Below are 124,600 nucleotides of genomic sequence, written 5' to 3' on the forward strand. Positions count from 1 at the left end.
TCTTCCAGATTTTCTTTGAGAAGTTTTATAGTTTTAGGCTGTTTATTTAGATTTATGATCCATTTTATTTAATTTTTAGGTATGGATCCAAGTTCATTTTTTCCCTATGTGGACAACCAATTAATGTATATAGCATTTGTTGAAAAGATTATCTTCACTGATTTGCCTTTGCACCTTTGTCAAAAAACAGTTGTTTACTGCCCTTCCCTCTACGTGGGTGTGCTGGTTTGGATGTATTATGTCCCCCAAAACTCCATGTTCTTTAATGAAACCTTGTGGGGGCAGATATATTAGTGTTGATTAGGTTGGAATCTTTGGATTAGGTTGTTCCCATGGAAATGTGACCCACCCAACTGTGGGTAATACCTTTGATTAGATTATTCACATGGAGGTGTGACACCACTCACTTAGCATGAGTCTTGATTTAATCACTGGAGTCCTATAAAAGAGTTCACAAACAGAAGGAACATGGTGCTACAACTTAGAGAGATAGTTTGGAGACAGCCATTGAAAGCAGACTTCTGCTGATGCTTTGGAGATAGTAGCCCAGCGTTTGCCCCCAAAAAGCTAAGCCTAGAGACATTTTGGAGAATGCCAGTTTTGAAACACAACCTAGGAGCAAGCAGACGCCTGCCACATGCCTTCAGAACTAACAGAGGTTTTCCAGACACCAATGGCCTTTCTCCAGTGAAGGTATACTCATGTTTATGCCTTGGTTTGGACTCTTTTATGACTATAGAACTGTAAATTGTGACCAAATAAAACCCCTTTTAAAAAGCCAATCCATTTCTGGTATTTTGCATAACAGCAGCATTGGCAAACTGTAACAGTAGTACATGACTCCCAGGGGTGTAAATCTCCCTGGCAATGTGGGACACGACTCCCAGAGATGAGCCTGGACTTTGCATTGTGTGATTGAGAAAGCTTTTGGGACCAAAAGTGAGGAGAGAAATTAAACAAAATAAAGTTTCAGTGGCTGGGAGATTTCAAATGGAATTGAGAGGTCATTCTGGAGGTACCTCTTAAGCATTATATAGATACCCCTTTTCAGTTTTAGTTTATTATAATAGAAGGAAATATCTAAAACTATTGAGCTGCAATCCAGTATCCTTGATTCTTCAAGACAAGCACCTAACTATGTAGCGTATATGGTGTGTCTGTGTGATTGTGAAAACCTTATGGCTCACACTCCCTTTACCCAGTGTAGGGACAAATGGGTAGAAAAATGGGAACAAAAAGTAAATGAATAATAGGGAGGAGAAGGGGTACAGGAAGTTTTGGGTGTTCTTTTACTTTTATTTTTATTCTTATTTTATTTTTTGGAATAATAAAAATGTTCAAAAATTGATTGTGGTGATGAATGCACAACTATATGATGATACTATGAACAATTGTTTTACACGTTGGATGATTTTATGGTATGTGAATATATTTCAATAAAATTTAAGAAAATAAAAAATCAGTTGTTTATGTATAACATAAACATATATGTGCATCTTTTTTCTAGATTTTCTTTACTATTCCATTGATCTTCATACTACCACAATGTCTTGATTGCCATAGCTTCATACAAGTCTTGAAATTAGATAGTATTAACCCTCCAATTCTGCCTTTCTTTTTCAAAGTCGTTTTGCTATTCTTGGTCCATTGCATTTCCGTATGAATTCTTAAATTGTTTTGTCAGTTTTATCCCTACCCCCCCAAAAAAAAACTCTGCTGGAATTTTTAGTATGATTATATCAAATTTATAAATCAGTTTTGGGAAAACTGGCAACTTAATGATAGTGAATTTTCCAACTCATGTCCACAGTATACAGGTCTAAATGAATATGTTACAGTTTTCAGTGTAGAGATCTTTTACATTTTTTGTCAGATATATCCCTAAGTATTTCAAATTTTTGATGCTATTGTAAATAGTATTTTTTCTTTCAAAGTCTGATTATAAATCTCTAGTATAGAGAAATACCATTGATTTTTTTTAATTTTTTAACTTTATCAAAAAATTTAAAAAAACAAACAGCAAAAAAAAAAAAAACCACAACATTTCAAACAAAACAAAGCAAAGGATTAAGAAAAACAAATAACCTAAAATAACTACTTCACTTCCAACATGTTCCCACTATACCGCAAGAAAATTAACAAACTATATCCAAATGGAGGAATAGGAAAAACAAATAATCTAAAATAACTACATTGCTTCCAACATGTTCCTACCATGCCACAAGAAAATTAACAAAATACAATCAAGCAAAGGCATAAGAAAAACCAAATAACCTAAAATAACTATGTTGAAGCTAATTTTTTAATGCAATAGCTTTTTTTCACTTTATCAAAAAATTTAAGAAAACAATTCAAACAAAACTGATTTTTGTATATTGAGCTTGTATTATGCAAGCTTGCTAAGCTTTCTTACTAGTTCAAATAGGTTTTTGTAGATTCCATCAGCTATTTCTACCTAGATGAGCATGTCATCTGTGAATAAAGACAGTTATACTTCTCTGCTTCTAGTCTGGATACCTTTTATTTCGTTCTGAACTGAATTGAGGCTTGGTGGTTCTGGAAGTACAGAGATCTCAGCTGTAATGACAACTCCACCATAACTCACTGCGTAACCTTTGACAAGTCACTTTCTCTCTCTGAACCTCACTTCTCTCAAAAATGATCTGCATGTTCTATAAGATGTCCTGTATGTTCCCTCCCAATTCTAACATTCAAGGATATAAGAATGTTCTCTGAAAGATCTGAGCAGTCTCATAATCCACAGCTTCCTGCCTCCAGGCTACCGAGTCCTACCCTATTCCTGTTAATATCCTGACTCATGTGCTCGTGACAGTCTGGCTGAACTGGAGGGTGTCACCTTCTCTCTTCCCAACTTCTGGTGAAAGAGGGAAGTGGCTGCGTCCACTCCTGCTTTCACCATTTGTTGCACTGCCTCCTGTGGGCAAGGGCCCCTTCTGCAGGGTGGGGCAGGTTATCTGTTCTCTAGCAAAAGTCAAAAGCCCTTGTTATAAAATTGGCCAAGGACAATATATAAATTAAAAGCAATTTCATTTAGTTTATTTTTCTTTAATTTTCATTTAGGCACATCTTTTCTCTTGTTTTTGAATTCAGTTCTAATCAACAATGTAATGCTGTACTGTGCTGAGAAGGGTTGGGATGGAGTGAGGCTGGCTATGAGGCTGGAAAGAAAAATATAACCCTGTCCTCCAGGAACTTAAGAGTACAACAGGAAGTAATCTTCAGGCAGGGGATACGTAGGCAAAGTTGTACTGGCTTACGTTGGAGAAGGCCTGAACCCTTGAAAATAGGAAATCTGGACATCCCTAAACCATGGTGGAAATGAGGAATAGTGAACATTTTTTTATTTTTTGGGTCACCCAACATCTGGACCTCATTCCTCTTCTTCTGGGGGGTCCCTCTTCTTCTGAGAAGGCTCCCACCTCCCATCAAAGAGACGGCTAGGCCCACCTTCCTGGCCTCCAGGGCATGAGGCACCACCTAGGCCTGCCCAATCAGCTGTGCTCCCCTTATACTCTGAATCCAAAGCTGGTGACATAGGAACTGCGCAGACTCCTTTCTGGCAATAGAAAGCAGCAGCAACAGCAGCTACATCCAGTCCCCAGAGACAGACAGTGGTAGCACATTCAGTTTCTAGAATCCAGAATCATCTATTCTAACCCTTTCAATTTACAGATGCAGAAATTGAAGCCCAAAAAGGGGAAGTGACTTATCCAAGCTGTAACATCTAATAGTACCCAGAACTGATAGGTCAACTTGAGATTGATTTATCTTGCCATCTCCACTTGTGGGAGATACAAGGGTTAGACCCATGGAAAACAGAATTAAGCACAGATGTCATAAAGACAAGTTGCACCAGGAAATTAATGGTTAGTGTTAAAACTTGGCAGGAAGGCTTGTCAATTTCCTGTACAGGCAGAACTTCTGCTATAGTCTGAGTCTCTATTTATTGAGTGCTTCTTTGTGCTGGGCATTCCATCTAGCCAGTGAGGTGATTAAGAGCATGGTTTTCCAGTCTGCTTACCCACATTCAAATTTTACCTCCACCATTTTTAGCTGCATGAACTTGAGCAAAATACTTTCCTTTTCTGGTATTTAGAGGAAATTTCTCCCCCATCTTTAGAGGGAATGATGATGGCGCCTATCTAATCATGCTGTTGTGAGAATTAAATGAGCAGACACTTGCAACACACATATGTACCTGGTACATAGTAAGTGCTTGTTCATATTAGCTATTATAACCTAATTTAGTCTTTACACCAACCCAGTATCATAAGAAGTGCAATCCCCACTTTACAGATGAAGAAACTGAGGACAGTTATGTCACTTATCTTAGGCAGTAAGGTAATAAGTGCCTGTAAACACAAGAGGCCATTGTGTACAGTGGGAAAGTACGTAGGGCTATGGTATCAGGCTGCCCATGTTCAAATCTTAGTTTTGCCCTCTATTCACTGTAAAACATTGGAAATTACTTATTCCCCCTGAGATCAAAACCATTTGTAGACTGGTAATACTACTACCTGTCTCACAGAGTTGCTCTGAGGTTGAAATAATGTCATGTATGTGAAATGCGTACTACAATGCTAGCACATGTAACTACTTAATAAATGACAACAATTATTTTGATGATTGTAATTGGAAGTGACAACAGCAAATTACTCTTTAGAGTCTGAAGTTTTCTCTGAACCCCCTACCTGGTTTGGCCTCTCCACTGCTGAATTCCCCATTATTAGTACTATATAGTAGGTCAGGTGAAGAAGGGACAAAGAAATAACTTGGAGGAGGAGATGGGTGCAGGCGGGGAGAGGAGCAGGCAGGTAGAAATGGGTAACAAGGTAGTGGAAGCATGTGATGTGGAGGCCCCAAAAGACCAAGACTTCCTTGTGGTCCAAACTTCAGAAGAGTCCAAAGATGCTACCCAGGAAACACACGGAGAGGCTTATCCTCAGTTGTGATAACCTCGGACGATCCCATCTGGAAAGCCCACACCCTTGGCAGGTAAAATCAGCATCTTCCGTGTCATTTAATGGTTCCTGGAGGTGGAGGTTCTAATTTTAGCACTGAGTTCAGTGAGGTTGGCTTCTCAGCCATATTCCTTAAGAGTTGGAGCCAAGCTGTTTGTCAGAGCCAGTCATAAAACAATAGGAGACATATGACTAGAAAATTTGATAGTAGGGAGAGGATATGAGGTGAAATCTAATAGAAATGGGTGATAATGGAGAGAACAAAGGAGAATTGCCTTGTTTTCAAAGGAACATTATAGAGCATCACCCTGAAAAGTAGTAACTATCATCCTGGATTACAGAGGAAGAAGGTAAATAGCAACATGGTTATGTTTTATGCCTCAAACCACATAGGTAATAAAGAATGAGTCTTGATTTGAGCCCAAAACAAAAGATCTGGAAAAAATGCACCTAAACATTTAAAAGTGGTTATCAGTGAGTAGCAGGATTATGGATGATGTTAACTTTCTTCGTTAATATATTTTTCTGTATTTTCCAAATTTTCTCACTAGGTAGTTGTTAATTGCATACTGAAGAAAAGAAAAAAAAAAACAAATAGTGCCATTTTAACCATATCAGGTCCCAGGCTGAGGCTGGAGAACAGAAACTAGAGGCAATAAGGAAAGCAATCTGTAGGAGCTAGGAAATTGGCATTTAGTCTGCTGTTCGTGAATTTGGCAAAACTAAAGCACTAAACTGAGGGTACAGTTCAGACTGAGGTGAGGAAGAAGGGAGCCATCCAGTCACAAGCTCTGGCTCCTCAGAGGCCAGAGACGCTCAACCTGGCAGGGATCTAGACAACTGCCTTGATGGTTGGTCTGAAACACAAGGACTTGATCCAGAAACAACCTAAACTCCAGGCTGGACAGGATCCAAAATGGCAATGCCTCTAAAGAAGGCCATACACTTCCCTGGGCAAGAATCTGTAACTACACTTTGCACCTGGGTGCTCTTCACTCTTAAAAGAGAGCCTCGTACCCATTGTAATCTGTGTTACAATCGAGGCCCCTCAGACCAGGGTATGGAAACCTGGTATGAGAAAGAAAACAGGGATTCAGAGGGGACAGTGACCTAAGGCAATGAGGTGGAAGCAGGGGTGGCTGAAGCCCTTCATTTCGTCACAGCCCCTATATGTGGAGGGCAGACTCAGAGATCCCTGTCATGGGATCAGGGAAGTCTACGTGAATTAAGAGTTAGCACTGGGAATGAATGCAGGAGGGAGACTGCCCAGGTTCCCACTTGCATCTTTCTTCCCAGAGGAGCAAGAGGGCCCTCGTGAAAAGAGATTCAAGCTCAAAGCATTTTCAAACTCTAAGCAGATATTATTCAAAGAAAACTTTATTTGTAATGACATATTTTGGCCATGCAGGATTCTATAGCTGGAAGATATACAAGTTTAGGGTGGGGTGGTCAGGTAAGTGTTAAGACACGTCTGTAGTTTCACGTCAGAGCTTCTTTTCCCATGTCCCATGCCAAGCAGCCATTGGCTCAGTTTCAAATATCTCACAGAGCATTGGCATTTAATAAATAAAAAGGAATAAACCTCCTAGCCACTCTTCTGGAATTTAGAGGGTTTGTTTACCACGTCAAAATACATCACCTCTTCTAGTCAGGTTATAAATATAATCTGTGATTTTTTTTATAAAACTTTCATCATTCAAGTACAAAAATAAATTAGTTAAATAGCAAAAATAAATAGATGGAACTAATAAAGATATTCAACAATAGAAAAGATATTACAAAAATATAATAACCCCACGGTCTAAATTAAGATTGGGAACACATGGAGACAACCACAATAAGGAAGTAAATAATAAATAAATAACATCCACTGTGACTAGCACCACGTTAAATGTCAGAGAGATGGTGGTTTTCTATGGAGCCTCCACTGGTTCTGAGGAGTGGGACTCTAGGCCAGGAGCACTCTCAGCAGCGCTGTCACTTTCCTCCTAGTCTGTCTCCTCCATCCATCGCAGGAGAATGTCTAGCTCACTCAAGGCCTTCACCGCTGCAGCCTGAGGCTCAAGCTGAAAGAGACACAAGTTACATGGTTAGCAACTCACAACGAGACATTTACTCTGGAGTTTCTCTCTTGGAGGGGAAGGGGTTCTGATCAGAGCACAGCATGCTGAAGAGCTTGAAAGAAGTTACAGAAGTCCAAGATTTCACATAAGGAAGGAGGGTCATTGAGTCTGTCATTGTGGTCTTTCACAGGGAAACTGAGGCCTTGGGTGGGGGAGTGTAGCAGAATTGGGAGTATAGCCCAAGCCTCTTAAATCACAAAGAACAAAATATAAAGGCTGTATCTTTAAAAAAAAAAAAGGTATCTGGGTATAGAGGGTGCCTACTCTGCAGAATTCAGTCAGACAAATATTTTTATACCAATCATTGGACTGGTGGCTGGGGATTCAGGGATGAAGGCAGCACCCATAAGGGACTCACAGTCCAGTGAGAGAGACAGGCTGAGGCAGGCAGTTAAAATGCAGAGTGGTGAATGAATGATGGAGCCCCCATAGGACGACAGGGGAGGCACCTAACTCCGAGAGAGGCAGCCAGCACCTTCCTGGAGGTGAAGCCTGGGCTGACTCTTAGAGGATGGGTAGGAGTTAGTCAGCTAAGGGTGGGCTCCAGGCTTTCCTGGAAGATACAGAAAGATGTTGAGGTGGGAGACAGCAATTCACATGTGTGAATTCATGAGTGTTTTGGAGGATATGGGAAGCATGTGAACCTTGGAAAACTATTGTCTCTAGTTTGTGCAACTGGAAGATTCAGATGTCTCTGGAGTGACTTGAGGGAAGCATGGCCACTCTCTTTCAATTCCCAGAGCGTAATCCAGAGTAAGGACCCTTCCAGAGCCTGGATGGGTGCCTCCTGGGTTAGAAGCAGAGGGTGGTCCTCATGACCTCAGAGGGCTGTTGACCTGAGGGCTCTGGGATCTCTACCAGCGTGGATAGCCATGTATGAGCTCAGTTATAAAACACACCCATCCCAACCAATGCCAAAACTGCATGTACCTCTTCGAAGTAACTCAGAATCTGGCTGTATTTCTCCGTGGCTTCCTCCCCACAATGGCATGTCATGTGGGCATGCTGAAAAGGACCCAAAGAATTGTAGATTTTATTACAGATTCTGATTTTCTTCTCTTTCCATTGACATGAAATAGGTGGGAATTCTACTCTTTTGCCCATATCCCTATAAAAACTCCATTCCTATAGAAAAGTCCTTTCAGACCTCATCATTTGGTATCATTAAACTAATCATCAGCTTGAAGAGGAAACCAACATTTTAGGCTCAAGTATGTAACTCATTACTTCTTTTTAGAAACAGGCAGTGCTGAAGTTGTTTGGGGTCAACCACCCTCACGTGCCCCATCTGGCCTCCCCCAGCTGTGCTCTAAGAGCTCCCTCCCAGAGCTTTTCTGAGCCCCCATGGAAAGAGAGAATTGGATTTCTTGGTCCCATTCAAACCCCGTGAGTCCAATGGCCTGCTTCTTGGCTGCTCTGGACACAGGATGCACTAGTACACAGTGGGATATTTCAGTTACAGAAAAAGTGTAACTTCATAAGTAATAAATAATTAATAAATAATAAATAATATAAAATTACCAGCATTTGATAGTTCTTTCAGACTTTACAAAGTACTTTTTGCATAGGACATACACCCAAAAGTCAATAAAAATGACTAGTCACCTGGCTAGAGACAGATTATTATAACTTTCAGACTGACTCAGTTTTTCTATCCATTGAATGGGGGTAAGAAAGAAGGCATGGTTCCTAAGCCATTATAGCTATGTGTTGAGGTGGATGCTGTTACCCACAACCCTTACTCACACAGAGCCGGAGTTCCTTCTTGATGGTAAGAAAGGAGTTAGCAAGACTGCTGATCTTCCGGAGGGTGTGGTGGTCAGGGGTCTGGTAGTTTTTGAATACTCGGTCCAGGTAGAGTCTCAGTAAATGGCGCAGGAGGCAGCACCGATCTGCAGGCTGTAAAGAGGACAAGCGTGTTGCAGGTGGTGGAGGTCGGAGACGAGATCCAGGGCGGTAGAGAAGCCCCCACTTCATACTCCCTCCCAAAGCTCATCTGAGCAAAACACATACCTTTGTGTCTTGCAAAGAGTGGGTCTTCCTCAAGATTCTGATGTCAATGTTTTCATCTTTGGCTTGCTAAACAGAAGAAGGCAAGGCAAAAAGGAAGGGTCGGTAACTGCTGCCACGGTTGTAAACATCAAGTATTGGGTCCTCCCCTTCTCTCCCTGCAGACCCAGTGGGAAGTGTCCTCTTCCCCAAACACTCCTAAATTATGAACTACAGATATTTCTAGGGAATGTGTCCAGCCTTCCTCTTTCTGTAGTCCCATGGCCAGGGCTGCCAAGGGAAGAGAGACAGACAAGCGGGGAAGGGGAGAAGCTGCCGCAAAGTAAAATAGGTGCCTCCCTTACATACCACGCTGTCGTGTATCTCAGAAAATCCATTTTGTATCTCCTGAAGATTTGCAGTGATCACACATCTTCCCAGATGGAGTGTCTTCAGGCCAGCCGAAGATGTCCAACAGAGATAAAACACAGCAGCGAGAAGGCAGAGGGGAAGACCAGAGCCTTTCATCTTGTGCCTGGAATCTGGAGACCCCTGGGGCTAGGGAGTCAATGGAAAAGGCATTACTTACTGATTTTCCCCTCTCGTGCCCTAAGAAGCCAACTGAGTCACCGGGTGTCCACTGCCTGAAACTCAGCCTGATCTGGCTCCAAACTGCACGACCCCATTCATACCTGCCCTTACCAGGTGAACATACTAAGGAAACTTGCTGCACCTCCTGTGGAGAGAAGATTTCAGGTGCTGCTCAGGGCCCGAGTGTGAGTTGGTGCCACAAGGTCCTGCCTCCTTCGTACTGCCCCTTCCCAGCCCCCCGCCACTGCCCAGCAGGTAAGGCCTGGAGCAGACACGCAGTGAGTAGATAGAGGATGACATTACAGGGGAAGTGTCAAAACTTGTTTTAGGGAATTGATGTATATAGCCTTCCCTTCCGGAATGCCAATGTTGCTCACCCTCATGGGCCCCTATAATCCACGGGGAACTTGGGAAAAACAGGATCTCGCCAGAAGCTGTGGTTGCACCACCACCACCATTTGGGGAGAATTCTCTGGATTTATGGCCACCCCCAGGGCAGGGAGCTTAGTTCTAATTGGCATTTGTCTGAGATCAGATAGCTTATTCGGGGATAATGGATTCATTTCAGTCCTGAAGGCAAACAGAAATTCAGTGATTTCATAACCACCCTACCGCCAGGGAAAGAAAAGACCTGATGGGCAACTAGCCTGATCCCAGCTAACTCTTCTCCTTCCTCCTGGGGCGTCTGGGACTCCACAGCGCCCTCTGAAGGAGAGCTGGAGCCAGGCATTTCTGGGGGAATCCAAGAGGGTGCGCTTTCCTAGCCCTGCAACTCAGGCCAGGGACAGAGTGAATGACGCCCCAGAGAAAGAGAAGAAGGCAGTGAGGGAACTCATTTCTTCTTGGGGAAAGGATGCTCACTAAGAGAGCAGCTTAGAATGTCTGCTGCATTTTCAGATATAATGATAATTGGCCAGGATTAGGGTGAGGTGAGTGAGGCCCTCACCTGGGGCTCTAAATGATATTTCAATGTAATATAAAAATTAATGAAAAAAAAATCCACAATGAACAAAATACAAAAATTCTAAAGACAGAATCTGACAGTGCCATCACAAGCCATATTGGAACCTGAGGCAAAAGGAAAAATGGGCATTGCTATATAACATACTTTTATGTATTTTTAATGTATTTTTAATGGTTAATTTTTTTCCAGAGATAAATTCTAAAAATAGTATTGATGAGTTTGCTTCCCTCAAAGCCAGGAAAGTAGAATCATAATAAATTCTGTTGGAGAATAAGGAAAATATTTAAACTGAAAATAATGTGAATTTCAATACACCTACTTTGCGATTTTTCAATATTTTTTCAACTATTTAATAGTCTGAAAAAAATTAACATGCATAAAATACACAAAAACATATATATATATAGGGGCACACATCTTTCGTTTCATCTCAGACTCCAGTATGGCTTGGCACAGCGCTGATAATCATTGCCACTTACTGAATCCTCCCTATATGCCAGGCAATATGCTAGACATGTTTTACGTACATGTGCACCTGAGATACTGCCAAATGGTAGGAGAGGGTAATAAATAAAGCAAGCCCAAAAGTATCAGAGAGAACTCTGGGTTTGGAGATGAGAAATGGGTCCAAATCCCTGCTCTACCAGTTCCCATCTAGGTAGGGTGGCAGACCGGCCCAGTTTGCTTACGTCTGAGGGAGGTTCTAGAACATGGGGCTTTCAGTTTTAAAACTGAAACACTCCCAGGCAAACCAAGAGAAATTGGTCACCTTACACCTATGCAAACTTGGACAAGTCAACACACCTCTCTGAGTTTTGCTTCCTTAGCCCAAACATCCTGACAATTAGACCAACCCCAGAAGCTTATTTTGACATTTGAATAAAATGATGTATGCTTTATACACCTAGTGCATAGTGAGTGCTCAATGAATTTTAAATAGATTGATATTAGTTGCCTTGAATATCATGGGTGTATGGTAAATACATGTTCAATTCAACCAGCATTTATTGAGCACCCATCGTTCCGAATATCGTGCTACATACTAGAGCACCAGGATAAACATGACAATTCCTTGCCCTCTAAAAGGCTTCATCCTAATGGATAGGGCTCCTCTGGGCATGGTCCTGACCACCTGGGTGAGTCGATTGGGAGGACTGGGCTGATCTCCAGAACATGTAGGGAGAGAGGAAGTTTTCTTACCTGAGCTTAGGAGGTGCTGCTGCTTCTGGTCTCCTAGGAGGCTGTCTGGAGCTGCAAAACTTCCAGTTATTTATATACATGTAACATGAAGGAAGTCAGTCCCAGCAGGTGAGGACTGGAACTCCCTTGGAATTTCTCTGGTGGCATTGCACTTCCTCATGTCCTAAGGAAGCTTATTTGCAGGCTGGATTACCCCATCACCTTCCTCCCCCAAGAAGCATTTGCCTGAAGGGGATTACTGGTTGTAACTGTGGGTAAAGGATGCTCCTTCTTCTGGCTCTACCTTCCTCCTTGGTAAAATGATAGTTAGGACAGATGAGATCACTGAATTACAGGACTAGACGAGAATCCCAGGAGGTGCCTTTGCCCTCTCCTTCAAATCCTGCTTGCCTTAGCCAATTTCTCCCCAACCCCAGACACTGGGGCTCCCTCTTACTGTTTTCTCCTTTGCTTTGCTATTTCCACCAAATGGAATCAGTGCTCCAGTGGCCACCCTTCTTTCTCTATATCTGTCACTCAAGAGTCAACCCAAATCTCTTATTCCTTAACTATTCTGCACCACACCAATCTCTCCCTTCTCCAACTTGCAATGAGAATGTCTATGGCACATGAGAATCTCTAAAGATGCCCTCTGCTTCAAGGTCTATTTTTCTTCCTAATGACACTGGAAGATTTTCTTGACAGAGACTAACCCAACCTGTAGGATCACACTTTCAGGCAAGATTAAATTCAAAGCACCAGAGATGAATTACAGAGCAACCCTTTGAAAACTATCAAGATAGTAGCGAGTCCTACATATTCCTTTTCTTACCCAATGTCTAAAACCCTGAAGTTCTATATTTGAGACCAGGGATTCTACAGTTTGCAGGATGACTTCAGCATTTTATTTAATCTTTCTGGCCCTCAGTTTATGAATCCATAAAATTGAAAGCAATAGAGTAGATAATGTACAAGGTCCTTTCTGGTTCTGAAATTCAATGTCACTATGATTCTTTGTTCTTAAATCTTTCAGATCTTTTTTAATGTTCTTTTTAAATGTCTTTCAGGATCTTCCTAAAGTTCCCTTCATTCCCCAAATGAAGACCATGACTTTTCGTTGTAATGTGCAACACGTTGAAAATATAAGTAAACATCTTATCTAATTAAGCTCATGCTGATTTTTCCATCACTGGTGCTAAATGAAAGTTATTTCATGATCATCCATAAGTGTGATTACAGTAAAATTTGGAAATGGGTCTGACAAAATACTTGAAATCAAGGCTTTCAGAAATTTGGGACTGTATTGGCTGTACCCATGCCAGTCCATTCCCTTCCATTGACGAAGTGTCCAATTGCTCTGTTCTAACTTACCTGCAATGATTAAACTTATTACCAGCAAACCAATTTTAGTTTAAAAATTGTCTCCCCTTCTCCTTTACCCAAATACTTTATTCTTTTAAAATACTCATGATAGATCCCGTATTATACTCTGTACAAGCACCAGCTCAAGTCATCACTATAAAACTTTCCCTGCCGGTATTGGCCTGTCCCACTGCGATGGTTGTTAACATGCCCACAGACATAGGGGACTGAAGGTTTGATGGGCTGAGCCCTCTACCACAGGATTTGCCCTTGGGAAGACTGTTGCTGCAAAGGAGAAGCTAGGCCTCCCTATAATTGTGCCTAAGAGCCTCCTCCCGAATACCTCTCTGTTGCTCAGATGTGGCCCTCTCTCTCTAGCTAAGCCAATTTGGCAGGTGAAATCACTGCCCTCCCCCCTACATGGGATCAGACACCCAGGGGAGTGAATCTTCCTGGCAACGTGGAATATGACTCCTGGGGAGGAATGTAGACCCAGCATCGTGGGATGGAGAACATCTTCTTGACCAAAAGGGGGATGTGAATGGAAATGAAATAAACTCTAGTGGCAGAGAGATTCCAAAAGGAGCCGTAAGGTCACTCTGGTGGGCACTCTCACGCACAATTTAGACAACCCTTTTTAGGTTCTAATGAATTGGGGTAGCTGGTGGTAGATACCTGAAACTATCAAACTACAACCCAGAACCCATGAATCTTGAAGACAATTGTATAAAAATATAGCTTATGAGGGGTGACAATGGGATTGGGAAAGCCATAAGGACCTCACTCCCCTTTGTCTAGTTTATGGATGGATGAGTAGAAAAATAGGGGAAGGAAACAAACAAACAAACAAACAGACAAGGCACCCAGTGTTCTTTTTTTACTTTAATTGCTCTTTTTCACTTTAATTATTATTCTTGTTATTTTTGTGTGTGTGGTAATGAAGGTGTCAGGGATTGATTTTGGTGATGAATGTACAACTATGTAATGGTACTGTGAACAATCGAATGTATGTTTTGTATGACTGCGTGGTATGTGAATATATCTCAATAAGATGAATTAAAAAAAAAAAAAACTTTCCCTGCCTCACCGTGGCCTCCCTCTGCACTGCTGTTTTCCAAGACAAAATTGGTCCCTCCCACCTTTGGGCCTCTGCTTCACCTTGCATATACCTCTTTTGTACTTATCCCTCTCAGCTGTAATTTTTTTTGTTACCTTTCTGTACCTCCCATTAGCCTGAGAGCTCCTTGTTCATCTTTGCAGCCCCAACACTCTATGGTTGGCTCCAGGTGGGTGCTCAGTTAATACTGGATGAGTTGAATGAACATATTGATTTACAGTTGTTTTCTCTTTGTGCTATTTCCTAAATCCACAGGTCTCAGGCATGGCTGAACCTGAAAAGGGAGACAGACAGATCAATCAGTAATTACCAAATGGCCTAAAATAATAGTGGGACAGGAAGATGGGGAGTTGGAGTAGAAAGTTAAGCTGATTTGAGGTTAGAAGCAATGTTGGTCATGTCTAGGAGTTTGGGTTTTATCCAAAAGCAAGGCATTATAAAGGATTTCCACAAGAAGCAACATGATTATATGTGCACAATTGAAAGTGTGTTAAGATCGGGGTCAGGGAAACCAGCTATTTTCATAGTCCAGGAGAGAGATAGAATTGTGGTCTGAACTAGTAGCAGCAGGGATAGAAAGAAGTAGACAGACTTGAGAGTAAGTACATAATATAATACTTGAAGACTGATTAAATGTGTAGGTTAGGAAGAGGAGGAATCAAGGATAATATCGTTACTATGAACCATATGCAATTTCCATCTGTGTGAGTCAAAACTGTTCTAATTTTGGCAATGCCATATGTTTCAACCTAATAATTATTATTGTAATGTCAGCGTGTACAGCATCCTACGTAAAGTACCTGGCATATATTAAATGTTAATAAAGAGCTAGGGCAGCAAAGCCCACAATGTATTTGAGGACTGGCAATTGGACTAGTTTGGTTGGAGCTGAGGTTTGTGTAAATGAGCAATGATAGATCAAGTTGGAAATATGGTTTTATCATTAAGGACCAAGAATATTATGCCAAGGAATATGACGTTGGACTGGGAGCCTAGAAACCTAAATTCTACCTCTAGCCTTAGCACTTCATTGTGTGGTCTTGCGGAAATCACTTCCCTTCTCTGGGCTGCAGTTTCCTTACCCGCAAATTGTGGGATAATACATTAAAGGATTTCTTAAATCCTTTTAGTCAACCTTCTTGATTGGTACTTTGATGTTTTTCCCGGAAGCAATTGGGAGCCATTGACGAGAGGAGGAGAGATGTTGTAAGAGTTGCACACTTACTGTGGGATCCCCAAGGGCAGCACAGTGCTTGGCACTTTGTTAGTGCTCAAAAAAGGTTTGCTGAGCCTCTTCCTGTTGGTGACCATATTGAAAGAATTTGGAATGGATGGGGGATGAAGCTGGGGTGGAGAAGCTGGGAGCACATATGAGCACATCAAGCCAACTTTAGAAAGTGGGGTTTCAAAACTGAGGATCAGCATAGAATCAGTGCCATGGTAATTATAAAGATAAGCTGGGCAGGGGGGTGAGAAGAGTACCTTCTTATAAAACAAACTTAGCTTCCTAACCAAGCTATTTAGGGGCAGGAAACAACTTTCTAGAAACCAAGAAGAAAATCCAGCCACTCCTCTTTTCCCACGGCAAGTCCTGAGTTAGCAGCTCAGGGATTTCCCTGTCTGCGACGTCACAGTTGCTGACATCTGGGCTTCCAGCCCAGTTGCATCATTGAAGGAAACATGTAAGGCTTTGTGTTCTGCTGGAGAAAGAACCCCAGCTCACTGGGTGGGCAGGTAAAGACCTTTCCCACTCCCAGTCTGGCAGTGCTGGGAGCTTTGCCCCACCTGCCGCCCCAGCTACCTTCCCAGGAGAAGGGCAGGGTGGAAATGGGCAGAGCAGCTGACTATCTGAAGTGCACATTTTCAGTTCCCTGTCCTGAAAGCTGATAGACAGCATGAGTGACATCATTTCTCTTTCCTGCGTTTTTCTATCATGCTCTGCTTAACTTGCCAAACTTGCTGCCACCTTTTTCTCCTGAGGTTTCCTCTGACATAGCCGGGTCCCCAAAACGGCAAACTCCTCCAGCTCCTTACCTGCAAAGGGGAGAGACGCTGGAAAAACCCTCCCCTGAACGTGGACTTCGGAACAAAATCCCAGACAAGGCCTTGGCTTAACAATTTCCACATCTAGGAGATTGGGAATATATTTGATTCTTTTCAGTTTCATTCCACAAACGATGGAGAATCTCCCATGCTTGATGACACAAGGGTACCAAGATAAGAAAGATATGGTCTCACAGAACCTCAGGGCACTGTGAGAGGGAAAGACACTCTTGTGTAGAAGTTCTTAACCTGGTACAGGAAGAATAAAGAGAAAAACTACATATTTTTTCCCACTAATATCTAACCAAAATTTAGCATTTTCTTGATAGGCAACAATGGCAAACCACAATAGAATTGAGCAGTACCTGTGACTTTGCCACTGAAAGAAATCAAAGATACTTTGGATTACATTACCATGGTTTCAGGTATCTTAAAATATCATTTACGCCCATCACTACTTAACAATGTCAATCACGTGCAGGCCCACTGCTAGATATTGTTAATTAATGCATTAATAAAGAAACACATTTATTATATATCACTTATTTGCCATTTTCATATTTTGATAGGTATATTTAAATATAATTGGTTTCCTTTGTAATCCTATGTCTTACACATTTTTTGCATATAGAAATATTCTGAGTAGTTTCCATAGGTTTCACCAGCCCATGGCACACAAACGGTTAAGAACCCTTCTTCTAATGGCCCTTGGGTATGGGGACCATACCTTCCTAACTGTGATGCATGATCTGAAAAGAATGAGGACATTTATTGGGATTATGGGAGATTGTTAATAGGACATTCCCAGAAATATTCAGAGTCCATGTTCCTCCTGTGTATTTGGGGAAAGGGATGGGGTGGGGGTTGAGATTTGTTCTAGTTTGCTAATGCTGCCGGAAAGCAAAACACCAGAAATGGATTGGCTTTATAAAAGGAAGTTTATTTGGCTACACAGTTACAGTCTTAAGGCCATAAAGTGTCCAAGGTAACACATCAGCAATTGAGTATCTTCACTGGAGGATGGCCAATGGCGTCTGGAATACCTCTGTTAGCTGGGAAGGCACGTGGCTGGCGTGTGCTCCAAAATTCTGGTTTCAAAATGGCTTTCTCCAAGGACATTCCTCTCTAGGCTGCAGTTCCTCAAAAATGTCACTCTTAGTTGTACTTGGGATATTTGTCCTTTCTCAGCTTCTCTGGAGCAAGAGTCTCCTTTCAACGGCCATCTTCAAACTGTCTCTCATCTGCAGCACCTGTGCTTTCTTCAAAGTGTCCCTCTTGGCTGTAGCTCCTCTTCAAAAGTTCACTCTCAGCTGCACTGAGTTCCTTCTGTTTGTCAGCCCATTTATATGGCTCCACTGATCAAGGCCCACCCTGAATGGGTGGGGCCACACCTCCATGGAAATTATCTCATCAGTGTTATCACCTACAGTTGGGTGGGGTACATCTCTATGGAAATACTCGAAGAATTCCAATCTAATCAGCACTAAAATGTCTGCCCCACAAGATTGCATCAAAGAATATGGCTTTTCCTGGGGGACATAATACATTCAAACCGGCACAAGATTCCTTCTGAGAGACTAGTAGGGTATCTGGGAAGATGTCTTGGAGAAAATTTGGTTTGAGCAAGGCCTTGGAGGACCAATGTTCTGTGAGCTTTGGGGATGGAAAGAACTGTGGCAGAGTAAAAGGGCCGGTGCTCCTTATAACAGTAAAAGCTTGAACAAAATCCTGAGGCCCCAGTGCACTTCTGTCATCTGTACCTGAGAGACGGTGCCCTGTGGGAGTTGGGTAGGCTAAGGAGGGCAGCTAATAAAGAAGGTTGAAAAGGGGTCAGACTGCAATGAGCTGTGAGTGTGAATCTGGGGAAGCTGAACTCTAAGACTTCTCATTTCTAAGAATCAATGACTGGTGTCCTTTGGTGACCTGCTCAGAATCTAGATCAACATCACACACATCAGAGGAGCCTAACAGACTTGCTTATCGATGTGCTTCTGTGACTCAATTCAAAGCACATTTTCATTGGCTGCTTCACTGCACAGACTGGGCTCCCTGATAACCAACAACTTTCACAGGAGACCCCATTTCTGGCCACCAGGACATAACCATTGCCATAGTGCAACCGCCCCAGGGGATACACTGTAGGGGTGTTGGGACTCTGCCTTAGGGGTATCTCGTCTAAAGTTGCACCATGGTCTCTTTGGGCTAAGTGTGTGGGATGTTTTGGAGGTGTTGCGAAGTGAGAAAGAAGAGATGAAATTGGCATTTCTTGAGGTCTTTCTCCCCACCCATAAGGCTGCTGGTCTGCAAAAGTGGGGAATCCCCTGCCCAAGTGGGAAGGTGCTGTGGCTGGTGGCCTTGGCAAAACAGACCATGTCCCCATAGACTGCTCATTGGACCACATCCAGGGTGTCTCCCTCCCAAGGGAGCAGTGGCACATGCTAGCAAGAAGCCACAGTTGAGTGGGAGGCACTGATCTTCAGGCTTCAGGATGTGGAGTTAAGGACCATTAGGCAACAAACAAGGGCAAAATTGAAACCAAAGCCAAGCAGGCCACACAAAGGGGAAAGCTCAGTCCTTGCCATGGGCTAGACACCAGAGACACCAAATAAAGGTAAAAGTTTCAAGCAAAGGATAAGGGTAAGCCTGAAAAATTCTCAGAGTCAAAAGCAAAGCTTCACTCACACCTTTATTCAACAAACATTTATTTACTGAGTGCAGCCATTCATGGGGTAGCTATGCCTTCAGAGTCTGAAAAGAGGGGATGGACACTGAGATATCTTTGATTTGCCAAGAACTGGAAAACCACACTGGGTCCCAAGGAACAGACATGGGGGTGGGAGGATGGAAAGGACTTCTTTCTGCCCTGGGCATGGGGCGATGGTTCTGGAGAAGTTAAGCCGAGGCTGGGGGTAGAGATAGGAAGACACTACAATGTGAGCACAGGCCCTTCTGTTGTTCATGGCACTTACTGTATGCCAGCACTAAGAATTCATGAAATACTGACTCATTTAATCCTCACACAACCCTGTATGATTGGAACTGTTATCCTCATTTTCCAAATAAATAAACAGAGGCACAATGTCTTCTAGAGTGTCTCAGAAAGTAACCATGCAGAGGCATCCATAGAGAGGAGTCCCGAGTCAAAGGTACTCCCGTGATTGACGTCTTGTCCTGACCGCTCTCGCAGGCCCCGTGAGTGCCCATCCAGGGCCCCAGGGCCAGGACCCAACCCCATGTCTGCACAGAAGAGGCCTCCTTTGCAATACTCAAATCGTTACCGATGGTTCCATGGCACAGGTGTGAGTCTGGGCCAACTGAGTGTCTTCCAAGTATCCCTTCTCTCCAGAATATTAGCACTCACGACAACTTGAAAAGAATTTGTCCTCTCCCAATCCTTGGCCAAATGTGATATGCTGTCCCCTGCTGTGAATCTACGTCTAGGATTCGTGCTGGATAGCAAAGAGCACGTGTGCCAGTGACGGTGCTGGGCGTGAGGACACAGGGCTGAATGAGGCAAGGTCAGGACAGGCAACGAAGGAGTCCCTCAGTGTGATGAGTGTGCAGTAGAGGAAGGATGAGCCTGCAGGAAGGGACCAAGCAGCAGGGGGAGCAGAGAAGGCTGGCTGGACCCTGGCTGTCCATGCAGAGAGAGCAAGCACCCACGTCAGGGACTCACCGGGAGCTGCCGGGAGATGCAGCCTGAGAGGAAAGCACAGCCAGCCTTCCTGGCCGGGACTAGCACCCTTTGCCTTGTCTCACTCACTGGTTAAAAAATAAGCATAAGAGGAAGTCTCTCCCAAATCACAGAGTTTTATAGGAAATCAGATTTGAAAAGTTTGAGAATCGCTAAAGTAGATAGTAACATTTAGCAAGCATCCCGATAACCCCATGAGGCAGATTGTACAGATGAGGAAATGAGAGTTAGGTTAAGTAAAAGGTGGCAGGGCCAGGATTTCTGCCAACAGCCTACCCTTTTATCCACTGGGCCAAACTTCTGAACAAGTCCACGGTTCTAATAGACAGCGGCCCTGAGCATGTGTGGCCGTTGGCGATGCACTCAGGGTTATGGAGAGAGGATACTGTATCCCCCAGGAGAACCCTCAGCTGGGGACAGTCGGGCTCAGGATCAGCATGTGGCACATTCAGAAGTCAGCCTCTGCTCTTTGACCTGTATTGATCCAAAAATTTGTGGTTGGTAAACTCCACTGGCTAATTGCTAGTAAGTCCAGATCTCTTCAGGGGCATCTGGGTTTAATTATCTGCATTGCTAGCACCGTGGGTAATAAACTGGGCCCCAGTTTGTAAAAGTTTGGCCAGAACAAAGTGTACTCCCCCAGCAGCAAAGGGAAAGAGCACTGGAGCCAGGAAGATCTGGCCAGTGTTGTGTTCTGGATCTGTCACCCTCTAGCTGTGTGGCCTTGGGTAAGTTCCCCCAGCTCTCTGAGCCTCAGGCACCTTCACCAATCACTGAGATGAGAAGCCCAGTGGTCCTGGCATGTGGTAGGGGTTCCTCTCCTTATGCCTTTGCAGCAGGAGGTGCATTCTAGATTTCTCAGTGGCACCTCCTAGAGGAAGAAAGAGGACCCTAAGAGATGGCTTTGGAGAGAGTTTTATACTTGTTTCCCTAGCAGATATTTATTAACCCCAGCTCTGTGATAAAGCAAAAACAAAAACAAAATTACACCCCTGTGCCAGGGCCTCTGTGGACTACAAAACAGACTGGACACATTGCTCAAAGCTGAAAGGAGAGCAAGGACATGTAGACAAATAAAGTGAACTGGCAAGTAGGTTAGTTATCTAGGAGTTTTAGACAAAATGATGCCTGAGTTCAGAGCAGGGGAAGCTCTTCTGCTCAGTATTTCTTCCTCCTCCTCCTGTCTGGCTGCTGCTATTGTTAATAATAATGCTCCTTTCATGCAGGTAGGGCTCATTATAGAGTAAAGCACCTTCTCTTTGGGGCCTCCCAACACTCGTGTAAGATGTGCAAAGCCATGTACCATCATGGTTAGGGGCCCAGGCTTTGGGGTAGGACACCCTGAGTCTGAATCCCAATTCAACAGCTAGCTGTGTGAGTATAGGTATCTTGTTTAACTTCTCTATGCCTCAGATTTCTGCATCTGTGTAGCTGAGATGCTCAATCATCTCCCTTATAGGATTATCATGAGGAGTAAGAGAATATGTAAGGTGAGTTCTCTCCTGCATGGCTGGCACATAGTGAGTGTTCCACCCGTGCACATTGCTGTTGACATTACTACTTATTCTAGAACCAGGCTGCCTGGATTGGAAGCCTGGCTCTTCTGTCTACAAGCTGTGCAATCTCAGATAATTTACTTAACCTCTCTGTGCCCCAGTTTCTTCCTTAGTATATTATCTGAACTGCTAACATTCAATGAGATAGTCATTTTCATTTTATTTAATTCTTAAAACTTCTATAGGATTGTTGTGAGGTTTAAATAGCATATTGCATTATATATTATGTATTATATATCATACATATCACATTATGTATGAGTTAGAATATTGCCTAGCATATAGAAAACACTATGTAAGTGTTTGTTATTTTTAAAAAATTCATCCAGATCATTTATTCAAGAAATGTAAATTTAACACCTAAGTGCCAGGTAGTGAAGAAACCAGGCAAAAATCCCCACCCTCACAGAGCTTTAATTCTAGTGGGAAAACAGATAACTAAGTAAAACAGGGTGCTAAGAAAGTAGGAATAGATATAAGGTATGCTGAAGGTGGAAATGAGAGCTCTGTGCCTAAATTGGATAACTTTTTTTGTATGTGTTAGTATGTCCTTTTTAAAAATTTTTAACAGTTTTATTCATACACCATATAATCCATCCTAAGTGTATAATCGTTGGCTCTTTGTATAATCACATATTCATGCATTCACCACTATAGTCAGTATGAGAACATTCTCATTTCTTCTGAAGAATAAAATCCCATACCTCTTTATCCTCATTATTGATATTTAGCTTTGGTATACTGTCTTGGTTACAATTAATGAAAGACGATTACAATGTCACTATTCACTATAGACCTTAGTTTACATTAATTGTATTTTTCCCTTATTATTAACACCTTGTACTAGTGATGTATGTTTGTTCCAGTTCATGTAAGAACTCTCTTACATTTATACAATTAACTGCCATCATTGTCCACTCTTGCTTTCGCTAAGTTATACAGTCCCAGTTTCTATCCTCTAGCTTTCCTTCTGGTGACATTCAGGACTCTAACCTTTCTCTTTCAACCATACTCACACTCCACTTTGTTAATTACACTTACAGTATTGTGCTACATCACACAGTATTGTGCTATTCATTTCCAGACCTTTACAATCAACCTAACGGAACATTGTGTACTCCTTAATCATCGATCACCCATAAATTTGATAACTTTTGAATAAAGATCTGAAGGAGGTGAGGGTGCAAGCCATGCAGGTATCTGGGGAAAGATCCTCCCAAGGCAGTCATAAAATATCGGAAACAGTCTAATGAATCTGGTTGCACCATCATCAAGTCAGCTTAGGATGGATGGCCATATTAAGGTTACTTTGAAAAGTTTGGATCTCCACAAACAATATTGTTTTAATATCTATTAATCCAATTAAAATATGATCTGGAGGAGTTAGTTCTACCTCATTTTATGTGCATGTGTATGTGTGTACGCGTGTGCATGTACAAAGTGCAAAGGCCCTAAGGTGAGAATGTGTTTGGTGTGTCTGAAGATCACAAAGTGGGCTAGTAGGACTGGGTCAGAGTGAGCCTGGGTGAGGAGAGAAGAGAGGACATCCTTAGGGGAAACAGAGCTGAGGTCCAGGAGAGATGTTACAGCCCATAGGCCATCATGATGGCTCTGGCTTTTACATTGTCATATATAGTAGTTAGGATGGGGTCAGTAGCCACATTACAGACGAGCAAGTACCAAGGAAATTTAGTGAGCTGTCCTGGGCAGTTCATGGTAGGAGAAGCCTGGGAAGCAAAACTGGCTCCTGGGTTGGCACCCTTTATACCCACGGGGGCTACTGAAGACCCTTTTCCTCACTTGATGCTCACAGCGACACTTCAAGTCAGGTGTCAATATCTCCATTTCACAGAAGAGGACACTGAGTCTCAGAGTCGTTATGTAATTTGTTCAGAGTCACACAGGGCTAGAACTCAGGTCTGTCTAACTTCTCTAAAACATGCTCTGTGAAATCTCTTCCTCAGTTAGGAATAAAGAAAGGTTGCTTCAGCCGGCCAGTCACAATATAGAAATTGACCTAGAATAATGCATACAAAGGGCTTATCCCAGCACCCAGCACATGGTAGATGCTCAGTAAATGTCAGCTGCTGCGATCACTATTAAAGGTATGTATTTGTGTTCTGAACCGTCTAAGGAGAGGCCCTCTAGAAATTGGTGCTGATTTTGACCTCCTTCCACTGATACCCATGGAAGATAGATTAGGGTCAGGGAAGAGGCATCTCAGCCAGGAACAATAAGAAAGAAATGACAGAGAGAGACAAAGACAGAGAGAAAACAAGAGTGACAGAGAAAGAAGACAGACACAGGGAGAGGCGATCAGAAATGGAGAGGTCTGGAGAAAAAGCTGGTTTGTGGTCAGAGGCCCTAAAAGTTCTGTCTTCTTGATCATTATGGGCAGGAAAGGGTGCTGGGTGGAGAATTTAGAGACCCAGTTAAGAACCTTTTTCTGTTCTTACTTGCTTTGGAACCCTGGGTACATTCTTATCCATCTCAAGACCTTGTTTTCCCCATCTATTTATGTTCTTGAAGTCTCCTTTATTTCTAACAGTATCCCTTTATGATTCTTTGACTGACCCTCCTAAATTAGAAGACACTTCCACTAATTGGCAAAGAATAGAGTTTATTCAGAAAAATCTGTCAGTACAATATGTACAACAGGATACCTCTCAGCTCACATCACAGACATGGGATAAACAACTTCACAATAAATTAAGGGCGCCAACCCTTTCATTCCAGGACAGCCAACAGGACCTTTCAACAGACCTGTTCCCTTATGAGTGTAACAATCTACTATTGGACTACTTTCGGGTGGGATCAGATAGCCTGAGACCAGTCTGGGGAATTTTCAGCTACAGAGGAAGATTCGTTCAAATCCAGATATTTCCATATAATGCCCTAGCCCCAGGGCAGAGGTTTCTTCAGAAAGGCTCCCAATTTCCATCAAAATGGGAGTCTTCCTTCAAAGTCAGCATGTCTCCCACAAGAAACCTCACAAGGATGTTCTTCCCTGGATAATTAGACAGATTTCTTGTCATCAGTAGCAGAAGTTTCTTGATGATGATTCCTGTCAATCCAGGCTAGAAAGACATCAAGCTCTCCCAGAGACTTAATGGCAGCAGATCGGGCCTCCAGCTGAAACCAGGAAATCATCATAAGAACCTATTTTCTAGACCGTGTAATTGTTTTCAAATCATTTGACCCGTGTTCTGGTCTCCACAAAGTGTCCTTTTCATTCGTTAAATATATTTCCATCACATGCAGACTCAAAATTATCCCCCTAACAGGCAACCAGAATTTTTTTCCACAAACAAGCAGTTAAATCATGTCAACTCCTTACAAACAAAAGTTTTAATGCTTCATTCTTTTCTCCCCTGGTCCCACCCCCTCACCCCACTCCCACTTTAGTATTTCTGCTCTCCCAGAGTCTTAATCCGGTTGTACTATGCAGTGCATAGGGAGAGAACGCTGTCCCCATTTGACATATTAAAGCACTGAAACCCCAAAGAATAAGTGTCCTATCCAATGTCATGCAATTGGTTAGTGGTTGAGCTGGAGCTAGAACCCAAGTCTCCTGAGTGTCATTCCATCTCCCTCCACAGCAGAGAGAGGGAAGTGGTAAAGTCCAAAAGCTTGGTCTGCGGAGTCAGACTGTGTGGGGTCAAATCCTAGCCCACCCCTTAGTGGATGGTGTGAACTTAGTCAAGTTTCTTAACTTGTGTGTGCATCACTTCGTAATTTATAAAATGCACATAATGGCACCTACCTCGTAGCACTGCTGTGAGGATTAAATGTGTTAATACTTGCCCTGTGCTTAGAACAAAACTTGGCTCACAGTAAAGACTCCTGGTTGCTTAGCAATTAGCAATGTTATTCTATGGAGCATCTCCACAAAGAAGCAGAGCTTCCAACAGACTCCCTACCTCCTTGACATTCAAAGCATCTGCATCATTTCACAGTGTGGAAGAAATGCAAAATCTCAGGGCTCACTCCAGACCTACTGAATCAGAATCTGCATTTTAACATGATCTTCAAGGGATTCACATGCACATTAACGTTTGGAAGCACTGCTCTCCAACACCACCTTGAGCGCTGATGGCGGTTATAGACTGCAGCGACAGACCCCAGCAAAGCCTCACAGGTAACGCGATCCATGAACACCAGTTACAATTCACTGGGGACTTTCGCGCATTCTGCATGTTATGTGCTTCCTACCAAATCCTGACACACTCTTTAGGCTTGACATGTTAGAGAATAACAAAATGGAGGAGGGGTGGTAGGAAAAGGGAGCCCAGAGAATGTAGCAAATGAAGTTAGACCCACACACTCTGCAGAAAGAAAATTGGGAAAGCCTGCCATAAATATCTGGTGCGTGAATGAATGAATTTGAGTGGAGAGGTGGCTACAGGCTACAGCGTTTGGCACGCTTCATCAGGCTCCTCCTCTCATCTTTCCTGTCCTCTTCCCAGCCCCTTACCTGATCATAGATATCGTGGATGACTCTGGTTTTATTGGTGGCCTCCTCCCTGCAGCGACACAGCCTCTTGTCCTGCTGTGAGGAAGTGGAGACAGCATCAAAGGACATTTCCACCCTCACCCACCATGACCACTACTTCCCCGCTGGAGGCGTAGCGTTCTCCCTCCCACAGTGAGAGTCAGGTGAGTAAACGCAAGCTGGAGCAGCCAAGGGGGAGTAGGGTCTGTTTGTAGAGCCACCCTGAGTTTGGCCAGGGCTTTTCCTTTTTCCAGACCGTAAGTCCAGGAGAGCCAGCTCCAGAGCCACCTTGAACCCAACACTCAGCATGGTAGGCAATCAAAAAGTATTTGTTGGGTTAGCTACTTAAGTAATTGGTTAAGCAATCCATTAGTTGCCTTCATCTTATTAACCTGATTAGTGTAATAAGGAATCATTATTAATTGTTACTGTAATAAGGGATCCCTTCTAACAATTTTAGAATCGGAGGCACAGAGAGGTGAAGTAACTTGCCACAAAGTCACACAGCAGACCATTGGTAGGGATGGGGTTAGAGCCTAGGTTTCTCCCGGTCTAAGTTGCTCTTGGTTTTTGTTTGTTTGTTTGTTTTTGTTTCTGATGTTTGTTCTTAAGAGATCACAATGAATTTATATGCAACCCTTAGGGACAGGCTATACCAGAGATTAACCAGTATGGAAACCCCAAAGGGTAGAAACAGCCAAAGAAACTAGGGGTACGCTTATGGCAAGATTGGAATGCTTGGCATGCCTCTCTTGCACCTCGGCCCAGCCTTCACTTAAGGAATACTTTGACTTAAGTCAGTCACCCACACACCCCAGAGGAGTATCTATGAGGAAACCTGGGTCCCATGAGGTGTTGGCAGGCAAGAAGCTCTGGGGAAGGAGCGACCACTGGAGAGGTTCTCGAGAGTTCTTCCAGTGGAAAACCAGGTAGGGAATTTCCTCTGACTCTAGGAATATTTCAGAAGGCTGCTCGGGACCAGGATATCCTCGGCTCCCCCAGGGCAGATGGGGAACAGATGCTTAGAATCCCAACGCGGTGACTCACACATCCCTGCAGAGTCTTCTGCATGTAGAGGAAAGAATTGGCAATGCTGCTGAGGTTTCTCAAGATTTGGGGATTCGACTCCTCATGGTCTTTGAACACCCTGTCCACGTAGAATGCCAGAAGGTTCTTGGTCACGCAGCATATGTCTAAGGGCTACAGACATGAGTTAGAGAAACCCCCAAAGGCCCGCTTCACTTAGTACCATAGTGGACCAAAGCAGCGTGTTTGGGGAGAGGCAGCAAGAAGCAAGAAAGCAGAAAACTTTTTGTAAAAAATTTTGAAATTCATAATGGCCTTAGAATGTCCACACCCTCTTACCACATCAAAGCCACTTATGACAAAGGAATTGAGGATGATTCCAGGTTACCCCCTCTTTTTGTAGGGCCAAGAGAGATCTTAACAAGAGATGGGGGCCTAATATCCAATCATAGAATAGAATTCTCTCCACAGCACCCCCAACATGTCATCGCTAACGTCTGCTTAAACCTTTCCAAAAACTTCTTTTGGAAGGAGCAATGGCTGAGCAGCTTTCTTGAAAAGCGCTTCCTTCTGTTGTGCTGCAGGCTGCCTCTCTGCAAGGTCTCCCATCCATCATCATGTATTCACTCAATGGCTTTGCATGCCAGGCACTGAACTAGGCACCAATTCCCTCAAGTGTTATGACACCGTGTTCAGGTGGCTTGCAGCCCTGGCCTTCCTGCTTGGGCCATCCTGTTTGGGTCTCCTCCAGTTCATCCTTTTTATACTGTGGTGATCATTTGGATAGTATGGAGATTTGCAAGAATGGAGACTGAAATCAGATCAGCTGTGTAGGTCCCCAGTCTGCTGAGAGGGTCCCTCAATTTCCAGTGCATAGCGAATTGGCTAGGCTGAGTTTTTGGTCCTAAGCAGCTTGCACCCAGCCCTGGGACCCAGTGAGTTAACGGTGGCTGCAGATGATTTACAGCTCCTGCCAGAGCCCAGCCTCGGGAGGAGGGCTATAGCCCTGTGGCTACAGTTCCGCAGGGCATTCATCTTCATTAGCAGTAAAGAAGCAAAGCGTTTCCTAGATGGCAAACTACCTACAGCATAAAAATGCTTTCTCTTTCCTCCAGTCTTGCTGGTTCCCTTAACCAAAGGGGCAAAAATTACCCACCTCTGCTTCTTCAAAGTTTGTGGTACCAGAGAAAGGAATGCAGTAGAAGAAAACTAGGAAAGAACAAAGGAGGGCGTGCAAACAGACAGTGTGATGAAGACCTGAATCCTCATTGGCTGGCTTCCTTACTCATCAGCTAGCTATTTCTAGACTTTGAGAGGTGGCAGGAGACTTGGGGGTCTTTTCCCGGCTCAGCCACTAACTAGTCATTTTCCTTCCCAGGGTCTCAATTTCCTCAATTGAAAATGATGGTTTTGGAATAGGTGGTCCCTTCAGCTGTGGAGAGCCTATGAATCTATAAAATGGTTGGCTGGGATATTATTTAGTAAGTGGCTACATCTGTTTATCAAAAATAAATCAGGCCTAATACTCCCCCAGGAGAATCAAGGAGGTTTCCCTCATGCTGGCAGAGAGGCCTAAGGAAAAAGTAACTCATTGCAGTTAGACCTTTCACTCTGTCACAGAAACACCTGAAAACGCTGGACTTTTCTAGAACTTTTATAAGAACTGGAGGAGCTTGCTTTGAAGGGCAACTCTTGGTGACTCCTTTTGTAAAGCGATCACCTCATCAGGCAACCATTTTGTAACGCACTTACTCTCGTCACCCCACATCTGGACAATTGGACTGATGACTCCACTGGCTTTCCTACCTCGAGTTGTCCATTACAAAAACCATTGCCCAACTGTCTTTCTAAAACATTTTGTAGCCATGTACCTTCTTAGCTCAAAAATCTTCAGTGACTCCCCATTGCCTCTCTTATAAGGTCACGGCTCAGCCTATTTTCCAAGGTCCCTGGTTTAATCCTTCCTCTTCACCCTGCACCACTCTCCCACACGCCCCTCACACCACAAGCCTGCCACCTCCCTGGCCCCTGACACAGTCACTGATTTTACACCCATTCTCCCACACTTCCAAAACCCCTTCCTGCCTTTTTCCCACCAACCCACAACCTACTCTGCTTGGAAGTCACTGTTCATTTTCTCACCTCCCCCATGAAACCTAGAATTACCCCAAGCTATAGAAATCCTGTGCCATTTGAGCACCCAGAACTTCCCATCCCTCTTTAGGTAAGTGGTACTCTTTATCCCCTCCCAGGGGGTTTGAAAGCCCCTGGGACACTAGTGTGCCCTAACACATCAGTTGACAAATGAGAAGCCAGAGCATCTAGAGTACACTGGAGATTCAGAAAGAAAAGGTGACAGGGTGGGGATTTCTCAGCCCAGGAAAGAGCAGGCCCCAGGCTAGTGTACCTTAATGCCGTGCAGGGTCTCCGATGTGGACAGGATCGTGACATTTTGGAAGGTGTCCTTAGCTTGCTGTGGAGGGAAACATAAGAACAGACAAAAGCAATGAGTATTCGATGTTCTCCTGGCACAAAAAGTAAGGAGAAGGAACTTGCTTTTCATGCTAAGATGCAAGCCGAGCCACACCCCCTTGCCTACACCTTCACCCTGGAACCCATACTCACTATGGCTCTTTTGATTCCTCGAAAAGTCTCTTTTATATGGTGCGTGTCCATGGAAATCAGACATCTCCTGAGACTTCGGGCACAAACTGAGCCCAGGAGGAGCATCGTGCCCAGAAGGCAGAGGGAAACGCACTGCACCTTCATGTCCTGCAGGAAGGGGTGAATGTCAGCCGCCAGCCAAGAGGGGATGGCGATGAAAGAGAAGACCCTGGCTGCCTTCCCCTCTGAACCACACAGTGCAGGAGAGACTGCAACCAAGAGAAAAGGCTTGTGGAGTTTCAGGGGGTTGTGCCTCCTCATCTCGGTCCCTTGAATCAATTGAATTTGAGCCTCCCCCGCCCCATCCCCACTCTATGCCCCATCTCCACCTCCAGAAAGCACAATTCAATACTTTCTCAAGTCCCAGGGAGCATATTTGTGTGTACATCACCCTTCAGTGACTCAACACAGTACACTTTGTCAACAAGGGTGAAAAGCATCATTTTCGATAAATTAAATAGGAAAAAAGGGTTAGTATACACCCTAGGAATTAGTCAACAAGTCTGAAATATCCATAAAAGTGCATTTGTTTTGGCATATTTGTTCCTGAAATAGGCGACACCCTTTTATTATAAACCCCCAATGTGTATCTGCTTAATATCATTTGTCTGAAGCCAACTATGCAGATTTCACCTTCTGGAGAAGATGGGAAAAGGAGACGCAAGATGTCTCCTAATAACTACTAAGCACAGTACGAAGATGGTGGAGGTTGCTCCTGCAGAGGCCAAATTGGCGGCTTTCCATCTGTCATGCACTGAGCCAGGAGATACGGACATGTTTGCAGCTAGCTCCTCAGGTCTTGAGGTGGGGCCAGACCCTGAGATGTTTGCTGTCTCTTTTAGCTCTCTCACCTTCCCTCCCTCCCTCTTTCTTTCTGCCTCTTTTCATTCAACCATTTGAAATCATGTCATATAATACATATACAGAAAAATGCATAGAACGTAATCTCTGACTTTTCCCAGTATTAGCACAAGTTTCACCAACAGAACTTAGCCTTACAAGGTAAATTTTATAACATGTGGGAATAGAGTGGCTCTCTGTCCAGTGCCCACAGAGCTCCCTCATCTCTGGTTGTGTGTGCGTGTGTTGGGGGTGTATGTGCCGTGAGTGCAATTGTGGCAGAGAGGAGGCCAGACAAGGGGGCTATGGACATAACTATAAAAAGCACACGTGTGAGAGGGTGAACCCCAAATCTCCCTACCCCCACCCACATCTTCGGGATTCCCAGGCTCTTTCTCCAGGAAGCCAAGAAATAGCCAATCTTATATTTTAAGAACACCATTTGCCTTCTCCCTCCTTGATCCTCATTTGTTCCCAGCTAATGCACAGGCATTGGGCTAAAGAGTTTGATTTCTCTTTTTCAACCCATTTCCAGCAAAACAAGGAAATACACCCCATTGGCAGGAAATTCTGTACAGCGTCCCCAGAGCTCTATCCCCTCCAAAGGCAACTGCATTGGTTCCAGAAAACTGAGTGTCTAGGAAGAGAGCAGAGTTTCTCTTGGTAGCAGTGGGAAATTGTTGCTCTCATCCCCAATTTTTTGTCACACAGAGCAGAGCTCATTGCTTGTACAGCCCTCAGCTCTCACTCACCCTGTGCCAGGAGCCTCTCAGGCACTTTGTGGAGGATAGGCAAGTTCCCTTGGCTTGGTGAGGTGACTCCAGACATCTTGGCCATTTCATATAATAAAAGTAGCTGACATGTTTCACACACGGCAAGTGCACCAGGCACCATGCCAGCATTTTACATTGATTGTCCTATGTAATTCTCACAACCGCCCTGCTTAGTAGTGAGGGAACTGAGACTTAAAGAAATTAAATCACCTGCCCAAGGTAGGTAGCCAGCAGGTGGCCGAGTCCAGGATTTGAAGGAAGGTGGGCTGACGCTGGAGCCCACCCTCCCGGCCACTATCCCGTCCCACCTGCCCGCGGGATCTGTTCTCTCCAGCACTGCAGCTGGATGTCCCAGCCGTTCCCTTTACACCAGCCAGACGGGAAAGCATTTCAGATCTGGTCCCACTGAGCCAGTGGTTCACCTTACCTTTAAAAAGATATATAACACTGCAAAGGATTGCAAGGCTGAAAAAAGATAATACATTGTAAAGTGCTCAGCATAGTTTCTGTGACAGAAGAGCAATAGTAAATTTGGATTCTTCCCCTATTCCTTCCTTCCTTCCTTCATTCCTTCCTCCCTCCTTCCCTGTCCACTCTCCATCTATTCTTCTTGAAAATAAGGTAGTAGAAATTCCATCCCCTATTTGGAGAATCTCTCCCCATTCTACAAAATACCCAGCACCTGGGACAACCTAGGTCACACACAATGACTGCAGGCCACCTCCCTGCAGCTGTGAAGGGTGAGGGTTAGGAGGGTAATGTGTGAAAGACCGTCCGAAGGACGGCATGAACTCACCTCCCCTCGGATGCTTGCTGAGCTGCTCCTCGAGTCTTCTCTCTTGGGGCTCGTTGTCATTTGGAAAGGGCTGGTCACTTTTATACAGGTGGATAAGAGGAAATGTTGTCAGGTTTACGGGGTGGGTCCGCCTTTGGATGATCATTTTTTTCCCCTTAATTCTAGCATTTCATTTCCTTGGTTTTCTTTCTTCTTTGAGATGTTGCTGATTAATCATTATTAAGAAATGCCTCTTTCTTCTGGGTCTTGACATGCAGCTTCTAGGAAAAATATTCTCCCCATTTCTATGCAAATGAGAGTTTCTTGCAATTCTGTGTCCATGCAGAAAAATCCAAGTTAGGTCACTTTCCTGAGAGCTGTGGCATGCCGCCAACTGTATCCTGCAGGCAAACTCAGCCAAGCATGCTCCTGACAGCCGTGCCCTCCCAGCAGCCAGCCCCATGAGGCTCTGCAGGTGCCTCTGGCTCCTGCACACGCCATCTTCCTTGATGCCTCATCCAGCCACTGGGTGTCTTCCATGCGCCAGGCACCAGCTAAGTGCTTGACGAGCATTATTTTGTTTAATTTCACAGGAACATTCGTTTCCCCTCAGGAATGCCAGGATTTCTTTGGATGTCAGCATTTCTCTCTTCCTCTTGTATCCTGGAGGGTCCTTCCATGTTCAATCAATGCAGACACAGAAAATGAGACTGGGAAGTAAAGGGGCTTTAGAGCCGCCAGTGGCAGAGCCAGAAATAGAGCCTGGAATCTTTGCTCTTGGGCCAGAAGAGCCTCTATCTAAATTACTTCTTCCCACAAACTCCACACCGTGATGTCCTCCAATGATCAGGGTTCTGGGGAATGGAAGGAGAGGGTTAAACAGTTTCCTTCCCAAACATGAGCCCCCAGAAGCAACTGAGCTTGCTTTTACCAAATGAAGCAACTCTGGGATGGGGACAATGACAAGAGACCACACCGTCCCTGTGGAAGCAGACCCTGGGACCTCACAGCCAGACTGGGGAAACAGAGGTGGCTAGGAGACTAGAAGAGAAAGAAGAGGGACAGGGAGGATTGGGGCATTTTTATGAGGGTAGGAGCAAAAGAAAGGAGCTACTGCGTCTGAAAGCCTTGTTGTCCAGCTTCTTGGATATCGTGAGATAACACATGTTGAGGGAAGCAGTAGATTGCAGTGATTCACAATTGAGCTTTGGATGCAAACCCTGTCTCTAAAGCTCATCCGTGAGGCACTGGGCAAGTACTTCAAGAGCTTTCTGGAGCCTGGTAAGATAGGTAAAATAAATTGTGAGGATTTGAGTGAGTTAATGAACCTGGCCCATAGTAAGTACGCAATAAATAAATATTATTTATCATGATGCTGTGTGCCAGGCCCCTGGACCTGGGAAAGGAGACAACGCCTCAGTCAGGAGTTGGTGTGGTCTCTCTGCTCCTTCTGAAGAGGAGGGTGCACTCTGCTCTTGACTCTGGAGATGACCCACACCCCTCCTCCTCCCCTGCCTCCCCAGCCCGGCCTTGAGCTTGCCTGGCTCATGGCTCATGGATGGTGGCCCAGCCCCACATGGGAGAAGATTGCAACACCATCTGTGCTGATCCCACCCCACATTCATCCCCTTGTGCTCAGACTATATGTTCTGACCTAGCTTTCATTTCAGGACAAAGATGTCATATCCAGAGGCTTGCTGCAGAAGATGTGTGATATGTTTAGAGCTCTTCTCTGGCCTGTCATGCATTGTAGTGACCAGGACTGCAGCTCTGGAGTCAGGCCAGCCTGGGGTGACTGGTTCTGTGCCCTTTGGCTATTTGACTGAAGTCAGGTCACTTCATGTCCGCGCCTGTTTCTTCATCTGTAAAATGGTACTAATTGTGCCTATTGAATACTCATCATGCAGGTGTGAAGATGAAATGATTAAATGTAAGCCTGGGACATAAAAGTGATTAGAAAAAGATTACCTTAGTTATTAATTTTCTACTCCTTGCTTTTGAACCCCAAAATTGGGGGAAGGAGGAACAACAAGAAATTATTTCTCTCCATCTTAAGTCTTCCTGCCTAACAGTCAATATAAAAAATAAGAATACAGATTGAGATAGAATTTCATCTCTCCCAGGATTACAATTAAACTATGGATTTGATCAAACTAGGATTGCAATCAAACTAGGATTATGTCTGGCCTTGGATTTAGGACTTCCAGAACCAGTGGATCCACCATTGGGGTATCAGAGCTCAATTTTCCCATTGTTAAATGGAGAAGTGGCAGAATGTGAAGGAAAACTAAAGAGCCAGATGGTGAATGCTCTGAGTTTGACGTGTGCTGGATGCAGCGCTCTCGTGCCTTCCAATCCCCTATCCCCACCCCACAATCCACTCCAACTTCATGGATTGCTCATGATGGTGCAGGGTAATTTCCTCTCCATAAGAGTGGAGTCTGCCCACACCCATGTGCTAAGTCCAGGACCTCAGACAAAAGTGAACCACGGTATAGCACAACTCCAGAAGGCACCATTCCCATTGCATTCTAAGGCAACAGGGCTCTATGGAATTGAGCGATGTATGGCCCTACTGAGTGGTCTGGATGAAATGGATTGGGTCCAATATGAATAATTTTGGTTAGATTCAAGGAAGAATATCATGGTGAGGACTGTAAGACACTAGAAAGTATGACAGAAAAAGGATTTATAAAATATTGTTGATACTGATAGACAGATATTTCATTTGGGAACTAAATAGGGGCTTAGAAACAGACAGAATATAAATGTTTAAATGTCTTGATTGTAATGATATGTTTGGAATTGTATATAGCTTTGAAAATAAAGCAATTAAAAGATAAAATTTCCGTTTCAGGAGGACTTTAAACCTAAAAAGTTCCTCCTCTGTTTGGGATTGAGAAATGAGAATCACAAAAGACAGCAGCGAGAACCCAGTTCAAATTCCTCATCATAGTAAAGAACAAATGTAGGCTCTGGGAACCAGCCCTTGCTCACACAGCAAGGATGTGGCACGGCTGTTCTCAAACCTCCATCTCCCGACTTCTAGCCAAGTGCCCTTTCTAATGCCATCCTACCTTCTCACCTTAGAATCAGGTAGAGTAGAACCAAACCTAAAGCTATGAGGAAACTAAAGCCTACTGAGCAGGGGAGATGATGTAACTCTCCTAAGCCAAGCTGTTCTGACTTGCTTTTACCCAGGAAGTTGATGACCTCAGGAAATCCAAACTGGCCACTCCTGTGCTGGGGTGGAGGGAAGGAAAAATCCACCTAAGGAACCTATGCCAAATTAACCTGGACTTTCCTTTCCTACCCTGTGTTTGCCCACAGGGCTCTCAGTCAAGGTCTGCTACTCTAGAGCCTCAGACCCTGTCTGACATCTTATGTCAATGGGTTCTATGGCTCAAAGGCCATGAAACAGCCCTCATGGGGTAGGGAGGGTGGGACAGGAGGCAGGCAATGGAAAGAGTCCAGCAATGCCTCTCCATCCCTTGCCTGGACCACTGACCCAATCTCATTCCCAAAAATTCACCCTTCTCACAGCAGCCAGACTTTCTAAACTGTAAGCCCAAATTTGGGGCTCCCCTGCTTAAAACTCCAGCATGGTTCCCCAGGACCTCCTTGATAAAAGGTTACTCCTTCCCCATGGCATTCCAGGCCCATAAAATCCAGTCCTTACCCTCATCCATCTCCAACCTCATCTCTCTTGAAGAGCACTCACACCTCACTGCCCTCCCTCACCTAGAAAATTCTCCTCTTGCTTCTTTGCTTTGCGCTCTGTCTGCCTACTCAACTTTCAAGACTTAGCTCCAGTATGACTTCCTCTGTGAAGCTTTACTTCTCCCCTCTTCTTCCCCACCCCTAACCTGGATGAATGAATGGCTGCTTCCTTCTATCTCACTGAATGCAAGTGTTTATCTACTGGAAATTCAAAGTTAACCAGGTGTCCTGTGTGTCTGTTTTCTCTTTAGTAGAGAAGTTGTGGGTTTATAGCACAATCATGCATAAAATATAAAATACAGGATTCTTATACACCAGCCTACTACCAACACCTTGCAGTGTTGTGGAACATTTTTTTACAATTGATGATAGCACATTTTTATAATTGTACTATTAGTTAAAGTCCATGATTTAACTTAGGGTTCATTGTTTGTATAGTGTATGTTCCAGTTTGCTAATGCTGCCTTTTTGCAAAACACCAGAAATGGATTGACTTTTATAAAGGAGGTTTATTTGGTTACAAAGTTAGTCTTAAGGCCATAAAGTGTCCAAGGTGACAATCAGACACCTTCACTGGAGGATGGCCCATGGTGTCCTGAAAACCTCTGTTAGCTGGGAAGGCACGTGACTGACGTCTGCTCTAAATTCCGGTTTCAAAAGGGCTTTCTCCCAGCACATTCCTCTCTAGGCTGCAGCTCCTCTTCACATTGTCACTCTCAGTTGGTCTTGGGGTGTTTGTCCTCTCTTAGCTTCTCTGGAGCAAGAGTCTGCTTTCAATGGCCATCTTCAAACTGTCTCTAATCTGCAGCTCCTCTCTCAGCTCCTGTGCATTCTTCAAAGTGTCCCTCTTGGCTGTAGCAAGCTTGCTCCTCCTGTCTGAGCTTTTATAGGGCAGAATGGGCCAGTCCACACCTCCATGGAAATTATCCAATGAAAGATCTCACCCACAGTTGAGTGATCACATCTCCACAGAAACATCCAATCAAAAGTCTCCAACCCAATCAACACCAATACATTTCCTGCCCACACAAGACTGCATCAAAGATAATGGTGTTTTGGGAGACACAATACATCCAAACCAGCACAGTGTAGTTCCATGGATTTTCTTTAATTTTTATTCTGTACCATGTATACAATCTGACATTTCCCCCTTTAATCATTTTCAAATATTTATTTCAGTGCTGTTAATTGTGTTCACAATGTTGTACTACCATCACCACCATCCATTACAAAACATTTCCATCATTCCAAACAGGAATTCTGGACATTTTAAGCCCCAACTTCCCATTCTGTATCCCCAACCCCACCCTCTGGTAACCTTTATTCTAGATGCTGACCTATGGGTTTACTTAGTTTGCTTGTTCTAATTGTCTCAAATCAGTAAGATCATATAATATTTGTCCTTTTTGTGTCTGCCTTATTTTACTCAGCAGGATGTCTTCGAGGTTCATCCATGTTGTTGCATGCATCAGGACTTCTTTCCTGTTTATGCTGAATAAGATTCCACTGTTTATATATACCACATTTTGTTTATCTGTTCATTAGTTGATGGGCACTGGGCTGTTTCCGTCTTTTGGCATTTATGAATAATGCCGTCATGAACACTGGTGTGCAGGTACTTGTTTGAGTCCCTGTCTTCAGTTCTCTTGGGTTTATATGTAAGTAGTGGTATTGCCAGGTCATATGGTAATTCTGTACTTAGCTTTCTGTGGAACTGCCAAACTGTCTTCCACAGTGGCTGCACCATTTTACATTGCCACCAGCAACGGATGAGTTGCTCTCTCCAAATCCTCTATAACACTTGTAATTTTGTTTTTCTTTTAATAGCAGCTATTCTAATGGGTGTGAAATGTATCTCATTGTGGTTTTATTTGCATTTCCTGATGACTAATGATGTTGGTCATCTTTGCCTGTGCTTTCTGGCTATTTGTATATCTGCTCTGGAGAGATGTCTGTTCAAGTCTTTTTGCCCATTTTTAAGTTGGGTTGTTTGCCTTTTTTGTTGTTAAGTTCAAGGATTTCTTTACATATTGTGAATATCAATCTTTTATCAGTTAAATGGTTTCCAAATATGTTCTCCCATTGTGCAGGTTGTCATTTTAGTTTCATGATAAAGTCCTTTGAGGAACAAAAGTATTAATTTTGATGAGGTTCCACTTTTCTACTTTTTCTTCTGTTGCTTGTGCTTTGGGTGTAAGGTCTAAGAAACCATTGCTTAAATACAAGGTCCTGAAAATGCTTCCCTATACTTTCTTGGAGGAGTTTTATAGCTCCAGCTCTTCTATTAAGGTCTTTGATCCATTGTGAGTTGATTTTTTGTATATGGTGTGAGGTAGGGGTCCTGTGTTTTTATTTGCCAAATCTGGCAACCCTCACTGGACCCTCTACTCACCTCCACCTCAGCCAGGGCTAGATCCAGGTTGTTTGGGGACTGCAGCTCATACAATTAGGGGGTGGAGGGAGGGGGGTTATTTTGAAGAAAAATATTCAAATGGAAGTACAAAATAAGATATAAACATGAATATTTATTTAGAAGACAAAACACAACAAATATTTAAAAGCTCACAAATACTATAAACACCATAAAATCCAGAAAAAAAATAACTGAATCCTTTTTTCATTAGCTGCCTGACACCTTGTTTGCTTCTTTCATGACAATGACTTTTTTTTTTAATTCAGTTTTATTGAAATATATTCACATACCATACAATCATCAACTGTTCACAGTACGATCATATAGTTATGCATTCATCACCAAAATCTATTTCTGAACATTTTCCTTACATCAGAAAGAATCAGAATAAGAATAAAAAATAAAAGGAAAAAAAGAACACCCAAACCATCCCCCCACCATCCCACCCTATTTGTCATTTAGTTTTTGTCCCCATTTTTCTACTCATCCATCCATACACTAGATAAAGGGAGTGTGATCCACAAGCTTTCCACAATCACACTGTCACCCCTTGTAATCTACATTATTATACAATCATCTTCAGGAGTCCAGACTACTGGGTTGGAGTTTGGTAGTTTCAGGTATTTACTTCTAGCTATTCCAATACATTAAAACCTAAGAGGTGTTATCTATATAGTGCATAAGTATGTCCACCAGAGTGACCTCTCGACTCCATTTGAAATCTCTCAGCCGCTAAAATTATTTCATCTCATTTTGCATCCCCCTTTTGGTCAAGAAGATATTCTCAATCCCATGATGCTGGGTCCAGATTAATTCCCGGGAGTCATATCCTGTGTTGCCAGGGAGATTTACACCCCTGGGAGTTGGGTCCCATGTAGGGGGGGAGGGCAGTGAGTTCACCTGCCGAGGTGTCTCTGTTAGAGAGAGAGGGGGCCACATCTGAGCAACAAAGAGGTACTCAGGGGGAGACTCTTAGGCACAATTATATGTAAGTTTAGCCTCTCCTTTGCCATAACGAGCTTTATAAGGGCAAGTCCCACAATAGAGGGCTCGGCACATCAAACCACCAGTCCCAATGTCTGTGACAACACCAACACCAGTACAGATGAGGAAGTCCAACACTTCTGCACCTTCTCCCAGCTCCTTGGAGGGTTGGTCTGTAAATATATTTTTTATTTTCTGCCCAAATTACTTTGGGATGTGTCAGTATTTCACTCTAACCTATACTAACCTACCGTATCTCACTTCCTATTCAAAGTTCCATGTAATTGTGGTGTTTGAACAAACTGACTGTAGAATTATACTGTTTAAAAAATATAGATCCTGCACCAAATAGACATCTCCTCCCTTAGTTTCACATGGAAGTTGAAGTTTTAAAAAACAGTTTTGACCTTTACCCTTTGGCCTGGTTTGCCCTAGTCTTAACCAGATCTGCTTCATTCATATCACTAATTGAAGTCATGACAATGATTTTTAAAAATTATTTTCTTTAAAAAGAATGAAAAGGTAAGTCAGTTTCCTTTTCTGGTATGGTTGATCAAAATTGGTTTTTTTTGTTATCGATAGTAGGAATGCATAAAATATGCTATGCATTTGTGCCCTATGAACACAGGAATTCTGATAAATTCTTCTTCACCAGATTCCCAGCAGAAAGGAAAAAAGCATATGATTCATTTACAACTGAATGTATTTCGTTATTTAGTGTATTTTTCCATTTTATCTAGATTTTATTAATGAAAATCAAACCTTTGGCTTACAATTTTACAGGTCTCATGGCTGAAAAATTTTCATCAGACTTGCTTCTGGCTCCATACATCTCAAACCTTGCTTCTTTTCCACTCCCCATGTATTTTCAATGACAAGGGTCAGTACAGTGGGTAGAAGAAGTATCTGTGGATGCTGTTTTTACACCAGGATGGCATCAATATCTTAACCACACACAAATGTGGTTACAAACCATGGAAAGTTAGCTCTCTAAAGCCCAAATGCATCCGCAAGTCAACCACTCCTTAGTCAGATCCCCCAAACACTGTGTCTTCTCTAATTCCGCCTGATATGAGGAAAAGCGTGATTGGAAGAAGTGGAAAAACACAGGTATTATAACTGATTGAGGTTAAAATGCCTGACTTTGTGAATTTTATAAGAGCATATGACATCTGAATACATTGCTAAGCTCCTCTGGGGTCTTGAAAGGAGCTAAGCATCTCTGGCCATAGCCTCTTGGACAATATATTGCATTTATTTGTATTTTAATGTAATTTTTATTTTTAATCAAAGATTTCCATGTGCATAATTTTAAAAGTCACATAGTTGTATGAGACAGATGATGAAAAACAGCAGTCAGTTGCCCCAGTCCACCCTACCCCCAATTCCTATGCCCCTTAGGCAGCAACTTTCAACTTTCAGCAGTCTCTTTTGCTGTCTACCTTCATATTTCTAAAGAACATGTGTATACTGCTATTTCTTAACTCTTCATTTTAGAAACTACCTTTAATCTTATGAAAATGGAAAATAAAGATATAATTCTTTTATAACACTCCATACAACATGCTCACTTCCTTCCCCCATCCTGCCAATACCAACTTATCACAACAGCACCTCTTATGAGGCAAATTGTCATTCAAGTCAGCCCAGGTGGGTATGAGCATTGGAAGAATGTCAAGTTCTTCCCTCCTGCAGCCCTTGTGCCTCAACTCTCTCCTGGGACAGCCAGAAGAATGGTTCTTTTCATTGCAATATCTTATATTTCTCATGGTCAGAAACTCAAAAATCATAGATAGAAAGAGCCAGAATAATAACAGCAATAGCTAACAAGTGTTGAACACATTCCCTAGCCCCCTTCCCAGATTAAGAACCTATATACATTATCTCTTTTAATCTTCACAACTACACTATGAGGTGGAAACTATTTGTTTAGATGAGAAAACTGAAACCAAGGACATAAGTGGCAGAGCTGAAAGCCATCATAAGCAGCCAGTCTCCAGCACCTATATGCTGAGACATTTCATTGTACCAGAGAGCATCTAGTTCAGCCTTCTCATCTGCAGATGTACGAAAGAGCATCTGGTCCAGACTTCTCATTTACAGATAAAGCATCAGATGAGGCCCAGAGACAAGAAGCGTCCTGCTCAAAGCCACACAGCTGAACAGCAGCGAAGCTGGGACCAGAACCCACACCCCTAAATTCTCCATCTGGTGCACTTTCTATTCACATAACCTCACGTTGTCACTTCTTCTAACCTCAAGCCTTCCTCCTACAGAGGTAAGACACCTCCTTCATCCTGGCAAAGGGAAAACAGAGCAGCAAATATGTACAGTATGGCTTGAGATCACCCTCCCAGCCAACAAATCCAGGCATGTCAGGAGAAGCTGTGATTCCATGGAAATCAGATGTGGTTTTTCCCTTATTGATAAAATAAACAATGTCAGTGTGAAAGAGTTGCTCCCACAGGCACTGGGAGCCAGCGAGTTCCTGGACAGGGCTTCACCAGGGAGACCTCCTGGGAGGAGGAGAAGATTGGGCTGGAGGCTGTTGGCTTGCTACATAGAGTAAGCAGGTGGACGAGCCAGGGTTGATCAGTATGAAACACCTGAGGTGTAGAGAGCAAACCAGGCAGAACTATATCTCAAATCCACATTGTTTCCTGGAGGAAACCCCAACCAGCAACACTCTCCTGATACCATCCTAGCTCTTGGGATCCTCTCCAATCAGAGGCTTAGCTTAGACTTCCTTTCCTAGAGGATTTTCACCCATGGGTTGGCTAAATCTCCACCACATTATTCCATATATGGATGAATTCAGTGTGGCATAATGAGTGCGAGGCAGCTTCAGCATCTGCTGGGATTTCCAGCTTAAGATTCAAATGTAAAGAAAGAAGCAATTTTTCCAGGAATCCTTCTTCATCATCCTCACTGCATTTTCCCCACTTTGATCCCCTCTCAGCACTTCTGCGCTAATTTTGTGCTCCATTCATTTTCACTTTAGGTTCTTTGAGCTGTTCTGAAATCTTTTCTCCCATCAGGCCTGAAGCTCTGGAAGGGTTCTAGAAGGGCTGAGACTATCTCTCCCTATCAGAGAGTATATCCCAGTTAGTGAGCAGTTGGCTCCATTATTAAATCATCTTTGTAGTTTGAGAATCTACAGTTAATTCCCTAGTTGGATATGAACTGCATGATGGCAAGGATTTGGTCTGTCTTTGTTCTTTATTTTATCTGCAACATATATGATGTAGAAGGCACTCCAGAAATGTTGTTGAGTGAGTGAGTGAGTAAGTGAATGAATGAATGAATGAGTGGAAGGGAATGGGATCTTCCAAAGGCACTGACAATTTCATAAGTCTTTGGTGTTTCCCCACAGCCACCTTTGCAGGGTTTTGCTGAGTTCAACATGAATGGCTTGTTAAGCTGGGTGCCTGGCTGGGGAGGAGGGGCCCCTGGAGAAGTTTCATCGAAACACTGTTCTGTGCCCCTTCAGTGAAGCCCTTCCAGAGAAGAAACAGAGAGACCAAGTGCAAAGGGTTTACATGTTTATCTCCCCATGTATGAAACAATCCATCCCCCAAGGGGCTGGAGTCAGGAAACCCTGAGTCTTGAGGAGCTGAATTATATGGGCCATTTTCTTTCAGAGCGTGCACCAATGTTGAGGATTAAAGAAAATGTATCAGAAGAAAAAATTTCAACCTTGACATTCTATAAATATTGAAGAATTATGAAGCAGGGATAGAAAATATTCAATTTGGACAGTTATATCAAAGTAAAATTAATCATTTTGCCTAATGACCTTGAAGAAAAATAAAAATTAAGCACATTTTTATGAGCCAGAATAACTTACCTTTACTAAAGATTTTCTTGTAGTATAATTAATGTTTAAACACAGAAATAAAGTTAATCATAACTAGAATACAGATCCGAGCTGCCTGGTTGTTTCCTTTGAGAAACTGATGAAATATATGGAATATTCCCTTCCCCCCAAAAAGTCCACATACACACAAACTTTGCCTCTGACATCTATCTACAAACCCCTCAAAAGTCTATAAACTCTAAATTAAGACCCTTAAAAGACTTGGATTTGGGTCTAATTTTGGCACTTGCTGGCTGTATAAATTTGCACAAGTCAATTAACCTCTCTGTAACTCAGTTTCTTCATATGGAGAAATGGAGGTGATAATTGCTGCCCTGCCCTACGGAATTGCAAGTCATATGCTGTACACATGGGTAAGGGATTATTATTACACAGGGAGGGGCCCACATCTGGAAAGGAAGAGTTTTCTCCCTACCTATTTTACCTAAGAGCAGGTTATAACATGCTTAGCAATTCCTGCTCCAATGACGAAAGATAGAGAAACAGGGAAACTGATGTGATGCTGGAAGGAAATTGCCCACCTGCTCTTCCAGGAGGGTTTGTTCATGCTAGTCCTTCCTGTAGAAGTGTCTTCCCAAGCTCAGCAGTTTTAATCATTTATCCCTTAGGAAAAAAGTGGTAGTGAATCATTTCTGGCTTCCCTAGATCTTACACCCCCCATCGTGATTGGCAGAACCAAATGATGCCAAGTTATGGAATGAGCACTGGTCTAAGGCGACCAGTCTTCTTGGTTTTCCAGGACCAAGGGACACAGAACTTTCAGCCCTAAAACCCAGAAAGCCCTGGAAAAACCGTACAAGTTCATCTCCCTAACTGGACTGAGCACAGAAGAGCTGGGTTTGAGTTCTGGCAAGTCACACAAGCTATCTTCCATTAACCTCAGTTTTCTCATCTGTAACAGGGTGCAAAGGAGGACCAGACAATATCATGTATATGCAGCTCCTGGTACAACTCAATTAATGTTCTTGAATCTGAAAATGCAAGTAACCTAAACATAACTCTCAGGGGAGTCTGTGCTTTCCTCTACTTCACCAATACTCCTACCTTCCGCAAGTAATATCTGTCTATCACTTCTTGCTCTCCAAACATTTTCACACATGGTATTGTTTATACTCAAAACTCCACATAAGGAGGGAAGATTTTCTTATCCCCCTTTTCTAGATGAAAAAATCTAAGGCTCAGGGATTGGGAGGGTCATGCAGTGGCAGAGCTAGAACTAGAACCTCAGCTTCTTGGCATTTAGTCCAGGCCTTTTTTCCTCAAGAACCCATGGGGCAGCTACAAGTGCTGCCCCCAAACCAGGGGTCCCAAGCTTCTAGAGACAAATATTCCATGGATATCAAGTGGCAGTGCCAGGGCAGGCACCAGGGGAGGAAGTGTTACCTCCTCACCATGCATACTCATGATCATCTCTTACCGCCACAAGGTTCAAAGTTGATAACTCTCCTTCTCTCTGAAGACAGCGGAGATCCTGTCAGAACTCAAATTTGCTAGGCCAGATCCATCTTATGATAAAAAGAAGCAGTAGCATCATCCCCATGGCTTTGTGTTTTGAGACTTCTCTTGGCAGGAACCAGGCCATGTGACCTCCAGGGGACCTTGGAAGGTGAGAAGACGGTGGAAAGTCAGGCAGAAGCATTACCAACTGTCTCAGTTTGCCAGGGCTGCTATAACAAATACTACAGGCTGTTTGGCTTAAGCAACAGGGATTAATTGTCCCAATATTTGGAAAGCTAGAAGTCCAAAATCAAGGTTTCAACAGGCCATGCTTTCTCCAAAGTCTAGAATTCTTGCAAGCAATCCATAACTCAGTCTCTGCCTCTGTCACGTGGCCATTTGTCTCCTCCTGTCTCCTACTCCTCCTACTACCCTGTGCCCTAAATTTCTCCTGCTAATAAGGACTCGAGTGATATTGGATTAAGGCTCACCCTGATTCACTTTGGACTCATCTTAATAGACTCTTTGAAGATCCTATTTACATCTGAGTTCACCTCCACAGGACTGGGGGTAAGGACCTGAGCCTGTCTCTGTCAGAGACATGATTCAATCCATAACACCTATCCGTCCTTATCCCTCAGTGGCATCTTCTCCATTCCAGACAATGCAGAGTAGTATGCTTGTTTAGCAACATTTTATTTTTCAGCCAGTGGAAAAGTAATCCTTGTTTCAGTATAGAAAAATACAGAAAATACAGAAAAATAGAAATAAAGAAAAATAATCAGCCATAGTCATGCCATCCGGGAATAACCTTGGTGTCCTTTTAATTTGGACACCAAAGTGTTCAGAGGGTCCATGCAGTGATATAAAACCCCCAAGAGGGCCCATATCCAAGCCCAACTCAGTCACTTATACTTTCATCCAACAAATATTTCACTGTGCCCCCATGATGTGCCAGGCACTAGGCCAGGTTCTGGGAATTCAGTAGTCAACAAGACAAACGGTCCTGGCCCTCACAGACCCTCCCAGGGAAGGGAAGACAGGCCACTAAATAGTCATCATCATCATTACCACCCTTACCATTCCAGAGCCGGCCTCTGTGCTAAGCACTTCAGAGGTATTGTTTGATTAAATCCATACGACACTGTGGGGAGGTACTGTTTTTAGCCACATTACAAAAGAGTGTCTGGAAAAGTTATATTGAAATTATTATGTATAATTAGGTATAATATTTATATAACAGACTATACACAATTGTATTAAATATGTAAGTATACCATTTATTAAAATTTATTTTAAAATGTTAAAAATACTTGGACAAGGTCATAGAGCTAGTAAGTGAGGAGCTGGCAGGTGGAGTGGAATGAGGGTTAGGATGGTGCTGCCCTGTGGGACCATGCATGGGAGGGTCTAGCCTAGTGCACGGGCCAGGGGAGGCCTCCCTAAGCAAGTGCAATTTAAGCTGAAACATGAAACAGGGGTTCATGTGAAATACCTGAATTCCATTCTTTCTTCCAGATCATCCTCTAGACTCCATTATCCTCCCCCAGGATTCTGGCCCCAACTTTGCCCATAGCTGTGGTTCTTCCTGGACTCCCCACTTTTTCATTCCCACTTGTCTTGCATTTCTGCATTTCTATTCCGGGGTGTTTCCTCATTAACCCTTCTCAGTTTACCCACTGCACCCAGAACTCTGCCCTGCCTCATTCTCTCAGGGGCATCCTGGAAATTCCCTTTCCCCTCCTCACCCTAAAAAAATTTCAGGCTTAGCCCAAAACTCTGGTTTTCCCATCACCAAATGTTAATCACTGTTCAGGCTAAAACTGCCACACACAAGTTCCCCCAAATTCCTGGGCGGGCAGGGCAGGGACATGATAAAGGAAAATCTGGGACTTTTCAGCTCTTGGCCACCTCTTCTAGGCAGGGCAAGAGCAGGGACTAGGGGAACCTGAAGAATCTGGGCACTTCCTTCAAATAAAGGTGCAGACGAAACCTTCTCCCAAAGTATAATTTCCTTTCATTTCAGTGGGTGGGCTTTCCTCAAGCCTTCCCCCAAAAGACTCCTGGGTCAAAGGGCAAAGGGGAGGATGGTTTGCAGGGTGGCAGGTGATACCAGAGCAGCCTGGCATGGAACTCGTTTCTGCCTCTCCTTAACTCTGCCAGACTTTGGGAAGCTCAGAAACACCCAGGAGGTGTCAATACCTGCATCCACCTGCTGCAATGGAAGCAAAGCCAAGGCAAGGTGATGGGGCCGGAGCAGGGAATAAGACTTTGCCAAGAGAAAGACACACCCAGACTCTGTTAGCCTTGAAGACACTTCCTCTTCCAGGATTCCTCTTTCGGGAATTGTAACCCCAGAGCCCAAGAAGGAAGAAGAGCCTTCTGGGAGGGTGCCAAAGTTGTTCAAGGTCCCATTCAAGGGAAAGCTCAAATAGGAAAGGATAAAAGAACCACTGGCAAAGATAATTCTACCTCTGAAAGCTGCAGAAATAGCAATATGGGAATAATAGCAGGAAATGCTCAGTAACACTTGTGCTTACTGTATGCAAAGCACAACTCATTTAATCTTGGGTCCAGAAGAAACTGCTTCAGTGAACTTATCAGGGGCTGGGTCTTGTTGAAAATATGGTATTTTAATAACACCATTTTTTACTTAGAGAATCTATTTTATCATCACATTATTCATTCATGATTCATTAGACTGACCACCCACTATATGCCACCACTTATGCAAAACACTCAGAATGCAGAATACACCAGTTCCTTCCCTCAAAAAACTGTAAGTCATTTGAATTGTGGGAAGATAGCAGAGTAGAAAGCTCCAGGAATCAGCCCCTCCACCAGAAAAACTATTGAATAGGCAGGAATGGTCTGAATCAACTATTTCAAAACTCTAGAGTCCAGTAGAATACTGTACAGCATCCAAGGAAAAGCAGAAGAGAAGAGGCTGGTAAAGTATTGTAAATACCAGATAATTGCTCTCTCTGCACAGTGGTTACTGGCACTAAAAAGTTCCCACTCTCATGGCAGACAGCATTAGGGTCTGGCCCTTGGGGTAACTTGCTGATGCCAGAAGGGGATATAAAAATCCAATTCCTCAAAATCTGGGGTGGGCACAGGCTGACCCTAACTTTTGATTAGCAACTTGGGATCACTGGGGGCCTGGCTCTGAGGGTGGCCATTGTTTCAACCTGGACAAAGGCCATGGAGGAGACTTGGAGCACGTCCTCAGAGCTGTGGAAGACAGCTGAAGGGCAGGTCAAGAAAGAGCAGCTTTGGGGAGCCATGGAAGAAGCTCCTGGCACCCTTCCTGGCCCCTCCTCATCCCCTCTCCAGGGCAGTTTGGAGCTGGTTAGTGCTCTTTTTTGTGGGTCCCTGGTCTGGTTCCAGCTGGGAAAAACTGACTTTGGAAACTCTGTTCCTGTGCATCCCCCCTCCACTCCCTGCCAGACACACTGAATTTCCCTATAGGCAAAAGCAGCTTGAGACAACGAAAGCAGTGTAAGAAAAAAAAGAGGTGGACAGCCTGGGCAAAGGCTTACCTGCTGTAAGTTCAGCACTGGAACACCTGGGAGAAAGGAGAGGGGGAATTAAAATTCCTGTAAACAGGGGAGCTCCTAAGCCACTAGCAAGCAAAAATGCAGGACAAGACACAGGTCCATAAAAATAGGGAGGGCCATGCATTTTGCATTTGCCTTGAGTGGACTTACATGATAGGAAGGCTGACACTCAAGAAAATCTCCATCATATCACCAGTTGTTCACAAACCCAAGAACAGACATTTCAGGGAATAATTCCCAGAGTTAGCATTTTAAAATATTAAAATCTATAGTATGTAACAAAAGATTGAAAGATAAAGAAACAGGAAATGATGGCCCCATCCAAAGAAAGAGGATAAAAATGCAGAAAATACCAATGAAGAACAGACTGTAGACACACCAAACACTTTTTTAAAAAAATGATCATGAACAATATAAGAATCTCAATAAACAGATTGAAATTTTAAAAAGGAACCAAACAGGACTACTGGAGTTGAAGACCACAATAACTGAAATGAAAAATTCCTAGGAGTTTCAAGAACAGATAGGAGCTGGCAGAAGAAAGAATCAGCTAACTCAAAGGCAAGACAATTGAAATATGTCAGGCTGAGAAACAGAAAGATAAAAGAATTATAAAAAGTGAAAATAGTCTAAGAGACCTCTGGGAGATGATCAACCATACCAATATATGCATTATGGGAATCTCAGAAGGAGAAGAAAGGCAGGACAGGGCAGAAGGAATATTCAAAGAAATAATGACAGAGAATTCCCAAACTTTGCAAAAGATATGAATGTGCACATCCAGGAAGCACAGAGAACAACAAACAGGACAAACATGAAGAAAAATATACCCATCTTATTTTGATCCCACTATCAAATGCAAAGGACAAGGAGAGAGTTGTGAAAGCTGAAGGAGCAAAGCAACATGTTATGTGCAAGGCAGTCACAATTAGATTGAGTGTCTATTTCTCATCAAAAACTATGGAGGCAAGAAGGTAGTGGGTCGAAATACTTAAAGTGCTAAAAGAAAACAACCACCAACCAAGAATTTTACATCTGGTGAGACTTTCCTTCAAAAATGAGAAGAGATGAAGACATTCCCAGATAAATAAAATCTGAAGGTGTTAATCACCACTAGACCTATCCTACAAGCAATGCTAAAGGGAGTTCTTCATACTGAAAGGAAAGGACATTAGACAATAGTTCAAAGCAGCAGAAAGGAATGAAGACCTCCAATAAAGGTAATCATTTGGGTAATTATAAATGCCAATAAAATTGTATTGCATATTTTGGTCTGTAACTCCACTTCTTACTTCCTACAGATGCTAAAATGTAAATTCATAAAAGATAATGATAAATCTATGGTTTTAGACATGCATGTACAAAGATACAGTTGCTAACAAATACCAAAAAAGGTGTGGGGATGAAGGGGACTTAGGAACAGTGTTTGTGTAAGTTATTGAAGTCAAGATGGAATCAAATCAAATATGATTATTATAAGTTTAGGATGTTACATTTTAACGCCATGGTAACCAGAAGGAAAATATATGAAAAACATATCAGATAGAAATGAGAAAGGGACTCAATATGGTACAACACAAAAAATCAAATACATATGAAAGTAGTCATTAATGAAAGAATTTAGGAACAATAAAGGTAAAAGATTTACAAAGGCTAAATAGCAAAATGGCAAAAGAAAGTCCTGCATTATCAGTAGTGACTTTAAATGTAAATGGATTAAACTCTCCGGTCAAAAGGCAGAGATTGGCAGAATGGATAAAAAGCATGACCCAACTATATGCTGTCTATATGAGACTCCCCTTAAATTCAAATACATAAGTAGGTTGAAAACAAAAAGACAGGAAAAATATATAACATGCAAGTAGTAACCAAAAGAGAGCTGAGATAGCTATACTAATATCAGATAAAATAGACTTTAAGTCAAAAATAGTTACAAGGGACAAAAACGGTCCTTATATACTGTTAAAGGGGTCAATTCAACAGGAAGCTGTTACAATTATAAATATATATGCATCTACAGCAGAGCCCAAAATAATGTGAAACAAATACTGACAGATTTGAGGGGAGAAATTGATGGTTCTGCATTTAATAGCAGGAGACTTTAATATACCATTTTCAGTAATGTATAGAAGATCAATAGGGAAATAGAAGACTTGAACAATACTCTTAACCAACCAAACCTAACAAACAAATATAGAACATTTCATCCAACAACAACAGAATACACATTCTTTTCAAGTGCATATGGATCATTCTCCTGGACAGACCATATCTTAGGTCACAAAACAAGTCTCTATAAATTAAAAAATATTTAAGTCATTCAAAGTATCCTTTCTGACCACAATGGAATGAAGCAAGGACTCAATAACAGAGGGAGAAATGGAAAAGTCACAAATATGTGGAAATTAAACAACATGTCCTTAAACAACCAATGAGAAAAGAGGAAATTAAAGGGAAAATTAGAAAACATCCTGTGGTGAATGAAAATGAAAATACAACGCACCAAAACTTATGGAATGCTGCAAAGACAGTGCTGAAGGGAAAGTTACAGCTCTAAATACTTACATTTAGAAAAGAAGAAAGATTAAAAATCAGAGACCTAACCTCAAAACTGGAAGAAATGGAAAAAAGATGAGCAAGCTAAACCCAAAGCAAGCAGAAGGAAGGAAAAAAACAAATATTAGGGCTGAGATAAATGAAATAGAGTATAAAGAAAACAAGAGAGCGAGAATCAACAAAACCAAAACTTAGTTCTTTAAAAGATCAATAAATTTGACAAATCTTTAGCTAGACTGACAAAGAAAAGAAGGAGGACACTAATAACTAAAAACAAATGAAAATCAGGACATTACTACCAAACTCACTGAAATAAAAGGACTGTGAGAGGATACTATGAACAACTGTACACCAAAAAATTAGATAATGTAGATGAAATGGACAAATTCTTAGAAACACACAAACTACTTGCACTGACTCAAGAAGTAATGGAAGATCTCAGTAAACCAATAACTGGTAAAGAGATTGAATCGGTAGTCAAAAACTTCCTAAAAAAGAAAAGCTCAGGACCAGATGGCTTCACGGGAGAATTTTACCAAATATTCCCAAGAAGAATTAACACCAATTCTGCTCATACTCTTCCAAAACATTGAAGAGGAGGAAACACTCCCTAATCCATTCTATGAGGCCAACATCAAAGACAGATAAAGATACTACCAGAAAAGAAAACTACAAACCAATTTCTCTTATAAATGCAGATGGAATAATCCTCAACAAAATACTAGCAAACTGAACCAAACAGCACAATAAAAGAATTGTACACCATGATTAAGTCGGTTTTATCCCAGGTATGCAAGCGTGGTTCAACATAAGAAAATCAATAAATGTAATACACCACATTAACAGAATGAAGGATAAAAAAACATATGATCATCTCAATTGATGCAGAAATGGCATTTGAAAAAAAACTTGATAAAAACACTTAAGAACACTAGTAATAGAAGGAAACTTCCTCAACATCATAAAGGGCCTATATGAAAATCCCACAGCTAACATCATAGTTAATGGTGAGAGGCTAAAAGCTTTTGCTCTAAGATCAGTAACAAGACAAGGGTGCCCACTGTCACCACTGTTATTCAACATTGTACTGGAAGTTCAGCTGGAGGAATTAGTCAAGAAAACGAAATAAAAGGCATCCAAATTGGAAAGGAAGAAGTAAAACATTCCCTATTTGCAGATGACATGAATCTTACATACAGAAAATCCTGAAAAATCCACAACAAAACTCCTAGAGCTAATACATGAATTCAGCAAAGTACAAGATCAACACTGAAAAATCAGTAGTGTTTCTATATACTAGCAATGAACAGCCCAAAGAAGACATGAAGAAAAAAAATTCCATTTACAATAGCAACTAAAAGGAAATCAATATCTCAGAATAAATCTAACCAAGGATATAAAGGACTTGTACATAGAAAACTATAAAACATTGCTAAAAGAAATCAAAGACCTAAATAAATGGAAGGACATTCTGTGTTCATAGATTAGAAGACCAAATATTGTTAAGATGTCAATTCTACCCAAAGTGATTTACAGATTCAATGTAACCTCAACCAAAATTCCAACAAACTTCTTTGCAGAAATGGAAAAACCAATCAAATTTATATGAAAGTGTAAGGGGCTGTGAACAGCCAAAGCCATCTTGAAAAAGGGGAAAAAGTTGGAGGATTCATACTTCCTGATCTTAAATCTTATTACAAAGCCATAATAATCAAAACAGCATGGTACGGGCACCAGGACAGACATACAGATCAATGAAAATCAAAACCCCCACATTTTTGACCAAGTGATGATGAAAGAAGTGTGACTTGGCAACAGAATACCTGAGAAATACCTAAGAGCTCAGGCTTTGGAGTCAGACAGATGTAGATTTACATTTCAGCTCCACCACTTAGTAACTTGGAAAATTATTTAAATTTTTCTGAGCCTTTGTCTGATTTTGTAAGAATTCACAATCTTGATTGAGGTTATGATTTTATGGACATATATATATACCAAAGCTTATCAAATTGTACATGCTAAATATGTGCACTTATTCTGTCAATTAACATTCAATAAAGTTATTAAAATGATAGAACACAAAATTATAATAAAAAATCAACCAATTCAGAAATTTACAAAGAAAACAAATGAAAATTTCCACTCTTCTCCCAGGCAGGAGAATTTGAAGTAAGAATTTGACCTCCCAGATATTAGCAAAACAATGTATGCTTCTAACTAAACACAGAGCCCAGGAAGATCAAGACATCAGTATCTAGCATTGATGTTTGTTATTTTCTACTTAGCCCCCCTCCTCCTCCTCTGCTGCCCCATCTTTAAAGTGATCAATTTGATTAGCCATTGATGCAAAACAAATCATCGCAAAACAGTGGTGTGTTGGTTTGAATCTGTTAAGTATCCCATAAAAGACTATGTTCTTTAAATCCACTCTTGTGGGGGCAGAGCAAATTGTGGGTGGGACCTTTTGATTAGGTTGTTTCCATGGAGGCATGACCCCGCCCATCCAAGGCAGGTCTTAATTAGTTTACTGGCATCCTTAAGAGAGCTCACCGAGCAAGAGCTCAGAGCCGACACAGACCCACATGCTTGGAGATGTAGACAGAAAGACATTTGAAGCCCAGAGTTAGCCCAGAAAAGCTAAGAGAGAAGTTGAGAGAGACATTTTGGAGAGAAGCTAAGATATGTAATCCAGAATTTGTCCCCGGGAGAAGCAAGGAGGACCCACAAGAGAAGCTAAGAGAGACAGAAGCCCAGAGACATGTTGGAGAAAGCCATTTTGAAACCAGAGCCTGGGAGAGAAGGACAGCAGACTTTGCCATGTGCCTTCCCATGTGACATAGGAACCCTGGATGCCATCGGCCTTTCTTCTGTGAAGGTATCCTCTTGCTGATGCCTTAGTTTGGACACTTTTATGGTCTTACAGCTGTAAATTGTGAACTAATAAACCCCCATTGCAAAAGCCAATCCATTTCTGGTATATTGCATTTTGGCAGCTTTAGCAAACCAGAAAAAGTGGCCCCAAACAATAACAATTATCCCAGTCTTCTGGGATTTTGATTATACCAATCTATAGATCAATTTGGGGAGACCTGACATCTTACTGATATTGAGTCCTCTGACCCTTAAACGAGGTATAACTCTCCACTTATTTAGTTTTCCATTACTTTCTCTCAGCAATGTTTTGTAGTTTTCAGGATACAGATCTTTCTTATCCTTTGCCTTTTTTCCCTACTGGGATAGCTCTGTCTTAGCAGGGCTCTTACTGCTATTTGTAGAAAGTGCTTGTTCTTCAAATCTACTAATGTCCAAAGGGTATTCTAATTACACCTTTTTAAGCTGGTGTTTTCTGAGGCCTTAATTCCTTCTGTTGTGCTCTGCAGAATGCTGCATACCTGCTCTATGTGTTAACTGTTCTCTCTTGCAAGTCTTCTAACCTGAACGCTGCTTTGATATCTGTTTTCTCTGCCTGAGTAATGTTCTATTTGCAAGCTGCAATCTGTCAAAGTAATAAACTCTGACCAAAGATCACATTTGGATAGGAGTCTTTATTAAGAAGCTTCTAATTGTGCAGTGTTGTATGAGTCAGGGTTCAGTCAGGAAATCAAAACCACACCGGTTATGTAAATAGAGTTTAATATATGTTAACAAATACAGAATTCTTACCTAGGCAACTTCAAAGGTTAAAAGACATCTCTAATGTATCATGAAAGCAGCAACTGCTCTGAGAGCAGAGAATACAAAGGTAAGAGAGGAAATTATTAAAATTTAGAAACTTAGTAGAGAAGCCCCGAGGAACTGAAACTTAGACCTCTGAGCAGGAGGCACTGCTCAGCCAGTGCTGGCCCTCTGAGTTCAGAGGAGGGACCCATGGGACCGGGACCCAAATATCTGAGGAAGGGGCACTGGCTGGCTGGTGCCCTGAGGGTTATGTGATGAAGCTGATTCTGCAAGTGTTAGAATAAGCCTGCAAACTGGATTCAGCTACTGCTGAAAACACGTTTCTGCCAGGATAAAGAAGCTTTGCTAGGGAACTGCAACCTGCCAGAGAACTCTCAGGAAGCCTACAGAAGGATGTTCCTCCTCCAGTCTTGCAGCCTCCCTATTGACAGAGCCAAATGGCAAAGCAAAATCGTGATTTTCTTAGTCCCAGCTTCAAGATCACAAAGCAGAATATAGAAGGGTGGGTTGGAAGCTGACAGGCAATAACTCAATAACTGCTACAGCCCACCCTTTTAGCTCCTCAGCATCCACACACACCCTTCTACACAAATTTGAACTTTGAGATAACCCCATAAAAACTGATTTCCCCCTAACAAAATGCAACAATCCTTCAAATAAGCAAAGACAGTGTTACTCTTTTCCAAATTTGGAGTTGAAATGCCCCAATCATCATTGCATCCATCTCTGGGCAATATTATTTCTTAAATTCAGTTACATTCCCATCTGAATATTGTTTCCTAAAAACAAATGATAAGTTAACCTCTACAAAAATTATACCAAATAATAAAGGGAAGGAAGACAAGTGACAAGCAAATAGCTAAATAACTGATCATGATTGATATTTCTAATGTCCATCTTCCATTAACAATTTCATATTTCATTTGCTTTCATCCAGTACCCCAATAGATTGGGATTTTTACATGGTGACTTACCATCCTGAAAGGTCTTCTATTAACTTTTACTGTTGGGCATGCAAACACTAAAAGGCAGCCCAGAGAATACCCTGGTTTCCAAAAATAGTCTTCCCTACTCCCACTGAGTAGCAGCAACTCAATTTCCCCATGGTAATCAAGATCAATCGCCCTAGCTGCTAGAGAAACTCTCTCCTTTCCTTGTTGATTCAGCAGTATCAGGAGCCCCAGATGGCCAGATGGCAGTCTCACCTTCCAAATCAATGGAGCTTTAGTGTGTTCCCTTGAGAATCAAGACTTCCAAATCAGCAAAGCTCAAAGTTGCAGGGATGGGAAACAAATATGCTGCAAATAGGTTATTTATTAGATTTAATAGTGAGAGGAGCCAATCTCATTTCCATCCCTTGATTCCCAGACTCATGTATCCTGGCTATGACAGGTGCAGAACCATATGTTTGTCTCTGATTCAGAGCAGAGTCTATATCCTTTGAGATAGAAAGCCATCCTTTCAAGGTGTATCCTCTCACTGGGTACCATAACTGTAGGTCATTAGATCTTTCTATTAGGACAGCAGCTTCTGGGTTATAGGGAATACAATAGGATCAGTTAATTCCCTAGGCATAAACCCATTACCCAATTCTTTTGAAATGACTTCTTGACTCAGAAGCAATGTTGTATGGAATACTCCATATTCTGTAGTCACGGATGGCAGGCCTGGCAGAAGACTTTGGAGCAGGGAAGGCAAATCTCTACCCAGAATACACGTCTCCTCCAGTGAAGAAAAAAAATTTGCTTCCCTCCACCATGGGAAGGGCCCAATGTAATCAGCCTGCCTCTGGTTGTTGGCAGGACCATCTAGGGAATGGTGGAATATGAGGGCCTCAGCTTGGTTTCTGCTCAAGTTGGTTGGCATGATAAGCACCCAGCAAATCATTGATTGGGGTAAGTTCATGTTGTTGAGTGCATGTATAGTCTCCTTCCCTGCCACTATACCCGCTTTATACACAGTTCCATTAAGCAAGCTCTGGAGTGGCCTGGAAAGACACTAATTGAAATCCACAGAAGGGGTCATTTTGTCTCTCTTCAGTCAAGGGACTCTGAGTCTGGAACTGGCTTTGGTATGGTTATTGGATGAGAGGCAATTCAAGTCAGATTTTTGGCCATCAGACTTTCTATATATATCAAACAACACTTTTAGTAGGCTGTTAGTATTTTTCATTGCTAGGGACGCCATGGTCAGTTAGTCCTGTTAAAGATCCCTAGCTTTCCAAACAGTTTGACTACCACTATGTCCCTGCTGCTTTTATGGTAAATGTGTTCCCCTTGTCTCTGGCAGTGAAGTGCTGCCATTTGGCCTCGGCTATTTGGGAATGACATCATTCCCACTGAAACCAGACAGCCCAACCCAAAGGAGGTATCTTTCATCATCATACCTGGCTTATAGAAGAGAGCCACTACAGAGTTTTTCATAGATGTAAGTGCTACATTCAGCAATGTGTTTCTCAATGTCTAAATGAAGACAGTGTCCTCTGTATTCTCTGGGTGGATGTATTTGGAGAGTTTGTGGGCAGACCTAATGTTAAAAAGCCACTCCATCACTTCTTTCTTCCCAAGTCTTGAATGCCTTCCATATCATGCCATGGAATTTCTAGTATCCCAACATCATTAAGCATATGCCACCACTGAGTCCATGTTTCAGTCAGCCAACCAAGAAATGTTTAGAGCCACTTTCAGTTACATGAGCTAACATATAAAATCCAGAATATCTAATAAATGCACCCGATAAATTCAATACAATCAGGTGCTACATACCAGCCTCCTTGGCCTAATATCCTCAGAATCCACTCTGACATATTTCCCAGGTTTCTGCCAATAAATAGTAGCAAAATCTGGCAATTCTTTTCGTGTATAAGCTCCTGAGTCAGACCTTGCACTTCATCCCCTGGAGAAAGCTAAGATCTGACCCTGGTCATGAGTCTAGGGGCGACAAGAGCGGTTGGGGTGGGTCTCGAGAAGAGTGGGTATGCCCTTCAAGGCAACAGCCCAGCAGAAGTTGTCTTTATTAGGTTTTCAGGAATCTGGATGGGAAGGTTGTTTCCATACTGGATCGACATTCCATTCACTAATTATTCTTGGAAAATGCCTACAAATCTCATTAGAAACAAAGTAAAGTATCTTGCTATTAATTCAATGGAAATACATCTTTCTCGCCACCCCTAGTCCACCTCGGCAGCTACTATATATGTCTTCCTCTGAAGCCCGTCTCCTCTGATATATCCAGGCTGCTATGCTGCCATCTAGTGGCAACTCTACATCACACTTTATTTTCTCACACTTTCCTTTTAATAGGGGAAAAGGTCACAGATTCTCCTCTTCTGGAGATTGTCCTAAGCATTGCAGACTTTCTTAGAGAGAGGGTTCTACCACAACTGAGAGAGGGGCAGAGGAATATTCTCAGCTTGTCAACAGCCTTGAGGCTAAGCTAGACGGAGGACCCAGCAGGAAACGCCAGGGGAGGTCCTACTGACAGAATTTCTGGAAGCTCATTCCCACCCCCACCCCCAGGCTATCTCTCATCCCTAAGGCCCTGGAAAAGGTGAGTTGTGCTGCAGACGCCAGGACCAACTATAGCTAACAGTACAGATTACAAAGCCTATCGTGTATGGAGAAGTGTACATAGGGATTATTATCCCCTCCATTCAGTTGAGAGCACAGTCTTAAGAAAACCAGCTTGAGTTTGCACAGCGACTAAATGGCAGAGACGGGTGTTCCAACCGAGGTCTTACCCCTGAGAATGTGACATCTGCCTCTTCACTGCTCCTCAAGATGCCCCAATCTGCAGGCAGCAACACTCATGGGGGCCACCTGGAGGGACCTCATTATCACCATGAAGAAGGATTGTTTTCTAGAATGGAGAGCAGCTTTACTCACTTCCCCTAAACAAGGCCTACCTTGGGCTCATGGCAAGTAGTGCAAGTTTGTTTCCAAAGTGTCCTGCCCTCCTTTTCTATCATACAGGGTCCCCTTGCACTCTCCTCCCCTGCAGTGCCCTAATCGGGCCTTCCTTTCTTGGCAACACCTCTCACTATATCCATCCTTGCTACGTCTGTCTCTTCCCTGCCTCATTGTGCTACAAGGTGTCCTTGTTGTCCACAAAACCCAAATGTCCTAGAGCTGGGAACCTTTTCTTGGGACTTGTCCTGAGACTAGCTTCAGCTGCACACATACAACAGAGACCTCCAAGGAGAAAGCTCTGTCCTAGTGACAGCAGTTTCTGGGTTCTCTCTTTAGGTTCCTCTGATAAATGGAAGCCTTGTTCTCTTCACCCTCCCATCTTACTCCCTTTACAGTATCTCAACTCCAGACCTCTGCTCACATAGTCTTTTCCTACCTTGCCCCTACACACGTGCACACATGCATGCACACACACAAGAAATATCCTAAATACCCCTCCCTGACTCGCTGAATCCTACCTTGCCTTCATAGCCACAATCACTGTACATGTACAGCTAACTCTGCTCTCATAGTTTCCTCATCAGTCTGCATCAACTTTTATGGCACTAAATCAGGACTAGAAAGCACCGTGTCTGGATTTGTTGATTTACTCCAGAATTTAAAAATCTGTCCTGTATTCCATTTTTTAGTATCATACCTTATTTCTTTAACAAAAAAAAAAAGTTTGTCATCACTTTAGAAATTAGTTAAATCAATTATTTAGAATTATTTCCCTATATATGTATGTCTATATATTTGTCTCATTTCAATGTTACTTCCCTCCTTCCCCCTACAAATATAGATTGTGCCTCATTTCTGTCACTCACGGTGCTCAGCACTAGGAATTCAGTGGTAAACAAACTAGATATGGCCCCTGCTTTCATTAGGTTCACAGGTAAACACAGATAAATATATAACTACAAATTGTGATTAGTGATTTGAGATAAGGCTGCCAAGAAAATTAAAAAGAACCCATTTTTACATTGTGAGACCAGAGAGCATCTGAGGAAGTGAGGGATAAGCTGAGATGTAATAAAAGGGAAGGAGCCAGACAAAGAGAGGACTGAGGGAAAAGAGACCCAGGTAGAAGGAACACCATGTGCAAAGGCCCTGACATAGGAAAGAGCTTGTCACATTCACAGATGGAACTGGCAGGTGGCCTGTGTGACTGTGGGGTGGTGAACGAAGATTAGGGTGGCTGGAGATAATTTGCAGCAGCTCAATGAGGCACGTTCTTAAAGACCACAGAAAGGAGCTTTAATTTATTCTACGGGCCAAAGACAGCCATGAAATTATTTTAAGCAAGGAAGTGACACAACCCGATTTACCAGAAGATCGTTGGATAATCTGTGGGGAATGGATTAGAGCAGGTGAGAGTGGAAGAGTTTGGAAAGCAAGTTAAGAGGCAGTGTCCATGTCTAGATAAGAGATGATGGTGGCTGTTTGGGTTTGCCAGGACTGCTGTGACAAATACCACAAATTGGATGGCTTAAACAACAGGAATTTATTATCTTACCATTTTGGAAGCTAGAAGTCCAAAATTAAGGTATCGGCCAGGCCATGCTAACTCCCTGAGTCTGTAGCCTTCTGGGGTTGGCTTGCTCTCTGCCTCTGTCACACGGTGATATGTGTTCCTCTCTGGCTTCCACTTCTGGCTTCTCCTAACTGCCTGCATCCAAATTCCCTCTGCTTATAACAATTTCAGCCATATTGGATTAAGACCCACCCTGATTCCTTTTGGCCTCATCCAAATAGGATCTTCAAAGCTCCTGTTTGCAAATGAGTTCACCCACAGGACCAGGGGCTGGGACTCAAACACATATTTGTGGGGACATGATTCAGTCCTCGGTGGTAGAAAGAAGACCACCTGAGATATTTTCCAGGGGTAGAATCACAGGACTTTGTGATGATTTGTACCTGCTTTCAATTTATCCTTGTTGTTCTGCAACACATTTTTTATTAGTTTACTCAAGAAGATTCCTGGGATTTATATTTTCTTAATACATGTATTATGAATGGCAATTTGCTTAGATGCACGTATCTTGGGCCACACAACCTTTCTCCTTCACAGTTCAAAGGAAAGTGTGTCATTGTCTTCTAGCATTTAGAGTTATGGAGGAGAAATCTGAGGTAAACGTGCATTTTTTTCTCCTGCATATTTATTTACAGGGTTTTTGTAATCCTTTAGGTTTAAAAAATCCCCCCTGGATTAGTCTAAGAGTTGTTCTTTTATTAATCTGCCCAAGATGTTGTTATTTTGCCTGCCCAGCATCCATTCCCCTTTCTTCTGGGATTAGCATACCCATTTTCCTCTAGGAAACCATCTCTCCCTTACTCATAGCCCACGTGGATTGGGTAGGACTCCTCCACCCCCTCGTTCCAGGAAAGGGTGTGTGTTGCCAATGAATTTACTGCCACAACCCAACCCAGCAATTCCAATTGATTCAAGAGTGAGCACATGATCCAAGCCAGGCCAACCAGAGTCACCGAGGATTAACTGGCTATATTTTGCCACAAGGGTTGGGAAGGAGGACTCTTTCCACTGAAGTGCTAAGCTAGAAGAATATAAGTCTGGAGCTACTGGGTGCCAGCCCGTAGAACAACCTACCCAAGAATAAAGCCAACCTGGAGGAAAGGAAGGCTAAGAGCTGGGGAGACAGGTTCCTGGCAAATCCTTGAACTTCATCATGTGAGTCAATGAAATTTCTTTTATGCTTAAGCCAGTTTAAGCTGGGACTCTGACACAACAAAAAGAATACTGATTAATATAATAAGCACACTCAAATATTATTTCTTTCTTGCTTATAGCCAATAAATTTTCTACATGCACAACTTGTGCTCCAAATGCTTTTAAGTTTAAGAACTCCTATTGTTTATGGGTTGGTTCTTTGATATCTGCCTTTCATGTATATTGTATTCTTTCATTTTCATTGCTTTATCTTTTGCTTTTGTATTCTAGGAAAAATTTCTTAAATTTGTCCTTTACTCACTAATTTAGCTTTCTGCAGTGTCAATTTGCAAGTCATAGCTTTCATTTTAGAGTTTAATTCAACTATCATGTTTTCCATCCCTAAGGAAATTTCTTTTCATATTAGATTGTTTCCTTCTTGTAATGCCTTGCTCTAGTCACACAGATGTAACATTACATAAATAACAAAGCCTTCTAAAATTCCCATGTAGTTATGCAATAAATCTACTTTGGAGAAATATAGCTCCTTTGAGACTTGGTGGGGCTGGCTGCTGTTGACCCTGGTTTCACACAGTCTTTGGAGTGTGGAAAACTCTAGATTAGCAGGTGGATAACACCCTCGGAGTGCAGCAGAGCTCCTCCCATGCTGGTAGATACAGCCCAAGGTCAGGCCCTCTGGGAAGTTTCCTTCTTTCTGTTCCTCTGCTCTGGTGTAGCTACTTAAGAGTCAGGAAAAGGATAAGACGCAAAGAGACTTCATGTCTTTGTTGAGCTTCTGCTATTTCCCAACCCCCTTCTAAGCAGTGAGGAGAACACTGAAAGGTCACTTCTCTTGACATGGCGTAGGGAACTTGTAAAAATCTGATCACAAAATAACATTTTCAGTCTCATCTCTCACTGCTCATCCTCGAGCCCCGTGCTCCAGGCACCCAATCAATCAGCTCAGAGTTTCCAAGTGTCTGCACTTGCCCATATTATTCCCTTACCCTCCTTGCCTGGAGACCCCCATTTAGTTATCAGTTTCCAGATCAAGTGAGAACTCCTCTGACACTCTGTCCCTGAATTCTCCAACAAGAAACAGACATTTTGTTCTTGTGTGCCCACTACCCAGCGGACTTAACTCATCACTTTATTTGTAATTGCTTATGGGTTTGTCTTTCCACCCAAACTCTACACTCCTGGAGGGCCCACCCACATCCATAGCTAGATCTGCTTGTATATACACACTTACCTTTTTCTCCCTACCATATAGCCCAGCATCTATCATATACTGTTCTTTGATAAACAAACAAATCAATTGAGTTGTCGTTTAGTTTCTTGATCAATGATTTCCATGATCATACTATATCTCCCCATCCCCTCATCATTCTCCACTCCCCTTAGCCTGAAATAGCACCTATACCTAACATATATAGATAGTTTATAGTCTATCTTCCTTCCTCACTGGAAGGTGTCTAGAAGAATACCTGTACAAGTTAGCACTCAATAAATATTTGTTGGACATGTAAATTGATGAATGGGGGGGGGGGGCTCCTAATAAGGTCAAACTAGTACCAAAAGCTAAATAGTAATCCAAGGCAGCTAATTCGTAGCTGTCAGAAGCACATACATTGAGCTAAATGAATGGCACAAATACAGGTGTGTCCTCTGGAATCAGAGCCAGGTGGAGGTAACGAGCAGTCAGATAGTGCGCAAATGATCAGAACAGCATCCCAGAGGATCCACAGGTTGAGTAGAATTTAGGAGGGGTTTGATTTGGAAAGGAAAGGGGCCATGGCTTCTTATTCCAGAAAACTCCCTTGGGATTCAGATCATTCTAACCGTGGCAGTCAGTACCCATAGTCTTCAAAGGACAGGTACTTTTCCTATAATGTAAGAATTTCAGCACCCAGATTTAGATTGAATTTCCCAGCCTGCCACTTACAACTCCATCCTCAGATGAAGGTGCCAAAAGCAGCCAAGGAAACAGATTGAGGGAGATTGCTTAGGGATGTGCTCTCCTGTGTTTCTTTTTTGATCCCTGAGTTGTTCTGTGAAGTCTCTCTGACCAGGAACACTTTTAAGCACTGACTGTCCTCCAAACTGAGCTTATATTATGCTGCAAAGTGATAAAAGCTTGTTATTGAGAGAAAATCAGCAGCCTGTGACTCAAATGATGCAATCTGGGGAGATTTCATGCACCCTAATTCCTTCCGTATGTAGTCACTTTCAGCTTCTCACTACCCAAATGATTCCAATGCACTCAGCCTGGGGGTTATCCCCACGTAGGAAATCTATGTATCTGTAGAAAACAAATGAAAATCAAGAAAACAACAACTTAACAGTTTAACATTGAAGCCAGGAAATGTCTGTATTGGAAAGGACCTCAGAGTTCATTGGCCCTTCCAGTGCCGGGACCCCCTTCACCATGACTCAGACAAATGTCATCCGACTTCTGCTTCATTGTCATTTGCAAACTCTGCAAGCAGGTGTAAATGGCAAGCAACCATATTTAAATATACCTCAAGCCCGTCTGGATTTTACAGTTGTTTGTCCCCATGCTGCCTTACCAGATAAATGAGAAGAGAAACTGTTCTGAGTCTTCTGGGAAGGGTGGGAAGAGAAGGGAAGAGACAAAGAAAGGACAAAGGAGAAAAGAATGACTTAATATTGTAATTTTCGATCTAGGATGAGATTCCCTCTCACCTTCCAAATGCTAGTCCCTGGACCAACGCCAGGCTGGCTGCTCTACAATCCCCAGGAAGCTGAAAGTCTGATTTTGTAGATCATGGGTCAGGCCTGGGCATCTCAATTCTTAAAGACTTCAGATTATTCTGAAGAGCAGCCTAGACCACCCCATCCCTGTGATAAACAACCAAACAAACTAAAGCAGTGTGGTCCCTAAAACTCAGGCAAGCAGATCACTCCGATATCCTCAGGCAATGTTTCCAGAAAGCATATTTTTGTACTGCTGAAGGCAGCGCAGTTAATCCCCGGGGAAATGATACACTCCTCTTCTCCCCAGACCTAGGCATGCCCTCAAGGATCGCCGGGGCCCCATCTCAACACCACACCCAGCTGGCCCTCTTTACTGCGGTCCAGCAAAGATGCTGACAGTAACAAAAGCAACTTGTTTTTGAGAGTAAAGATACAAGCTATGACTCAGATGACGCACAAGTGTTCGCGGAGGGAGACTCTCATATCCGACCTACCTTCTTCCGTCCACAGAAAGTCACGTTGCTACTCTGACCACATCAATAATTCCGAAAGGTGGGGACTCCTACACAAGGCCCCCAGGTCAATGCCTCCGAGTGAGCACTGGGTCAGGCTACTGGAAGGCGTCCAGCCCCCAGTTCCTGGCACCCCTCGTTCTCTCAGCAGCCATAGCTAACATCCATGTGTGTGATTGCCTTGTGGAAGGTGGTGTTCTCAATTCATAGAATCTCTAGGGTACTTGTTTTAAAAGGTGTATTCTTGGGCCCCACTAAAAACCTTCTGGATATCTGGGGAAAGGCCAGGAAATTTGCCTTTTGAACAAGCAGCCCCAAGTAAATCTGAGCAAGGCTCGTGTTTAAACTACCTCCTTCCTGCCCTCCCTGGGGTCATTCATTGATGCATCTCTTCTTGAGATCTTGGTCACATCTTCTACTTCTTTGACGTTCCCCTCACCTTCCTATTCCTTGCTGTCTGCCCGAAGATTGGTCTTTTATTTATTTATTTATTTATTTAGGCTAGCAGTTAACCTTGCTTGGGGGTCCAGTTCATACATTTGGGCAGAGGTGCCAGAATAAGAAGACAGGACATGTGGGCAGAACTGTAGAGGAAGGGAAGAGACAGGGATGGAAGAGAAGCCCAGGCTTAGAATTTGCCTATGAATTAAAAAAAAAAAAAAAGATCCTAATTATACCTGTACCCCTATTATGTCATTAAGAATTGAATTATTAAGGTTGTGACTCGACCATTAAGCTCTTTCCCAATGAGCTTGGGTTGTAGAATCAACAGACCTGGATTTAAACCATGGCTCTACCACTAATTGGCTGTGTGAGCAAATTATTGAATCTCTCTGAGATTTAATTCCCTCTTCTGTAAAATGAGGGTGATTACTTAATAGGGCTGTTGTAAGTTTTTATGAGATGACATGTTTAAAATGCCTAGCACAGGATTTGGCACAGAATAGGCAGTTGAAAAAAAGATGTTAGCTTTTATTAGTAATCTAACTTTGCAATGAACACCTTTCCCTGCTCACCTCCTCTTTCTCCTGTTTACTTATTCTAGGCTCCAGCCAACCTCAGTTACTTACTATTCTCTAAGGCCCATGGGCATTAGAGTCTAAGAAAACTGGTCTAATTCTTTCTGCACCACCAACTAATGATGTCTGTGAACTTTCTGAGCCTCACTTTTCTCCTCCGTGTGTGAACAGTAATAGCCACCTTACCACGTTGTGTAAAAGCCTAGTTCAGTTATGCATGGCACTTGACGTGCTCCATTCTTCCAACCTTCCCGCTTTGCTTCCAGGCCCCCATGTTTGCCCATGCTTTCCCACCTCCGTGCCTTTGCTCATACTGCTTCTTTCACCTGGAATGGCCCTTTCCCTTTCTCTGCTTGTTAGAGCTCTTCCCAAAGCTGTCTTCTTACTACCCCAATTCCAACAGACAAAATGCCCAAATAAACCACCCTTCATTAACAAAGAGACTATTTATGAGGTGAGTATTGTGTATCAGGCATGGTGCCGTTGCTGAGAATACAGAGGTGATTAAGATCAAGACCCTGAATTCAAGAATTTTCAGTTTTAGTTTCCTAAGCTACTCGAAGCAAACGCTATGGAATGGATCAGCTTGAACAATGGGAATTTATTCACTTATGGTTAGAGTCCAGGAAAATGTCCAAATCAAGGCATCATCGAGGCAATGCTTTCTTCCTGAACACCAGCTGCTGGTGATCCTTGGCTCCTCTGCCGTATGGCAAGGCACATGGGGGCCTCTGCTGGTCTCTCCCTTCTCTTCTATGTTTTGTTGATTTCAGCTTCTTGTTTCCGTGGCTTTTTCCCTTTGTCAGAATTGCATTCTCCTCTAAAGGACTCCGGTAAGAGGATCAAGACCCATCCTGATTGAGAGGGGTCATACCTTCTTAACCGAAGTAACCTCACCAAGAGGTTCTATTTACAATGGGTTCACACCCATGGGAATGGATTAGATTATGTTGTCTGGTGTACATACAGCTTCAAACCACCATTCGATCTACTTCAAATAAAAATGAATAACTGTAATTCTATGTGGTGAGAATAGTAACAGAAGTCTAAAGTGCTGATAGAGAACAAAAGAGGGAGCTCTTGGGTCTGACTCAGGTGGGTGGGGGAAGCCTTCACAGAGATGGGAACCTTTGGGTTTGACCTGGAAGGATGAGTGATGTTTGACGGGCAAAGAGGAAAAGAGCCATCAAAGACAGAGCTGGAGATATGAATGTTTAAGATCAGAAAGCTGACCAGCAAGATAGAGGCTAACCTGGGATGGAGAGGGGATGGAGACATTACTGGAAAGGTAGGAAGGGACCAGTGTGTGAACGGTCTTGACTTTATTCAATGAAAAGTCCCAGGAAGTTCGCTCCATTCCACCCCTGCCCAGGCACACTGGGACAGAGGAGAGCAGGACCTCTGGTCCCGTGAGAAACATTCTAGGGCAGGCACAATCTCTAGAAATCTTATCCTATCATTGGCTAAGGGGTCATAAGCTGTAGGATTGTAATTCAAAGGATGTGGCAATGTAGAGGCCCACTTCTGCTGACTTGCTCTTTATTTTTTTATTTTTAGCTACAAACAGACAACTTTTCTTTTGATTTCTTAAATTCAGTTGCAAAATGTAGAAAATCCCACTGTGCTCACGAGGAGTGAAAGTTGGCAGATTCAGTGCTTTCAGAGGTAAGTTGCAATTTGGGAGTTAAAAATTTCACCAACTTCTCACCATCCAGCCATCTCTCTGTGTGAGCCAGGGGTCAACGAGCAGAGAGCAGGCACAGTGCCTTGTGCAGGGGCAGTGCAGAGTGCATTTCTGGTCAGGAGTTGTTGCTCTGCCTGGTGCTGAGGCCTGAAGTGGTCACCATTGTTGCTCTCCTGTCAGAACCTACCCAGCAGCACCTCCTGGGCTGAGCATACAAGCCCCAGCAGTGTCTGTGGCCAATCTCACCATTCCTGTCTCCCCCTGTTCCTTACAATCCAAACACAGGCAGGTCATTTCACAATGCTTGAAACTTCCTTTGCACGTGCTTTGTCTGGAAGGGTCTATCTCCTTCCCCCTGTCCCAACCCCACAAACACACATACACTCACATGCCCAACTCCCACTCTCCCTGACGAACTCCTACTCACCCTTCAAATTCAGTTGCATGTCACTTTCTCAGTGACACTTCCCTTGGCCACCACTTCTCCCCCAGGTGGTAATTCACTCTCTCTTGGAAGTCTTATAGCACTTCTCCCCAATCCTTGTGATCAGTTGTCCTGTTGTGCAGTACCACACCTGCCGTTTCATCTATTATCCCCAAGGAAGTTAAGCTCCTTCAGGACAGTGCTGGAGACTTATGCATCTCTATCCTTAGCACCTAGCATATCGTCTAGTTCATTGTAAGCACTAAATAGACATGTGTTTATTGATTGCTTCCACTGCTAGGTTGGAAACTCAATGGTGTAAGAACTTTTTCTGCCTTGTTTAGTGTTGGATCCTCAGTGGCCAGGACACTGCTTGGTATCTAGAAGGCATTCAATAAAATTTTGTGGAATTAGTTGAACATAATCAATTTGGGACAATGCAGTAAGATGGAAGACTTGGCCAAGTCTTTCAGTTTCCTGTAAATTGACTTATTGGGGGATTATCATGATTTCAAATATTTATTGAGCACATGCCCAATTTTTTTTGCACAGGCTGTGACATATATGAATATGAAACAAAAAGCTTATAGATAGGTGGGGGGTGGTAATTAAGATGTTTATAAAAGCAATGGTAATACAAGGTAGAAAGTAATAGGTGCCATGAAAGAAGGACAGTTATAGTGCTATGGAAGCTCAGGAGAGAGGAGACTTTTTCCTTAGGATTGGTCTTCACAATGGAAGAAAACATTGGATGTAGGACACCATTTAGGATGTTTTCTCAGTCTGGCCCTGGCAGCCACATGAGCCTGGTCCACTGGCTTTAGCTGATAGGGGCTGGGCACCTTCTGTAGGCTGAGCCAGTTAAACTCTGTCTCCCAGAAACTTGGCCTTGGGACTTCAGAGCACAAATCACTCTTTGCTTGTCCCTTGAATTTAAAGCAAGTAAGCTCCGGAGCTGTGTAGTTGCGGACTTCTGAAAATTGCTCCAATATGCAGAGAAAGCTGGTTTGGAGGGAGAACAGGATGCAGAAGCACCAAGAAAAGGAGACAATAGGCTTGTGGCCTCAGAGAATGGGAGGTGGAGGCCGGGCTTTCTGAGGACTTCTACTCCTGGTGCCAGCTCCCTGTGGCCGCAGCAGCTCATGAATGTTCTGAGACACCTTGGCATCCTTCCAATAAATCCTCCCTTTTCGCTTAAGCTAATGGAGCACTCCACTCCAGTCAAAAATCCTTGCGAAAGGCTGTGTAGTTAAGAAGAAATGGGGCATGCCATGATGGGGTTCATGGTGAAGGAATAAAAATGGGTTCAGACCCCTGTGGAGTGAGAGCATTGTTAATCAGTTGTTCCCTCACTTCTCCTCAGCACCCCCAGTCCAGGCTCCCCTCCATCTCCTATGAACCTGGCTGGCAGCCTAGTGGTAAGGAGACCTGCACAGCTTGTGCAGAGGCAGTTGTGGTAATTCTTGGGTGTCTGAAACCCTAGGCTTACAAAGCCCCAGAATAAACCAGGCATCCCTGTTCTCAGGAAATGACTCTACCTCCAGGGTCCCTGTAACAGAAGCTACTCGCCACATGGAATAGAGCCAAGACTTATTTGTCCCTGTGCATGGGTACGCATCGCCACCACGGGTGGATGGTAAGGAATACATGGATTTGGATGTATATGCTCTCTGGGGTGGATCTTCTTGGAATCATGTCTGTGTGTGCAAGCACTTCTGTATGGAGAAAAATCATAGAGAGTCATCATTACAAAGAAAGTACACTAAACTCCAACCTTTTGGTGGCTTTGAGGTCTACAAAAGTGCACACACTGCAACCTCTTTACAAAAAATTAACCCAGCTACCCCAAGCCGAATCACACCCTCAATCAATGCTCGTACTGTGTGGGAGGGGACCAGCAGGAGAGGGGTCCGCAGTTCCTCAAGGGTTGTGGGACTCTGACATTTGGCTGGTCGGGAGGGGGAGGGGAGGGCCAGGAGCAGGTCCCGATTTAGGGGGCCCTGAAACATGTACAATTGGAGGAAGAGCTGTCTTCAGGAAAATAAAATATATATATATTTTATATATTATAATATATAATATAAAATAAAAGTATATTTTATATAACATATATTATAATATAAAATAAAAAATATATTTTATACAATATATAATATTACATATTATAATATAAAATAAAATATATATTTTTATATTGCATATACTATTATATATTATAAATATAAAACTATGTACAGAGCTTTGGAAAGGGCTGGTACTAAGCGTAGGACCCTGAAGCTTCAGCTTTATTAGCTTCGCAGTAAGTTGACTTAGGGGTGGGGCACAGCAGTTCGAACTTAAACTTCACTTTTCTTTCTTCTTTCCTTGTCATTTCCATACAAACTGAAGTCCCCAGAGAATCCTGATTCTGCAAAAGTGCCGCTTTCCTCACAGAGGTGACACCTGGGCTGCAGTGCCGGCTTGGCAAGCCCCTGCAGACTGTAGAGGATGAGACTGTTTGAGATGGAGAGAAATGATCAGTGTCTCTCCTATTCTTGCCATTCCTTTAATCCAGCAGTTCCCAAACTTTCTCATCTTATCTGTTTCTTATCCCTTTACCTGTGCCTTTCACAGATTCTATCCCATTCTTGACCCCTACCCCACCCTCACTCCCATGTCACACAATCCTTCCTTCCTTTTGTGGGGGAAGGGAGGAGACGTGTGTTCACCTTGCAATCATTTATCTTTCTAATCATTTATATTGCCTCCCAGCCAAGATTCAGAGGGCAATATAGCTAAGAATGTGAACTCTGGAGACAGGCTGCCAAGGGTTTGAGCCCAGCTCTGCCACCTAGTAGCTGGGCGACCTTCAGCACGTTGTTTCAGCTTTCTCTCGGGCTTTCAGTTTCCTCCCTATTAAACTGAGATAAAGTTAAACCCTGACTCACAAAGCTACTGTGAAAATGATCCAGAATAAAATGCCTAACACTGGATGTGGCTGTCAGGTCACAACTGTCCAGCTCTGGTTTTGCCAGCCCTCATGAGGACCATGTCCTCTTGTTGGCAAAGTCTCTTCCCTCACCACTCTCTCTGAGGAACTTAAAGCATCTCTCAGATGTGCTGCCTTGAGGCCTTACAGTTCTTTGGAGCAGTAGGTGAGGAACTTGGGAAGACCCTCCCCATTTTATAGATGGGCAAGATGAGGCCCAGAGTTGTCAAGGGCAGGGCCAAAGCTTCAGAGAAGGGCAAAGGAATGCCTAAAGTAGAGCCACCGTCTCACGGCCCCTCAGTACTATTCTCTGAACTGGGGAGAGGGATGGGGTTGGCCCCACAGAAGACTTTGACCCCACCTGGGACCCTGTTAGGGAGGAGGGGTGGCAGCAAGTGGTCCAGGAGAAGTCACCTGTCCCCGTGACCTACAGTAAATGTGTTCTGCTTCCTCCTACAACCCCAGCTTAGCACAACCAAAGATAGAAAGTTCCAGGTTCTCTAAACAAGGACTGGAAGTCAAAGTCTATGGCCTGGATCCATTCCTAGCTCTATCACTAGCTACCTCTGAGGTTTAGTTCTTTTGTCCATAAAAATCAGGGATTGGGCTGAATGACATTTAAGGTTCTTATTTTAAACCTCTACGGAATTTGCTTCATCTCGAAATCACGTAGAGAAGGAGTCAGAAACCAATGTCCCAGAATGCAGCACTTGCACCCAGCCGCTCCACCTTCTTTAGGTTCCCAGAGAGTCCTGATTCCTAAGTAGACGTGGCCTGAAATGGCCAGCATCATCACCCTTTTGCCTTGGACCTCTAATGTGCATGTATGATGGGAGTGGATACGGAGGAGGCAGTTGGAAGCCTGCCTGGGCCTAGTGCAAGAAAAAAAGAAATCAGGGAAGTGAGGTGCTTCAATGTAGAGTGCAGTTTTTCAAGCAATTTTATTAAGCAAATGAGTATAGGCACTCGTCCATTCCCATATTTACCAGAAAGACAGACAGAGTAGCTCAGGATCAAACTACAACAGCATACATTTAGACTTTTGAAGGAATAGCTGAAATTTCTGAGGCACAAGATGCAAAAATGGGTGACCACAGGTAAATATGGAAACCCCTTGGTGCCTCTAGCTTCTGTGTTTTCTGCTGAGAAGGATGTTTGATATGATCCCCCACCCCCACCCTCTACCATGGATTCCCTTCCTTTCCTGAGAATTCTATAATTCTACATGGGTTGAGCAAGCAAGTACAAAAGAGGACTGACTTGGCAAAATGGGGCCTTGGTGAAAGGGGCAGATTTGGCAATGAATTCATCACAGTGTGACTCCAGAGAAGTGACTTAACTAGACCATGCAGAAATCGAGGATGTTAACATCCTGTCCAGCAACAAAACCTCAACATGGTCCTGACCCTTAGAGGCTGACCCCAGCAGAAGGGTCAGGGAAGGCTCTTCTCCCTCAAAGTCTCATCCCAGCCTCATTCTCAGCACAAAGAGGCTTTGTGACCTGGGTCATCAGGCAATGTGACCCACCTCCTCCACTGAGCATCCCTGGGTTTATAGCCCTGGGATGCACCAAGGGCAAGGATCTAGAGGAAAAAGAGGCCAGCCTCTGCCTTTAGAGGCTCCTAGAATGATGCAGAAAGCAAGTCTATGGACTCAGGGACTGCCAGACTAAGGAGGACAGATAAGGAACACATTGAATTAATCCTACAGCACTCATGGAGACATACTAGACAGATACACAGCACAAGCCACCTGCCAAATAAATGATGGAAGATGAGCTGAATTAATCAGAGAGGGCTTCTTGGGGAAGGTGGGTTTTAAGACTAGTGATGATAGGAGAAGGGAGACATCGATTCAGTCACAATTGGCAGAATGAGAGTAGCAGGGCCTTCTGGTTATGGGGCATAGCCTGAGGGCAGACTCTGAGCCAGGAGCAGGCAATCCCATGGCTATCCATGTGGGGAAGATGAATGAGCTCATGGAAAGTTACTTCCAACTCCTGGGTCTGTCTCCCCATCCACAGGACAAGGAAGAAGGCAAACTAGATGGTCCCTAAAACTCTGTATAGCTCCAGCATTCTATATTTTATAATCCCCAATTACAGGGAAGAGTAGGAGGCCGAGTTGGCTTTGGGTGATGTGGTGAACAGGAGGAGAATGAACCAGGTATGGCAAAGTCAAACCCCAACGCTGACCACCCACCATCCAGGACTGGTCCCTGTAGAGAAGTCCCAGAGCAAAAGGCAGCCTGAGTATATGGCAGAATCAACCCAGCCAGATGAGAAGAACCAAAATGTGCCAAGAACGTGGGTCTGGTCTAGAAGGATGCTAGACCTTTGAGATGACTCATCCATTCCTTCTATCAACCAACCACTGTCCACAGCCCTGGGTGCCCAGTGATATTCCAATTCCCAAATTCTACAGCTGATCCATATGTCTGGATCTACCGGCCCCTATGGCTATGCTGTTTGCACAGAGATTTGGGAACCCCTGAGAAAGGCCTGGGCTGGGGAAGGACAGCCAAGATTGCATCATTAGGTGTGGGGAGATGGGGGTGAAGTTTGGAGGGGTCCTTAAGTGTTTTGAAGAACACAGAGAAGTTTTTGGATCCCCCATGCTGCCCCAAAGGATTGACTCATTGGCCTTTACCATTAAATTTCCAATATTTTTCATCTTTTGCCAATTCAAATGGGCGCCATAGGCAGAAATAGGTATGGAAAGTGGAGAGTATGGAGTGTGGCAGGATTACAGCTTGACAAAGCACAGGAATGGGTACATGTCATGAAGCATGGCCCAGGGAAATCCCCATACAGAAGTGCCCCAGCTGGTTTCCCCATCACTTTGGGTAACTTTCCATTGCCAACTACCCCACTCCACCCTCAGAGCTCTTATCAAGAACTTATTGCTCACTTAATGACCTGTTGGGCATGAGAAACAAAAGAAGTAATGAACCCAGTTCCTGAACTTGAGAAGTTACAGGTGGCAAGACAAAACTTACATTCACGCCACAAATAGAGAGGACTTAAGAGAGTATGCTGTGACAGAGGGCCAAACTGTAGAAAAAGGGACTCAGAGAGGGTGTGGCAATGAGATCTGGAGCAGTGGGAAGAGGCTTCATGGAGGAGAAACAATGCTGTGAAAATCAATGACTATATGGGAGGCAGGAAGCAATGTTTAGGGAGCAAAGAACAGAAAATTGGAGCATACAATGAGAGCAGACAAAGTGGAGTGAAGAAAACTACCATTTGTTGAATGCCTACAGTATACTACACACTATGCCAAGCATTTTTTATCTATGATTTCATTTTATCCTTCCAACAAGAGTTTCCTTTTTCCAGCTGGAGAAACTGAGGGTTTAAACAAATTTAGTCTGGACCTGGCAGCCAGTGATTGATCAAACTGGGAAGGAACTTGATGGTGACAGCGATGGATGGAGTATCGTTGGATGGCACTGAGGTCCAGGGTGCTGGAGAACATTGCCCATCTAACACCCGAGGGATCAAAAGGAGACATGATCCAGGAGTTCCCTAGATATCTTTGGGCCATTGAATGATGATCTCTGACCTGGGGATTCACGCTCATGACTCAGGTGCCCTAATCTTAGCCTTATCCCCAGAGCCTTCACCTACACCTGACGTCAACACTGTCCCCACTCTCCTACCCCTGGTACTCAGTTTCTCTTTCTTGTCAACAAGTGCCCTCCTTTCTCATCCTTCCCGAGGGTCCGTTGGATGATGTAGTTAATCATCACCAACTGTTAGGAGGTCAATGAGGTGTTATCATCACAGCCACCCAACCTGCAGCTATGACTAATCAGCAGTGTTAGATTCAGAAAGGATTGATAATTATTATAGTTATTTTTTTCAGCCTTTGTGTTTTTCCTATGTTTGAGGTTCCAGATGTGAGATGGAGAGTGAAAGGAAGGCCTGACCTTTCCCAGAATTGAGAGCATGCACTGTTTTGTTCAGCCTCTCGCCTAGCCTTGCGGTGAGTGAGGGGGGCGCCTGCCAGGGTCCTTTTTGACTGTCCGAGTAGCACCTTGATGGAGGTCTAAACATCACTGAGTAATCTGGGGGCTGGATTGAGTCAGGCCAGATGAGGGAATCGGAAGCACTCTAGCAGAATGCAACTGCTGGGGCATACCATCGGGGAATCCCTCAAGGGAAACTTGGACCCACACTTACCAAAGACAGCCTGAAGGAAAATCCTGTCTTGCTACATGACTCCTGATTCATGACATTTCTCTCCTGGGGTTTGGCTCACGTGCTGCCCCTGAAGCAGCCACCACCAGCTGCCTCATATTATTTTTAAAAGTCACCCCCAAAATTCCTCAGACAGCAAACCCCATCTGAGATAAAGAGATTCAAGTGCCAGAAACTATCAAAGTCCTCTGCAGAGGGCCTGGTTAGGACCCACTCCTGGTATGAACACTGAGGGCCGGGCTGACCTCCCCAGTCCAACATCCGTCGCCCGCCTGGGTACCCCACAGGCACATTCACACAGACACATTCTAGCTCTGTAATTGGTCCTGAAAGCCCTTCATTCCGTAGTTACTGAAAGGCAAGCCATTCCCAATAGAGGGACAGAAAAAGGGGTAAGGGAACAAACATTTATTAGGCACTTTCTATGTGCTGGGTACTATGGAGGGCGTTTTAAGTGCTTCATTTCAGTTCATCTGCAGACAACTCTATGAAATTTTCTTTGATTAGAAAGCATTTCATGCTCTCTTGTCATAATCATTTGACTATACCCTATGATCATTTGATTTTAGGGGAAACTGAGGCTCAGAGGTTTCATGGGTTGCCCACAGCCACCCAACAGAAGCTGGCAGAGCTGGAATTAGAGTCCAGATATCTTTGATTCCAAAGCCCATGGTTTTCCTAATCTATCAACTTGCTTCCTCATAACTGTAACCACACTTCCTGGGTTCAAATCCTGGTTCTGACACTCAGCTGCTGTGTGAGCTTGAATTGGGCACATAATCTCTCTGACCCAAATGTAAGACAGGGCTAATAGTGGTACCCACATCAATTATATAAATATATTTTAGGATTGTTGTGAAGATCAAAGAAGTTAATATATGTACAGCATGTAGAACAGTCTCTGATACTTTCCAAGGATTAGCTGTGGTTTGGTTTTATTACTTACTCTAAAAAATACATGACACATATCAGACTCAGTCCTGAAAACAGCTCTTGAAAAGGGAGGGACCAGGAACATACCTAACTTCAAAGGGGCAAGCAGGGCATCATGTTTTCACCATTACCCAAATTTTCCTAGGGTAGCCATATCTGAGATAATACATCACTAATTAAATCTAGGTTTTAGCTGGGAGCAAGGAGGGGGCTGAGTCCATGCCCAGGTTGGAGCTGGGGAAGGAGAAGATGGTCTAAGGAATTCAGGCCTGCCCCCAGGCTTAAGAACTTCCAGCAGTGTTCACTCAGGAAGTAGGTGAGTGGTTCGTTGGTTTGCTTGTACATTATTTCCAGGGTGAACTTTTCATGCTCTTTCACAGGCCTCCTCAGAAGCCTAGAACAAAGAGAAGGCATCTCAATCTTCAGAAGCCCCAGATATGACCAGGATGGACATTTCCAAAGAGCTGGGCATCCACCTGAGACTGGTGCTGTTCATCTTTCATATTGGGAAGGGTAGGTGAGATGATAAAAGTGGAAAGCCCAGGCCACTCCACCCCGCTCTGCCCTCAAATGTATACACACACATATGCCTGCACACACACATATATGTACACACAGAGTCAGGAATGTGCCACTTTATTTAGATGCTCTGCCTGGGATGCTATCAGTTAAAAACAGAGGTATTTTTCTGGGAGGGTGAGAGTGTGTAGTCATAGCCTAGTTTTAAAAGTGTCCAGCTAGCCAGTCACTATTAAGAAAATGGGGCTTTTTCAAGGAGAGAAGATAGCTCTCGGTGAAGGTTGGAGTTCTTGGTGAAGGAGTCCACACTGGAGTTTTGGGAGCCAGAGAGCTGATGAGAGGGCACTGGAGGTCTGGCCATGGGCACAGGAAGAAGAAAACCCAAGGCAAAATCCTAGGGAGCTCCCCAGCTGACATGGTGGCAGGGCCACTGCGGATTTGTCCAGTCCTGTCCTGATAATCAACAGAACATTTTCAATGGTTAGTTCTCTCTCTGCAGTCTTACAACTGTCCCTTGAGACAATTTTCCTCCAAGGGAGGAAATGGAAGAGGTCATTCTGGCACTGCGACTGGGATCTGATGATTGGGGGATTTGACGGGCACTGTTCTTTCATATCATGAGTAGCAGATGGGATGATAAAATGCCCCTGCCCATGAATCTCTCACACCCACAGCATCACAGAACAGAGAACAGCATAGAAGAGAAGGACAAAGACAGACAACAGATTTCATCTATCAAGTCATCCTAAACTTCCTGAATCTGTACTAAGAAAAATCAAAGATCTTACCTTCTGCCTTTCCTGCTCTGCATTATAGCTGTGGGCATATGTTTTAAGGGGATTCTGGAGATGACAAAAACCCTAACTCCTTTCTAGCACCTCCAACTGATATGGCCCTGTCAGAGAGGGAAGGGGAAGTTGGGGCCAAGGGGATGAGGTGTCAGAGATAGAAGATGGGCTCGTAAACCCCCAGACACCTGGCAGAGTCCTAAACCTACGTCAGAGTCTGCCTCCATCGAAAGGAAAGAGAACAAGGGTGCCACAACCAAATCACAGTAGCTGGAGTGGAAAATATAGCTCTGACACGGGCTGTTGGCTCTGGGGAAAATTCTGCCGATGAACCATATTGAGACTCGACGTTGTTTATCTTGTATGGTTGCCTAGATTTGGTTTTCTTATCTCTCTCTCTTTCTATTGGGGAGGTGGGGGGGTATCTTCCTTTCGCTGTAGCAGAGGTGGCTGCTGTGCATGTCCCTGGGCAGGCCACACATAGAGAAAGGCTGACTGTCCTTGGCATGGAAGGTCACAGGGCTCAGGTTTTCTTCTAGGATACTGAGAGGATGGGATGATGGGAGAACCACAACTCTTGTGATCCTTTTATATCTTTTAAATGTTATTGAAGCCACATTTTTCTTCTCAGCATGGTGATAAGGGTAAAGAAATGAACTGGGTTTCAGGAGACCAAGGCTCAATTCCTACTTGGGCGAGTCCCTTAGAAGCTGTGGACTTCAGTTTCTTTATCTGAAAAAAAGAGAGCATTGGTATGGAAACAGCCTGGACAAGAAATTCCAACATTCTTTCCAGCTCTGATAGTGCTACCATTTGACTTGGAGCCAAGTCTTAATTCTGACACATTCTGGTTACATGACTTTGGGTAAGTCAGCTATTTTAAACTAGCTAAATTCTAATATTTTTAGAATATTTACTATTCCATAAAATGGGGTTGTTAATAGGATAAACTCTTTAGGGTATTGTAGTACTGAAAATGAAATCATAAACTAAAGTACCTGGCACATAATAAGAACTCAAAGAGCCACGAAGGAGAGCCAACTAAGTCAGGGAGCAGCTGTCTATGGACATTAGTAAGGATCCAGGGACTGGGGCTTGTGGTCAAGATATGTCAAGTCTCTGGCACAGAGTAGGCACACAATCATGGTGTCAGCTGGCATTAGTTAGTCATAGAGGACTTGCAAATAGTCACACACTCGCACACACACACAAGCACACACTCGCACTCCCACCCGATGAGATTGCTTAAGCTTGCCATCCCCGGGGTTGAGAAGATGAATAACAGGTCTGCAGACCAGCGTGTTTCCCCAACCATGTCACAAGGAAGGAAGGCCCACAGGATCCCTGTGAACCCTAGGCAGAGGGGGATTTCAGAAGGAAGCTTGCTGAAAAGTACAGATGTCTGTGAATGTGGCTGGCCAAGAGGAAACTGAGGCCTGTCTGACTGCACCCCACAGTGCAGTGAAGATGCTAACGCAGCCCAAGGAAAGGCCGAGCAGCTTGATGGTGGCTGCTCAGCTGGGGAGGGGAAACTCCTGGATCCTTCTCATGCTGCTGGCTCAGGGAAAGGCCACCTTGCCTCCCTTGTTGCATCAAGGACAAGAGCACAAAGTGGCTAACTATTTTTGTGTCATTAGGTACTCTGTAGCTTTAAAGCATTTTGACGTATTGGCAATTCTCTTTGATCCCGTGCGAGGGAGCAGAAAGGACTGAGGGGTCTCCCCATTTCCTAAGAGATGAAAACCAAGGCTCACTCGAGTAGGAAGATGTCACCATAGGAGCACAGATGAAAGATGAAAACCGTGTTCTCCTTTTCTTGGACCTAGCCGTTTACTGTTTGAGCACCTTCATCTGCCACCCTACCTTAGCCAAAATGAGCAAGATATTCACACCAAGCCAAATTGTCTCTCTTCTTTATCCCTGGCGTAAGTGAAACATGGATCCAGGCCCCAAGGACAAAATAACACATGCACAATATGCATATGTGCACAAGCACACACACACAGAGACACACACAGGAAAAGATACCTCACAACTCTAGGTAGTTTAACCAAGTGATGCCAAGTATGGTCATAAGTGCTGGATAAAAATTCCAGAAAAAAAAAATGAAAGCTCAGTGGGGCCAGGTCAGTGAAGAAAGTTTCCTGGAAGAGGTAGTGCTGAACTGGAAAGATTCGTTGGATGATACGGGAATGGAATGGGGTGAGACAAGTAAAGTCGCAAGAGGAGGCAAGGAGATGGGAGAGTGCAGAGCAAGTTCTAGCAACAAGTAAGAGCCCTCTTGTTTCAGCCACGACCTTGTGCAGAGAATTGTGGGAAACAAGGAAACGTTGGCATTTGGGGCCGCAAATGCCAAGCTGGGACATCTGGGGTCTGTTCTGAAGGCTCTGAGCAGCCATCAAAGGTTCATGAGAAAAGAGGTTTGGTGACAAAAATGGTGCATTTGGAAGATAAGCCTGGCTTGGAGGTCTGGAGAAATCTAAAATTCATTAAAGAAGGCATTCAGCTCTCAGGGGGCCTGAGGGATGGAGAGTGCAGTCCAAGTAAAGAGCTAACTTGCTGCCTCAGATTGGTAAGGGCAGTGACTACCAGCCTCAGTCGAATCTCCATGTGGCCTTTAGCTTGACCAGGGTGGGAAGTGCACGGAACCAAGGTGGGGGTGGTGGGCAGGGGAGGTGCACAAAGAGCTCAGTAGCCCTTGTGCCACTTCCACATACCCAGAACTTGACTGCAGTGGCCTCAGCAGCCTCAACCCCAACTTTCCTTCCACTGCAGCCTATGCAGGAGCGAACTCTGGCTCAGTGTAGTCTGCTGCAACCCAGCCTCCTCCACCCCTTCAGTTTACTCTAAAGCCTCTGATTTTACACGAAATGAAACAGAGACCCCGGCTGTGGTCACTGTGACCAGAAGCTCCCGTGTCCCGCTCCCCAGCTCGTCTGCCTCTACCACAGGCCCTACCTGCTTGGTTTCTAGCAGCCCCAACCACACAGAAAGGACACAGGGGTGATATCAACTCTTTCTTCACTTGCATCAAGCTTTGGATGCTCAGAGTCATTTCAGGAGGCCCAGAGGGAAAGCAGAATTGTCGTGGCACTGGCAGTAGCAGTCATTATACCAGCAGCGGCCATGGTAGTTGTGGTGATCCTAGTATGGTTGGATCAGTGCTCAGTCTGTGCCAAGCACTGTGACATGCATTTGTCCCATTTTCTCCTCATAACCAGTAGGTGAGCATTATTAATTTTTCCGTTTTACAGATACAAGATTTCCTAGGTGGAGGTGCATATGGGATCCTGAATTCCAGTGGCAGAGCTACGATGAGGCCGGTATGCCCTGACACCCCTCTAAGGATGTCCTATTATCCCTCCCCTTCCAACCCCCAAGTACCAGGCCCCCATCATCACCACCACCCTCAATCTATATATTGCAACCCCTTTGACCAGGAACACATTTATTCCCTTCAGTGCAGGCAACTTTCAGTTTATGCACAGATGTTTGTGTATTACTTTTCTGGGGAACCTGGAAAAACATCTTTATGGCAACTCATTTTGTACGTGCCAGTTAGTTCCCAGCCTACAATGCAACTGGTTTATACTAGAAATGGCACCAACCTCAGTTCTGGTTCTTGAGAGCTATTGTCTATGAAATTTTCCATGGTTGGTTTCTTTCTCCTATTGGACATACGACCAGCTGGTGGCAACATTTTAAACCAACAGGGTGGTCTTGATTAATCTCCTATCACACTCCACTCGTTCTCCATGAGACCCCTCTCTGGGAAGACCCTCTCCACTCTCTACTCTGAAGGGTTCTAGGTTCCACAGTGAAACCCCCAAGCCTTCCTTTCTATTTCACCAAGAGGGACAACCTCCTCTCCTCTCCACCTGTCCTGGCTCTCAATCAAGTCCTACCTGGGACTGACTCACTTCTGGGGTCAGCACACCTAAGGGGTTCCTGCCTCTTGTTCACAGCTTCTTTCCACCTTTGCCCCATTGGCTTCCTAGAAGCCTTTATTTCATAAAACCTTCCTCAGAAGCATGCGTAGGGAAGATCCAAGAGTTACCATTTAAAGCTATAGAAAACAGGCATCCCTAAATTGGGGGGTAGCCTATATATTCTTTTGCTCTATCTGTATGTGTCTGTCCTATGGGTCTGCAGTCTGCCTGCTCGTTGGATCTTCCTTCGTGGAACCATGAATCTGCTGATTTGCAGCCTGCTTGAGGTGACTGTTCATCCGCAGCAATTTCTCAAGAGTGGTCAAATATCCTGTTTCCCACACTAGTCATTCTTCCCCACCTCCTCTACTTTTCCCCACAGGATACAATTGACAGGTTAGTTCACTCAATGCTTGGACGCCTGTAGCAGCCAGCAACCCCCCAGGACTGAAGCAGCGCTCAGACTGGGCTCGTCGGGCTCTGTCACTAGAACCCCTACTGAGGAAACCTTTTATCTGAGGCCCATTTTGTGAGCTAACCACACCAAGAACATTTCCTCCCTGGGACACACCTGCCTTCAGCACACATCAAGACAACACAGACATTTTACCACACGGCACAAATAATTTCTTGAGAACGTGAAGGCCCTTCTGAAAGAGTCATGAAACGATCTCTAGGGCTTTCCAGTAATACTCTTTCCTCCCCGAGACAGTGTGAGAAATCCACTTCCGGAAAGTGATCACTTTCCTCCCACGCCCCCTCCGCCCCCCGGCCATGCTCTTGAGGAAAAGGCAGATCACGTCCTCCCTGCCAAGCGGGAGGCCCCTCTGATTTCCACTGCTCTCAGCAGGACTGACTCACAACGAAACTGCAACCTCAAGAGCACTGGGGCCAGGATTGCGAAAAGGAAATACAGGTGAACACACGCAAAAGCTGCCTGAGGAACAGGTTTTATTTCTCTTACAGAATGGCACTTCCAGGGCTGAGCAGACACCATGAATTGGAAAAGGCTGAAAGAGCAGGTGCTGGGCTGAGCGGTGGGTTTGGCAGGAAGGAAAGTATGCATCAGAGCCCCTCCCATGAGGAGGGGAAGTGGGGGAGGGGAGATAGGAAATCGCAAAACTCTAGGATGTTAGATTTGGAAAATATCTTAGAAAACAACTCCATCAAGCTTCCCACTTACCAGATGCAGAAAACAAGGACAAGGGATGTCAAGTAACGTGACCAGCGCTTCATAATGGCTCTAACTCCAGGGCTGGAAGCTGAGTCTCTTAAACTCTTAAGCCAGAGCTCTTTCTACTATGGGATTGACTTCTCGATCCCTCTAGCCTCCTTGGACAATATTGGGGTTGAAAACATCCTGTTCCAAGTCTTCATCCATGAAGAGATACATCCAACTGTAGCAGCTGAGCATTCCCACAGATAAACATCAACAACTACAACTCGGAGGTACTGACCGCATGCTATGTGCCAAGTGCTCATCTAAGCATTGTGTACATTGATGATTTCATTCAATCCTTACAACAGCCTTACAGTGCCAATCATCATCTCCAATTGTAGGTACTACAGCACAGGAAAACTCAGAAACGTGCCCAGGGTCACACAGACGGTAAGTGGCGAGCTGGGTTGCAAATTTAGTCTGACTCCAAAACCCAAACACTTGAACACCAAGCCCTGCTGCAAAGACAAGGACAAAGGCAGGGCACAACTTGTAATGTCCAGTAAGAGAACACTTGGAACCAGGGTCATGGGATGGCAAAGTGGGGAAGGCGGGTCCAGCTTTTGCCGTCAGAAATATAGGAGGCCTGGCACCTCAGGGAAACTTCAGTGCCCAATCTTCAGCCACATTGTGAAACCAATCAGTGGCTACTTGATACTAATTTATATCCAATCTCCTGCTTGAGGTGCCTACTGAACTCAAGGCGCCTACTAGGAAAAGTTCCAAATTACCCAAAACCAAGGCACAAACAGATTCTCTTTAATTTTCTGAAAGAATAATATTGTTTAAAAGCATTGATGTAATTATCAAAAGAAGTATCAGAACTTTGTTGGATTTCATTAAACTTACTTTATAGTTCAGTGGTAGTTTTTTTACTTTCCTCAATTTTTATTGTGGTAGCATATACATAAAATACAAAGTTTCCTATTTTAACCATTTTTAAGTGGATGGCTCAGCGGTAATACTTACATTCACAATGCTGTGCAAGCATCATGCTGGTGTTTTATTTTGAACTCCATTCGAAGTTTAGAAGCATTTTAGGTCCTCAAGAGTTCTTAATCCAGCTCTGGAAAAAGAGTTTCTGTTTCTGCTCACTCTATGAATAGTCTCCCAGGGTCTGATGGGCAGCCAGGGATGAAACCTTAATTTGAACACACAGTTTAACCCAGTTCCTAAAAGAGTGTCCACCTTATCAAGGCAATTTCTAAATTAGCCAGATCAGTAAGAGCCTTCCTCCTGCTCTGCTAGTCAACTGTGCATGGGACGAGAAGAGAATGGAATGCAAATTGTGCTGATTTGATTCTATAAATCCTGGCCAAGTGGGCTGGGGAAGGTCTGTTTTTATTTTTGAGGTTGTTTGAAAGTCTGAGAAAGCCCAGGGCTGACCAAAGAGAAAGCAGGGTTTTGAAACTGCTCCTCAGAATTGAAAGGGAGAGAGAGAAAGGATAAAAAGTGGAAGTGGAAGGGACAGCCCAAATAAGTCTGCAGCAGAGTCCTCAATAGCCCTGTGCCCTTCAACACCATCCAGCTCCAAAACCTGCCCCTAGGCCGCCTGCGCCTTTGGAGAAGGGTATTTACGGTAACGGGTAGGGTACTGCGAATCAGCTCCCAGACTCCCATAGGTTCTGACTTGAAACCACAAGCACCGCCTGTGAGGCACTTGGGCTTCCATGACATACGTCATGCTCACAGGGGCTGCTGACCTGAAGGCCTGCACTGGCTATTTGAAAACTCTGAATAAAGACAGCAGGGGGCTTCTCCCTTACCCTCCCAGCCAGGTGCCCTGGGGGTATATCCCCCACCCCTTCCTCTGAGGCTTAATTTCATCCTCCTCCTCTCACTCATCTTCACTCAGATATTTTTGCTAACCACTTAACACAGTGGTTCTCAAAGTGTGGCCTGAGGACTCCAGGAGGGCCTCCCTTTCCCAACTACATATGTAAGTGAAGCTGGATCTTCTTCACATACTTCAACCAAAACAACATTTTGCAGCAGATTAAATGTAGGAGGAGGTGTGAGAATCCAGCTTCTTCTATTAAGCCAGATATAACAAAGATTTGGAAAAAAAATGGAAAACTGCCACTCTTGTCACTAAATGTTTTTGCTTTGGAAAATATAGCTATTTTCCATTAAAAAAAAAATGTTGTTTATGTTAACATGGAATGGGCTTATTGTTAACTTTAAAATGATGTAATAAATAGGTATTCCTTAAATTTCTCCATTTTAGTTTCTATATGGTATATATCAATAGACATAAACCCACATAAATAAAAGCTTTTTTGGGCCCTCAATTTAAGGGTTCTGAGTCCAAGCAGTGTGAGAACTGCTGATATCAGGGAAACAAGTACAGGTACTGTGCTGAGATGCAGCTATACACAGCCACTCCCTTCCCCTGAGTGTTTGTGACCTAAGCCTGGCTCGTGTGAATGACGTGGTCCCAGTGGAAGCGGAGCATGGATCCGGATGGGAGGAGCCCTCTGCTCTTCACATGTAACGCGGGTGAACACACCATGCATCCTTCCCATCCAAAGCATGTGTCTGTGGCTTCGTTCGGATTTAGGGACAGGGGGTACACGTTAGAGATGCTGGGTTTCTTGAAGGCGATGAGATTAATCTTTAGGGATAACTGAGGCGGGAGGGCATGTGGAAACCATGGCTTTTTATGCAACTGTGGCCACATCTCAGAGACAAAACACAGTAGAAACATTTTCATGTCTGAAAATACCCCAAGGCTTGAAATATTTCCCTAAGACAAAAGTATCTATGCAACCCTCACCCCGATCCCCAGTTCCAAATCACAGTGCCAAGTCCACAGAGAGTGCATAATAGAAAGGTAATTGTTTGATGGATGGAAATGTATTTTCACAGACTTTCAGCTTCTCCTCACCACTACCACCCCACATACGGCACACTTCTTAGGCAATTCCTCCCAATTGTTGGTGTGGGCCCAGAGAATTCATAGTGATTTAATACTTACCTGAGTTAATGAATTGGGTACTGATTTAAGAATAATGCAAAGGGAATTGGGTTCAGATTCCACCTTTGCCATTAACTATCCCTGGTGCCTGGGAAAGTCACCTTCGTCTCTGGGCCTCAGTTTGTCCATCTGTAAAATGAGAAGTATGGATTGGATAATGTCTAAAGCCCCTCATTTTCTGACATCCTATAACACAGGACATTCTTAATGCTCCAACAACTGCAGGGGATTTGGTTAACACCGGCCTGGAAGAGTGCTGACTAGTAATCAGATCAATAATAAATTTTAAAAACTGGAAAAACTAAATGGGAATAGGCATAGAGTTTACAAAGATAGCAGTTTTCCCAAGGGAATCCATGCCCCAGTTTACAAGAGATGGCAGACAGACAGACACATAACCAGTTAAGGCTGCAAAGAGTGTGGGAAGCACAAGCTCAGTCACTCAATCAGCCAACAAATATGTAGTGACAGCCATGCTAAGTACTGGGAAAACAAGGATGAGCAAAAACAAACATTGTGCTGCCCTTATGGAGGTTACAGCCCAAGGAGAGAGAGGGTGATCAATCAAATGATCACATAGCCAAATGTATAATTACAAAGTGACATAAGTACTAGAAAGGAAAGGAAAAATGTTCTGAGAGATATGCCCAGAGGACCCAATCCTGTCTGGGGAACCAGGAAAAACTCATTTGGGGAAGTAGCATATGAGCTGAGAGTTGAAAGTTGAAGGAAGGGGAAGAGTAGTGCAGGAAGGGGGAAACACATGTGAAAGGCCCTGCGGTAGGCAAGCACGCATGGCTCGTTTGAGGACAAGAAGAAAGCCAGTGAGGCCAGAGGGCAGAGGGGAGTGGATAGTGACAAGGATGAGAGCTGAAGCTAAGGAGATGGGCAGAGTCAGACACTAAAGGGAGCTGTTGACCGTATGAAGATTATGGGTCTTTATTTTACCAAAGGAGGAAAAGGGGAAAGTCCCTGAAGGGTTTAAGCAGAAGGAGAGTCATGATTGGATTGGTGTTTGGAAATAACCATTCTGGCTACAAAGTGGAGAACAGTTTGAAGAATGGATATTAGAATATGAACTAGGCATTTATTTTGGAGTCTTGAAGAGATAAGATGAAAGCTTGAATCAAGCAGTCATTGCTGATGATGGTAGAAATGAGGAGAAATGAGATTACAGAGGCATTTGTGAAGAAAACTCTAGATAGAGGACCTGGTGATCGATTGGACATAGGGTGGTAAGAGAGAGGGAGGAACCAAAAAATTATTTCTTGGTTTCTGGCTGGTATGATGGATTAGACGGTGGTGCCATTTACTGGGTCAGGGAACGCTGGAGGAAGGTGAGCTCAGGGAAAGAGGATGGTGAATTCTGTCACAGATACAGGTATCGACTACAGTGCGAAATGAAAACGTAGCGCCCCTTGTTAAAAAAATCATTTAGATTCTCAAGACAGTGACAGCAGTAGCAACTGCATGGCCAGCCCTACAAAGCCAGCCCTGCTCATCTCTGCTGGGTGTGAGGTACCAGGCATCCAGAGGAAACTGGAGTAAATTCCATCAGTAGGAAGGCTCTGGAACTGAGAGAATGCACTTTTGCCCTAGTCTTGGGAGCCTACAATTTATTCCAGGTAGTCTTGAAACCAGGCAGAAATAGCTGCATATCCTGGGTGTCAAGGACTCCTACCCCTGGGCTCCTGGCCCCTCTTAAACCAAATTTCTCATAGGGAAAGTTACAGACTAGCATGTCCATACCCGAAGGAAAATCCAAATTGCTTGATTTGGCGCCACAGTTGCACAAAGGGGAATTCCACATTGGCTGTCCAAAGATGAGCCCTTCCGCTGTGGTTTGCAGCATCTGCCAGCCACGATCCTCAGAAGGGTGTCCAATCCGGTTTACATAACTCTCACTCCATTTGGCCCAGGGGAAGGCCCCAACTTGGGTTCCCTCTCATCGTCTCACCTACAGCCCTTTCTTCTGGGGTACCCCAACCACAAGAACAAAGTCAGGCAGCCCAGAGGAGGCTAGCTCCCACAGACCTGTTCCCCAGGGCCCCCACCCGACGCCGTGGCTCTTGACCAGGACTGTTGCGGCACAACCGCTGAAGATCCCTCTGTCCAGGGAGCTGAGGAAGGTTATTCAAGGGAATACTAGAAATTTCAATCTGGGGAAACTATTTTACTTACTAAATGTCCTAGATAAGGAGAAATGAAACTCCCATTATCAGCCTTAAAAGCATAACTACTAATGGCAAGTGGGAAACAAACCCCAAGGAGATGCTGTGCCCCAGCATCAGGCTGGTGCTTTGGGAAAGCAGGGTCCCTCTTTCCCCAGGTGGCCACCATCCCACCTTCTCTGCCTGCTTTGCTGACCCGCTGCTCCCTGCCGGCTGGCTCTGCAGCCTGACAAGCCCAGATTCCTTGGCCTTCCCATTGCAACGTCATTGCAGTGCCTCAGGGCTGCCTCCCAGCCTGTTCCCCACACTTGGGTCTGAGTTGCAGAATTGCTGCAAGACGAGGGACAACTATATCGACATGGCTGCCCTTCAACTGAGCATGAGGGTAGCTGGGAGATGGAATCCTTATAAAATTCTGTGCACTGTAGATTGGGCCCTCCAAAAGATCTAACCACCCACACACAAAATGCCCACAGCTCTTGTCTGCCAGTTCTTGTCTGTCCCATGCAGCTAAGGTAGTAGAGTCCATTGGGTAGAACCTCCCAGAAAGGTTATTAGAAGGATCACCAAGATGACGAGCCTTTGGATCTTTGACCTGTACCTATTTCCCTTTGCCCTGATGTCTTGCAACAACAGATAAGGGAGCAGAAAGGCAGATAAAGACAGTCCTGGATGACATATAAGGGTTGCTGTACCAGCCTCGGACTGCCTGTCTCTGGACTTCATGTTGGGTGAGACAAAAAGTAAAATCCCTTTCTTTTTTAAGCCATGCTTAGCCAGGTTTTCTGTCTTTTTCAGCTGAATACATAAATTAGGGAATATTTTGGAGCAGGGGTGGAAAGAAGAGGTAATTCTCCTCCCACAACCTTCCTCAGCCTTCCCAGTGAGTCCCGGCTGGGAAAATTTATTTAAATTCAATTTTAAAAACATTAAATAAATGCTTAAAATTTATTATACATTTTTATTTTATCCTATGTTTTATATATTTATGTTTTTATATTTTATTTATATAATTTTAGTATATATTTCTTATAAATAAAAAATAAAATAGCTAAGCACATGACCTGCAGCTACCAAGAACAGCTGGACTCTGTCCCTTTGCCCTCGAGGCGCCCACAGTCTGACAAATGGTTTTGTGTCCTCTTGAAACCCCCAGTCCTAAATGGTGCCCAGACCAACTCTCCACCCATCCATAGTGCCTGTTCCTGCATTTCCTTCTCTAAACGGCTTTTCCTTCTCCTGAAACCCAAACTCAAATCTCCTAACAGGTGGATTGTCGACATTTATATCACCAATGTGATATATGGGTTTGGGACTTTTCCCAGTGGACCCCAATGACTTTTCAGATGAATGAATGTTTTCTCAGCCTGGAGAACCAGGAGTCATCATTGTTGTTCTTGGTGTTTTGTCAGTACTTTTCCAAAGATGTTCACACCTGTCCTCTGTATCAGCTCGTCATCAATACTATGAGATAATGGGTAGAGAAGACATTATTATCTCCATTTGTTAAATAAGGATTCACATTAAAATACCTGCCTGTGATTATCTCTGGCCATTTCGATTCTGAAATTTTGAGATGTGAGGAGACAATAATTTTAAATCAATGGGGAAAGGAGCAACTATTCAACAAGTGGTTTGAGATAAGTTGGCAACATAGCTCAAAACCAATAAAGAAGTCAGATTCTAACCCTAACCCTACTTAATAGATTATGGATTTAAAAAAAGATATAAACAGCCTTTACACAATTCCCTTCTCTGTTCTGTAGTGTGTGTGTGTGTGTGTATACGTATGTATGTATCTCAAAGTATAAGAAAAGCACATGAGGGATGCTGTTTGCCTCCCTGAGTTGCTCATCCTAACCCCTGAGTGCCTGCCTGTATGGAAACCAGCTCTCTAGGGTTGTGTTCTGCAGCCCCGGTCCAGGCTCCTGGGACACTCTGCTTATGCCCATCCCAACATGGAAAAGAGGCTTTTACCTGGCACCTTCCATGGGCCAGACTCTGTGCTAGGCTCACAGCATCCTGCTTCAGGGGGCTCATAGCTGTCCTGGGGAGACAAGGCCTGTACATGGATGACAGCGATGCGGACTTGGGTATCTAGTAGGGGAGGTTAAGGCAGGAGGGGCCCTGTTGTCCGGGTGGGGGGGGCCTCACACCTCCCCCTGAGGACCCATCCTCTGGCCTGATCTGTCTGCACCTGGAACACTCAGCTCAGAGAAGGGGCCAGCCCCGTGGGCAAGTGCAGGCACACACAGAAAACACAGGAGCCAGGAGGGAAGGAGGAGGGGAAGGGGCAGGAAATCCAGCTCCTTGCTTCTTTCTCTCCGCTTCCTGGTGGCAGAACGCAGTACTCCTAAGCCCAGGGTAAATCTGGCAGGAACAGCAATTCCAGAGTTATCGCCATTCCTGTTTCTAAAATGTTCTTTCCCTTTTTATGATCCTTAGGCTTCTGCATTGACATTCCCCAAAGGGCTGGGAGGAGAGACCACAGTCTCTGCTCCTGACCCACAAGTCACCACAGCAGGTGGTGGGCCTGGATGCACTGGGTGGGCCTGGACCCTCCATCCCTCCATCCCACTCACTCCAGACTGGCCTGGAGTCCCATGTGCCCGCCCTGCTTTGGCACAGTGACCTTATAGGATGAGGCAGCTCAGAACCCAGGCCCATCAGAGGTCTCCCAGCCCTGGTGTCAGAGGGCAAAGAAACTACAGAAACACTGCAGATATCCTACACTTGTCATTTTCCAAAGCCCCTTCCCACATGAGGTCCAAAGCCCCCTGATAGCCTGGCAGGCAGGTACCGTTGCTCCTTGGGACAGATGGAAAACAAGCACAGGGGTGCCAAGTGACTGGCCCTGGGTTTAAAGAGTGACAGTGCCAGGAGCAGACCACAGGCCTCCTACCATCTGGTCTGTGCTTTTCCCAGTACAGCACTGTCCTTGCTGCACTGAGGGGAGAGCCCCTCTGGAAGGCAGATGTCAAGGCATGATCAAAGAGCCCCCAGAGACTTTTCAGATATCTAAAGAAGCCCTGATGTCACTGCCCCTGTTGCTCCCCCCATTTGGCTACCCTGCCCCTGCCCTCCCCACACACACCCCTAATCCAAAGACAAGACTTCTAAGGCTTCACTGTGAAGGAGGAGAGGGGAGAAGCAAAAGAAAAGAAAGGGACTTGCTATCCAGCCTTCATGGAATCCTGACTTGATTTCCTTGCTTATTTCTACTTCTCCCGAAATCTCTTTCAAATTCAAGTCTCCAACCGTAGAAGCTTACTATTAAAAGAGACCCAAAAACTATTTAATCCAACCTTTTCATTGAACACACTTGGGACAGTGTAGAGTTGGGTGCGGAGCATGGGTTTGGTGTCAGGAAGCCCTAGGTTCAAATACTGGTTCCCTCACTCAGCACTCAGGTAACCTTGGGGAGGGTACTTAACATCTCTGTGCCTCCATTTCTTGTCAATAAAATGGAAATGAGAGGGTCAGAGAGAGGGCTACCCCCTGGCATGTAACACCTTTCAGCAAAGGTTTGCTACTATTCACCTTTCCCCAAGTGCTGGGGACAGCCAGGGAGGTGGAAATGGGGACCTGAGAATCTGAATGAATCCTGGGCACATCTGTGACCCCGCCTGTCCTGTGGGAAGCCAGCCTCTTCAGGGGCAGTCCTGGAACAAAAAACGGAAGAACGGGATGGGAGCTTCAAGGCTATTAACCTACCCTCTCATTTTCACTCGGAGAAACTGAAGCTCGGAAGCTGAGATGACTTCCCAATTCAACAAGGAGAAACCTTGGACATTCAACTCAGGTTAGGGAAGGACCTAACTATTTCTCAATCCCAGTGTATTCTGGAATGGCCAATTTGTCCACGTCACTGTGACCAAGGAAGACGCTGATGGAAGTCACAGCTGCGGATCCCCGCACACAGAGCAGCTGTTCCCCCAGGAAATCAACTCTTTTTTTCATTAAGAGAAGCTGAAAAATTATTTTAAAAGAGAGAGAGAGAGGTAGCCTGTCCTAAAAATAGACATAATGCAGAAGTTCATACTCAACCAGCCCTTTTGCTTATGATGCAAAAAATTGAAAACTTTAAGAACAAGAAACTTTAAGACCAATGCAAAGTTGAAGAGGTTTAGGGAAGGGAGGAGTTTAATCAGAAAAACTTGCCAGGAAATTTGTAACTTTGTGGCTTTTTTATACTAAGGGGAGGCCCCACAACTATGTATAAAAGGGGGACACAAGAGGTGAAGGTCTGCACAACAGGGGCTTGCTCTTGCAAAACCAAACCACAGGGCAGACTCAAAGAAGCAGAGCACCACTATGCCCAACTCAGTGCTGCTATGTTGTCTGGTCTTCCTGGCCAGGGTGGGGGCCAGCTGGGGCCACGGCACCCAGTCTGAGAATAGCTGCACCCTCTTCCCAGACAGCCTGCCCAACATGCTCCGAGAGCTCCGAGCCGCCTTCAGCAGGGTGAAGACTTACTTTGTGAGTATGAGCCCCTCCTATCCTTTCTTTCTTCTTGGGACTCCCTGGGCTGGGTGTTCTGCTGGGGCTGTAAGAAGAATTGTTCTCCTTCACTTCCATCCCTAGCACCCATAATCCCAAACTTAGATTCTTAAGAGAATCCCAGTTCAGGCCATGGATTCCATGAGTTAAGCTAAGCCAAAGGATGCAGCAGATGTGCAGGGAAAGCTGCTTGAAAGAAAAGTGTTCTCTCTCTTATGCTCAGAAACTTTTGTAAAATTCCATGGGAGCTCAGATACTTTGTTGGCTGGGAGAAATCAAGAAGGGTCTGATTAACGTGGAGATGTTCCCCAGACCTTGTGGCAGGGTAAAACAAATAGCCTCTTCTTAGATGGCTTCCAGAATCTAAAAGACTGGTGGTTTGGGAAAGCTCCATACATGGGGAAACCTGCATTAGCAGATGCTTCCCATTCCCAGAGATCTTTTGGAGCTGGCGCTGGATTTCCTCAGTAGAAAGAAAAGCAAAGAGCAGGACATGAGCGAGGGTCACAAGGGCACTGAAAGGTTGGCATAAGTGGCCCCTTAAAACCTGCATGCAGCTCTGCAGAAAAAAGACCAGGACTGAATCAATCTTCAGCCTTCATTTCAAACTCAACCAGATTTTTTAAAATAACTTGTTCCTGAAGGGGAGGACCTCATTTAACTAATGCTTCTAGCACCATTGAATTCTCTATTTAAAACACTCCTTTCAGTTTCTGCAGCCAGAGTAACATTGATTAAAAACCAAAAGCTCTAAACATACAAAGAGATCAGAAAGACATTTATTTCAGGTATTTTCCTGAACCTCAGATTCACTGTACTTTTGTCTTTCTTGCAGCAAATGAAGGATCAGCTGGACAATATGTTGTTAAATGGGTCCCTGCTGGACGACTTCAAGGTGAGAGCAGGGGATGGGCACGTATAGAGCGCGCCTCCTGATTAAGGGAAGGGAGGATCTCAGCTTCTGGACTGCAAAGTGCTGGGTCTGCTTCCTTCACTTTGAAAAGGAGAAGTGGGAAGATCTTAACTCAGCACACAGCCAGCAGCTGGAGAGTTAGAAAGGGCTCAGTCCTGGGGGAGAGGAAACTGGTTTAGGAGGTCCCAGAGGACAGAGCTGTCCTCTCAAGATAGTGGCAGAAGCCCTTCCTCCCAGTCACCCCCAGCCCTCTGTTCCCGCCCTTAGGGTTACCTGGGTTGCGAGGCCTTGTCGGAGATGATCCAGTTTTACCTGGAGGAGGTGATGCCCCAGGCTGAGAACCATGGCCCAGAAATCAAGGAGCATGTGAGTTCCCTGGGAGAAAAGCTGAAGACCCTCCGGCAGAGGCTGCGGCGCTGTGTAAGTAGAAGACCTGTTCTTTCCCTGGCTGCTCTCTCTGAAACACATCCACAGACCAGCAGGGACCCTAACATCTCAGAGACACACCACACGAGCCAGAGACGCAAAGACAGACTGGCAGGGGGACAGCGGACTCAGAAGGGCACAAGGAGTCTTGCTCATTTCTCTCTGAACAGGGGTGGGGGTGGTTGCTAGGCATTTTACACAAGAACATTTGCAAACAGCTTTCCTGTTATTTGTGAGTCATTTGTGCGTTATTAACTACTCGCCTCTCTCTCATGAAAGGGGCCCAGAGCTTCAGTCAGGGCTCCTTTGTCCCTTTGGACCTCAGCTCTGGGCCCGTCAGGAGAGACCAGGAGGTGAGGCTCCTGGGCGGGTGAAAGGCCACTCAGCTCTAAGTGGGGCCCACTGACTGACAGGATTTTCCCCCAATACTGTAGAAGGGCCTGGAGGCTATTCACCCCCAGGCTAGAGTGCCTATGAATAAGCCCTCCCACTGGTTTCCTTTGTTCTCTCATGTATATAGAAAAATCAGTTGGTCTGAATTTGCAGGACAGGGCTATGCAAAAGGTTTCCATGTCTTGGGGATTTAGAAATGATCCTCAGTGGCTGAGGCTGAAGGAGAGGGAGAGGACAGAGAGACAGCGGAAGGACAAACTAAAAAGTGCCTAGCTCAGCACCCTAATAGACACTGTGGCATTTGGGGGAGGAAACGCTGAGAGCCTGGGTTTTCATCCAAGCTCTGCAAACATCTCAGAGTGTTTCCTGGAGAATTGCATGTTCTCCCTCTAGCCTTACTTCTGTGTCCAGTGAGTAAGGATGAGATATGGTTCAGTTCTCCCAGGGAAATATGCAGTGGGGCTGGAGGAGGCATTTGGTTTGAGTCTGGCCCCGTCTTCATTTTGTCAGCTCCTCCCCCAAGAACTAAGAGCCAGGGTCATTAACGTTTTCTGTTTTCTTTCACAGCATCGATTTCTTCCCTGTGAAAACAAGAGCAGAGCAGTGGCGCAGGTGAAGAACGCCTTTAGTAAGGTAAGCTCAGCTGGTGGCAGAGTTTGAGAAGCACAACCTCTGTCCCCTCCCCAGAGGATGGGTTGGGGGTGGGGAGGAGTGGCAGGTGCTAAGTGGGTCCAGTTCTTGGCTCAGAGGGAGTGTGGGAACCCAAAAAGTGGTGTGACCTCTTCAGCCAGTGAGGAGCTGCCGCTTTGGTTATATTTGTTTTCTGTGAAGTGTCTTTGGGGGTTTCTAAATGACTGCTCCTCGCCTCTGCAGGCCTGCGGGTTGGGCCGGCAAGCCAGTCTGTGAGCTGGGTGATGGGGAGAGTGACAAAGGAAACAGAAAGTACAGAAAGTAGCTTCTTGGGAATCCAGGCTGAACCCACACGTGCAGGAAGCTGGCACGTGAACGAGCACATACAAACACACCCAGGGGTTCAGACTAGGCTCCCCAACTCAGAGCAGGAAGCAGAATGTTCACTTATCTGGAGCTGGCCCAAGCTTACCCTCCATCTGCTACTCACACCTCCATGAGGTGTCTGAGAATGTCCAAACCAAATGGGGTTTCACGCTTCCATCTATCTTCCATCTATCCATGAACATTTGAAACCCAGTTTCTGGGAAGCCCTGTGGCCCATGTTCTCCTTGTGGGTGGGGACAGATGCTGGCCAGGGCTCCAATATCAGGGCGTATGAATCCCCTGAGGGTAGGCCAGAGGGGCAGGGCAGGCAGGACTGATCAGCTGTTTGGTGGGACTTCAAAAGATCCCCCTCTTTGGCTCTCTGCTCTACTTCTCTCACTGTCTTGGTTTCAAGTTGCTTCCTCTAATGTCTTTTCATCAAATTCCAAATAAGCATCATGTGAATAGATGACCTTTAAACTTGCTGCAAAGGCACCATTTTAAGACTGTGTTTTTGCAAAGCAAATGCTCCTCTTGCTACCTCCCTCTAGCCAGCTTCAGGCCAGGAGGAGATGGGAGTCAATGAACAGCCCTTCCCAAGACAGCTGGGCATATCCTCAGATTCGCAGGGTCGTTCCTTCACCTCCCAACATGAGGGAGCAAGCGCAGCTTCTGAGCCCCAGGGACACTCCTCATCCAACTTGGGGGGAGGAAGAATGACATTCAGTCAGATGGGATTTTAACTAAACATTTTCCTCCCTACACAGCTCCAAGAGAAAGGCGTCTACAAGGCCATGAGTGAATTTGACATCTTCATCAACTACATAGAATCCTATATGACATTGAAGATTAAAAACTGAAACATCCTAGGGACCCAAAATCCAGAATGGCAACTCCGCTAGACTCTAGGATGAAATTGGAAGTCTCCAAAATCTGATCCAGGGTTCTGGGAGAGCCGAACCAGCTCCTTGGAAATCCCTATCATACCTCTCTCCTAGAATATTTATTGTACCTCTGATACCTCAAGTCCAATTTCTATTTATTTACTGAGCTTCTCTGTGAACTATTTAGAAAGAAGCCTAATATTATAATTGTTTTCAATATTTATTATTTTCACCTGTGTTTAAGCTGTTTCCATAGGGTGACACTCTATGGTGTTTGAGTGTTTTAAGAGAAATTGTAAGTTATATGGGGGGGGGGGCTGTTCCTTGGGGAGCCAACTGAAGCTTCCATTCCAAGGCTGACCACACTTGGTAGCTGTTGAGCTGTTAGTCCTGACCTGCCTCTGACTTCTTCTTCTCTGGGCCTGGGGCTCCCGGAACATTACAAAGACTGTTTCCCTCTTAGGAAGGGAAATCAGGGAACCCCTTTGATGATTAAATTCCAGCGGTTCAGAGAGATTCCCCTGACCTCATCCCCCAACCACTTCTTTTGTGAAAGCTGTGGTCAGCCTGTTATTTATAACACCATAAAGTTGGTTCTAATAGAACTCAGTTTTAACTAGAAGCATTTCAATTCCTCTGGGAATGTTACATTATTTGTCTGTCTTCAAAGCAGATTTTAATTTTGAATAAATAAATGCATCTTATTAAAATAATGTTATGGTGTCCGTTGACTTCTGTCTAGCTGAAATTGCTTCCTCAAACTTTCCAAAATAAAAGAGAATAGGTAAGTGAATTCTGCATACCAGAGAGAGAGAGCCAGCAACCCTTTCCCTGGAGAGAGGGAAGTTTCCACATCTGACCAGGGGGAAAAGCTATTCTTTCTTCAAAAGCCAACAGCAGACACAACCATGGTTTTTCCCATAAACTCAATGTCCTTTAAGGAGATGTAAGATCATGCTAACTTTTGAAACTAAGGACAAGATTTGTACATACCAAAATTAGAAAGCTAGGCAGGGGAAGTTTTTAGCATGTTTTTTGCTTCTTCCAGTTCCAAAAACCTATGGGTGAAAACTAATTTGCCAGATTCTTACCTTACGGTTATTGTGAGGATTAAGATAAATTGCTACAATATTTTCCCTGCACTAGGAGGTGGTCCCGGTGCACATGGTTGGTTCTTACTGGTATTCACAGTTTACCAAATCCTCCTTGAGCTGAGATCAGAGGCAGCAGCGCTGGACTCAATAGAGTGGGATAAAAGCAAATTAGCCCAATCGGCAAGGATACCCAAGGGTCCAGCAGCAGCCACTCTTCCTGTCCCCTCTCTGAGCCACCAGACAAATGTGAGAATAGCTTCTGGCTGTGGTCTATTGGGAGGGGCATGGTGGTTAGGGAAGTTCTGTGATTTGGAGGAGAGAGGGGTAAAAAAAAATGGGCTGAATAATCACTGATCCGCTCAATCTCTGCCCAGGCAGCCCTACTCTGGGGAAGGATGGGAGCCGACTGGCTGTGGTCAGCTTTTCAGTAAGACCTGACTCACTTGGGTTAAAGTAACCATGGGAAGGAAGTGGGAACCATCAAAGCTCAAATTCTGAGATGAAAGATTAGGGTTAAGAATTGAGGCTATGGGAAGACGAGGAGAACGGGACCGAGGCTCTCTATACTGAACTGGAGAAGAGTCCCCTGGCCTAGAGGATTGTCCACCAGACAATCCATACTAACTTAAGTTTGAGGTTGGCACTTCAGGGCACAGACAGAAATTCACCTAAAGAAGCCACACAGCTGATGAAATGTTGAAATAGCCACAACTTATTGAGCAATTATTTTGAGCAGATCAGTACTAGGAATATATGTATCAGGTATACCATATAGTAGTATTACTGCTATTTTATGCAAGAAAATGCATTTTTTATGCAGAGGAAACTGATGCTTAGAATGTTGATATGGATTGGCCACCCGGATAAATTGGGTAGTGGAGTACACCCTTCCCTTTGTATTCATTTTCTATTGCTGCCCCCAAAATGTGGTGGCTTGAAACAACAAACATTTATCACTTCATAGTTTCTGTAGGTCAGGAATCTGGTAGTGGCTCAACCAGGAGATTCGGGCTCAGGGTCTCCCATGAGGTTGCAGCAGAGGTGTCAGCCAGGACTGCAGTCACCTGAAGGCTTGACAAGGGCTGACGGAGTCCGTCTAACATGGGTCACTCACGTGGCTGTGGGCAGGCATTGGCAGGCAGCCACATTTTTTCACCACATGGGCCTCTCCACAGGGCTTCCTGAGTGTCTTCAAAACACGGCAGCTGCTTCCCCTAGAGCCAGTTATCCAAGTGTGAGAGCAAGGAGGGAGCCTCAGGGTTTTTATGACTTACTCTTAGAAAGCTCACATCATGTCTTCTGCCATGTTCTATTCACTAGAAGTAAATTACTAAGTATGGCCGACATCATGATAGCACGATAGCTGTCTGTACTAAACTACTCCTGCTGCATATCAGTATCTTCAAAGAAACATGTTTACAATCTTGCAAATCCTGACTTGGCTCTGTGCCTTCCTTGTTCTTACTCCATATAACCCCATGTAACCTCCTGGGCAGCGTGGAATGCTACTCTGAATGTCCTGCAGCAGCCCAGGATCAGCTTCCCAGTCTGTAAACTCCCTAATAAACTATTACTATTTGCCCATTGCACTTCGGGGAACCTATTCTGTAAGTTCATGGTCAGGCGCTGTTGTTTTAAGCCACCCAGTTAGTAGTACTTTGTTATGGCAGCCCCTAAGACATGGGATGGGGGGGTGTCTTTGAGCAACTCCCAAAATTTGAAAAAGCCTAAAGAAAACTGTACACTTACCATCCCCACCTCCCATAAGTCTGCACAGGCTACTTAAAAAGTCATTTCTCCATGTCTGGCTGGAATTATATCTACTTTATGTGGAAAGACAGGTTGCCTCCATGCTGATCAGAAGCTCTAACAGTTGTCGTGTATTGTATCTTTGATTAACTAAACCAGGCAAATGAATGATTTCCTTAAAAAAAAAGTTTAACCAGCCAAAAAATACTTTAAAATAGAGAATCTCTGGGGAAAATTAATAGAAGCAGTCCTTAGTGGTAAAAGATTCAAAACTGCTAGGCTTCTTTCAAGCCCATAGTTCCTAATTCCCAGCATCTGATTCCTTCTATGAGCCTGGCCCAGCCCCACTTGAACCTCTAAGATTCCTACGTCTATAGGGTCTGCACTGCTCATTTTCCAGCAGCTCCCAGTCACCTGTGTGTTATCAACAGCTGTGCCCCATCCCCCAACCTTTCCCAGCAGGGCTAAGCACTAGAGAGCCCTGAGCTTCCAGAAGCCTCCTTGACACTCTGACTGGAGAGGACATGGGGGAGATAAAAAAAAAGTCTGAAGAAACATAGCACTGCTTACCTCATACTCCAGCACAGTGATGCTGGGCACAGCCCCCAGAGGCTCAAAGCCCTGTGTGCTGCGTCCCTGCTGCATGCCCTCGGGACATCACCTACCTTGGTATTGTCCTCTATAACATGGGGGGAAAAATTATTACCTAGGGGGTGTTGTCATAAGAAATAAAGGCATGAATGCATGTAAAGCTCCTGTGAGTGAATTCTCAATACAAGTAACTCTACTGTTGGATATTTGGGAAAATGCTCACATGGTACCAGACAGAGAGATAGGTATTAAATCATGAAAAACAGCTGGGCTCAATTTGTGCTTGTGCCAATTGCTAGACCTGGACCTTTCCTTATAATGCCTTCTACCTCCCAACCCACCATTTCTGGATGGAAAGAGAAAACAGCAGACCCCTGCACTTGGGAGAGAAAGAGGGGAAATGACATTTTTTGAGTGCCTACTTTCAATTCCCTGAAGGTGATTTCAGAAATGCTTGGCTTGGTAAAGTAAAATATATATGAATTATAGCCACAAGAGTTGCATAAATCCAGTGAACTTCTTAGCATAGATGCCAAATTGCCATTCTGAGCAATAATCGTCACATATACCATTAAATATGTCTTAGATTAATTACGTAGGAAGCTTCATTTCATTACCACACTGCACTTTGTTCTTAATGTTCAACAGTGATGGTTGTTGCTTATCTGCTAGAGACCTGGAAAATGAGAATTCAGGCTACTACTCTGCTTTTTCCCTTCCCATTATTCAAGGAAAAAAAAAAAGTTTTCCAAGATCATGAAGCCATTGAATAACAGAGACCACAGTGTGTCCAATATACAACCCAGAATTTCATGCCTATTTGAAGATGTTTTCCTGGATTATTTAAAAGAGGGGTATGCGGCATCGTGGGACTGAGAGTATCTTCTTGACCAACAGGGGGATGCAAAATGAGACAAAATAGTTTCAGTGGCTGAGAGATTCCAAATGGAGTCAAGAGGTCACTCCGGTGGACATTCTTATGCACTATATAGATAACACCTCTTAGGCTTTAATGTATTGGAATAGCTAGAAGTAAATACCTGAAACTACCAAACTCCAACCCAGCAGTCTGGACTCCTGAAGACAATTATATAATAATGTAGATTACAAGGGGTGACAGTGTGATTGTGAAGACCTTGTGGATCACACCCCCTTTATCTAGTGTATGGATGAGTGGAGGAATGGGGATAAAAACTAAAGGACAAATGGGGTGGGATGGGGGGATGATTTGGGTGTTCTTTTTTCACTTTGATTTTTTATTCTTGTTCTGGTTCTTTCTGATGTAAGGAAAATGTTCAGAGATAGATTGTGGTGATGAACACATAACTATGTTATCATACTGTGGACAGTGGATTGTATATCATGGATGATTGTATGGTGTGTGAATGTATTTCAATAAAACTGAATTTAATAAAAAAAAAAAAAAAAAAAAAAAAAGAGGGGTATGCCACTTCCCCAAACTGACCCTAGCATCCTCACTCCACTAGGGCCAAATTACTAACTGTGCCTTGTGTGCAACATAAATAGCTAATCTAGTCTTCTTAGATATTTATCTTTGCATTCATGTTTGACAATAGTAAGACCCAGTCAAAACAGATTTTGATTTGTAAAAATCAACTGACTTCTCCTTGGCCTTTGGTAAACTGGCTTCTTCTTTGTCTTGGCCCCAAATCAGAGTGCTTATGAAATACACATTTATTCACTCAGAAGCTAGTATGCAGTAGGTACCATGTTGGGTGCTGGGGGAAAAGCAGTGAATAAGACAGATCTGGTCCCTTCCCTCAGGAGTTTAATAGCTTGTGGGGCAATAGGTATTACCTAGTTAACGACATAATTTTATTATAATTATGATGAGTTCTAAATGAGAAATGGGAGATTTTAACAGAGCAACTAATTTAGACTAAGGGCTTGGGGCAGCCTTCCTTGATAAGGTGACATTCAGATGCACAGAATGGATGAGTGGGGGTTGGCCAAGTGAAAAAGGATGTATAAGAATCTTAGGGAGAGGGAGCCACATATGTAAAGACCCCCTGGAATCACAAAGAACGGGGGTGTCTCTGAAGCAAAGGTGGATTTGAACTGATACACAAAGAGCTGGCCCTGGGCCCTCTTCAGGACCCACTGGCTGTTCTTCTTTCTTACCCTTTGTTCTAGTTTGCTAATGCTTCACTGGAGGATGGCCAATGGTGTCCAGAAAACCTCTGTTAGCTGGGAAGGCATGTGACTGGCATCTGCTCCAAAGTTCTGGTTTTCAAAATGGCTTTCTCCCAGGACGTTCCTCTCTAGGCTTCAGCTTCTCTCCAAAATGTCACTCTCAGTTGCTCTTGGGGCGTTTGTCCTCTCTTAGCTTCTCTGGAGCAAAAGTCCACTTTCAAAGGCCGTCTCCAAAATGTCTCTGTAAACTGCAGTTCCTCTCTCAGCTCCTGTGCATTCTTCAAAGTGTCCCTCTTGGCTGTAGCAAGCTTGCTCCTTCTGTCTGAGCTTATATAGTGCTCCAGTAAACTAATCAAGGCCCATGATAAATGGGCGGGGCCACATCTCCATGGAAATTATCCAGTCAGAGTTATCACCCACAGTTGGGTGGGGCACATTTCCATGGTAACAACCTAATCCAAATGTTGCAACTTAATCCCCACTAATATGTCTGCCCCCACAAGATTGCATCAAAGAAATGGCTTTTTCTGGGGGACATAAAATATACAAACCAGTACACCCCTCATGTTCCAAGGCCCTGAGATAGCAAGGAGCTTCACATGTTTCAGGAACTAAAAGGTGAAGCATAGCAAGTGATGGTCATTGTGAGTGAGATAGAGAGATTTAAGATGAACTTGAACTGCTTCTCCTCCCCAGGCATGGCGTTCACATTCGCAGCCTTCTACTATATGCTGGCGCTGCTGCTCACCGCTGCACTTATCTTTTTTGCCATCTGGCACCTTATAGTGTTTGACGAACTGAAGACTGATTACAAGAATCCTATAGACCAGTGGAATACCCTGAACCCTCTTGCCCTTCCAAAGCAAGTACATCATGCTTTCTTCTGTGTCATGTTTCTTTGTGCAGCAGAATGGCTCACACTGGGTCTCAATATGCCTCTCTTGGCATATCATATTTGCAGGTATATGAGTAGATAGTGATGAGTGGACCAGGACTCTGTGATCCTACAACCATCATGAATGCAGATATTCTAGCACACTGTCAGAAAGAAGGATGGTGCAAATTGGCTTTTTACCTCCTAGCATTTTTTTACTACCCATATGGCATGATCTATCTTTTGGTGAGCTCTTAGAACAATACACAGAAGATCTGATCCAGTTAAGTGCATGCAAAAGCCACTAAACAAAGGGATTCTATCCAGCAAGCTCCTGTTTCCAAGAGTAGTCTATGGAATCTAATCAGTTACTTTAAAAAATGACTCTTTATTTTTAAAATGTTTCCACAGTTTTTTGCTTGCGGGGAGACTGTTTTCATACATAATGCTTGGATAAAGAATTTAAATGGAATTACATATAAACTAATATAAAATGATTACCTCTGGTATTGATGGGTTTGAACTTGTACTCCTCAAGGAACAGCCATAATCCTCTGAATGTCTGCATTAGTTACTGACTGTCCTTAGTCCACTGAGGGCTTTCGTTTATAGGAACTTGAAGCACTCATTTCGGTTTTATTGAAATGCCACCTACTTATAAATTAGCTGTAGATATCAGGTGCTTTTGATGAACTGAAAATGTATATCTAACCTGTGGGAAACGTCATGAGTTTCCTCATCTATCACACAGATGATTCTATATGGATACATTTACAAAAATAAAAGTGGGAGTTTTTTCCCCTTTGACTTGAATATTATCCCTGTATACTGCATGAATGAGAGATTTCCTATATTTCCATCAGAGTAACATACTTGCTTTAATTCTTAAGCATAAGTGACTATGATATAAAAATATATACTGAATTACTTGTGAAGAATGCATTTAAAGGTACTTTAAATGTATTTTTGTTTGTAAGACGTTACTTACTAAGAAATTGGTTGTTATACTTCTGTTCAAATCTGGTGATAAAAGTATTCTTAAGAATTGGCAAGTATCGTAGATTTCCAAAACTGAATGAAAGAGAACATTGTATAACTGTCCTGCTATTTCTTTAGTGCAATGCAATAAAACTCTGAAGTTAAAAAAAAAAAAAAAAAAAAAAAGGAACTTGAAGAACTGGCAGGGGTCTGATCATTCAGTCATGGTAAAAATTTTGGACTTTAACCAAAGAGCAAAGGGAAGCTACTGAAGGCTATTAAGAATAGAAGAACATACATGTGTTCAGCATGAGACCATTTAGGGAGGCATTTTCTTCCAGTCCAGGCAAGAGGAAATTTTAATCTGCACTAAATCAGTAATAAATAGGGATTGAGAGAAGTGCAAGGTGTCTTAGTTCCTAGCTGCTAAAACAAGAGTGTGGAGTGAGAAGACAAGAGAGCCCAGAACAAAGCCCCAAAGAACCCAGATACTTATAAGCCAGAACAAGAGAAGCTGGCAAAGGAAATCGATAAAGAGTGGCTTGGATGGTAAAAGAAATACCAAGAGAAAGTGACATCCCTGAGGCAAGAAAAGAAACTATTTCAAGAAGGAGAAAATAGTCAACTGCACCAAATGCTGTTGGGAGGTCAAGAAAGATCAAGACAAAAGAGCCCCCACTGGATACTGCAAATGGGAGTCACCAATGACTATCAAGAACGATGCAGGTGAGTGTCAGGAAATGCAAGACAGATGGGTTGTGCATTAATTGGAGGGTGAGAAAAGGTAGACAACAAGTGTGGACATGCTTTCAAAAATTGGGGCAAATAGAAAAGAAGTTGAAGAAAGAGGAGTAAGGTGGGAGAACTGATGAGGAAATGTAGCTCACAAAGCAAGAGGGGATGGGATTCAATAATAGGTAGAGGAAAGAATAGCCTTTGAAAGGAGGAAGGAAGATCTTCATTTAATAATAACAGGAAGAAAGTAGGAACAGTGGGTACAGAAGAAGGTAGATGTGAAGACTTGTTGGCAGGAAGCTGAGGTAGCTTTCATCAGATGGTTTCTATTTTATCTGAAAAGTGTGAATAAGGAGGCGAGAATGCAGGGAGGTCTGAGGAAAGGGGCAAAAATTTGAAGTGATGTTCGCAGAGATATGGAAAGCAAACAACTCTAGAGAAACATGGTGGATTTCCAGGAAGAGTTGAGAGCCCACTTTGGGAGGTGATCATGAACTGAACTGTCTACCAGACTGAAGAAGTTTCCTCAGGCTTCTCTTGGCAGCCTCATGCAAACACATAGAAGGCAAAATTGTTTTGCCCTGTAAGCATAACAAAAGGACAAGGAGGAACAGAAGTGGAGAGCATAGGAGGATTCAAAGTTGAATAATGAGGGAAGTGAGCACAGGGGTTGGCTGATAAAAAAGGGCTAATGTAGGTGATTCAATGGGCTGAAGGTTCTGATGAGGTCAGTAAACAGTTGTGGTGGGAGGATCTCAATCACCAAGACGAGGAAGTTATGGTCAGAAAGTAGAATATCTGAATGGAGAGATTTTGGAGGTGTATCAGTGTTGAGGGATGATAAAATCCAGGCTCTGAACATTAGAGTAGATGGCTGAGTAGAGACAGAGGAAAAAGTCTTTGGAAACAGAGGTCATAGAATTGAAAAGCTACATTTTGGATGAGTCATACAAGGACACTGAAGTCCATCAGGCAAATGACAATAGGAGGGAGAACAGAAGAAGGAAGTAGAAGGAGGAGTATGAGAGTGAAGCTCAAGTCATTTGTGAATGAAGAGGGGAGAGAGAAGATACCTGAGCATCCTGAAGCTTCTGCTGGATTCTAATTTCCACATATGTAGGGCTCGCAGAGGATCCTAAGCTTTGTACACTGGACAAATGATCATTATAAATTTCCTAAATCTTGGAGGAAAACAAATCTAGATTCTTGGGGAGACTCTCTAGTATAGAATTCTTGGAATTTCCTAATAAATGAAAGGACCTATATATTTGTAGACATATATCACCAGATTGAAGTCATTTTTACGTCAGAAAATAATAATGTCCAAGCATTAACCGCACGCAAGCCTAGTCACTGAAATCAAGAAGCTCATATTTTGGCCAGGATGAATCATCACCCAATGACACATCCAACTGAGAGTTTTCAGCAATTCTCCATAAGCAGGCCTTTCCTTTGGTGTGGAGGTCTTTATCCCTTGAGTCTCCTTCATCTCATATATCATCATTGAATTTAGTATCTTTCCTACATAGCAGGAAGATGGAAAATCACCATCAAGAAATTGTTTCCTCAAGTTTAAGATAAATCTCTTGATGAAAACAGAAGTCCCTATGAAAACAGCAATGCAAAATCTAACCTCTTTCTCTGATGTGTGGCTCAATGTTACAACCAATAATTCTCTCTCATCTTCTCAGCTGAAGCATCCAAGCATTGAGCATCCTGAATTGCAATCTAGAGAAGAGCACAGAGGTAGAAAGCTGCCTAAGTCAGTGCTGTCTGAAGACCAGTGCTGGTCCATGAACTGTTTGTTACCAGTCTGTAGAGAGATAAGTACAAAAATTAAGAAAAAGAGTTTAGAAAACTCTATAGCAATTTGACAGAGTATTTTTGCATTTGTTAGATTGAATAATAAAAGTCTTGTATTTTTGTATGCTTTACTTGTTTTTTTTCAATCCGCTTTTCTAGCAATTCTTTTTGTTGTATTTTACAAATATGTTGCTCCATCATGAATTAGAATTTTTCTGAATCTCTGTCAAAAATAACTTGAAAAGATCTAAATCACACTCCCAGGCTTGTTTCCAGATTCATGCACTCTCTAAGTTGGAAGAAAAAGGTAGTGAAACATAAATGGGAGAAGTACACATTTTATACTTACACTGATCTGATTTCAAATAACCACTCTACCACTTACTGTTGACTTTGGATAAGTTATCCAATATCAATTCCTTATTGAAGACAAAAATAATAATTCTTGACTTGAGATTTGAGATGAGGATTGCATGAAATACTATGCTATGGGCCTAGCACAATGCCAGACCCATGGTAAGGATTGCAAGTTGCCTTAAAGATCATCTGGTTGAACACCCCCTATGGCTTCTGTGAGAACCTCAGGCCCCACCAACGAACCACCCACAGGTGCCCTAGCACAGAGAGCTTATCCTGACTAGGACTCCCAGGTCAGACAAGGCAAGCAGTACTGGCCATGTCATCTCTACCCTTGTCTTCATCATACCTAAAGAATTTAGCATCCTAACTAGGAAGGAAATGTGGCAGTCCTTGTTGGCTGTCCACCCAACAGCCATTCCCCCCTTCTCCCATGATGAAGACCCTGATTTTGTTATGGTAACAGGCATCCATGTGCTTTGGGGGAACTGGGTCCCTCCCACAGTAATTCCATCTCTCCTGTCCAGTCACTGATTTAAGAATGGGTTTGTGCTAGAACCTAGCCAATGAGACTTGAGAGGAGGTTGATGGGGGGACTACTGGAGAAAGTTTTTCTTACTCCTTAAAACAAGAAAAATAGCTTTTTGTCTGCCTCTGGATGTTCTTCACATTTGAAGCCTGCAAGTGTTGAAGCCTTCTTGGGACCATGAGGGTACCCAGCCCAAGACTGTAAATCAATAAGCACAATGGAAAGAAGTAGATTCTTGATGATTCTGTTGAACCCATGAAATAGCCAATCTTAGATCAGAACTACCTCAGAATTTTTAATAAATGAGATTGTAATTTTCCTTTTGATTAAGTCACTATTAATTGGGTTTTGGGCTACTCATAACCAAAAGTATCCTAACATATGTAAGACATGTGAATGGGGTTATAAGCAGCGAGGCAACTTCAGTCCTGGGGCTTCCCCTACTCCCCTCCTCCTTCTGAGCAGCTGAGTCATCCCCAATTCATTTACTGAACTCCAAATATTTGAAGGAGTCCAAGGTAGGCAAGGAGCTCACTCCCTTTCACTACACAGGACATGACTCCTGAGTTTTAGCAAATTCTCAGCCCCCATTCTATCTTCCTCATTAGTTCCATCTAAGGACACAAGAACTCCCTAAGAGCTCTGCTAAGTGGCAAATTCTAATGCTTTGTATGAAAGGTGTAAGGAACACCTACTTGAGACTCTCACCTCCATCTGCTCTCACAGTGCTCTACCATCACGTCGCCACTCTCCTGAGTGGGGGAAAAGTCTTCAGATTTCTCCCACCCTCTAAGGCCCTTTTCAAACCCCTCTTCGTCTGTGAAGCCTTCCAACACAAAGAAGGGCCACATTCTCATCTCTACTCAATGACCAAACCACTATACCACACAGTTAGACACTTGTAAAGTACTGCCTTCTAATTTTTTCCTATGAGCTTGGCACTGTCTTTCAAACCTGACTGTGTGCCTTTGAGGTCAGGGATGAGTCTTGCGATCTTATGTCCCTAATAGTTTCAGGCACAAAGAAGGCGTTAAATAAATGCTTGAGTTCAGCTAAAAAGTACACTTGCCCTACTATCATAAAATCACAGGCATTGTGAGTTAGACCCATAAAGGCTCTCTTATCCAACCGCTGCCTGCAATGATCCCAACAGATGGACCTCCAGCTTATGCTTGAATGTCTTCAATGAAGCAGAACTCATTACCTTGACCATTTCTGGACAGCTCTCATTATTGGAAAGTTCTTTCAATTTTATTATTGGGTCCAAATTTGCTTCCCTATAACTTGCCTTCAGTTGTTTAAATTATGCTTCCTGAGATGAAATGAAATAATTATTTCTATTTTTATAAGATAGATTTACAAATTCTGAAGGTGGCTCTTACATCTGTTCTAAACCTTAATTTCTCCAGGCTAAAATATTCTCAGTTCCTTACATTATTCTGTAAAAGGAGTGCTTTCCACTATTTTTTTCCATCCCAGCATTTTTCTTTGTATGCCCTTTAGTCCCATCTCTCTTGAAACCTAATTTGCTCATTCAACAAATTGACTGAGTTCTTAATATGTGCAGAGCTTACAGCAGAGAATAAGACTTGGAGCTTGAAGCCCAGGAGAGAAGACAATTAAACAATGACAGTGAGGAACAAAGTGTGCCGGGTCACTGCATTGCACAACGTCAGGGGTACCATCCACACAGGATACGATACAAATGTCAGCCCTTGGCATTATGCAATGTAGCAGACCTGTCACTGGGAGGAACAAACAATTGTGGATCAGGCAAGTCCTCCCTAGAAGAAAGGACATTTAAACTGAGACCCGAAATATGATTATCAGCTAATTAGATAAAAAGAGAGAAGAACTGAGTCCTGGGCAGAGGGGCAGCATGTGCAAGGATGTGGAGGAGAAGGAGTTGGGTGTGAGAGAAAGAACAGGGAATAGAGAGAAATGAGGCTGGAGAAGTAAGTAGGGATTGGGTCATGCAGTTTCTATTGGGCCATGTTTGGGGGGTTGACTCATATCCTAAAAAGGGAGGGATTCTATTGAAGGGTTTTAAACAGGGAAATAACATGATCATATTTGCATTCTGGCTGCTGTCTGAAAAGTGGAGTCAAGGGGAATAAGACCAAAGGTTTGGAGACCAATTCAAAACCTGTTACAGTAATCCAAGCAAAGAGGACAGTGGCTTAAGCCAAGGTAGTGGCAGTAGGAAAAAAAGGGAAATTACATAGATGACTTTGCCAGACAGTTCAGACATAGAGTCTATAAGATTTGGTAACTGGCTGGATGTGGGGAGTGAGAAAGAGGGAGAAATCAAAGATATCTTAGACAAATGGGCAATGTTCGTGCCATTTACTGACTGGAAATACTGGAGGCCCAGGTTTAAAAAAAAAAATGTAAGAAGATTAAGAGCTGAATTTTGTACATATTCAGTTAAAATACTTTGAAATATCTAAGTGGAGATGTCTAATTGGATTTCAGAGGAAATCACCACAAGTCATCATATATAAATGGCAACTGAAGTCAAAGGAATGGATAACACCTCGATATATGTATGGTATGTGTGTGTGTGTATATATATATATATGACTCCATTTTTCTATATAGTGAGAAGAAGGCTTAAAGCACCAAGCAATACAATCATTTAATGGTTGAGTTGAGGAAGTGGAACAGCCAGAAAAACAAAAGAGAAAATGGGAGTGTGTTCTCATGGAAGCCACGGGAAACAGAGCAGCTGTTCAATAGAGCCAAGTACTGCTGAGAGGTTCTCTAGATGGCCTGGCCTAGGCAGAGAAGAACTAGCACTTTCCTCCTCACCACTATCATGCAGATCCTTTAGCAGCATCCACATCTCATTGTTGGCCATACTGGGGTCAACCAAAATCCCAAGTCTTTTTATTTTAACAATGATCAAGTGACCTCATCCTCATCCTGTATTGTAATGCACACTTAAGTTTTTCAAATTAAATTTATGATGTACACTCCTCCTTACATGCTTTATTCTTTAAGAATTTGGGGCACTCACTCTAGCTTTTGATAAACTTGGCTTCCATACCTTTACCCAAGTTGTTGACAGAAAATTAAACATGGTGACCCAAGGATATGGCACATCAGATGTCAGTCAAGTTCCTTCTCTCTGCTGTGAATAATAGACAGCTATATCATACCCACAAATTCATCACATAAGACTTTCTCAAATGCCTTAATGAAATCCAGATATGCCAAGCATACTGGAAGTACAAAGCTGTCAGTACAGTGACCACATAAAACAAGTAACTTATGTAGGCCAGAAATGACCTCAAATCTACCGGCTACACAAGTCAGGCACCATGCAAAAGCATCTGTTCAATTTGTTGACTGAGTTTTAATTTCTCTACCCTAGGCAATCTGATCCACTGATAATGCTACTTTTCTGTTCCTGTCAGATGCCTCAGATTTGCGGTACTTTGTCTTCCCAGGCATGGCTTTGAGGCTTCTCTCAAATCTGACTTTGCATCCTTCAGTAACAAACTCCTCCTGACTCAGGTGTCTCCCTAAGAAAATCCCCACAAGTGGCATCCAGAGACTGAAAGGTGGAACCTAAATGGTGAACCCATACTATATCCTAGTGACTGTTGCTTTCTTTTTTATTTGCTCACACACCATTGGTTTAATAATCCAGCATTCCACTCCAATCCTAAAGTAGGGAAAACCAGTGTGTGTGTGTGTGTGTGTGTGTGTGTGTGTGTGTGTGTGTGTGTGTGTGTGTGTGTGTGTGTGTGTGTGTGTGTGTGTGTGTGTGTGTGTGTGTGTGTGTGTGTGTGTGTTAGGGGGAGAGAGGGTTCTTCCAAATAGAAACTGTGTATCAGTTTCCCAGCTGCTAAAACAAATGCTATACAATGGGTTCATTTAAACAATGGGAATCTATTGGCTCATGGTTTTGAGGCTAGGAGAAGTTCAAAATCAGATGTCAGCAAGGAGATACTTTCTCCCCCAAGACTGTAGTATTCTGGGGCTGGCTGCTGGCAATCCTTGGGTCCTTGGTTTCCTGTCACATGGTGATGCACATGGAGATGCGCCCTCCTTTCTCTTCCAGGTTTCCTTGATATCTAGCTACCACTCTTCCCTGTGGCTTTCTCTCCCTATCTCTGAATTTCAAAGGACTTCAGTAATCCAAATTAAAGCCCAACCTGATTCACTTGGCAACATCCTAACTAAAAAGAACACTTTCAAGAGGTCCTATTTACAATGGGTTCACACCCACAGGGATGGAATTAAGATTATGAACATGTTTTTTTCACATAAGCTACACTGGGATTGGGAGACTGAGAAAGTGAAGATGAATGTATTATTAGGTACTCTTCTATTGGTGCAAGAAACATTTTCTACTACATTTCCTAAAGATTGTTCAGTAGACGGACTAGTGTAATTCCACGTTTATTGCCAGAAACCAAAGCTTTGTGTGAAATCTTGAATTTATGGAGAGGAGGGAGGGTGGGAAAGTGCATACCTGTCTGCATCCATTCCTTCCCTTCATTCCCGACCTGCAGGAGACGGAGCAGCACTGGACTATGTTGACTTCATCACTGGAATAAGTTTGACAGTTGATTTTGTTGTATCGGGTTCCTCCATCCCTCCCTTCCTCTATTGTTCCCCTATTGCTTTGTAATATATAACTCCTTCTCCCCTCTTTTTTCCATTGGAAAATACTATGAATGACAACTTATTAGTACTGTAAAACAAACAAATAATCCTTTATTCCAGATTTACAGCATCTTCATTCCTGTATCCTGAATCAAATGGTTTCACTACCCACCATCTCTGCTAGAGAAGGAATTGGCACCTACTCTTTAGACAGAAAGGAAAATATCCAATGATTTTTGTTTTGTTTTGTTTTAAGATTTCCACTAAATTACTTTAGATATTGGGATTAATTAGACAGAAAATGATTAGAACTAGATATATCAATTGGGTGTGTTAGTTAAGGTAACACCTGCTGTTGGAACAGTTAAACCCAGAAATTTCAGTGGCTTAACACAACAGAAGTTTATTTCTCACTTACAGAAAGACTAATCAGCCCCAAATGTGTGGAAGGGACAACAAGACGGGGGGGCAGGGAGAGGGAGGGACGGAGCTCCACTCCACAGTTACTCAGACTGATGAAGGCTCTGCAGAGACAGCACAGATCCCTTCAACCAAAGCTTGATCGGGATATCAAGACTGATGGTGCCACCACACACACACCAGGAGGGTGTGCAAAGCTTCATTACTCACAGAATAAGACTTTTCTGGGGAGAGCAGGGCAGGCTTCAAAGTGGATACAAAACCGGCGTAAGAGAGAACAGGAAGAGGCCACCAGCTTGGGGTTTTATAATAGTTAGGGGCTGGGGCTGGGGCTATGATTCCCTGCTGCAGGCTGGGGCTTGCATGGTTGAACTTCCTGTCAGCACCAAAGGAGGGAGCATGCAGTCTTTCTTATCAGTTTTGTGGGGCAGAAGGGGAAAGAGCAGTGGCAGGCGTGAAAGCGACCAGCAGTCAAACATCAAAAATGGAGTCAGACTTTTTATTACATTTTACGGTGATCACCAAAGGGCTCCAAGGTTGCCCTGGATGTCAACATACAGCCAGAAGATACAGAAAGGGAAAGTAGAGGATTGCGTGGGAGGTTTTAAAAGGCCAGGCCTGGGAGGGGTGGGCACATCCCTTCTGCCCTCATTCCATTGACTAGAACCAAGCCACTTGCAGGCAAAGGGACTGGGAAATGTATTCTCTGACTGGGAGGTCACTCCCAGCAGCAACTATAGAAGGGGACAGGAATCTTTAGTAGACAGCCAGCTTTCTCTGCCACAATGGACTATAAGCAGCAGTGGATTTATATTTTGTGAGGCCAAATTTTAACTAATTTGGAAGCTGTGTTTAAGGAAAAAAAAACTAAAATTACAGATTCCAGTTTAGAAAAGGGTTCAGGCAAGCCAGGGCTGTGAAGCTCAGGCTTCATCTTCACTGTAAAGGCCTCTCTGTAAGTCACCAGAGGACAATTCTAAAGAGACTATCACTAGCCACTTTTCATGTTCACTGATTAGCCAAGAGGAAAGGGATACGATTTCTGCTGTGGCTATATAACTCCTTCTTGGAAGAGAGTAATCCCTGGGATTGGTGACTTAAGGTATATAGTTCATGAAACTCAAGTCTAGATCTTATGAAAACAATTGTAAACATGTTAAGAGAATTGGGAAAAATAATACTGTTAAACATTTTTTAAGTGAAAATAGATAAAATGTTACCTCTTTGCCACCATGAATACCTAAAGAAATTATATCCCCTTGATTTTTGCTCTCCAAAAATCATGTGGCTATCCAGTGGTTTGAAGTGGGACACGTTTTAAGTAAAAGGTTTTCAGGGATGAAGCCTATAACATATTATTTGGAACATTTGAAAAAATACACCAGTATCCTTTCATGGGCCTCCAGCCCTGAGATTCTGTGATTTAGGGATATCCCCAGACTGCCCATCACCCAACCTACTTTCTGTCATTAGTGGCTTCTGATGCAAACTCAGAGCAGAGCTAGTCCCCTGTAAGAATTGTGACATTCCTTTTCCCCTACAAGCCCCAGGAACAAGGGAAATGCCCCCATGTCCACGAAAGGACTGTGGCTCAGGGCTGCCCTTGGCATTGCTCATTAGAGGAGCAGTGAGGCAAGTGTCTAGACGACAGCAGGGCTTTAAACGTCTGGCTTGCCTCTCTACGAGGCCCCACTACGTAAGAGCTTTGGGGACACACGTTCCTCCCCTTACTTTCCCATTTTTTATTTTCTTTTTCCCTTGATTTTCCCATTTATTTTCATTCAATTATATTGTCCTACACTGAATACAATTTTGGAAGCTTCTATTTGAGAAAAAGTCTTAACTGTAGAAATAAAATACTGAATACAAATAAAATATTAAGGTGCAATAACAACCAAAAATTTGTTTAAATTATGTCACATGTCTAGACAGACGTTAGGCAATTAAACTTAACTTCTCAGGGTATCTTTTAATCCTTGCCTTCTTCCATCCACCGATCCAGTAATTCCTGAGCATCATCTGTGTCACACTTTCTGATAGATGGCCACGGTAGTGCCTCCAAGATTTCATCCTACTTCAAGAACCAACTGTTTTTAGTTTGCCCCTCTCAGGCTGCACAAGTGCATGGGCAATGTGCCTGTCTGCAGCAACTTCTGCTTAACCTGCTGGGACACTGGCTGAGGAATGAGATGGGCTGGGATGGTTAGTGTGGTTACTGTCACAGGACCCACAGGGCAGAATGAGAGGAAATGGGTTAAAACGGTAGCAGGAGGAATTCGGGTTTGATAGAGGGAAGACCTCCTCATTCAGGGAAGGAAGTGCTGTCTCAGGTGACAGGAGAGCTAAAAGTGCGGGATTGCAGGCTAACCTCTTCCAGGAAGTCTGCCCTGGATCTCACAGAGCTCTGGGGACCTGCTCCTGCCCAGAGCAAGGGTTGCTGTCACTGTCATGCCCTTTGGCACTTACTCATACAGTGCCTTGTGTTGCTCTCATGAAAATGTAGTTCAGTGCAAGCAGGCACATGGTCTTGGACACCTTCTCTGCAAAGAGCACTGCACACTACTAGGTTCCCACCAACATTCCACAAATATCTGAAGGCCTACTATGTGCCAGGCCCTGGGGATACAACCATGAATAAAACAGACACACATTGCAGTCATAATAAAGAAGTAAATTAGGCAGATTTTTACGATGTGATCAGTTCTAAAGGAAAAACATAAGTAATCTTTTAATGTACTTTGTACTTCAATAAAAATAGAGCCATGTAACGGGTCAAGGGAGGACCCAGAGTGGGGAGTCAGGGGTGGCAAAGAAGACTGCAGTTTTAAATAGGGTATTACAGGTTGGGGCATTGAAAAAGTGGCATTTGAACACAGACTTATAGGACTTTGTGCAGGATGCATGCAGATATTGGAAGGAGGAGAATTCCAGCCACCACAGAGAGGGTGAGGACAGAACACATCCATTAGGGGGAGCCAAAGAATGGACAAATGGCCTACATGGTGCCTTGTAGGTCCATGAGTACCAGAGGCCCCTAAACTGGGGCTTGGGCACTGACAAGGGGCCTTGAGCCCGTCAGGGCCTCAGATGCTTTCACTGCCTCCTCTTTGCCTTTGGGAGTGTTCCAAGGAGACTAGAAGCTCTGCTGAACCTCGGGGTCCCATACTACAAAGGTCCTGCACTACAAAGACATTGTTTTCTAGGTACTCAAGATGAGCCTCAGTTTACAGATCTATAAAATGGAGATAATAATACCATTACTTCAGAGCATTATTATCACTCAAAAATCTAAAAGGGCGCAAAGGGAAACTGGGGTATCTGGGCTGAACTAGGGGGCTTCTTCATGGGGCTTTCATTCATTGGGTGCCAGGAACTGGTAAGGGTTTACACTGACTAACCTAGTTAATTCTCACAACTCTGTGACTAAGATGCTCTTATATCACCATTTTCTAATTGGGAAATCAAGGCTTAGGCAGCCCAAGGCAGAATGAGTTGGCAAGAAGTAGAGACAGCCAGAACGTGACTCCAGATCTGTAGGAGTCCAGGCCTCTGCCCTGCACCCACCACACCACCTCTCCAGAATCCTGTAGGTCAGATTTTCGTTGGTAGTGTGAGCAAGGACCATGTTCTGAAACCCAAACTAGGTATAGCTGTTGTCATATTTCCTCCCAATCAACCTTGATCTCTGCAGCCTCCTATGCACTGGCTAGAACCCAGTAGTTTTCTTCACTAAATTCTTAAAGGAAACAATCCCCTGAAGCCAGGGGCCTGATTAATTTTGGCAACTGTAGGAGGGGAGAGAAGGTGAGGCATTCTCAGAACTGGAAAGCCAAGGCGGGGGCTGGCGGGCTCCACTATCAGCTCATTCTAGATACCCGGGCATGGGCGTTTTGAGAGAAACCCCATGACTCACCCTCACTTCTCGTGGTCCCTGTTTCACTAGAGGGCACAGTCTTCCCATCCCCCTCCTTTGCATCCCCTGTCACCAACACTGGCTGGCTGCTAACACCTCTCAGTGTCCCACCCACCCACTCACCCTGCCTCCGAGCCCAGCATGGTGGGCTGAGGGTGGGGTCCTCTCCACCAGGCTAAAGAGTTACAAAGCTTTGGGTGGGTGGGTGGGGGTCAGTTACTCCATAGCAAGTCCTGGGGGCTGAGTGCACTGTAGCAGACTGTGCAGCGGCCTTCCTTCTCAACCAAAGCTGCACAGCCTTGATCGACTTGACACCAGCAGTCAGGGCCCAGCCCAGGGCATCCAGAGGAACCACTACCACTGTTAGAAAAGGATACATGTGAGGGAGTGGGTCATCAGGGAAGAGAGAACTCAGGAGAAAATGGAGCAGGGAAGGGGCGGGAAGACACATTTCTTGTTCTCAGCCCCAGACTCCTCTTCAGTGAAACTGACCTCCTCACACTTGTACAATAATGACTAATATCTCGTGGGTGCTTACTATGTGCCTGGCATTCTGCTAAGGGCTTTAACATGATTTTTCACTTTTTCCTCACAACGCTATGAGAAGTAGGTGATATTATGTTAGTCTGGACCCTTTGAGGAGCAGATGCAAAATGGGATTAAATGTGCAAGGGTTTTATTAGGGAAATGTCTCTGTAAGAGAAAATTGGGAGGGAGCTGAGCCAGGCTGGGAGAATCATCAGACAATGTCTGATTCCAGTGAAGGAGAGAGGGAGAAGAGAATGGGTGGAAGCGTGCTAGATGACTGTGCAGTCTAAGGAAGTTTCAACAAAGCTGTCAAGGAATCCTCAGCCAAAGTTGGCCATCAATAGAGCCCTGGCTTCCCAGGGCTGGATGTGCTCAATCATTGGCTGGGAGCAGTTGATGGGAGCACAGATTTCAGAGTCCAGCAGCTGGGGCCCTTGGACAATTATGCTCCCTATATTGGAGGCCTGTGGGTACATTCTCATGGAGGCCACAATAATTATCCCCAATTTACTGGTTGATAAACTGAGGCTCCCAGAGGTCAAGCTATCTGCCCTTGGTTTGAATCCAGTTTTGTATAACTGTAAAACTTTCTTCTGTGTGGTGTGCATCTGTCTGAACACTTGACCACTACTGTACAAGCCTGATACCTCATGGCTGGGCACACAATCAATGTCCCATAAAGGTTTTTGGGGCAATGTGACTGAGCTCCTGGAAAGTAAGAAAAAATTCTTGCACTTCTCCTATGTCGCCCCCAGTAAGTAGGACACTGAGTAAGAGCCAGATCCCCTACCACAAGCCTTTCCCTGATACCCCTCAGCAGAGATTCCCTCCCCTGGACAGCATTCACCAGTCTGCCTCACACAAATTTGCAAACTTATCATCTCCTTGGTATTCTCCAAGGGCACTTGGATTCTGAGAGGCAAGGCGGGTAGCCTGCTCCAGATCAAACACCAGGAGGAGGCCAAAGGGGACCTCAGAGTTGCCTTTGAGCTTACACACCCAAAATGTATGCAAATAAACGTAATAGAATGAGCAGAGCCACTGATGTGCAGCGAGGCTGAAGGAACACCCTTGCCCCCTCCAGATCTGATTTTCCTGACACCCACAATCCCAAGGGTATGAACCTACTAATTTGGGGAAGTGCTTCAAATGTCCTCTTCTCGCAGCTGACTTAAACTATCCCCAGAATGCCACACTGCTGACAACAAATCCTTTCATAGACCTCTCATTCAGAAAGCAATATGCAAAGCACATTCATTCATAAATTGATAGTCTTCTTGGTAGCAGCTACCAGAACCTAAAATTTACATACTCTTTGACTTAGCTATTCCACTTCTGGGAATCTATCCTACAGGAGTCCTTGCATATGTGCACAAAGACGTTTACAACATTAATAGTAAGAAAAAAAGGGAAACAAATGAAATATTCATCAATAGCAGATCAATCAAATAAATTATGGCACATCTACACTATGGAATACTACAAAACTATAAAAGGAATATGATAGTTCTTGGAATTCAGTCTTAGATACCAAGTTAAGAAACCAAGTTGGGGAACGATAAGCATAGTGATTCCATTTACACTTTTTATAACCTTCAAAGAAATTTCTCACCTGTGTTTATAAGAATAAACCTAAGTAGATGAATTAATAGAAATTCTTTACAAAGTTGGATAAAAATAAAAATAAAATCAAACTGTTAGAAGAGGTTATTTCTGGAGAGTAGTTTGTACAGTTGGGAGAGGAGGTATGACAAAGAGGAACTTTCACATTTCATTCTCACTATATATAATCTTTATGTTTGAATTACTGAAATCGTGTTTATATTTTTTAGGTGCACTCGTCTTACAGATAAGCACCTACCCTGAGTCAGCTGTCATTTTCAGAACCTGGAATAAACAGATCTGACCTGATTTCACATCTGCCCTCTTCCTCTTCCTTGCAAACTGGCTCAGAGAAAGGCCAGCCTCATCCCCCTTAACCTCCTGCCCTTATCCCTCCGTGGGAGGGTGGTGTGAGAAGTATGAGGACCATTTTCTTAGAATAGGTTTATGATCAGAAAAGGGGACAGCTGAGTGCCAAAAAAATCATAGGTTTTACTACAACTACAAACTCTCTCTGCAGTGCAGGCTCCAGTCACATCTGACCAGTCTTGAACTCACACAAAGATCATGGTTTCTTAAAAAAACCTCGGACTGCTGAATTCTGAAATCAGAGGGTAAGGGTTGGGAGAATGCTGCTCATTCTGAAACTTGAGGCTTGTAGCCCCAGAAGGCTCTAACTGGAACCAGGGACCCACAGCTGTCAGGGCAGGAGCAAGATCAGGTTTTACAGGGACTCAGACAGCATTGATCTGGGGCTAGCTCCTGCTCTAGGCTTGGGCCAGAATCACCCAGACTGGGTGCTCATTTGCATGACCTTTGTAGATGCTTTGCATATCAGAGTCCTGGGAACACTGCTCCCCTAGGATCAGAGAGGTTAAGGCTAGTATTTGGTCACACATGGTCCGAAGGACAGAACCAAAACTAAGGAGAGGACTCATGAAGGAAGGGGGATGGCAACGGGGAAAGCCAGTCCCAGTATTTCACTTGCAAATCCTGACAGGGGAGTGGGATGGGGGCAGGAAACGGTTAAGAACTTTAGAGCAAGAAAGTCATGCAAACGAACGCATTTGCAAGGCAGCCCTCCTCCCTCAAAATGACTTACCACACTCAGGTTCCAGGCCTCGCAGGTTCCACTACCTCACAGGAGCAGTCCCTGCTACCCACAGCCCCACGTGAAACACTGCAGGCTTGACAGCACAGACTTCCCGGCCAAAGGCTTCGAGTAGTCACTTACCTTTAGAGCAATAATTATTCCAGCCAGAGAGGGGATGAAAATTCTGGGTAATCCCAGGTTTGAGATGTTGGTGTGTTGAAAATTTTAAGTATCAAAGCTTAAAATTCATCAAAAATTGCATTTGTAACAGGGAGGCTCCCAAAAGCTTTGCTTTTAATATGTTGATGTGTAAGGACCATAATAAGGATTGAAGATGACAAAAACCTGCAAAGAGCAGGTTTCCAGGAGGGACCCAATTTCATGTCATGTAATTGAGAAGAGCTAACAAATGATTATGCTTACTGAATCATTATGTAGGTGCCTTTTTACTTTCTAATATATTGTAGAATAACCAAAAGTGAATACCTGAATCTAGTGAAACCCACTGTAACCCAGATGCCTTGATCTTTGATGATTTTATCTTTACCTTATGATTGTAAAAGCCTCATGATAACTTGTGAGGGGCCCTGCTTGGACCCCCTTACGCTGTTTCACAACTTTAAAGTCTTGTGATCACTAGACAGCCCTTACTGTTTATTAATGAACAAACTTGAGTCAACCCAAGAACTTACCCACCCCAATTCCTAAGCTATCTTTCTAGACAAAGCTAAATCTAACCAGAATTAGCCCACCTGACATGCACAGTAGCTTAAACCATAACTTGTAAGTGACCCATACCTCATTATAATACTAAAAATAACACCCATCATAATGTTAAGGACGCTGTTTTCTTACATACATTCTGTGATTAGGCATGTAATCAATATGCGCATGCTCAATAATTAGATCTCAAACCTCGTCATCTCGACCCATTATACTCATTATCCTAAAACCTGCCCATCTTTTGAAACTATAAAACTCTCAGTTACTGAAGTTTGAGGAGACAGCCCATCTGCTCTCCTTGTTTTGCATGGCAATAAACTTTCTCCCTTTGAAACCCCGATGTCTCAGGAATTGGTCATTTGTGCGCACTGGGAAGAGAACCCCCACATTTGATCACTAACAAGGTTATCCTTTTCATACTCATTCCTAAACTGTATACACAAATAATCCAAGCTTTATATGTTTGTAAGGCTTAAAAAAAAAAAAACTCAAAAGTAGGTGGGAATCCACCTGGGTTATTACTGATATTCTCACAAACAATGAGGACTACCAATTTAGTAAGATGAGCTCTCGATCTTCGGGCTTGCCCTTAAGCTTGTTACTGCAAAGAAGGGGCTAAGCCAACTTATAATTGTGCCTAAGAGTCTCCACCAGAGAACTCTTTGTTGCTCAGATGCAGCCTCTTTCTCTCTAGGCCCACTCAGCAGGTGAACTCATCACCCTCCCCACTATGTGGGACCTGACTCCCAGGGGTGTATATCTCCCTGGCAACATAGGACATGACTCCCAGGGATGAGCCTGGACCCAGCATCATGGGATTGAGAGAATCTTCTTGACCAAAAGAGGGAAGTGAAATGAAACAAAATGAAGTTTCAGTGGCTGAGATATTTCAAATGGAGTCGAGAGGTCACTCTGGAGGGCATTCTTACGTGCTATACAGATATCCCTTTTGTTTTTAGTGTATTGGAATAGCTAGAAGGAAATACCTGAAATTGTTGAACTGCAACCTAGTAGTCTTGATTCTTGAAGACAATTGTATAACTATGTAGCTTACCCAGTGTGACTGTGTGATTGTGAAAACCTTGTGACTCACACTCCTTTTATCCAGTGTATGGACAAATGAGTAGAAAAAAGGGGACAAAAATTAAATGAAAAATAGGGTGGGATAGAGGGGTGGAATGCTTTGGGTGTTCTTTTTCACTTTTATTTTTATTGTTTTTTTTATTTTTTTGGAGTAAGGAAAGTGTTCAAAAATTGATTGTGATGATGAATGCACAACTCTGTGATGGTACTGTGAACAGTTGACTGTAAACTGTGGATTATTGCATGGTATGTGACTATATCGCAATAAAACTGAATTAAAAAAAAAAAGTAGGCGGGGAAATTCCCTTCAGACTAGGGTCCCAGTTTTCTTTTGGGGGAAGCATACATGGTGAACACGGGGATCCCAGGTTGCAGGGGCTGTAAAGAGAAGATAAACAGAAAACACCAAGGGTACCCCGTGGAGGGAGGTAAATCATATTTCTGTGGGCAGAACCCAGGGGGCCAAGGGTCAAAAGGAGAGATAAGCCAGACAGCAGTTCAGACCAGAAGGCCGAAGGGGTGAACCTAGAGCAAACAAGGAAGGAACTGGCTCATGCAGAGATCAGAGTGAAGTGCTGATGGGAAAATCTCCACCACATTATACCTTCATTTTCTACCATCAACAGTGTCCTTCAAGTGCCAGCTCAATGGGCTCCTCAGGAAGCTCTTCTGGGTCTCTGACAGAAGAGCTCCAGCTTCTGAGCTCCAACCACCTACTTTGTTTTTACTTTATGAAAGCATTGATCTGCCCCACCTTCTATTATAGAAACATGTCTACTTCCCTAGACTGTGAACTCCATGATGGAGACCCACTTCTTCCTCATCTAGGGATCCTTAAAGTCCTTTTAGCCCTGGCCATTACACACAGTAGGTGTTCAGAAAGATGAGCTGAATGGAAACACAGGACAAAGGAAGACAAAACCCCAACGCTCTTGCTTGGGGGTGAGGTGCCACCCTTGTAACTCCACAAAAAGTGTTTCAAACCTTCCAAAGCCTTGATCATGGCTTTATTTAATCTTCATAAGCCTGGCAAGAGGTAGGACTGATATTATTCCCTTTTAAAGTAAGAAAAATCAAAGCATGGATGTGAGGGCTTCATCCAAACAAAGGACAGGGAACCAGAGTGTGCTTATTTTGACCTCATTCCTCTCTCCAATGTCAGCACCTCCAGAGCTGCAAGAGGCTGCCCTGTCCTCCTGGGCTTGGAGGACACACCCCTCCCTGTCAGAACAGTATCTACTGAATCGACTCAGAGCATAAAAGATGTGCCCAGCCCCATGGGAACAGGGAGAGGAAAGACAAGGCTTCTTTCTTATAGAACTATCTCCTAAACTAGCTCCCTGTGCTGGTTTGGAGCTATTATGTACCCCAGAAAGGGCCATGTTCTTTTAACCCATTCCTGCGCATGCAGACTTACTGTCGGTGGGACCTTTTGTTATTTAGGTTATTTCAATTGAGATGGGACCCAGCCCATTCAAGGTGGGTCTTAATCCTTTTATTGGAGTCCTTTATGAGAGGAGAAGAGAGATAAAACTGAGAGAGCTAGAGAAAAGCCCCAGAAAAGCTAAGAGAGGACTCACAGGAGCTGAGAGAGGAAGCCACTGAAGCCAGAAGCAGAAAGCAACAAAACCCAGGAGAGAAGGACAGGCAGACTCCGGCCATGTGCCTTCCCATATGGCAGAGGTGTCCCAGATGCCAGCAGCCTTTCTTCAGAGAAGGTATCATCCTGTTGGTGTCTTAATTTGGACATTTTCACGGCCTAAGAACTGTAAATTGTAAGTTAATAAATCCCCATTGCAAAAGCCAACCCATTTCTAGTATATTGCATTTGGGCAGCTTTAGCAAACCAAAATACTCCCTAAGGGGAGCGGTCAGGTCTCAAACTTCTTTAGTTTTTCCTAAAGTACAGAACATAGAGTAAGAGCCTGGAGAGTTGGTGATTTAATGTTGGGTGGCCTCGCTACAATAGTCTGAATTGAGTGCAGAAAAAGAGAGGTAGCTAAATTCACCAACAGGACCCCGGAACTGGGACCTAGGGTCCCTTCCAAAGAGAGACCATTTCCACACTGGGCCAGACTCACCCTGGGGTGGCTGGAGCCTCTAAACATGGGCTTTAAGAGACCAAGCCAGGGAGGGGCTGGGGGCACAGAGAGGACCGGGAAGTGCTCAGCAGGGACAGTTTACATTCAGCTGTGGGAGGGGATAGCCACTTTCCCCAGCCTCACCAGCCTCACCAGCCTCATCCACCTGCTTTTAATAACTGAATTTCCTTTGCACCCTACCCACTCGTCATTCACAGCCTTCTGCATCTCCTGTCTCCAGCCCAGTCAAAGGAAAACCCCAAATTTACTGTTATTGTTTACCAACCCAACTGCCTCCTCATCTCAGGGCAGGGGCCTGGACCCCGCCTAGACCAGGAATCTCACTCCCAGCCCAGGGCTCCCTGTGTCCTCCCTGCACAACAGCCACTGGAGGCAGAACTCTAATGTGATAAAAGCCACCTGGCATTCTGTGACACATTTAAATCCACCCTCTCATTGAATTCCTTACAGTAGCCACAGGGTATAAGAATATCACCCCTATTTCACAGAAAAGGAGTCAAACCTACTCAGCTGCAGGGGAATCCAGTCTGTACCAACCCCTCCCTCATCAAAAGGACTTTCCATTGTGTATTTTTAAAGGAATACGTAGAAGCAAGAGATCCAAGTCCAATTCACCTCTGACTAGTTGTGTGACCTTCTCTGCACCCCAGTTTCCTCACAGGAAAATTGGAGACGAACTACCTTAGAGGGTTTTTCATAATGGTGAAGAGATCAAAGGGAATAATCCAGCAGAGCATCGGCACTTAGCAGGTGCTCATGAAGTGTTCACTGAATCTGCGGCCTAGGAGTGCCCATAAGCCTCTCCTTCTCTCACACCACTTAAAGGTACTCTAGAATCGCACCCCACCCATGCCAACCAGCATCTGCCTCTTGGTACAAAAGTTTCTGTTTCCATCCCACTCAGAAGTTTAGCATAAAGAGATTAAGTTCTTTCTCGAGAGGGTAATCAGAAGCCAGATCAGTGAGGAAAGTTAGGGCCACGGGCAGAGCAGAAAGGAACGGCAAGACCCGGCTCACCAAGCCATACCCCTCTCCTCTGCCCCTTTATACCAGCAGCCATCTTCCTTGGAAGCCAACTCCAGGCTGGATCCTCACTGGCCACAAAAGCATCCTCCTAAGATGGGCTGACCAGGTAACCAGACAGGGAAGAAAGCCAAAAACAAAAAAGAGAGTAATGTGTGGAGCAAAAAGATGAGAAGGCTGTTAAGACAGGCCTCTGTGGCAGAATAATGCCTCCCCCCAAGGATGTGCATGTTCGAGTGTCCCAGAACCTGTATGTTTACCTCACTTGGCAAAAGGGACTTCACAGATATATGATTCGGGTATGGAGCTTGTGATGGGAGAGTATCCTGAGTTACACAGGTGGGCCCCATAAAATCATATGAGTCCTTAAAAGCAGAGAATCCTTCCTGGCTGGATCAGAGAACTGTGACAATGGAGGGAGGCCAGAGAGATTCAATGTTGCTGGCTGTGAAGATAGGGTTTGAAAGGGCCACAAGCAAGGAATGCAGGAAGGCTCCAGAAACTAGAAAAGGCAAGGAAATAAATTCTCCCCCAGAGCCACCAGAACCTTTGATTTTAAACCAGTGAGATCCTGTCAGGCTTTCTGACTTACAGAACTATAAGATGACAAACATCTCATTTTAAGCCACTAAGTCTGTTATGGCAGCAACAGAAAACTAATACAGCCTCTAACCATAGCAGAGCTCTGACAACTTCCTCCTCTCCTGTCACCCCAACTCCCTTTCCACCACCCCCTCTTTTCCCTGAGTTCTTCTCACTTCTGACATCTCCATGAGCTCATTCAAGATAAATGGATTTGTCTGAAAAACAAAACTTCAAGCTGGCTAATTGAGAGCAGTGGTTTCTAGAGTAACGAGTACAATGTCAAGCTGGGATCCAACCTCAGCAGTCCATTCACAGGTTAGGAAGAGGTCACAGGACGTTGGAGACAGGATTCCTCTGACTGCAGCGTGGATAAGCAGGCCCCTCCTCTGGGCAAGGAGGCAGGGTCTCAAGTCCTAGCATCACCCCAGGCCTGGCGGTCCTGGAGGGCCGAGGTGCCTGAGCTGCCCGAGCTCTTGTCCACACCAATCGGCCATGTGATTTCCAACACATTGCTTCCCCCTCTCATCCATTTCCTTATTCATAAAGTAGGGATGACCATCCTGCCTTGCCTTTCTTCCCTGGCAGCATTGAGGGTTATGAGAAAGAACATGAAATTATCTCGGCCACACTAATTTCTCTGCCTGACTGGGAGAGGGGCAGGGGGCTCGTAGATCTGTTTCTACTCTAGGTTCTACCACAAACCAACTCATTATATGATCTTGGGCCCATCATTTCCCACCTCGGGGACTCAAGTCTTTTTATCTGTAAACTGAGAAAAATGGGTCACATGAACCCTGAGGTCTCTTCCAGCTCTCATGTGGAGTCTTTGGGTTTCTGCCTGACCCCTATCACCCCCTCCTGGA

The 124,600-nt window shown here is 43.9% G+C and overlaps 3 protein-coding genes, 1 long non-coding RNA gene and 1 pseudogene across 10 annotated transcripts; 2 read left to right on the top strand and 3 right to left on the bottom strand.

The window, feature by feature from the left end:
- Positions 1-6,385: 6,385 nt before the first annotated feature.
- On the bottom strand, positions 6,386-9,643 carry IL20 (interleukin 20). Its single transcript, XM_037811822.1, has 5 exons — positions 9,464-9,643; positions 9,119-9,184; positions 8,852-9,004; positions 8,036-8,110; positions 6,386-7,048 (listed from the first exon to the last, which is right to left on the bottom strand). The coding sequence occupies exons 1-5, from the start codon at positions 9,620-9,622 to the stop codon at positions 6,971-6,973; spliced, it is 531 nt and encodes a 176-aa protein (XP_037667750.1). The 5' UTR covers positions 9,623-9,643; the 3' UTR covers positions 6,386-6,970.
- Positions 9,644-24,268: 14,625 nt separating this feature from the next.
- On the bottom strand, positions 24,269-32,512 carry IL19 (interleukin 19). The gene is made up of 6 exons (XM_037811831.1): positions 32,192-32,512; positions 29,744-29,890; positions 29,526-29,591; positions 27,140-27,292; positions 26,075-26,149; positions 24,269-24,732 (listed from the first exon to the last, which is right to left on the bottom strand). The coding sequence occupies exons 1-6, from the start codon at positions 32,249-32,251 to the stop codon at positions 24,616-24,618; spliced, it is 618 nt and encodes a 205-aa protein (XP_037667759.1). The 5' UTR covers positions 32,252-32,512; the 3' UTR covers positions 24,269-24,615.
- Positions 32,513-60,872: 28,360 nt separating this feature from the next.
- On the top strand, positions 60,873-95,897 carry IL10 (interleukin 10). 6 transcript variants are annotated; one of them, XR_005215096.1, is made up of 8 exons: positions 60,873-61,031; positions 66,817-66,924; positions 74,227-74,321; positions 75,850-75,982; positions 91,490-91,551; positions 92,408-92,467; positions 92,753-93,937; positions 95,068-95,149. XR_005215096.1 is itself a non-coding variant. In XM_037824862.1 (5 exons), the coding sequence occupies exons 1-5, from the start codon at positions 91,387-91,389 to the stop codon at positions 95,158-95,160; spliced, it is 537 nt and encodes a 178-aa protein (XP_037680790.1). In that variant the 5' UTR covers positions 91,316-91,386; the 3' UTR covers positions 95,161-95,897. The 6 variants fall into 6 exon arrangements, 1 of the variants encoding a protein (XP_037680790.1); XR_005215097.1 differs by having other exon boundaries at positions 66,857-66,924; XR_005215098.1 differs by lacking the exon at positions 60,873-61,031 and having other exon boundaries at positions 66,889-66,924; positions 74,202-74,321.
- Positions 76,095-93,060, bottom strand: LOC119526064. Of its 2 annotated transcripts, none has more exons than XR_005215099.1 (3): positions 92,759-93,060; positions 84,902-85,030; positions 76,095-77,508 (listed from the first exon to the last, which is right to left on the bottom strand). It is a non-coding gene; the product is annotated as an uncharacterized LOC119526064 (long non-coding RNA). The 2 variants fall into 2 exon arrangements; XR_005215100.1 differs by lacking the exon at positions 76,095-77,508 and adding an exon at positions 82,451-83,065.
- Positions 95,898-101,470: 5,573 nt separating the features above from the next.
- Positions 101,471-101,904, top strand: LOC119515706 (annotated as a pseudogene).
- Positions 101,905-124,600: the final 22,696 nt, after the last annotated feature.

This window comes from Choloepus didactylus, chromosome 2 (genome assembly GCF_015220235.1).
Source record: "Choloepus didactylus isolate mChoDid1 chromosome 2, mChoDid1.pri, whole genome shotgun sequence".
NCBI classification, from domain to species: domain Eukaryota; kingdom Metazoa; phylum Chordata; class Mammalia; order Pilosa; family Megalonychidae; genus Choloepus; species Choloepus didactylus.

Bases quoted from the DNA above. Each gene is read 5' to 3' on its own strand.
- IL10 (XM_037824862.1), top strand. From the start codon at position 91,387: ATGCCCAACTCAGTGCTGCTATGTTGTCTGGTCTTCCTGGCCAGGGTG. The intron at 91,552-92,407 runs GTGAGTATGAGC...TCTTTCTTGCAG, and splicing joins GCAGGGTGAAGACTTACTTT to CAAATGAAGGATCAGCTGGA. The intron at 92,906-93,871 runs GTAAGTAGAAGA...TTTCTTTCACAG, and splicing joins GGCAGAGGCTGCGGCGCTGT to CATCGATTTCTTCCCTGTGA.
- IL20 (XM_037811822.1), bottom strand. From the start codon at position 9,622: ATGAAAGGCTCTGGTCTTCCCCTCTGCCTTCTCGCTGCTGTGTTTTAT. The intron at 9,005-9,118 runs GTATGTGTTTTG...TCCTCTTTACAG, and splicing joins ACTCTTTGCAAGACACAAAG to CCTGCAGATCGGTGCTGCCT. The intron at 8,111-8,851 runs GTGAGTAAGGGT...GGTCCTTTTCAG, and splicing joins AGAAGGAACTCCGGCTCTGT to CATGCCCACATGACATGCCA.
- IL19 (XM_037811831.1), bottom strand. From the start codon at position 32,251: ATGACAACGAGCCCCAAGAGAGAAGACTCGAGGAGCAGCTCAGCAAGC. The intron at 29,891-32,191 runs GTGAGTTCATGC...CCCTTCCTGCAG, and splicing joins CAGCAAGCATCCGAGGGGAG to GACATGAAGGTGCAGTGCGT. The intron at 24,733-26,074 runs GTAAGGGGCTGG...TCCTGGTTTCAG, and splicing joins TCCACGATATCTATGATCAG to CTGGAGGCCCGATCTGCTGC.